Source organism: Ceratotherium simum, chromosome 21 (genome assembly GCF_057802395.1).
Source record: "Ceratotherium simum simum isolate JZ-2026a chromosome 21, ASM5780239v1, whole genome shotgun sequence".
NCBI classification, from domain to species: domain Eukaryota; kingdom Metazoa; phylum Chordata; class Mammalia; order Perissodactyla; family Rhinocerotidae; genus Ceratotherium; species Ceratotherium simum.
In genome coordinates this window covers 24,376,404-24,491,520 of record NC_141920.1, presented here as the reverse complement: position 1 = coordinate 24,491,520, position 115,117 = coordinate 24,376,404, and the positions used below count along the sequence as shown (strand labels likewise).

At 40.8% G+C, this 115,117-nt stretch overlaps 1 protein-coding gene across 1 annotated transcript; it reads right to left on the bottom strand.

Moving 5' to 3' along the window:
- Positions 1 to 8,641: 8,641 nt before the first annotated feature.
- Positions 8,642 to 110,279, bottom strand: UQCC1 (ubiquinol-cytochrome c reductase complex assembly factor 1). The gene is made up of 10 exons (XM_004430479.3): positions 110,190 to 110,279; positions 95,169 to 95,273; positions 81,182 to 81,277; positions 80,130 to 80,237; positions 73,903 to 73,975; positions 66,961 to 67,018; positions 53,053 to 53,161; positions 19,528 to 19,605; positions 13,144 to 13,257; positions 8,642 to 10,160 (listed from the first exon to the last, which is right to left on the bottom strand). The coding sequence occupies exons 1-10, from the start codon at positions 110,211 to 110,213 to the stop codon at positions 10,026 to 10,028; spliced, it is 900 nt and encodes a 299-aa protein (XP_004430536.1). The 5' UTR covers positions 110,214 to 110,279; the 3' UTR covers positions 8,642 to 10,025.
- Between the last annotated feature and the right edge of the window lie 4,838 nt (positions 110,280 to 115,117).

Here is a 115,117-nt window from a genome sequence, read left to right as displayed (position 1 = left end):
GGGGGGGTCAGCAGATGGCAGCTAGTTAGAGAGGCAGGCCAAGCAGAAGTGGTCACAATGGTGCACAGTGACAGCTCAAGGCACCACTTTTCTATGGAGGGACGAGATCCAATAAGTGGTGCCAGGAGAGCAGGAGACTTAATGCCATGTCTCAAGACCCTAGCTTAGTACTGACTGCACTTGCTTTATCTGGTCTGTGATCACAGCCAGACCAGATATAGGTTCTTCTATGACCACAGAGCTTCATACATGGGGCCAACACATGCACAGTGGGGGGACAGTGGCATTTAGGGGCTCCCCATGTGCAGCTGGGCCCTGGGACCAAAGATGAATGGGGCTGGGGCTTTGTCCTTGAGGAGCCTAGAAGTGAGGGACCTAGGGGGGCAGGGAAGAGCTGTAGGCCAAGAGCTTAAATGCTGGGCCATTCCATCCCATCCCAGGGACAAGGGCAGAAATCGAAACACCAGACACTCTAAGGAGGCCCTTCCCTGGGGGTGGGGAGGCTGCATGAGGAGCACAGGGTTGAGTAAGCAGAGCCAGACTGTGGGAGGGTAATGAGCTGTGGGGGTAGCCAAAGTGGCAGGGCCTTCATTAGGGCCTTATCTCCAGATTTGTTTAGGGGGAGAACCGGGACCTTATCTGGGTCAGACAAGTGCTCCTGGAGGGGAGGCAGGCATGTTTCTGTGTTGAGTTCTTGTGTTTAGCCATCAGTGTGCATAAGTCTATCTAATGGTACGTATTTTTGGCTCTTTTTAAAATTATTTTTAATGGTGGTAAAATTAGCTAAGTCCACATAACATAAAGTTTACCATCTTAACCATTTTTAAGTTCAGTGGCATTAAGTACATTCATATTGTTCTGCAACCATCACCACCATCCATCTCCAGAACTTTTTCATCTTCCCCAACTGAAACCCTGTACCCATTAAACACTAACTCCCCATTTCCTCCTCTCTCCCGGCCCCTGGTAACCACAACTCTGGTTTCCGACTCTATGAATTTGACTACTCTACATATCTCAGGTGAGTGGAATCATACCATATTTGACTTTCTGAGATTGGCATGTTTCGCCTAGCATAATGTCCTTGAGGTTCATCCATGTTGGAGCATGTGTCAGAATTTCCTTCCTTTTTAAGGCTGAATAATATTCCATTGTGTGTATATACCACGTTGTTTGTCCATTCACCCATTGATAGACACTTGGGTTCTTTCCACCTTTTGGCTATTGTGAATGATGCTGCTTGAACATGGGTGTACAAATTTGGCTTGGTATTTTTCTCTATTTCCTCCCATGCCCACGTTTGTATTAGATTCCATTTTTGTAAGTAAAAAACCACTGAATGTTGGCAATTTCATATGGCTCAACTCAACATATATACATATACCTATGCATAACTGTACCTGTGCATGTATGTACATGTACATACTATTTGTTTGTGTGCTTGCTTGGTTGTCTTTAAGTATCTAGCCATGCATCAGTGTATATTTACCCATGTGCACATCTGTGTGTATGTACTCATGACTGCATGTCTGGGTGCAGACCTATTTGTGTGTATGAGTGTCTGGGCAGTGGGGGTGGTCTTTGACCCTAACTCTGGACTGCAGTACTAGGTGTGTGTACAAGGGAACTCAACTGAGAAGGGCAGGGATGGGAAAACTGAGTTTAAGGGAAAAGGGCTCTCGGGGATCCCTAACATCCTGATAATAAAAGCCAAATCAAATCAAATTCCCTATAGCTGCAGGACTGGCTGACCCCGTGGGCTGAGTGGGTAAAGGCCAACGGGAGAGTAGGCAGGTGGATCTTGGCCTTGGGGTTGGCCCTAGGGCTGGGGGCCCAGGGTGATGGGAGCCACACAGATAGCGAAGCCCAGACCCTGGCTACAGTGTGTTGAGCATAGGCCCCTTAATAACTGTTATTAAGAGAAAGAAAAGTATTTTCCTGTCCAGAAGGTGTGTTAGGTGCCTGTCTGGCATCATTCTGCTATGCCAGGGGCCATTTAACCTTGTCTGTTGTCTCTAAAAGCCAAGTGGCACCTGGGCAGGTGACTGTCATGTGGGGGTGGTGGAACAGAGATTAGGCTGCAACCCACCAGTTGTAGGCTGCTCTGATGCCAACACTGCCAAATAACTTGAACGTGGCATCTCTGGGTCAGGGGAGACAAGATTCCTGGAGAGGAGCAGCCAGGGTAAACAGGGGAGCCAGAGTATGCCCAAATCCCTTGAATCAAGGCAAAGCAACCTAAAAGCTAGAGATCTCGGGACAAGTGGTAAGGATTCCCAGAGGTTGGCTTGAACTTTGTATTAAAGGATGAGAAAGATTTCAAGATGTGCAGAATAGCAAGCAGGGCATTCCAGGCTGGAGGACTAGAGGGGTAAGGGCATGCCTACTGAAGGAAGGAGGGGGTGCTGGTACAGGGAAAGGGCTGCCAGAAAGACCATCTGGAGCCACACTCTGAAGAGCGAGGACCTTGCTAAGGTGCTGGCTCTCATCGTTCAGATGACTATGTAGAGGTTGGCAAGATTCCTAGAGCGATATTTTAGGATAACTTTGGAAGTAGCCTCCCAGGGAGAGAGTGGCCTAAGCACCAGACTCCCAGAAACAACCCAGATGGATGTGGTTCACTGTTCTTGAGCATCACACAGGCGTTCAGGAGGTCACTCTGGCCCTGGCACTTAATGGGTGAGTTGAACAATCACAACTCTGGGTCACAGTGGCTTAACCTGTAAATGGGACCAACACTGCCTCCTTCATCAGGTTGTTGTGAGGAGTAACTGGGCTACTCTATGTCAAGTGCCTGACTGAGAGGCGTGGTAGCTCAGTACACACTGAATCCCAGAGCTTTTCCAGCTGTGAAAGGGCAGGCGCTCAGTGAAGGCCTGAAGACAAATGAGGCAGGGACCAAAGGAGCTCCTCCTGGTCAGTCTCTGGCCCTGAAGGTGAACATGGCTCCCAGGCCACATCTGTAGAGTGTGACTCTGAGATTTGGCCTCTTACTCCAGCTCACAGGAGGCAAGGTCCTCTCTCCACTCTGCATACACAGATGAGCATTCCGGCAAGCGGGATCACAAGGAATGAGAACTTTGCATTCCATTTCAGAAAGGGTCTGGACTGTAGACACTGTGGTAATGGGGTCTCACCCCTTCTCCCACATCCTTCCCTCCACTCCCTCTATCCATCCATCCACCTCAACCCATTCAGTGGTGGGAAAGTTGTCCCCACTCCTCATGTTTCTTAAAGAGAGGGAATTCCCACTCCACTCTCCAGGAGGGGAAGTGTGAGAAGACCACTCCCTCTTCTGCCTCCTCACTTGCTCCTTCCTCCCCAAGGGAAGAGGAATGGTTTGTCTGATTGGTGGCTTAGGAAGAAGCTGGGCTCAAATCTTTCTGGATTTCTCTTTTTTCCTTTTTTTGGTTTTGCTGTAGGCAAAAGGTAGCATATTCTCCATTGATGTACACGGTAAACTTCCAAAGGAGGTTCTGCCCCTGCAAAGGGAAGAGGTCTGCCCTTTCTTGTGTGTGTGTGTGTGTGTGTTTTTTAGTTTTGGGAGGATATTAGCAAGTCCATTTGGCCAGAGAGTAAAAGCTATGTTCTCCAATCAGCTTTATCAGAAATACTGGTAAAGCCACCATTTTGATGTCCATCTGTTTGTCTCTTGTCTTCTCAATTTGTTCTGAACTTAGGAGGGGAAGAGATATTATCTATTGACCTCTTAAGCCTCCAACACTATTGATCCAGCCACCTCTCCTTCCCCATCCCATCCCATCCCCTCCCCTCTCCCTCTGTCCATCCAATCCACCCAACATGTATTTAATGCCTACTTCAGGCCAGCACTGTAGTCCCAAGGATGAATAAGACTTGGTCTTTGCCCTGGAGGAACTCACAGTTTAATAGAGAAGGCAGACTCATAATTATAAGCCACAGATTAAGCTGAGGTATAAACCAGTGTCAGGGTTTAGAGCTCATGACCCATTCTGGAACCTTAGAGGAAACATGCCCCCACCCCGCACCCTCACCCCCCAACTAGGACACAGCCCTGTAACAGGCTCATTCCCAGATGGTAACTGGGAGGTGAAGGAGCTGTTTCTGGCCGTAGGGAGAGACAAAAAAAAGGAAAGAAGCAAGCCAACACAGGCCTATGGGTTCTGGTTCCCAACATGAAACCTTACATGAGCCTCTCAAGGCCTCAGCCTCCCATCTGTAAAGTGAGACAGCTAGGCTGGAGGTCTCCAAGTCCCTTCTAGCAGTCACGTTGTATTCTGTCACTCTTTGGCATTACAGGTCAGTGATTAAACACTCCCTTCCTGGAAATTCTCCAGTCAGGATCTCCAGGACCTTTTCTCCTCTCAACAGAGTGGAGGAGGGTCCTTGACCTGGGCTCACCTAGGCTCACGAGCATGGCTCAAGGGAAGTCCCCTGGAAGCCACAAAAAACTTGTGATGAGTGTTAACAGTGGGGCAAGGGTAGAGGATCACCACCCGAGGACTGAGGTCTGGCCTACCCCTCCCTAAGGCCAAACCCTGTGGATGGGGTGGGCAAGGCATGGTGGGAAGCAGTGGGGAGAAGGCTAGAAGTAGGCAGAAGCAGGGCAACAAGTACAGGAGGATTGCTCCCAATGGAAGAGTTCAAACACTCTGGGACTGTTGCATTCTCTGCCCACAAACCTGCCAGCTCCCCTTCCTTCTCAGTTCACTCCAATGGCTGATAAACTCCAGATTCCCTGGGCACCAAGATCAGCATGGGCTCTCCCTTCCCTCTCAACCCTCATCTCAGAAATCCCTTGTCCCCCATCTGTCCTCCAATCTCCGGTCTCAGAAAAGGGTTCCCTCCTCCCCTCCAAAGCCTAGGCCTTATTCTCAAGATCAGGCTTCTACATCCAAAGGGATCTAATAATAATAATTCCTAACATTTATGGGAAGTTTCCTACTCCACTAAGTGCTTTACATTTAATCAGACTCCTCCCCAACCCCTGAGCACATCTTCAGCTTTCTCCTGCGAAGATGCCTTAGTTTTTACCCTGCTCTCCTAATTTCTGCCCAATTTTTCTCCATTCCTTCTCAGCTAGGTACCTCCCAAGATACCACAGCTGCTGCCATACCCTGCCTTAACCCTTTGCAATCTGCATTCTCTCAAAAATCTTGTTCCTGGAACAGTCTAAAGTCCTTAAGCCTCACCACCTTACTCCCTGGCCCCTACTCTCTGCAGCATGCAGCATTAAGAGCTTCCTCCTCTGGAAGCTCTCTGCTCTTCCCTGGCTTCTACTCCCTATGCTGGTTCTTGCTCTCCCTACCTCCCCCTGTGAATGCTTTCTCCCAAGCCTGCCCCAGTCCCTGGTCTACGCTCTACAATTCACCTCTGGGAGCTCATCCAGTTTCATGATTCAAGTGTCCCTATTATACCCAAGAAAAGACTGAAGTCCTTAGCTCCTCAGTCCTAATCATCCCCTGAGGTCCAGGCCTGCCCTACGCCCTTGCCCTCCCCGGGGATCTCTTCCACCAGACTGGCTCCCCATACAGACACAACCAACGTGCACCAAAAGCAATGGGGTAGGGCTCAGAAAACATGAGACTGTTCAGCTTTGCTACAGGGTCACCTTGCACCAGTAAGTGGTTTCTTCTCAGTGGACCTGTTTCTCTCTTGCATGATGGGGCAATAATCTCTGCCCTATCTCATAGGATAATGTAATTAGCACTTGAAAAAAACACAATACAAAGAGGATTCTTCTTTTCAAGCTTCCCTCTTCTGCCAGACATCACCATCTCCGGCTCCTGGAGAGCTCTGGACTGCTCCCTTTCTTCAGGCTCCACGTGCAGTGAGGCATCAAGTCCCAAGGATTTTTTTCTCTGAAATGTCTCTGGAGTTTGAACTTCCCCTTGAATTCCTACAATCACCCCCTTAAGCCCTCAAGCCTAGATGGCTAGAACCCCTTCCTGAGCCAATCTGCCCTATGTACCACTGTGCATCTTCACTCCCACCAGGTCACACAGTCGTCACCAAGAACACAGGTGGCTCCCTGGTGCCTATCAGATGCAGCGTTACCCAGGCTACCCCCATTCATGGCCCCACTTGGATCTGTGGAACCTTTTCTTCCCTTAGCAACCGACTCACCTGGTCCACTTGAGTCTGAAGAGCTTCCTGTTCCGTGCCTTCCCTTGGGCAGCCCCTCACTTCCTGTTTTTCTTTCCACCTACCTAAACCTTGCCCGTCCTTTATGTCCCAACTCCCTTCAAGGCTTTTCTGATTTCTACCCCTTTGTTCTGATTTCTCCTGTTTGTATGCGTATGTGCCCACACAAGCCCATGTGGCTTTAGGTTTCCTTTTACTTTCTAACCATGGCACAACTGACCCTTTCCCCACCTAGCACTCCTTTTCTAGAACTAAAAGCATTGAACCGGGAACTTCAGTTTCCCTCAGCTGTAACATGAGCTTAGTAAAACTTACCTCATAGAATTGTCACTGAAGATTAAATGAGATAACAAATGAAAACACCAAGCAGTGTCTGGTACAGAACAGAAATGCCAAAACATATTGGCTGAATTGTGGCCTGGGCTTTAGTCTCAGCCTGATGTAAGAAATAGCAATTATTTATTATTTTTAAATTTTTAGGTGAAACTGAAATCTTGTGGGTAATGTTTACTATGTTGTTCAGTGTTTCTCATTAAAAACAACCCTATAATACATTCTTCTCTGAAGAGTAAGGAAAACATTTGTTTCTTCTGATGAACAAGTCTACTTCCTTTTCTGTGACAATGGGAACTACATAACCATGGCTTTCTGTTTTTGCCTTTGGCTGCCAGGAAGCTCAGAGCGAGGTTTTATACTCTGTTGCAGATTTCTCCGCTGGCCTGTGGGAGGCAGTGTGGGATGGGGAGAGAGCAAGGGCCCGGGGAGCAAAGATGTGGGCTGTGGGCTGGGCACTCTTGACCTCCTCTTACCCAAGACAACCCTCCAGGCCTCTCCGAGCCTTAGTCCCCTCGCCTGTGTAAAGGGGATAATAAGAAGGATGACGATAATATCTCTTTTACAGGACTGCTGTGAGAGAATGCACCTAAAATACTTTATAAATGACCAAAGAAGTTATATGAAAGAAAGTTGGTTACTAGCAGTCTAGGTTTCTAACATGATTATTTTCCCTCTCTTCTCTCCCAATACTTACATCTTATCTTTTAAACCTTGTTTTAATCATTTTGCAGTTTTATTGTAACTGTGTCTCTTAATTTGCTGTGATCCTTTCTGGAAATATACAGAGTACAAATAAATGACAAAATTATCGCTAGAGGGCCAGCCCAGTGGCATAACGGTTAGGTTCACGTGCTCTGCTTCGGCGGCCCAGGGTTCACGGGTTTGAGTACCGGGCATGGACCGGCACACCACTCATCAAGCCATGCTGTGGTGGTATCCCACATACAAAATAGAGGAAGATGGGCACAGGTATTGGCTCAGAGCCAATCTTCCTCAGCAAAAAAGAGGACTGGCAACAGATGTTAGCTCAGGGCCAATCTTCCTCAAAAAAAAAAAAAAAATCCCTAGAGAGCAATCTCCCTGTGGGCAAGAAATCATGTCCTTCACTTGTTTTGTATAATAACAATTTACAATAGAAAAGCATTCAGCTATAGAAAGAACATTTGTCTTTCATTCCTACGAAGGCCAAAGGAAGTACTTTGTGCTGAATTGTTAAAATAAGCTGAACTGTAGGTAAGGCTGAGAGACTGGTACAGAAAGGGGCTTTTTTGTTGAGCTTGTACTGATAATGATTGATGATCTAGTCATTCATTCTTTCTTTCACTTATCAAAGCTTACACTGATGCCTACTATGAGCCAGGCATTCTGCTGGGCACTGGAAAAACAAAGGTGACTAACCCAAACATAGTGCCCACTCTGAAGGAACTCCCAGTGCAGGACAGAGGGTGGCAGTGTAAAACAGCTTCATGGAGGATACCGCCTGGGGCAGACAGGAGTGAGGGTATTTGAGGACACGTGGGATTTCTTTAGTCAGAAGGACAGAGAGGATAATAGGTAGAGGAAACACACAGGGTGGTCTCTTCAGATAACCAGAAGTGGTTCAGTTTGCTCAGAGAAGAAATGGGTTAGAGACTCACAAAAACAAGCAGGGGTCAAACTAACAAGAGCCTTGCAGCCTCCCAGGAGCCTAGATTTGACCTAGAAGGGAAGGGGGATTGGTCAGTGAAAGACACCGATGGCTAGGAAGTGAGGGCTTTGGACATCACAGACATGATACATCCAATTTGGCTCTTTGAAGCGCAGCTCCGTATTATAGGTTGCAGTGTTTTATGATTACTCATCTTATGGAGACAGGACTTGGCTCTGCAGGCAGGGACCATCTGCTGCTGGAAGTGCTCATATAGGGCCTGTATGAACATAGGCCATGGGATATTAAGAAGGGGAGTCAAGTTCTGGACCAAGGCTGGACTAGATGACCTCTAACTTCCTTCCAAATCTGAGATTTCATGATTCTAAAGCAAGCCCGGTAGCTGAACTGGTGCTGTGGGCTGGGATCTGTGGCTGGGGACCTGCCCTGGGCAGCAAACGGGTTAAGGCTCAAATAACTTTTATATATGAATTAATGTGTAGAGTTGGGAGCCAAAATCTGTTCCATTAATTTTTCCATCCATTCCAGGAGCAGTTAGGTACACACAGTAAAGTTTATTTTGGTGCATGGTATACTTCACTCCATTAAAAATAAATTAATCAGCAAATTCCTGCCTGGCTCAGCTCTGGTTTATGTAAATAGTGCCCAGCTGTAATGAGTTACAAGGTGTTATTATCTCACACACACAGAGGAGGCTTCACTCTAGAGCTCCGCTAGCAACAAAAGCATCTTAAATAAACTCAGAGAAGGCGGTTTGATTTGTAATGTTTTCACAGAAGTGGGATATACCTCACCCATATAGGGTTTCTTTATATGACTCATTTTATAGCAAGTTAAATGAAGGAAGTTTGATGGGGGGAGGGAGGGGCATTTTGGTTCCCCACCTCCTTTCTTCAATTTAAAAGAAAATTCCCCAAGCAATGACCCATACTCATAGGGAGGAGGAGACTGGTCCCCAAGCGCTCAGACCAAGTTGGCTCCAGAAGTTGGGAAGGGGACAGAAAGCTGGGCATGGGACTGGATACTGGGATGGCACAACTAAACCAGGGAGAATATTCTCTTCTCCCCAATATCTCATATAAGGGGGAGCCAAGAGAGGAAAAACAGCATGTTCCTCACTTGGTTCAGTGGGAGGTGACAAAGGGACCTTTGTTCTTGAGACCTCTTTCCAGATGACTCAGGATGTTAGCCCCAAGCCCCTTGGCCGTCAGGAGCCTCCTGGGCCCCAGAGGACAGAGCCTGGCAGGCTGTGTCTTGGCCAGATCAGTGACATCTCCATGAACTGGAGGCAAAAGCAGCAGCAGAGACCCTCCTGACACTGCTGCCGCCCCCCATCTCCACCCCCCATCTCTAACTGAGCTAGGTGGTGCTCCTCAGCTTATGGCATCCACCACCTCAGATAAGTTTCTAAACGACCCTGGAATAAAGAAGAGCCATGGCAGAGAGAAATCTCTGTTTCTTTTAATGGCCAACTCAACCCCACAGCTCAAAGCCAGAGGACAGAGTGTGGTTACCCATCTTGACTCAGCAGCATTACTCCTAGGCCACAGTGGGCCCTTGGTGGGGGTGCCCCTTTCTAACTTACCCCCATCCCTTCTGTGGCCTTTGGGAAAAGCTGTCAGTCACATGGTTGATGGCGGGGACTTGGGGAGTGTGTGCTGGGGAGGTCTTTCTCAGGGCTTCTCTTGAGGGAGAGGACACCCTGGAAGAGTCAAGGGTTTTCCCAGCACTGTACCCCACCAGATCAGACTCCTGGGCATACTAAGAGGAAAATCAACATAAATGGGGCCATATATTTGACAGAAGCTGTTCAAAGGTCAGTTCAGGCCACTTTCTGCAGGGTCCTGGGCCAAACAGGCACCTCTCTCCGGGCAGTTCCTCAAAGCCACCTGAGCAGCTGTTTGGAGGGACCAGCCCATCAAAGACCTTCGTCGTTATAAATTGGGGAATGGGGCTTCAGGATGCTCTGAGGATTCTTCTCCACCAGAGGGCGCCAGCTCACCTCCCCTGTCAGAAGCAGATCCTCACCATTCATGGAGTCCAGGTACTGCATCTGCAAGAAAAAGCAGGGAACAGAGGAAAGGGACAAGCAGGACTGACATGAGGTGGCATAAGGAACCAGCCTCCCAAAGGAGAGGAAGGGGAGGGGACAGGGAGGATTTCTGACCATCCCAGCTCCCAGGCAAGGGGGTCTCTGATCTCCCAGATTATTTCATTTAAGGAGGTTCAGAGAAACAATTCACTGGGAAAGCTCATCGGGAAGGCTTTAGGGAATTCCCCATCACGCCTCTGAACGGACAAACAGACACATAAGCCCTGACTTTCTGGACTGAAAAAACTTTCTGAGGAGGATGTATCAGGGGGAAGGAAATACGTCCTTGAGGTGTGGGTGCTCATGCGTGCACTTGTTTGTCTATTCTGGGTAGCGATGTTACCCAACGTGAGCCAATTCCCTTCTCTGAGATTCCCTTCTCTGAAGTTCCCTTGTCTGAGAGAGGGGATAGTAACCTGTACCCCACAGGACTCATGAAAAGATTAAATGCTATAACATATGCACACTGCTAGTCACTGAACTCTTTTTTTAAATATGTATGCCCCTACTTTCCTCTAGTGGGCCCCGACCCCATGGTTAGTGGGCCTCAGCTTCACCCGTCTAGGATGGCTGGGGTAGTTTATTGCCCTGTACAGTGCTGTGAAGAGGGGACACCTGTGATGGAGAACAGGAGCAGCCGCAGGGGAGATGTGGTTGGGCAGTTCTGCAAGAGGCAGGCAATCTAATGAATGGCTGAGTCTCAGGAGGTAAAGGTGGTCTCTGGGAGAATTCCCCAGGCTGCTGCCAGTAAAGAGAGCAGCAAAATGAGAAATGCTTTCAAGTGGACAGGCAAAATCCAGAGTGAGAGCTGGATCAGAGAAGGAATCAGCATTGGATTCAGAAAGATGAGGCTTTATGTTGGGGTGAGAAGGTATTTGGAGGGAAAGAGGAGCAGCCAGGAGTCCAGAGGCCTCATCTCAGGCCTTGGATCATCTCCCTCTTCCAAGAATTCCTTCACTTCTGTTTCTTCATCTTCTGACGCTCAAACTCAACCCTAGTCTCTCACATATACCTCAGGTCTAGATTTCCACATGTTCTGCTATCTTCTAACGCAAGATCAACTATTATCTTCCCTAAAATCCACCCCTCTTTCCAACTACTCCATTTCTGTCCCTAATGCCACCACTCTGCCCATCTCCTGGGTTGAAAATCTCAAAATAACCGCTGACTGGGTCTTGATCCACCTACCACACCAACTAGAGTCATGGTGCAGGACTAGAGTCTGCTTAAGGCCCAGCTTCCTGGTCTTCCCTGGTCCACTCTGTTAGATTTAGTGTTAGATTTCTTTGGCTTGCCAAAGCACTTTGTTCCTACCTGTATTTAGGAATAAATCAGTTTTATTTATTTATATTATTTAAATTTATGATTTATTCCAGAGTTAGCCTTGTGTCTGACAGGTTTCCTCACCAAACCATGAGGTGGCTTTTTGGGGGCAGGATTGGGTCTTATTAATCTCTGCTTTCTCCACAGAGTGCCTGACACAGTAGGTGCTCAAAAGATTTGCTGACAGAACTGGGTCCCCATCAAAGCTCCCTGCTTCCCTAAGAGCCCCATCACTGTTTTCCTATTGCCTGCCTCTCACTGGGGCCATATGAGACTTCTTACAGGGACATTAGTGTGGTTAGCCCCTTCCTTTAGGGCTCTCGGAGCCCTGGCACAAGCCCACCACGGAAGATGGAAAAGATAAGCTGGTCTCTCAGAAAACATAGCATTTGCTTTGCCAATTGCTACTCCTGTCTGAGGGTGAGTCCAGTCAACAGTGTGAGTCTCAGAATTCTCTGTGAGTGGAGCCCTCTCACCGCAGTGCCTTCTCCCTGGCTCTGGCAGATTTGAAGAATGGTCAAACAGAAGTCCTGGCTTCTGGGGTTCTCTATGCTCTGTGTCTGAAGAGCCTCAGTATGTGGCTTTCACATACTGGGCTAGCTGTGGGCCCTGGGTCCTGCTGGCCCTGTCTTCTCTTCAAGAGTTGAAGCCGGCCTTCCGTTTCCTGGCTGTTGGAGGCTTGAAGGCCATGGACACAGGTGAATAAGAGAATAACTGTGGGCTGAGGCCCCTTCGGCTTCAAGGGCCAGGCCCATGAAGCAAAGGTGTGACTCATGGGACAGCCTGAGCTGATGAGTTGTTTGGAGCAGCTGAGGCCTCTAGTGGCTACATGAATCACCCAGCTTGGGGTTCTAGGCCAGCTGTGCAGGCTGACTCACTGGCAGACCCTGGAAAAGCCTCTATGTTCTTCTTCCCTGCCACTCAACTCACTCATCTATAAAGTATGAATTTCCCATCAATACAGGATCAGTGGGCAGAGAGAACAAATAGTGAATTCTCCACGGCCTTGAGGAAAACTATGTAGTTAAGCAGTCCTCACCCTGGAGCTTTCTCCTAGAAGCTTTGGTATCACAGAGCCCTGGGGAGCCAGAGGGTAAATAATGAATTAGGGGGATCCTGCTTGACTGTGGATGGCACCCAGTGGGAAGAGAGGCTTGAGAGATGTCTGTGGAATGCTGCCTGGAGCCCGGTCCTGCTAGAAATCAGGAGGAGGAAACATGAATCCTAGGGTTCCAAGTGGGTACAGAAGGGTGGTTACAGTGGGTGGCTGCCCTGTTCTCCATGCCCATGTCTTACAGGACTATGTGTGCCCCAGATCTAGCACAATAGGCAATCAAATGTGTAGTGAATTAATGACTAAAAGTTTTTGAGAGCAAGAGACTACCTAGTGCCTTTTCTTGTTCTTCTATTCCCATTCCCCAACCCCTGGACAAGTTCATGTTTGGATACACAGAAGATGCTCTTCATTGGTGCCTGTTGCTGACATGATTGGGTCAGAATTCCCTCAGACTGGCCTCTGGGAACTCAGTCTCTCGTGATCCTCTGAAAGTCCAGCATCCACAGACCTCAAGAAGGACCTGCATTCCATAAGACTCTGGAGAGGAGGGGAAGGGCTACTCACCTGTTTCCTCACATACTCCACCAACAATTCAAGCTGTCGAGGGTCTTCACATTTCTGGTTGAAGAAGGTTCTCCAGAGGGCAGCAGCCAGCCCATGATCATCTGAAAGGATCCCCTGGAACAGAAAGCACAACAACTGGTCTTCCACAGAGTATCTCAGAGTCATGATACAAAAGCTGGAGGTACCGTGAACATGCTAGCAACCACAGAATCAGCTCAGAAGGACCTTACAGATACTATGAGAGAGAAATGGGGTAGCCACATGGTAGAGCTGGAAGGGGTCATCAGAAAGCATCTAGTCCAAACCCTTCATGTTACATAGAAGGACATGGGACTCAGAAAGGCCAAGTGACTGGCTAAGGTTGATGCAGAGATGGGGCTCAGGTCTGGTTGACCTTCCCATGCCACCGCTCCCTCTACTCTCCCGCAGTGCACCCAGCCTAGGCAATGCTTGAGAGGCCAAGAAGAGAAATAGTAGCAGCAGTAGTTCCACTGCTGTCCACCAGGAATGGACTTGGAGTATTTTAAGTGTATACTTTTTCCCAGGAACAGAGGTGGGAGAGGATTGCACCTTCTCTCCTGGTCCAAAGGTACACATCTGCAAGGCAGCTGGCTCTTTGGGGAAGGGAGCTGGACACCTTGGCCTCACTGTCACCTAGCTCTGGGCTGGCTGTGGCTGGCCCAGCCTCTCCCTTAGTAGAGGAACAGGCTGTTCACCAGGATTGCCATGGGCCAGAGGGAATGCTCAGAGCGTGGGTGTGTGCGCGCATGCGTGTGCGCCTAACACTGACTCTCTCGGCACACAGGAAAGCTCTGTTGGGAGGCCCAAATATCACAGATGCTAATCAGGGCCTGGGCCACAAACTAGAGTGATTTTCTAACTTAGACCTCTAAAGGATGGAGGGAGGAAGGTCTTGCTTCCTGGGGCAAATGTGACCGAAGGCCAAGGCCCTGAGAAGTTGCTCTGTCCAGGTGCCATGGTGCCAAGGTAACGTGTGGAACCAAAGTGCTGAGTGAGAGTTAGAAGGTCGGATCAAGTCCTAGCTCTGCTACTACCAAGCTCAGTGATGGTGGGCAATTCACTAAACCTGAGTCTCAATCTTCTCGTCTATTAAATAGAGATGAAAATACTTGCCCTTCTCACAGCATCCTTGAATTACAAAAGCAAGATAATGTGAAGGTGTTTTGTTAAGTGTAATATGTCAGATACAAAGATTAGGAGCTTGCTTTGGCAGACAGCTGTGAATACAGTTAAAACAACAGTGGGATCTGGGGATCAGACCACCTGAGTTCAAATGGTAGCTCTGTCACTTGATGGCTGTGTGGCCTTTGGAAAGCCATTAGCCCTTCTTGAGCCTCAGTTTCTTATGAGCTAAACAAGCAAAATACCTATCCAAGAGAGTTGTTGTGAGAATTAAGAGATAATGGCCATAAAAGGCTCTGTAACTGGTAAATCATTACAAAAAGACCCAGGATCATTTATTTGACATTATGTTGTGGGCTGGCCTCTGGGGTATTGTGGAACATGAGTTCTGGCTTCAGGTCTGCTGCCAGGAAGGGCCATGTCCAGTATGGTGTGCTGACAGTTTGGTGGAAAAACAGTCTACCTGTTCCAAATGCCCCCTGCTAAACACCCCTATAATTCTACAGCTTATGTGACTGTCCTGGCACAATGGCTGAGTCAGGAAAACCAGCTTCTTCCGGCAGATGGGGACAGGAGCCAAGGACAAGCTCAGGCACATCACCATTCTCCAAGCTATTTGCTAACACAACAGCCTGCCTGTGTCTGAAGTGCCCTGGGCACATGCTGGGGTGCTGCTGGCAGCAACTCACATGTGCTACAAGGGAGGGAATAGGAATAGGAGTGGGTGTTATGAGGACTTGGAGAATGAGCACAGAGCACAGGACAGCAAAAGTCTGGGAGCCATGGCCTGCCACAAACAGGCAGCCTTGGAGGTGGGTTAAGATGGCTGAGAAGGGGCAAACCCATAATCAGGAGTTCCTCAGCAGCTGGGAAAAAAGGATGATTCAAGACTCAGATTAACAGTCATAATAACTTGACTGTTCCAGACTGTCAGAGTACCTTCACACACCTGGCTCCTAATGACTAGGTATGCCAAGAAAAACAGATATTATTACCCCCATTTGAAAGATAGTACACTGAGGCTTAGAGGTTTTCTAGCTAACTGGTGGTAGAACTAAGACCAGAATGCACTAGTGAGGTCAGGGGACGGTGTCTGACTAGCTCTAGTTAAGACACAGTACCTGGCACAGAGTGGGAGTGCAATAAAAGAGGTTGAATAAATCAAGAAACTCAGCTTTAGCCTTCTTTCCACCATAATGCTAGTAAGCTAGTAAGTCAGTGAAAAGAAATGGGAGACTGGTCTGAGAGAGTGTAAATTTCAAACTAAGGAAGCAGGAAAGGAAAAGAGTGCCTGGAAACCAAACATTAGGTTGCAGAGCAATTTGCCCACAATCTACTAGGGTGCCTACTTGCTTTCCTTCACGATACAAAAAAAGTATCCTTCAGGAAATTAAGACCCTTAGGTCTAGAGTAACTGAGAGGAAGCCAAAGGGACTTGTCCTGACCCCAGAGGGCTCTGGTTATGGTTAAGGGTTTAGGGTGGCAGAGTCTGTCTCAGTGAAAACTGATTTGACAGCACTATGTGCTTAGCATGATGCTAAGAATATCATCACAGCAATATGGTCTCAGCTCACATGCAGCTTGCAATCTGGTTGAAGGGACAAAGCTAGTGCACATCCAACAGCAGCACAGAATTACATCCTGGAGAATGAACAAATGTTAATCTGCCCAGGGAGACTCTGAGGTGTACTCTGTACATACATAGCTGGCTTTTCATTCTTCAGTCTTAGCTTCTATGACAACTCCTCAGAGACCTGCCCAGTCCACACTAAGTACATTCCCCCTGTTATTCTCTATCACTGCACTCTATTTGTAATTACTTATTTATTTACTTGTTTACTGCCTATCTCTCCATTAGAAGCTAAGCTCAAGTGGGAAAGAACCAGACCATGTTTGTTTTATTCACCAATATATTTCCAGTGCATCGCATACGGCAGGCTCTTAATAAACACTTGTTAAATGGATGGGGTGGATGGATGTACGCTGAAATTCAGAGTGAAAAACACACATCTAGAGAGGTCAGGGACAGCTTTGAGAAGGGGGCCTTTAAGAATGGAGGATATTTGGAGAGCTATAGGACATTCTAAGCAAGAGAGAATAATATTAGTTCACTAAACATTTACAAAAGAAGCAGCTGCAAGGTGCCAGGCCATTAACCAGGCCCTCAGGTCCAAAGCTGACAGACTCAGCTAGTGCTCTCCACAACCGGTTGTCCAGGAGAGCCTCAATCAGGCACAGCATGTCTGTTGGGTAGTGAAGCAAATGGCTTCACTCAGAGAGAAGGTTACACATTGGAGGGCAATGGGTGATCAAGGTGGACAGGACACTGCACAATGGGGACAGTTCACAGAAGGCCTGCAGTTCCATGGAGGACTTTGGACCTAATGTGGTAGAAAACAGGAAGGTTCCAAAAATGTCCAGAGGGGGGACACAATCCAAGCAAGATTCTAGGAAAAGGGTGCTGAAGAACAGCATCATCCAACGAACTTACTGTGATGACGGAAATGTTCTACACCTGCACTGTCCAATACAGCAGCCACTAGCCACATATGATTATTGAACACCTGAAATGTAACTAGTGCAACTGAGGAACTGAATTTTCAATTTTATTTAATAAATTTAAATCAAAATAGCCACATGTGGCTAGAATCGGACAGCACAGCTCTAGAACCTTGTGACTCCCAGTGTGGTCTGCAGAACTGTTGCACCCAAATCACCTGCAGCTTGTTAGCAATGCAGACTCTCAGGCCTCACCCCAGACTTGCTGAGTCAGAATTCAAATTTTACCTAGGTCTCCAGGTGATTGGCATGCACATTAAAATATAAGAAAAACTGTTCTAGAATTGCACATTAAAATTACGCAAGGAACTTTCACCACAATAGATGCCCACCTATACCAGTTAAATCAGAACTTTTGGGGGATAGGGCCCAAAAACTGGTATTTCTAAAAAATGTCCTAGGTAATTAGTATATTTCCCAAACTTTCTCATTCTTAAGAGTCACCTGGGGTGCTTGTTGAACTACCAGGCCCCACTCCTATTGAACTGGAATCTTCAGAGAGGTGCTCAGGAATTAGATTTGAAAAGCACCCCAGATGATCTTGTGATTGGGCATGTTTGTAAGATGGCTCTGCCTGGATGCAATGGGATAGGGGAGAGAGAAGAGACACAATTCAGAATATCTTTATTAACAGTGGTGAGAGGAATCAACTGAGCCACCTGCAATAAAGACCTCAAACAAATGCTAATAAAGGAGAGTTATATTTCTTCAATTCTAAGCCTCATTCTTTTATACACTGTAAGGTTTCTGAAATCAGAATGTATCTAATTTAATAATTGATGTGCGGATTTAAGCAGTATTTCTCAACTCCCATCCACTCCCACAAAGCTCATGTTAAATTAATGATGTGCGTGGTATGCAATCTAAATTGCTTTCTTCTAACAGAATATCTGGTGGATTGGGAATCAGGAAACCTCAATATTTTTTTTTTTTTTTTGGAAGACTGAGCTAACATCTGTCGCCAATCCTCCTCTTTTTGCTGAGGAAGATTGGCCCTGGACTAACATTCATGCTCATCTTCCTCTACTTTATATGGGACGTCGCCATAGCATGGCTTGAAAGGGGTGTGTCTGTCCGTGCCCGGGATCCGTACCTGTGAACCCCGGGCCGCCCAAGCACAGCACGCAAACTTAATAGCTACGCCACCGGACTGGCCCCAGGAAACCTCAATTTTAATTAGTCCTAGGACTCGAAGCAAGTTATTTAATTTAACTTAATTTTTTGTAAGCTTATCTCCTGGCTTTATTTATTATCTTCAGGCTGAGAACACTTCCTCCAGCCTAAACTCTAGTGTCTTACTTTCACCCTTTTATGCATTTCCTCCTTTCCTCACTCTTCACCTACCATGTGCCAAGCACCATGCTAGGCAATAGAAATACAAACACAGTAGACACTGCCACTACCCAGAAGAAATCCCTACCCAGCCAGGGTGACAGTTAATGCTAATGTAGCAAGTGCTGCAGAGTCCAGGGAGGGAGGAATGAGCTGAGCCTGGGGAAGTTCTGGGACCGTTTCCCAGAAAGGGTGATGCTTGCATTAAATCACAAAATGAGCATAAAAGCACAAGATTTGTTAAAAAGATGAGGTATGATGAATCCTGGTGGTGTGCATAGGTGTTCATTATACCGTTCTTTTAACTTTTCTATGTGTTTGAAATTTCTGGGGGTAAAAAAGATGAGACAGATGCTACAACATGTATGAACCTTAAAGATATTATGGTAAGTGAAATAAGCCAGTCACAAAACATACAGACAAAAACTGTATGATTCCACTTATATGAGGTACTTAGAGTAGTCAAAATCATAGAGACAGAAAGCAGAACAGTGGTTACCAGGGGCTGCAGGGAGGGGAGAATGGGAGAATAGTATATAATAGATACAGAGTTTCAGTTGGGGAAGATGGAAAAAGTTCTGGAGATAGATGGTGGTGATGGTTGCTCAACAATGTGAATGTCCTTAATGCCACTAAAATATACACTTAAAATGGTTAAATGGTTAAAACGTTATGTGTATTTTACAATAAAAAAAAATGAGACAGATCTAAATGTTCTGATGTGGAAGGATGCCCAAGATACATTTTTCAGTGAAAAAAGCAAGTTGCAGAATAGTGTGTAAGTGTAACTCCCATTTTCATAAAGAAAATAAATATATAGGTGCTCCTGTATGCACAGATACCATCTGGAAGGACACCCAATAGACTGTTAACAAAGTTTTCCTCTGGGGCAGAGAATTGGGCAAGAGAGAAAAGGGGCCTTCTATTTTCTACTTCAACAGTTTTATGAATTTTTAAAATAAGTATGTACTGCTTTTATAATTAAAGCCAAAAAAGTATGTGATTTGTCTGGTAGATGGTGCTATTATGTGCGTATGCCTTCCTTTCTCTGGAGGCACCTGGGGCTGAGACAGTGACTGAGTTGCCTTTGTCCCTCCATCCAGCACCCCAGAGGACTCAATAAATGCTGACGAGTTGAATGACTTGCCCATATTGCACAGCACTCTCTTTCCCAAGCACAGGCAAACTAAGGCATTCATTCTAGTTATTTAGTCAATGAAGATGAGGAAATAAATACTAAGCCATAATGGCATGAAGTGACGGCCCCTGAAGCTTCCCTCAGAGGCTCTCATCAAAAGCTTTTGTTGGGGGAGGCCACTGTTCGGCCTAAGGCGTGGCAAATGATCTTACCTCATCATATCCCAAGATTGCTGCATAGAAATTATTTGTCATAAGGATCATGTTCTTCTTCAGGATATAGGAATTAACCTACAGAAACAAAATGGCAAAAACAAAAGTATGAAAGAAAGGAAGAAACTAAAAAGTATGATTTTGGGCTTTTAGCTCTTAGCAGAACAGACTCTTTTTTTTTTTTTTTTTAAAGATTTTTATTTATTTATTTTTTCCCCCCAAAGCCCCAGTAGATAGTTGTATGTCATAGCTGCACATCCTTCTAGTTGCTGTATGTGGGACGCGGCCGAGGCCGGAGAAGCGGTGCATCTGTGCGCGCCCGGGATCCGAACCCGGGCCGCTAGCAGCAGAGTGCGCGCACTTAACCGCTAAGCCACAGCCGGCCCTAGAACAGACTCTTAGTAGAATAAAGAGAGAGGGTCTCTAACAGGTCAAACTGCCAGTCCATCCCCATTTCCCTGATCTGTTAGGATTCTCCACAGTTTGACAACTTCTTTTAGGTTTTGATGTCAAATTACACAAAGCAGTAACTCACTTTAATGAACTGAGCCCCAACTATGTGCCAGGCTTTGTGCTAGATCCCAAGAACACACAGTATGAGAAACAATTTCTTGACTGGAGTAGCACACAGCCTAGTATGGGAAAACAGACAGGTAAAAAATAATTACCCCAAATTCTATTCCAAAAGTGGCAAGCCATAAATGAATTTTAGTATAAATGATCTCTGCTTGGGGGGGGCTGGGGAAGAGTTCTCTAAGAGGTAACATTTAAGTGGACCTTGGAGGAGAAGGAGTCTGACAGGAGAGATGAGGGGGAGGAGAGAGGACATTCTAGACAGAGGGAAAAGGTATGCAAAGGTGCAGAGGCAGGAAAGAAAATGTTTGGGGATTGCCAGGGAGGGTGAACACACTGGAAAGGTATGTTGGGACCAGGTTAGGAAATGTCTTAAGGGCCACAAAAAAGAGCTTGTTGTGGTAAAAGGACAAAAGAAGGAAGTTGTCAGAGGTGGGAAGAGAAGGGAGAGAGGCAGAACTGTGAATGAGATGCTGAGGAGAAAAGTGGGCCTCTGAGTCTGTGGACAGGAGAGGAGAATAAGACGGGCTGAAGTATTAAGACTGTTAATTTCAGGGGACTGTTTTAGAAATGCAATTCCAGTGAGACATTGAGACCCTGCTAGAAGTCCTCTCAGAGAATGGCCAGGAGGGCCTTCAGAGCCTAGAGTACAGTTCACTGAATGTCGTCAACAGGATAAAAACTTTGACCTCCAGGAATATGCTTGAGGGCAGGGACCACGTTTCATTCCTCTCTGGGATCCCAGCAGAAAACCTAGTGTAATGTGTGATATGTAGTAAGGACTCGTTGCATATTTAAACTGACAGGTTTTAGAAACAACCAAAAGTCATTTGGAACTTCATATGGAAAATGAGATTTGTGCTTAACAACCCTGACCATGAACATGCCCACCATCATCTCCTCCATTTACTGAGCACTTGTTATGGGCCAGGTGCTTTGTGGACATCATCTTCTCTAACCGTCACCAGAACTCAGAGAGATAGATGTGCTATAGTCACATTTTTATAGATACAGAAAACTGAGACTCAGACAGGTAAAGTGACTTGCCCTAGGTCCCACAGCAAATTAGTGATAAAGCTGAGATTAGCATCCAGGTCAGTCTGAATCCAAAGTTCATGGGCCTTATGTTCCATCAGGTTCCTGACTCCAGAAGGATAATTTTACTTTGGATCATAAATCAAAGACTGAGTGATTTAATCCTGTGGTTCATAACTGGTCTCTGAAGAAGGGCAGAAAGGAATAGTGAAAGGATCTGGATTTAGTCAGAAAAACTGGGTCCAAGTCATAATTCTGTTATATACATAGGATGTGATCTTGGGCAAGTCAAGTAACCTCTCTAAGTCTATTTCCCTGTCTTTTAAATGTCTTACACACAGGGTTGGTTTGAAGAGCAAATGAATTAGCATGTATTCATTCATTAATTCCACAATGTATGCTGAAAGCCTTGGTAAGCTGCAAAGTGCTCTGCAAATGCAAGGAATTATGAGTAATACCTTCTGGTTTGTTTATATAAAACTAAAACCAGTTCCAATACTTTATAGTCATGGATAATTTTCAAAAAGGAAGAGAGAATTGTGAAGCTCAAGACTGGAAAATGTGAGATTGGATGCAGCTGGTAGCGCAATCCATGACCTTTCCCACCTCACCTTTAACCCAGGCCAAACTAGCCATCCATCCTTTGTTTTCCCAGAGCTCTCTGTCCGCACTTCTCCCCCTGGGTGCACAATATGATTTAGAGTTGCTTATTTACCTCTCTCTCCCACTAGTCCGTGGGCTACCCAAAGGTTGTAAGGAACCCTGTCTGATCCAAGGCCTGGCCCAGAGCAGAGTCTAATCCTGGCATGCTGATGATGACTGAATCCTTACAAGGGCCTGAGTGCCACACATAGCATGTTCTATCCAATGACACCCACTTGTTTGTTTGTTTCCCTTTTTTTTGCTGCTGAGTACCTTCCATGTTTCTGAAATTTCAGAAACATATACTGCCAAACTTCTACTGCACCATCTTCTAGAATGGGCTGAGGTGAAATGAAGAGTCAAGAAACAAGCCAGAGCTTGAGTTAATTCCTTCTGTAATGTGAAGATGGGACTATAACCTAGACCTGTTGATACCCATTTAGGGGTTCTCCCTACTCCCATACTAGTTGTTCTCCTAATTGTGCAAGAAGAACCACAGCCATAAACGGACAACGTCAGAGATGTCAAATACGAAGGCAGGAGCATCTCTCAGAAGTAAACATTTACTGAACCTGCTCAGCAGAGCTGGTTTATGTGTTGCATCAAACCAGGAAGCTTTAGAGCTGGAAGGGCACCCAGCCCAATCCCTTTGTGGAAGTGGTGAACTGAGATCCAAAAAGGGGAAGGGACTTGTTCAAGGTCACACATCAAGTTAGTGTCAGAGCCAGGATTAGAACCTGATTTCTGGATGAGCGCTTTTTCTACTTCACCATCTGGAGGGCATATCCAGAGATCACCAACACACTAACCTGCAAACCTCAGTTCTTGCTTTCCAGCAAGCTCCATTTACATACAAACACTTTCTCCTTCTGGGATGCACCTGCATTCTGGCTGGCTATTGCCCAGGAAGAATGGACAGCAGGGGTGGAATTCCTTATTAACAAGGCTCCTCTACCTCCTGGTCCTATATGCTAACTCCAGTGACCTGTAAGTTGCCTCTCCCCCTTACCTCTAGCTGACAGATGGTAGGCTGCCACAGCTAGGAATGGTTTTTAGATATCATCACCCAGGCTAGATTAGATCATGAAAAGGGCCCTTCCTGGAAGAGGGTGGAAGCTCGATCAGTGCAGACACATGATCTGCAGGCAACAGGTGAGAGTAAGTGAGACCAGCTTCCCAAACTACTGGACTCACCCTGCTGGGCCCTTCTAGCCAGCCCAGCAGCCAAGGGGAGCTGGATATTCCCTCTGGTGAACCTCTGTTGGGATTTTATTCCCTGATTTAAGCTTTTGTTTGCTGGTGGTTTAAGCTTTTGTTTGCTGGTGGGCAGGTTCTGTGTCCCCACTGCCAGATCATTCTATATGGAGCACCCTGCCCATGAATACACAGATGGACAAATCAGATGAGAAACTCCTCCCAGATAGTGTTGGGCATTCTCTTATTAAACTCTTATCCTTTCCATAACGCTTTGCTTTCTATAAAAACCCATACATACAGCACCGCCACAAGGAAAAGGTTCCTTTTATATCAGTTACTCATATTTTCCCATTTATTTAAGCTATTAAAAAATGCATGCAGCTATTTTATAAGCCATCAGGATTTGGTGACTAGTATTACTGAATGTTTAATAATAAACTAAACAGAAGAAATCAGAGGGTTAAATGATGACTGCAATTCCTGTAATGACTTAATTAAATTTTTATTGAGTACATAAACTGTGATGTCATTTCTAGCCAACCATGGGTCTGCTTTCCCAGCATGTCACAATGCGGGAGCACTCAATAGGAGACTAGGCTAAATGAGCAGTAAGTCTCAGCTGAAAAGGGGAGGGGAGCAAGGCTCATGTAACACACTCAATAAATTATCCGTTCATTTTTAAACAAAGTCCATGAGTTATAATATATTTGCCATGCACTTTTTATGACATAATAAAAATGTTACCTTAAGGATTACTTAACACATACTACAAATGTTATAGCAGAGGCAGGCACAAGGGGCAAAGAAAACAAACATGAGCAGGCCAGGGACGGGTCCTGGAGTTTACATCCCAGGAGGAACAGCACAGTATATTAAAAAGGGAATGAAAAAAAAGGGGGGTGGGCAAGAGTTCAGGGTTACTAATCAGCAGATTAATGAATGAGATAACCAACAGGGAACACAAGTAAAGTAATAATGAATCTTGCAAGGCACATGTTTAATTAATGTAGTCTTCTCAAGGAGGAATACTAGCTTTAAAGAGATGCCAGTTCATTTGAGGCCAATTCGCTGCTCTCTTTTCCCTTTTTGCTGTTGCTGCTCTTAAAGACGTTTATGTGACTGCTTAACAGAGGAACCAGATTCTGTGGGTGGAGAGACTGATGGAGGATCAAGTTTAAACTCCTCCGTGAGCTCTACAAGGTTCTTCATGATCTATTCTTGGTCGTCTTTCCTGCCTCACCTCCTCCTGCCTCCCCACTTTTTTCTCACCCTTCAGTCAGAGTAAACTACATGCAATTTCCACAAATGTGTCACGCTCTCTTATAGCTCTTAAGCATATTGCTGCCAGGAATCCTTCTCCCTTCTCTATCCACTGGGATGCTAACTTCTTATCTTCTAAAACTTAGCTTACGTATTATATCTTCTTCAAAGCCTCCTCTCTCCTCAGTTTACAGGCACCACAAAAGTGATTCAAGTCCAGAAACAGGTCCCATAATTCACTGTTTACCATGTGCCAAGAACTATGCTAAGACCTTTATACAGATGAACTCACTCAATCCTTCCCAATGACTCTATGAGATGAGTACTGTTACTATCCCCACTTTAGAGAAAAGGAAACTGAGGTTTGGGAAGGTTAAGGTTACATAGCCAGGAAACAGTAGGTCAAGATTAGGACACAGAGCAGTCCAACTCCAATGCTTATCTTGGAAAAAACACTATAAATAATGTGGCTGCTCCTTCATGTGCCCTATACCTCAGGTTATCTGTAGAGGCAGGGCTAAGAAGTGCTAATGTGGTCTTAGGTAAACACAACTCAGAAATTCCCAATTCCTATGGTAGCTGGAGATGGGCCAGCAGATGGGTCATCAGTGGCCAGTTACTAATACATCAGACATCTCTGGTATAGCTAAGCTCCATTCCTGGGAAAACTGAGGGAAAAAAGGGTATAAATATAGTGTGGGAGGGGATAATAGAAGAAGGTTGGTATAGACAACGTAAGAACTGATGAGCATGAAGGTAAGAATAAGCTTTAAGGCTACTGGCTTGAGGCAAAGTTGCTAACAGTTGGAGGCTGATAAGAATTTGTTGGAATAATGAATGATAAATGGTAGCTAGAGTTGCTGACTGAAGCATAAGGAAGTGTCAAATTCATCATAAGGCTACAATGCAGTGCGAAAGACTGCAGGTCAGGTTTTAGCTGTCTTTCTAGTAGTCAGTGATGCCAGCAGCAATGCTTTGCAGTATCAACAACATGGGCTACAGTCATTGAGTGGTAATAGGCTAATATGCACGGAACATCAGCCAGTCTATTTAAATTTAAAGTTAGAAGTTAGTTCAGTGTGCAATATTATGTGAGATACACAGAAACAGGTGTGAGTAGATAGAGAGACCAAATACACATGTGTGCATGTAACTCATTTACTTGCATGACTAAAAGATCTACTGAGGATCTTTTAGCAATGATCACAAAATACAACCAATAAAACTAACTCTAACTGTATATGTGTGCATGTGTGAGTATGTGTGTATGTGTGTGTATTAGGCAGGTCCAGAAAAAAGAAAGAAAAGGAAAAATAATATAACATGAAAAGATGGACAATTCTAATTTCTTCTTCTCTTTTTAGAAAAGGATGCGAACATTTGAGTTAAAGCATGTTCCAGTTGTGATTAAAGGCCAGCCTAATAAACAAGGCATGAGATAATCCTTACATCTCATTTTAATAAATCATTTCAAACTTTTAATGAACCAGGGAAGCTTGCTACATTGAAATGCCTTTTTCAAAAAGAAGCCCCTTACTTATTTATTTTGAAAATCCCAGTTTTGCTGCTTGAGATCTGCATATTCAAAATCTGCACAGCCTGATAATGTCCTGAAAAACAAGGTGCATGGGTTGGGAGGCAGAACTGCTGAACTAGTAGCCTTAATTTCCGAATGGTCACAAAGTACAGGAGCCTTTTCATCAAGCTTGGAAAACAGCAAATCAAGAGATGGCTGTCCTAGGAAATTACAATCATTTACCTACTTGACAAGGCATTCGAAGACCTAAGTCCATAATCACCTTGAAAAGAAGCTGATGAGGTACATTAAGGTCCTGGGAAGATCAAACTATCACACCAATTTATTTATTTCTATGTCAGGACATACAGATAAGAGGAAGATAACAGCTATAATTTACTCTGATTTCTTAAGTTTTTTATTGTATCCCACATGCCAAGTCTCATGCATACTCCAGTTAGAGAGGTCAACACTGGCTTGACAGAGTTGCTGTTTTAACAACAACATTGATGGCACAAAGTCCTAAAAGAAACAATTCTGGGGGTCCCCACTTAAAACCTATACTGATAATAATTATGACAGTGATGATGGTAACAATGAGCATACATAGCATTTCATTTGATAATGTTTTCATATATGATCTTATTTGTGCCTCACAACTATAACCTTGCCCTCCAGGAGCTCACAGCCTAACTGCTACTGTTGTCCCAATTCTATAAACAAAGAAACAGAAGCTCGAAATGTTAAGTGACTTGCCCCAGTGTCACAACAAGTCCCCAGCTTGGGACAGTGCTGGGATTTTTACCTCAGTGAGCCGGTCCCTAACTTTAGTGTCTTCTCTACACTGTCACATCTTTCTGCTTCTGATGAGTCATACCAGAAATGGAAAATCACACAAGCACAAAGCTAAAACTGCTAATTTCAGTACATTGGAAACAAGAATAAAATGGAAATGACTCTGAATTTTTGAAAAGTAATCCTGGAAATAAGATGAGTTTCAACAAGGTCAAATGCATAATAGCATGTTTAGGCCAAAATAAATAAATAAATAAATAACAGGATGAAGGAAGGGTATGACTAGGTAGACATAATAAGGCCCAGAGCAAATCCCTGATCATGAGCTGATAAATGTGAAAAGGTAATAATATTGGACATATTAAAAGGTGCCATATACAGAGGTCAAAAAGTTTTCTTTCCTCTGTTATTCTAACAGTCAAGAGTCTTTGTTTTAGCTAACATAGTTAAGAACAAACATGGAGAAACCAGAGAAATTTCAATGAAGAATGTCGTCAGATTGGTATGGTCACATTGGATTGGCACTGGTCACAAGCCACAGCATTCAAGAGTCTATGGCCAACAGAAATACCCCAGAGGCTGTTCCATGGGTTTGCCTGCTTGCTTCCATCATCAGACTCAATGGATCAGTAGATCATGGAAGTACTCTGATACTGTCAGAGGTGAATGTCACTCACTCTCTCTGTATCCCTTCCTTAGGGCCAGGACCTACTCCTCCCTAACTCCACATGAGCCTGGAACTCTGCCCCTTCATCACAGAAATGGGCAGAAAGTCCAAGCTAATCTAATCAGAATCTCGCTTCAGAGTAGAGACATCCAAAGATAAAAGGCAGCTAAAGTTGGATCATCCCACAGAGACTGTACTAAGTTCCTGTTACTAATACTAGGATCCCTGAGCTTCCTTGTATCTTTCCTTCCTGAGGCCTGTTGTTAAACTCTCCTTTCCATTCTGTGAACCTTATACCCTCCAATAAATTCCTTTGTTTGCTTAAATTAGCTGAAGTCAGTTTCTGTTGCTTGCAATCAATGGATATAGTGTCATTCATCAATTCAATAAAACCTCTCCATAATAATATAACAACAACAACATTAGGTAACACTTGCTGAATGCTTACCATTTGCCAGAAACTGTATTAAAAGCTTTATATGTGTTACCTCTTTAATCTTCACAATAATCCTAAAAAGGGGGTGTTATTGTCCTCATTTTACAGAAAAGGCATCATCTCATTTTCTGTGAAGTCTTTCAAGTTCCTCAAAGCTTGCTTTTTTTCCTTCAGATGGTTTTTAATATTTCCACCAAAAACACTTACTGTACTATTTTTAATAATCTGTTTATAGGCTGCCCCCCTCAATCCCCTACTGCATTAGACTGTGAGTTCCTTGAGGGCAAAGATGGCACACTGCTCAGCACACATCTGTAGAATGAATCAACATAATATTTCCTATCATAATTACCTCTTGTAGTATTGATGCCCATGCACTACTACAAATTTCAAGAAAGCTCCCTGAGTACAAGGATTTGCGGAGGTGTTGAGCAAGTTTGTGTACACGCTGCTTCTGTTTTCATGGTTTTTAAACACAACTCTATAGCCTGAGGAGGTCCAACTCCTGTCCTTTTAGTCTGTTCTTACATGGCCTCTGAAACCTCACACTTCTCTCAAAGCAATCTCTTTCACTGAAATAAGTTTCAAGACCACCTCTAGTTCTATTATACCACCCACTAGAGTTCTAGATTTGGAGTCAAAATACTTGCACAGCAGCTTGAAGTAAAAAGGAGTGCTTCTGATTGAACAGAGAAAGAACTTCACAATTGCCAGGTTAAGAAAACACAAAGTGGGAAACTGAGTTTCTCTCTCTCACTGGTCACTCTAACAAGATAATAGCCAACTAACTCTCTGAAGTGAACAGATCTTTGATCCCTGCCTGCTCTATAATACATGCTATGGAAGAATAATTACAAAACTTTCTAAGAAGTGTCTTCCTCTTTCTATTTCCAAGTTTAGGAAAGGGCTTATGCCCTAATAACAAGTGCCAGCGCACAGAATTTTTGGTCAGATTTGGTTTTCTGTTGTTAAATACAAGATTTAGAAAGTGAAAACAGTTTATTTGTGGTCACTAATGGTCAATAATAGGTAGAACCAAGTAGAAAGACAATTACCTGAAGTATAAGCAAAGGAAAATTCCATTGACATCTACTAGAATGGCTATAATTAAACAAAAAAAAAAAGGAAAATAACAAGTGTTGGCCAGGATGTAGAAAAAGTAGAACCCTCGTGCATTGCTGGTAGGAATGTAAAATGGTACTGTGGAAAATAGTTCAGTGATTTCTCAAAAGGTTAAACATAGAACTACCCTATGATCCAGTAATTCCACTCCTAAGTATATATCCAAAAGAATTGAAAGCTGAGACTGGAACAAATATTTGTACACCAATGTTCATAACAGCATTATTTACAATAGCCAAAAGGTGGAAAAAACCTGTAACAGATGAACAAATAAAATGTGATAATATACATACAATGGAATGTTATTCAGCCATACAAAGGAATGAAATTTTGATAAATGCTACAACATGGATGGACCTTGAAAACATTATGCTTAGTGAAATAAGTCAGACACAGAAGGACAAATATTATATGATTCCATTTATATGAGGTACCTAGGATAGGCAAATTCATAGAGACAGAAAGTAGAATAGAGGCTACCAGGGGCTGGGGAGAGTAGAAATGGGGGCGTTATTTAATGGGTACAGAGTTTTTCTTGAGGATAACAAAAAAGTTTGGGGGATAGACAGTAGTGATGGTTATATAACACTGTGAATGTATTTAATGCCTTTGAATTGTATACTTATCAATGGTTAAAATTATAATTATGTTATATATATTTTACCACAATAAAAGAAAAGATAATTCCAATTACAAATGGTTCTTCTCGCATGAGTGTTTCAATCTGTGACTTAACCATGTATATATATTAAAGCCTCTCTTATGATACTTATCCTATTCTGAGTAGTAGTATGATGAAGCAATTTACATTTCTTGCTAGACCATAAGCTGTCTGGGTGCAGAATTCTACATTGCCTTGTACATGTTCAATAAGCATATACTGAGTGCCTACATATTCTAGACATTGTGGTATGTGCTGGAGGTAAAAGATGAAGGAAACACAATACCCGTCCTCCAGAAGTTTGTAATCTCATGTGAAGGACACACCACACACAAATGATTATAACACTTAGCACAATGTATGTAAAAAATGGCAGTGGTGAATCTGGGGGCTGAAAGGCTTCAGAGATGAGGCAACACTTATTACATTGGGTATTAAAGTGTGATCGGGGATTAATACTTTTTAGACAGAACAGTATGTGCAAAGCCACAGGGGGGTAAACAAAGACAGCATTTTCAGGGGAAAATCTGTAACAAAGAGCTCATGATAGGGGCCAGCCCCATGGTGTAGTGGTTAAATTTGGTGCACTCTGCTTCAGCGACCTGGGTTCGCAGGTTCAGATCCCAGGCGCGGACCTACACCACTTGTCAGCCATGCTGTGGTGGCAATCCACAAACAAAACAGAGGAAGACTGGCACAGATGTTAGTTCAGGGCTAATCTTCCTCATAAAGAAAAAAAAAAAGAGGAAGACTGGCAACAGATGTTAGCTCAATGTTAGCTCAATTGGCCAACAGATGTTAGGCCAATCTTCCTTAGAAAGAAAGAAAAAAAAGTGCTCATGATGGGATGAAGCAAAAGGTAGAGTTGGAAAGGCAGTTTGTGTTTGATTGTAAATGGCCCTGAATGCCACATGAAGGAAAGACAAAGAGTTCTAAGCACAGAGAAGTTGCATGGACAGATTTATTTTTAAAAAGTAACCCTAGAAGTCCCCATAAAGTTGAGGGAAGGACCAGAGGCAGGAATACCAGAGGAGGCTGCTGCAATGGCCCAGGTGAGAGTTGCTAAGGAACTGAATTAACATGAGTGGCAATAGGAATAAAGAAAAAGGAATGCTTTCAAGAGAAATGTCTACATCAGGATCAACAGGATTTGATTACCAAGTGGATGTGGAGGAGAAAAGGTGAGGCTGTGACCTGCGCATAATCAGACTTCACTGCACGCTAGTTGAAGGAAGAATGCAACAGTTATATACCATCATGAACTGATGACTTTCTGACCCTGGCAGCACTAAGTGCAGACAACCAGTCTTATAGGGTTTTAGCAATCACCATGCCCTCAATGTCTCCTATGTTGTGGTAATGGAAAATCTTACTTGGACAAGATGTAATATGAGCAAGATGTGTATTTAGCTTGAGCCCGGCAGGCGTCTCCAGTAGAGCAAGAATATAGCACACCAAGGCCTGGGAGCCTGAGCCCCTTTCCCAGTAATTTGTTCACTACATGTCAGTGGGTATCATTCCTCTGGGTCCTCTGCATTCTACCTGCAGCCATGAGGTCTGATTACCATCAGCAAGAAGATGCTGACATACCTTAACTTTCCAAAGACACGTGCAGGCTCCCAATTGCACCCTGGACCTCATGACTACATTTATGAGTCCAGAAAAGCTGCAGGCACAACTTTGCCTTTTTAATGATTTTCTATTAAATTTAGGCAGATTAGGGACAGTGGAAAATTACAGGATGCTTGTTCCCCATCAAAACCAGTCATCACAAATGTATAGACATATAAGCTAAACAGCTGAAAATGAATAATTAACAAGTTAGTGAGTTCTTTGCTAATAGAGCCTGGGCACTGTCACTTGTTCTGCGTGCTGAGGATCTAAACAACCTACAGAACCTAGAAGCAACGCTGAGCTCACTGAGCCCAGCCAGAGTCCTTTCCCACTCAGCAATTCCAAGATAGATATCATGTTGCCTGGACAGCAACATTTTCTTAGGGGATCTAATATCTAGCCCCTTCCTGATCTTGAGATTCCTAGCCCTTTCATCAAACAACATTGCCTTCTCTCTCTGCAGTAATGGGGAGCAAAGGAGATGGGGTACCCTAATGAACTGTGTTACATGTTAACCACACATGTTAACTGGTGACTCCAGCTGGGCAGAGGAGGTCAGACCAAAGTCTACAGCCTCAAACAGTAAAGTGGACATTTTCATTGTTCTCCATAGGCCATAGAATGCTGGTCTTGCACTGCTGTTTCCTTACTGCTTACTGATCAGAACCATACAATTTCCAAAATACTGACACTGTAGTAATCTGATAACACAGGCTGTTCCCTGCTGTCGAGATGAGGAAACAAAGGCTCAGAAAAGTCAGGTGACTTGCCCAATTAACAATCAGCTCATAGATGATCAAGATGTTCAAAGAAACAGGGTCTTCTGACTCCTAGTCCAACATTCCTTTGTTTTAAGGCCTGAACAGAATTGCCATTCAGCTGATAGCTTATAGAACCCTGTAGAAGTACTCTGGGAATGGCTGAGCCTGGATTCTGGGTAGGAGCAATACGATAACTCCTGCTCGAGTAATGAGAAGGGTGAGACAAGGAGTGACACTCAGATAACCCCTTAAAATAGAATGGACCCTTGGCCTTATGAAGAGTGGCCCCATCTCTATAGCGTAATTCTTTTTGTTCTCTTTTTAAGTAAAATGTTCTTAAAAGGGTAAGCATTTTCTCTAAAGGAAAAAGAAAACCTTGGTTAGAATGATGTATCCGTTAAAGAAATGTTCTCTCGGGGCGGCCCAGAGCCATACTGGTTAAGTTCACGTGCTCTGCTTCAGCATGGGGTTCGCAGGTTTGGATCCTGAGCGTGGACCAATGCACTGCTTATGAAGCCATGCTGTGGCAGCGTCCCATATAAAAAGAAGAGGAAGATAGGCACGGATGTTAGCCCAGGGCCAATCTTCCTCAGCAAAAAAGAGGAGCATTGGCAACAGATGTTAGCTCACAGCTAATCTTCCTCGAAAAGAAAAGGAAAGGAAAGAAAAGAAAAGAAAAGAAAAGAAAAGAAAAGAAAAGAAAAGAAAATAAAAGAAAAGAAAAGAAAAGAAAAGAAAAGAGAAGAAAAGAATTCTCTCTAGCGATCTGTATTCAAGTAAACTCTGGACCCAAGCAGCTCCATTTTCCCACCTGGTGACTCTGAAAAGACAAATCTCTGAGTCTCAGTTTTTCCATCAAAACTATAAAAAAACTGCCTTTCCTTTTTCTCTTTACATTATTATGTGAGATAAAAATGTTCAACAGTAAGTGATAAAATTAATAGCAGCAAACATCTAGTCCTTGAGCACTGTTTAAAGAGTCTCACATGTGATAACTCATTTAACCTCCACAATGCTGTAAGGTGAGGTAGGTACTATAGCTATCCACGTTTTACAGAGAGGAAACTGAGGAACAGAGATTAAGGACCTTGCCCAAGGTCACATGGCCGGGGTGGGATTTGAGCCCAAAGAGTTTGGCTTCAGTGCCCAAGCGCTCTCAACCACTGTGATACTGCCTTGGAAAGGAAGTTACAAACTCAACCCACTCCTCCACCTGAGACATGGACCTGGCAGTCTCTGCCCCTCCCTTCAGCACCTGAGGGCTGCCTAGTCTCCTGTGTCATCCTGCCATCACTCTCAGCCCTGCTCTCGGCCAGCTTCTCTAGGAAGTCTGCAGCAAAAGCAAAACAAAACAAAACAAAAAACAGGTGAAGCCATATCTTACTTGTTCATCTATTTAGTTTGGAACTTAACCTAGGAGTGATTCAACTTTATTTCTCTTCTTGGCATAAACTAGATTGTAAGCCCTGTAAGATCACTTCTCTCTGGTGTACTCTCTACCAATAGCATTTAGTGATTAGCATGTGGTGAGGGATAAAAATGTTCCTTGAATAAATAAATGAATGAGTGAAACAATCCTTAATAGAGCCAGGCCAATTAATAATGCTGCTGGACCTAGAGGAAAAAAAAATTCAATAATGCCTTCATCACTCAACAAATGTATATTCACTGCTAATCATGCACCAAGCACTGTTCTAGGAACTGAGACTACAGCAGTAAACAAGAGACAATCTGAACTCCTGGAGCTTACATTCTAGGAAGGGGAGGAGGGGACACAATTTTGCTATATTTTATTATAGCAAAATAAAACCTATAGAATGTCAGATGATAATTCAGTGCTATCACCCTAATCCTGTCATTCAAGGTCTCTAAGAGGAGAGCTGCCCACGGCTGTGTATAGTGTACACGTGTGGGAATAGTTTGGGAACCTTCTGCTGCTAAAAGCTGGCAAGCACTGATGTAAAAGTAGGAGAAACTGCTCAGGGACAGAACCAAGGACATTTGATGGAAGGTTTACTATAAATCCCTGGAGGATAAGACCACATTTTGGTACTATCTGTATCCCCAGCCCAGTGTCCTGCACATAGCAGGCACTGAGTGAACACTTCATGATAGTGCAGAGCATTTGGGGACTGTGAGGGAGAAGGGGAAGCCCCATGCCTCCATACACACCACTCTGCTCTGCCCCACTGTGCTGGACTAGAAAGGGTCAAGGGGATAGTTGAGGAAAATTAATCAAGAAAATAATATTCAAAATATGCTTTACCCATATACCTAGCACAGATATCTCAATATGTATGTCAATTTTTGAAAGGATTTTTTATTTCATTCTACTTTATTTCATTCTACTCTTCCCTTGGTGCCTCCTGCAATGCAACAAAACTATTTGTTAAATCCAACCAGGAAGCATTTCCTGTGAACTTAAATGTGCCTTGCTCCATGCTTGGCCCTAGGGAGGTTACTTGAGGATGCCCCATGATCTCTGCACTTAAGAAATTTACAATCATATTGGTAGAATAAGACACAAACGTCAATTTGGAGTGCTTAGGGAAGATTTTAGGAGGGAGTCAGTTTAATGTGGACAGGCAGGGACTGGAAGAAAAGGTCTGCAGGCAGAAAAGATAAAATGATAAGTGAACCACAGAGAGCCTTTAAGACAGGTTAAGGGGTATGGTACACATCTAGCAGGCACCAGGGAGCCATTGTGGGTTTCTGTGTGATGAGTACTTGACATAAGTAGTATTTAGGAAGATGAGCCAGGCTACTGAATGATTTGTAGAATGGATCTGAGATAATGAGAGTTGAGAGGCAGGGGGACCAGTGAAGCAGCCGACAGTGAGTGTAGGTGAGAAGTCAGGACTGGATCTGTGTGTCAGTAAGACAACTGAAGTCCTGCTAGTGGTTGTTTTAAAGAAGGGCTCCTTGTAGTTCCTCCTGCTCCTTTGAGGACCAGACATGTTACACTTATGGCAAGTGTCACTGCCACTCAGAAAAGATCAGCTAATGGGACCAGCCTGGTGGTGTAGTGGTTAAGTTCATGCACTCCACTTCGGTGGCCTGGGGTTCACGGGTTTGGATCCCGGGCACAGACCTACAGACTGCTCGTCAAGCTATGCTGTGGCAGCGTCCCACATACAAAATAGAGGAAGACTGGCACAAATGTTAGCTCAGCGACAATCTTCCTCAAGCAAAAAGAGGAAGACTGGTAACAGATGTTAGCACAGGGCCAGCCTTCCTCACCGGTAAAAAAAAAAAAAAAGAAAAGATCAGCTAAACAGACGGCAATCAACATGGAGAAAGAAGTCCCTCCTTTCCAACTAGGCCCCTTCAGTTCTAACCAACCCCACAGGGTCATATACCCAGCATTTTAGAGAAATAACAGGGAAGAGGAGTGTTACAGCTGCCTACCAATGGATCCAGAAATACTCCCAGCGCATCCACGGCAGGTGCAACTAATGTCTGGCTCTACCGTATCGTGGGTCTCACCCCTTAGCTTCCAAAACTTTTTCACGCAGCCATCGGGATCTTAGCAGGGACACTCCTCTGGTAGTGCCCAGTGCAGAGCTAAACTCACAGGAGAAAAGAGCACACAGCTGCCTACTTTGTAATAGGACACAGAGTGAGGGGCATCATCAATCTTGTGTCATACTAAGAGCTCCTCACAGTGCTACCGCAATCACTCCTTTTTCTGAATACACTATTACAGAAAGCCCCCATTAAAATGCAAATGTTATCTGAGACCATTAAACCATTATGCTATTAGTATTCATTAACAATTTAGCATGAATTAGTTTACCAGGTAAGGTAGCAGGAGAGGACTGACTGAGAAAATGAGGTTAGGAACAGACTATGAGTTCACTCACTCATTCACTAACATTTGATGCAGACCTATTATGTACTAAGCACTGTGCTAGACTGGAACTGACCTTAAAGGGGTCAGAAGTTATCTATAAGATAGGAAGAAAAAATGGAGGCTGTCTATGGTAGCTCTGGAGAATGGCAAAAGTGACAGTATGATGTAACTGAAAGAGCAATAGAATGAATCAGCACTGAGTTTTAGTCTCTGCTCTGCTACTAATATATGACAATGACAAGCCATTGCCAGGACTAAGTGTCTTCAATTGAAAAGGGTTGAATTAGGTTCATCTTTCTGGATGTCAAGCTTCTAGGAGACTGCCAGTCACTGAAGCGGCACATAATACAAACACTGACTGCTTTGCAATTCTGACCATCTAGGGCTAGCCCTGACTGGGATTTCCTGCCATCAGCCAGAGCAGTCTGGACTTCCTTTATACAGTCCCTGGGAGTTGTCACCAAGTAGGATTCTTCTGACATCCATATCCACCCACTGCTTTAGACTAGACAGCTCTAGCAGATTCTGAACCCCACATTTGTCCCCAAACGACTCTAGTCTCTCCTGGGCCTTTGAGTTGAGAATATTAGGGATAGAGCCAGTTCTTTAGGGCTACAGGGCAAGAGAAGCTTGGAGAACAGGTAGGAAGTCTGGCAAAGTGTTGTTCACTCTTGTAAATTCTACTCTGAGTTGGAAAATTTTTATCTCATACATTTTTTTTCCAGGCCAGAGGGCCCTTAGAAACAACCTGGTCCAGACTCTTCATCTGAGTCTGCTAGTTAATGGTGCAACCAAGTCCAATTCCCTACTCTTCTGGCTCCAAATCTAGTGAGTGGTTTTTTAACTCTTCCATCCTTTTTCTCTAGAGGGAGGTTCTTCTTTAGCAGGTGACTCAGCTTGGAACCTAAAGCACAGCAAATAATAAACATCTTCTGTCTTTGAAAGAGAGGAGGTATAGCCATAAATATTTGTACCCAAAATACCAAAGACAATAGAGTTCATTTGATATCTGAAGAATCTCAGCAAAAGGGCATGGGACAGGGAAGAAAAGGAGTAGTGTGTGAGACACTTAGAAGGCTTAGAATGGGAGTCTTCTACTATTTCCCCCATAAGCAGGTACAAATCACAAGCCTGCTGATTCTTAACCCCAGCAGCTGAACTACCCAAGGCCCAGAAAAGGGGCAACACACACAGTTTACACCTTTTATTATTCTGATAGAAATTTCTCTCCTGGGAGCAGAAAGGGGTCAAAAGTCCAAAACCAAAAATATATATCTTTATAAGTCAGAGCAAAGAAGCATTACAGCAGACAGCTATTTAAAAAAAAAAAAAAAAAAAACCTCAGTGAACAGAGCAGAGTAGGAGGTGTTAGAAAACTCACTCCAAGTAATTTATTCGCTGGGAACCACAAAGGGCTTTCCCAAGAACAGCAAAAACACCATTAATTTCCCCAGTACCCTCCTTTCAAAGGGCTCTAAACACTTCACACATATCGTTTTAAATTGTCCTCAAAGGCTCCAAAATAAGGGGTTACTATTTCCCCAGATTCAGTTGGAGAAACTAAAACATTCATGCCCACCCTGCTCTGCCCAAGTCATCCTAACAGATTCAGCCAACATCGACTGAGTGCCTGCTATGCACATGATTCATGCTAGCAGAAGAGGAGATACAAAGATGAAAGATACGATCTCCATCCTCCAGAAAGTCAGAATCCAGTGGAGCATGACAGAAGTGCACGTAAATCCTTTTGCAATAAGACAGCCTATGCCAGGTGCTATAGAAAAGGTCCAAATACAGTGCCTATTTTATCAAGTGCCTAAAATATGCCAAGCAATGTGCCAAGTTTTTACTAGCATCATACTGTTTAACTCACACACTATGTGTGGATTATCTTATAGAGGAAGGAATGAAAATAAGGAGAGGTAAAGAGACTTGCTCTCGGTCTCAAGGCAACACTATGGCAGAGCAGGGATTAGAACCCAAGTCTGTCTGGCTCCAAAGCCCAGGTGATGGGAGGTAACTGCTTGGGAAACTTGTTGCTGTCCCTTGGACGTTTTAGCACAAAGTGCTCACACCTTAGAGGTGGACAGCAGAAAACAGGAACCCTCACTAGATTTAGGAGGAATGGCCTGTTTCCCTGGCCCAAAATTGCATATGTATGTACTAATTTGGATTCTCCATCAGAGAGACTGCTCCTACAGGTCAAGAAGCCAAAGGTAAATGTCTTCCAAAAGGGAACAGAGCTCTCTCTGGGCAAAGAAGAGCTGAAACGTCCTGAGCACTTCTTGTTCTGTTGGTGGGCACTGAAAGTGGACCCGGGCCAGAGGGTCCCCTGGGTGGCTTTAACAGAAGGTCATGGTGTGGTGGTCATGGTATACATGCCAGCAGAGTATTCTTTTCTCAGAGCTGGAGTAGAACTCCTACAGAGGAAGGAGGCCCCAGCTGGAGATCCCTGGAGAAGGGCCTAGCTTGGTGACAGCTCTGCAGAGCTCACCTGGTTGGGGTAACGTCTGCCTCTTTTGCCAAGGCTCCATTTTGGAGGCCAAGAAAGAAAGTGCCCGACTTGGAGGAAGAAGAGCTTATGGGGCAGCAGGCCACCATCCCCAGACCAGACAGGCCACAGACAGCATGGTCAGCCCTGGGGAATCCCAGGGTCTTAACCAGGGCCAGGTTAATAAATAGCTCTATTGTAAGCCCACAGGACATGAGGCAGATGGGGGAAGGAAAAGGTCCTCCAAACTCTGAGAGCAAACTTGAGCCTGGAACTAAGGAAGCCTAATCATAGTCTAGCATTCTTCCAATTTAACAAATGGCATCGTTCTGTAATTGTTTTCAAATCTTAATTTCAACCCAACAAAACAACGACGACAAAACCCTTTGATGGAGCCAGGTACTTCTGTGTATTATTATCTCATTTAACACAAGTGACTTTGTCCCTATCAATGGATAGGTTAGTTATTAGTCTGCTCATTCATTATCACTTATGTTCTATCTACTTCCAAAAAAAGGTTCAAGTTAGCTTACAACAAAAGGCATGTGGTATGGCCAAAAGAGCAAAAGTTTTAAAATCAGTCAGATCTGGGCTTGTAACTTACTATGGTGGCCACGGCCAAGTCCTTTAACTTTTCTGCCCCTCAGTTCTCCTTAGCTGCAAAATGGGGACACTCTCACCTCTATCAGAGGGCAATTCATAAAGATTAAATGAGACAGCATCTGTAAAATGCCGGGCACAGAGTTTGGCCCATAGCATGCATGTGAACCAAAAAAAAAAAAAAGTAAAAGAAAAGAGTTAAGTAATCAAGTGTGTGTGAGAGAGAAAGAAGATAATGAATAATTATATCAAAATATCTAAATAAGAGAAGCTCTGTACTTTCTGGTAGTCATGGCAACAAGGAAGCAGGATTGTTATACCATTCCCATTGTTAAATAAAGGGAAGCATATAAGTTTATCAGGACAGAGAAAGTTCTTAATTCCAAATGCGGAAAGGCTCATATATACACAAGTGAATGTGAATGTGCACACACGTACACACACACTCTCCAACAGGAACGAGGCAAACGGTTCTCCAGAGCCCTGCTGCCCCTCTGACACCACACTACTGCTGCATGCAATGAAGTACTTCAACAGTTAAAACATTTTTGTGCCAATATTTTAAGAGTGCAGAAGGTTCCAAATTACATGTAAAATAAACAATGCCAGACTGTGAAAACTCTTGGCTGCAACGTTCTCTGATGTTAACAAGAGTTTCTTTATTACTGTAACCTTTCAGAAGTGAATAAAAATTATTTCTCTGCCCTAGTTTTGCCCTCCAGTAAAAGGGAAGAGAACAGTGACCATGGAAAGAGCTGTACAATGACCTCTCATGAAGGCTAGGAGGCTGAGAAGGGGGCAGTTTAAAACCCAAAGCCTTCCATGTATGTTTTTAGTCAAAGATTAGAAATTTAGTTTGTGCTGTGCTGATCATATTGTAAAATTTTACATTTCTAATATTTTTATGTAACTAAAACCCTTAGGGGAATTAGAGGGCATTTGTGAGAGCCCAAACTAAGCTGGTACTATGGAGAAAACCCACATCTTGACCAAGGCTCCTTAGCCATTCAGTGAACCTCCTTACTCAGAAACTGAGTCTGAAGACCCCTTAAGAAGCAAAGAAGAAGGGCTGGCCCTGTGGCTTGGTGGTTAAGTGCGCGCGCTGCGATGCTGGTGGCCCGGGGTTCGGATCCCGGGTGCGCATCGAGGCACCACTTCTCCGTTCATCCTGAGGCCGAGTCCCACATACAGCAACTAGAAGGATGTGCAGCTACGCCACACAACTATCCACTGGGGCTTTGGGGGAAAAAAAAATAAATAAAATCTTTAAAAAAAAAAAAAAAGAAGCAAAGAAGAAGACCTACAAGTGGACAGGACTTAGACAAAATATGTTACTTTGCAGACCTTTGAGTCAATGAGTCTGCGAATACTGGACACACAGAAGGATCCCAAAATGGAGCTAATCTGGATAAAGACAGAATGCTTTCAGCACTGCAGGAAAAGAAGGAAAAAAGTCACCAAACGAAGGCAAACAAGCTCCGTCCTCTCACATCACTCTGCCTTTACCCAAACTGTTCCTCTACCCAGAATGTTTTTCTTGTTTAGCAAACACTTATCTGAAAAGATACAACCCAAATGTCATCTACCCCAAGCTTTTCTCCTCTGGGCCTTCTCAGCAATTTTTAAATATCATAATCTCTTAATATTGTAGTCACCTGTTTATATGTCTTCTCCTACTAGACTGGAGAGTCAGGGACAATATCTTCATCGTCTTTGTATCTCTAGTGCCTAGCAGAGTACTTGGAAGCTAGCAGGCCACAATAAAATGGATGGATAGATGGGTAAAACCTTGTTTGTGTCTGGGAACAGAAATCAGACAGAGAATGATGAACTGCTAAAAAAACAGAACACAGGCTCTGGGATTTAACACAAGGCTAGCTTTTCAGACTTTTACAGAGTTGCAGAATGTTAAGTCTGGAAGAGAATTTAGAAATCATCTAGCTCTCCTCCCCAGAGAGGTGAGGTGATTTGACCTACTCAAGCTCACCCAGAGAGTGGCCAGGCTGGCCAGAACTCCTTCCATTATACGATACCATCCCTTCTCTTTACTGTCGAAATTCTAGGTGTAAATATTTATCTGGCAGCGAGATGAGAAATATGATTAAGACTACATATTGTGAGAATGTTATTTCATTATAAACAAATAAACAATGAATGGCATTATAGGAATTCAAATAACATGATATAAGATAAAATATCTGAGTTGCTCAAAAAGCTAAACATAGAGTCACCATATAACCCAGCAATTCCACTCCTAGGTATATACCCAAGAGAATTGAAAACATATGTTTAAACAAAAACTTGTACATGAATGTTCACAGAAGCATTATTCATAAAAGCCAAAAAATGGAAACAACCTAAATGTCCATCAACTGATGAATGGATAATAAAATGTAGTACTGTACATCCATACAATAGACTGTCCATAAAAAGTAATGAAGTACTGAAACGCTACAATATGGATGAACCTTGAAAACATTATGCTAAGTGAAAGGAGCCAGACATAAAAGGCCACATATTATACGATTCTATTTATATGATATGCCCAGAATAGGTAAACCCATAGAGAAAGAGAGTAGTGGCTGCCAGAGGCTGAGGGAAGCGGGGAATTGGGATTGACTGCTAATGGGCACAGGGTTTCTTTCTGAGGTAACAAAAATGTTCTGGTATTAGATAGCGGTGATGGTTGCATAACGTTGCGAATTTACTAAAAAGCAGAGTTAAAATACTGAATTTTACGGTATATGAATTATATCTCCATTTTTTAAAATGGAAAAAAAAAGATACAATCTCTGCCCTCTGGTAGCTAACAATTTAACTGAAGGAGTCAGGACCAACATACAGAGATGCCTAAGGACTCATAGGTTCAGCGTTATGTGACAAGTAATGTTATGCAACTTAGAGGAAGAAGGAAACAACACTTTAGTTAAAAATCTTAATGCTAATGCTAGAGCCATAGTTTTTAGTAATGACCTTTCCAGGCTGTACAGAGTAGTGATTAAGAGCATGGGCTCTAAGGCCTGGCAGGTTTGAGTTCCAATTCAGGATCCCACATTTACTGTGTAAGCCTGGTTAAGTAACCTAACTGGTAGGCTAAATAATGGTTTCCCAAAAGATATCTACACCCTAATTCCTGGAACCTGTGAATGTTACCTTACATGGCAAAAAAGGACTTCACAGCTGTGACTAGACTAAGGATCTTCAGATGGGGAGATAATCCTGGATTATCCAGGTAGGCCCTAAATGTAATCAGTATTCTTATAAGAGGGAAGCAGAGGGTGCTTAGACTCAGACAGAAGAGAAGGCAACGTGACCACAGAGGCAGAGGTTGGAGAGACACAGCCACAAGCCAAGGAATGCTGGCAGCCACCAGAAGGAGCATAGCCCTGCTAACACCTTGATTTTGGCCCAGTGAAACTGATTTCTGACCTCCAGAACTAGGAGAGAATAAATTTCTGTTGTTTTAAGCCACCAAGTTTGTGGTAAGTTGTTTCACCAGTTACAGGAAGCTAATACACTAAACTGTCTGAGCCTTAGTTTCTTCATCCGTAAAATGAGGATAGAAATACTACCTATCTCACAGGTAAGATTGTTGTAAGATGTAAAATTCAAAGGGCGCTTGTGAAGTGCACAGCAAAGAGAACGTGCTCAATAAATGTTAGCTATTACTCTTGGTGAACTCTGTTTCTCTATTATGCTGAAATTCTCAACTTTTACGTCACTAGCCCATGCCCAGACCCTGCTCCTTAGTAGGGAGAGCAGTAAGAACTGGCAACCAGGAGACCTGAGTTCTGCTCTTCAGTTGGTTTCTAACTTACTCAGCTCTCTCAGAGCCAGTTTCTCCATCAGTTACACGACAGGCTCTTAAACTGAAGGGTTTGTTAAAACACAGATTGCTGAGCCTCATTTCCAGAGTTTCTGATTCAGCAGATCCAAGTGGGGCCCTAGACTTGCATTTTTAACAAGTTCCTAAGTGATGGTGAGGCTGCTGGTCTGAATCTCTGACTTTGAGAATCTCTGAACTAGATCATTTCAAGGTTCCTTTCCAGTTTTAACAGTCTAAGATGCCCCAGGAACATCCAATAGATGTAGCACTGAAGTAATAAACACTGCTGTATCAGGCTGAAATAGCCTTAAAACTAAGTTCTTTTCCTAAGTAGAAGAGTGGGGAATGGAAGGGTGACTATGAGGTGCATAGTAAAGACTGGTTTTAACTTTTGAACTAAGCAGAACGAAAAATCTGAAGGAATAGTGGGAACAGGAAGAAGCTGTCCCCTTATCCAACATGCTGGCCCCATTTTAATTTATCTTAATCCCACCTTTCTGCCTTTTTGCCAGACCCCTCCCCCTCATGCCCTCCTCTAGAAACACATCTAGGTGTCTCCTGAATTCATTTACTGGCTTCGCAGTGCACAGTATAATGCCGCCTTTGTTAGTCTCCCAGCCCAGCCTCTCCAAGCACGGTGTTCAGTCTCAGTGTTCCTCTACTCTTAAAAAAAACACAACGAAGGAGTCTCTGAAAAGTAATTGTAAAATCAACTAAGGCAAATTCAGACGATGTGGAGACATTCAGACCCTAAACGCTAGAAAAAGAAACAAATTCAGAACATTGTTAGCATTCTCATCTGTCTCTTTCCCCCCTTAATCTCTATTAGTCCTGTTGAATAGGAAATCTCTGCTGTGTTGGATTAGAAATTCTGAATAAAAGGGGCCCCAGGCTTGGGACTGCTCTGAAGAAATGAAATGCCTCTAGATTCAAGAAAAGCTATCTTCTTGGTCTTTGGAAGTCCTTGGTAAAACAGGGGAGAAGGAACCTGTCATGAGTTGATTTTTTTTTTTTTACTTATTTATTTTTTCCCCCAAAGCCCCAGTACATAGCTGTGTGTCATAGCTGCACATCCTTCCAGTTGCTGTACATGGGACGCGGCCTCAGCATGGCCGGAGAAGCGGTGCGTCAGTGCGCTCCCAGCATCCGAACCCGGGACGCCAGCAGCGGAGCGCGTGCACTCAACCACTAAGCCACGGGGCCGGCCCTCATGAGTTGATTTTTGGGAGATATATCCTGGTATAGTAAAGTGGACACTGGACTGGGAATCCGCATACCCTAGTTTTGGTCCTTATTCTGCTGTTTTTCTAGCTGCATGACCTCAGGCAAACCAATTAACTTCTCTGGGACTCCATTTCCTCACTACAGAAATGAGAGCATGAGAACAGACTCATAATCTGAGACGTGCATCAGAAATCTTCTGGGGAGATTTTTCAAAATACACACGCCTGAGCCCTTTAAGACTGAGAACCACCAAATGAAAGAATATCGGAGGCACCCAGTCTAACATTCTAAGGTTCATCTAATCTATAAAATGGATTAAAAGTATAAATGATGAAAGAGCCAGGGAACCCATAAGGCAGGGCAGGAAGAGAAAAATGAACTTTTTTGGGGGTGGGGAGGTGGTCAGAGAACTTGAATCCAGCTGTGATATAAGAAGATATCCATTAAGTCAGTATTTCGGAGACAGCGCTGGCCAGACAGTAATAATAGAAGCAAGTACCTATGTTCACCCAATAAGTATGTGAGGGGTGACTATGTTAGGCACTCTGTAGGACACCAGGGATCCTGAGAGCCTTGTCCCATTTAATGGGTGTGACCTACACAAACCCATAATTACAGTACAGCATGATAAATCCAATCTCAGAAGTCTGGGCAAAGTGCTGCAGGGATACAGAGAAAGGAGGGGCCATAAATACACAACCATTATTCGGAGGTGCTGGGAGAAGCTTCTTGGAGGAGGTACTATCCAGCTGTGTCTCATACTAGTGCCATGAGTAGAGAAGATGGGGTTAATACCACTTCAGACAGAGGGAACAGCATAAACAAAAGCCCAGAAGCATAAAAGAGCATGGCATACTGTGGCACCAGTGAAAATCTAGCATGGGTAGAACATGTGTTTGAGTGTATGTGTGCAGGTACTCGCGCACGAACATTTGTGTGTGGGTCAAGTTTGATGGAAATTAGACTAGAAAGGCAGGCTGGGGCTGGAATGTAAAGATTCTTTTCTCCCCAGTTCTTCATTTTAAGAATTTCAAATTAAAAAAAAAAAAAAAGATCCGGGGCCAGCGCAGTGGCGTAGTGGTTAAGTTTGGTGTACTCTGCTTCAGCAGCCTGGGTTCGCAGGTTCAGATCCTGGGCACAGACCTACACCATTCATCAAGCCATGCTGTGGCAGTGACCCACATACAGAATAGAAGACGATAGGCACAGATGTTAGTTCAGGGCCACTCTTCCTCAAGCAAAAAGAGGAAGATTGGTAACAGGTATTAGCTCAGGGCCAATCTCCCTCACCAAAAAAAAAAAAAAAGATACAAGATAATACAACAAAAACTTGTATGATCTTTAGAGTCACAATTATTATTTTGTGGCATTTGCTTTATCTGTCTATACGTATACACATACCCTTTTTTCTTTTGTTAAACCATTTGAAGACAGTTGCTGATATCAAAACATTTCACCCCTAAATACTTTAGCATGTATCTTCTAAGAACAAGCACATTCTCCTACATAACTAAGAGTTCTATATGCCATTGCTAAGAAATTTGAATTTTGTCCTGTATGTGATGAGAGTCCTCAGATTTCTAGACAGAGGAGGGACATGATCAGATGTGGGATTTAGAAAGAAAACCTCTGGCAGTTATATGGTGGGCGGGTTCACTAGAGTGCAGAAAGTCCAGGAACTAGTTAAGAGGCCATGTGCAATAAAGGAGAGATGATAAGGATTGAGAAGAAGCAATGGAACAGGGGAAAGAATAAAGTCTGGAGATATTTTGGGAAGAAAATTGATAGGCCAGATGGATGCAAGAGTTGAGGACGACTCTAAGAATTCTAGCTTGGGGGACTGGAATTGAGGGTGATGACATCATAAGTGAGACAGGAAACACAGGAAGAACAGGTCCATGAACCTATTTATCCCCTGTCTCCTGAGAGAGATTTATTTAGGAGAAGCATCAGTGACCCCTTGAAAGTGAGGTGTGGAAAATGGCTTTAGCTGTGCCTGATGCACACAGCTCTAAGCAGTATAACTATGATATAAAAGATAAGCAAATGGAACAGGGCACCCAGAAAGACTGGCGGCAAAAGAGATGTGATGGGTTGGAGAGGTAAACAGTTCTGAAATGATGAGCTGAATTGGGAATACTTAGCATAAGGAGTACTTAAGCAGGGGTATTATAGAAAGACAGGACAGTATCAGTGCACTGAGGCAGCCAGGGCTTTGAAAAATGGAATTAGGTCATTGTCTTTCTCCTATAGAAATTTCATGAGGTAAATTGAAGACAACAAAAGGGGATCAAATGCACTCACTTATTGACTTATTCAGTCAAGAAACATTTACTGAATGCCTACTATGTAAAAAGCTCCATTTTGGTACTGTAGGAATACAAAGACAAACAAATATGAATTAGACCTCAGAAAACTCACAATCTATAATTGAAGGTAAAAATGGCCATGAGAGAGATAAATGATCATGTGCATAGATAGAAGTTTCATGCTTTATTTAATTTCAAATACAGAAAGGTTTATAACTTCTCTTTCAGGGACACTCCCTGAAACAGAGAATCCAGCACAGCACTCAGGACAGGCAACCTGAGCCATCAGACTGGCATTCTGATTGCAGGCACCCAGGCATCCGATCAGTTGGAAAACCGCCTAAAGCACATACTCATGCACTCTTGCTACCTCTTCAGGCCTGAGGGTATGAAACTTGCGTAGAGAAAGGAATGCATCTACTAGAGGTACTTCTTGAGTTGGACCCTGCTTAAATTCATCAGCCAATCCCAAAATGGAATTGCTCTGCCTTCTAAGAATTTAGCCTTCTCTCCCCTAATAAACAAGTAACCACTCCAACAGCTGAGGACATTTAAAAAACTTTCAAAGGAATGACTGATATTTGAGAACAAACAAGTATTCTTATTTTAAAGGCCTTGAGCCCAACGGATTGCTCTGTATTTATACTTCACCATTCACACTATGAAAAAACTACACCTTTAAAGTGGTCCTTTCCTTTTAAAATAATACCTTTGGCAGTGAGTTTTAATTCTGACCTAGAGATGCAAAGCATAGCAAAATTTTTTACCTCATGGTAAAAGAGAAGAGTTTGATTGAAGATTTGGAGGGAGATGGGAGTGGAACTACAGAGGCCTAGAAGGAAATTTCCAGAAAAATGTAGGTGTAATTCTTATTTTTACCACCCTTTATAGATTTAAAGCCTCTGTTAGTTTAGAAACATAAAATATCTTATGCCTAAATTGGGCTTTTTTAAATCAAATAATTCCATTAGAAGATGAAAAAAGAAAAATTGAAGGTGGAGGAAATAATTTCTCATTTCTTTTTCTTCCACTATTTAAGAGTAACAGCACAAACAAATATCCTCAGAACAAAAAAAGATACCTCCCCACCCCACTTTTTCCAATACTTATAGTGGGCTTCCAGAACTGGCTTCTTTCATTAGATATTTACTAGGCATGCAATCAGCCAAGGGGCAATGATCGTTACTTTGGAGAATGCAAAGAGGAATGCATGTGATCCTGACCCCACAGAATTCACCTGGAAGGTAGCCACCATATATGAATGACAATAATACAAATAGAAACAGTAAGAGCCAGAAGGAGGATATATATAAATTATCAGGGTACTTCCAGCTATGGGTAACTGGGATTGGCTTCCAGTTTGGGGTGGAAGGACATGAAGGAATTGGGGCTAGAGTGTTAGGACAATCTAGGTGTATGTAGTGCATGAGGAAAGACACAAGACAGGAAGAGCAAGGCATTCAGCCTGGCTGGAGTGAAAGGTATGTGAAGCGTGATGTTCACTGAATGTGCCAGGTACCTGCACAAGAAGGTTTCACATGTTTAAGGTTCAATAAGAGCTAGGGGAAATGAGTTTGGAAAGGTAGTCTGGAGTGTGATCACAAGGATCTTGCAAAGCAAAATGCTGGTTCTGAAGAGCAAGAGTAGAATTATACAAAGGAGTCTGGTCCAGTCCACAGTTCCTCCACCTCTTCCCAGGCCCTCTGCACCATCCCAACAGGCAGCTCTGCTACAGAGAGCAGGAAACAAAGAAGTGACAGGACGGTCATCCTTATTCTGGAATAGTGCTAGCAAGAAATCATCTGAAGTCCTGCTGAGGCAACTGGCATGCCAGGGACCACTGATAAGGATAAACCAGCAATTTCTTAACTACAGCCCACCTCCACCCCTTCCCACCTAGTTTCCACAGCTTGGAAAGCTTAAACCTGCTCATTGTGAGCCACAAGGTGGAGATGTCTGGCAGGGCAGAACTGAGAGGAAGTTGTTTAGCCAACCTAAGGTTACCATTAACACTTTGAGCCACTGCCTTGAGCTAATTTTTATGTTTGTTTTTTAAGTTTGGTTGAAATGTCACAAATGGAAAAATTAAGTAAAGGGCCCCAGTTAGCCACAAGACTGGACACACCTGGCTGCAAACCCAGCAAAAGAAACTTACTTCATTAGTAGGAGAGGCAGAAAGTGAAATTTACATCTGAAATCTGCCTGGGCTGGGAGAAAGTGCTGAGGCCAAAGGAGCTTCTGTTTTTACAGCTGTGTCAAGTCTTAGTTCTCTACTCTTAGCAACACTCAGGAGTGAGGCAAGGGCCCAAGGAAAAATGGTCTCCAACCTCTTCAGCTGCAACTCAGCTCACAAAGGTTTTTAAGAACCAGTTAATGAAATAAAACAAGACCAGATGAGGTGATATAATGAACTTTATTTCCACAGCTAATTTATATGTTTAAATCTCAAAAATGTTTTTTTAAAAGTCAGAACACTCTAAATTATTGATGTGATTTTTGTAACCTCAAATTTAACACATGCTTTTTACACCAGCTTTGCTGATTGATATATGAGAAAGCTTTATTTTTCACAATAGTTGGGCTCCTAAAAAGCTGGTAGAAGCTAATTTTTGTAAAATGAAAATTTTCCTACCAAATGAGACTGGAATTCTAATTTCAAAGAATTTCTTGATCCAAATTTCTGATTCGTTATTAATTCGCAAGTGGCGCTCTTAGTTCTCAATCTTCCCCACACCAATCCACTGAAGCAAAGTAACGGCCTCTAAGAATTCTTTGGCATGAGAAAAATCACCACTACATTGCTCAGTCTTATAAATTCTACATTTTATGAGTTTTCTTAAAGATGTACACCTGGGATGCCAAATAACAGAGATAGATTTGCAAATTACCACCTTCAAATCATAGGTTTTCAAAGCTGAAAAGAAACTTGGAAATCACATAGCCCCCAGCACCACAGGTTGTGTGTGTGTGTGTGTGTGTGTGTGTGTGTGTGTGTGTGTGTGAGGAAGATCGGCCCTGAGCTAACTTCTGCCAATACTCCTCTTTTTGCTGAGGAAGACTGGCCCTGGGCTAACATCCGTGCCCATTTTCCTCCACTTTATATGCGATGCCGCCACAGCATGGCTTGACAAGCGGTGCATCGGTGTGTGCCCGGGATCTGAACCGGCGAATCCCAGGCCGCCACAGCGGAGCACCTGCACTTAATCACTTGCACCACAGGGCCGGCCCCCCACAGTTTTTTTTTTTTAACTAAAGCACAGAAGAGGAAAGACTTGCCAGCCAGGCTCAGAACCAGACCAGACTGGTTCCCTACTGCCTACTACTTTTCTCCAGCTACATGTCCCTAATTTTCCTTTAGGTTGTACAAAGAAGACTGAAATCCCCTCTACACATACACACAATCACACTCACAACTTAAAAGCGGTTAATATATAATTTTATTGCCTGTATAAAGAGTGTCTGTTTATACCATGAGATTGGAAAGGGGGGAGGGGGTCAAGTCAATTATAACAGAAAAGCAATAATAGTAATTCCTCAACTCTTCCAAATCTGTATTATTTTAAAATCATCTTTTTTGTGTGTGTGTGTGAGGAAGATCAGTCCTGTGCTAACATCTGCCAATCCTCCTCTTTTTTGCTGAGGAAGACTAGCCCTGGGCTAACCTCCATGCCCATCTTCCTCCACTTTATATGGGACGCCGCTACAGCATGACTTGACAAGTGGTGCGTCGATGCGCACCCGGGATCCGAACCGGTGAATCCTGGGCCGCCACAGCAGAGCACACACGCTTAACTGCTTGCGCCACCAGGCCGGCCCCTAAAATCATCATCTTTTATTTATAGTCTTTGTAACTAAACTGGAGCTTGGCATTTCTCTTCATGAAGGCAAATTTAAGAGTCTGTACTTGGGGAGCGTTATGGATCATCTAAAACCTCGCTATTCAAAGTGCAGTTGCCCCTTCCCCACCCTGCCCTGCCAGTGGCATTGGCATCACCTGAAGCTTTTTAGAAATATAGACTCTCTGGCCACCCCCCAAACCTACTGAATCAGAATTTATATTTTAACAAGATCCCCAAGTGAACTGCAGGTACATTAAAGTTTGAGAAACACTGATCTAACACACTTCTCTATAGTGCAGCACCATATCTACAACAATTCTGATAGAAAAAATGGCTGGATAAAATGGGAGGAAAATAAAAGGAAAGACTAATTCCTGCAGGACTGCACTGATGTACACCTGGACCAGAGACTACGAAATCAAGTATATCTGGTAAATAAGGTGGCTTTAAAACAGAATTTCAGAGTCTGAAGTTCAATTTATTCATTCATTCAATAAGTATTTATTCATCTAGTGTTTACTGTGTAAGCAAAAAACTGTGGATAAGACAGGTTTCCTGCCTTTATAAAGCATATAATCATGCAGAAGGAACATTATAAAGTAACAGAGGAGAACACTCAACGTTTTAAATATTGTGATAGAGATACATATGGAGGTCCAAAAGGAAATTCATTGGGCGGACGGGGGGGGGGGGGCAACTAAAAGGTTCCTGTGGTCCAGGAGTCAGCAACCTATGGCTCACTAAGCTATATAGGTTGGAGACAGATGTGGCCCACATGGCTCTATGGTCCAACTTCCAGCAGAGTTTAGGCAACAGTGATACGAAAAACAGGCTAACTAATAGAAGAGCTACTGTGTAACTGCATGGCAGTCAGCCAAGGCTTTGGCTGGCCAGGGGGTATCACTGGTCATCATTAAATGGGATGATTTGAGACTGCCAGCACCACCCTATGTCCACTGTGTCCACTCTGTGTCCACAGAGTTGGGTAGTAAGTACTTGACGGCATGTGAAACACTCAGCTGGATGAATACCTTAAAGGCTGCTGATCCCACTCTGCACAGCTAAGACAGCAAAAAGGCATGACAGTGAGAAAAATGAAAAAGGAACAAAAAAGCATAATTACAAAGACAGTTGAATACTGACTCCAAAACAGATGATGATGATCATGATAGCAGCTAAAACTTTGATATATACTATCATCTTAGAATGAACAGAAATGACAACAGTCTGTTGTCCCAAAGAAAGGCATGTAAATGTCAACGAATATATTCTTTTTTTGCATGTGTGAGGAAGATCAGCCCTGAGCTAACACTCAACGCCTATCCTCCTCTTTTTTTCTTTTTTGCTGAGGAAGATTGGCCCTGGGCTAACATCCGTGCCCATCTTCCTCTATTTTATATGGGACGCTGCCACAGCATGGCTTGACAAGCAGTGCGTTGGCGCACTCCCGGGATCCAAACCGGCGAACCCCGGGCCGCCGCAGTGGAGCGTGGCACTTAACCGCTGTGCCACGAGGCTGGCCCCTCAATGAATATATCTAAAGGCAAATCCATGCCCATTATTTTGAAAATATCCTCAACCCAGAACTTCAGTAGGCAACCATCAATTCCATGATTTGGTCTCAAAGACTACAATTTTACACACAGAGTAAGCACATGATAACATTAGACAATAACATTAGAGCATGTGAAAATAATTACAATAAACAGAAGTAAAACATGGGTGAAAATCTCCCACTTAACTCTCATGCAACATGGAAAGATCTCCAAGACATATTATTGAGTGAAAAAAAGAAAGCTGCATATAAGTACACAGAGGATGATATCATATATAATAACATATACACACACAAAACAAATACTACATATTTTCTAGAGATAACATAGAAAAAAGTCTTTAAAAATATACACTAAAGTGGAAACAGTGATTATTTCTTGAAAGAAGGTAACTGGCCAGGATTCATATTGATTATTAAAGGGATTTCAGTCTTAGTTAAAACATTTTAAGTTTTAAAAACAATTATAAAGTAAAAACATACCTAATATATATTAAGTAAAAAAAGCCAAGATGCAAAACTGTGTGTATAGTATAAGCCCAATTGTGTTATGTTAAAAGAATATATATTTACACATTTATATAGAAAACAACTAGAAGGATACACACCAACTCTTAACAATGGTTACTTCTGGAGAGTTGGACGGGAAAAAAGACACTTGTTTTCTACATTAAACACTTTTTACTGTTTAATTTTTATTCTATGAACACATATGACTTTTATAATATATCTATAAACTCTGTTTACTTCTCAGTCTACAGGGAGAACTTTGCTCTGTAATGAAAGAAACCAAATTAATCCATTTGGTGACATCTGATGGTTCTGCTTCAGATGCTCCCAAGCTGGGAAGCAATGAAAGGGAAAAAAATAGGAACTACCATCTACTAAAATATGGTCTAGACACACAAAATACACAATATACAATATACACAAAGGAAGAGATTACTATTTATTATAACCAACTGTAATCTGTTTTGGTTTCACTTTTGAATTGTTATCACATTCTATATTATATATATACTATATATTCTCCTTTCTCAAGTTAATTATTAAAGGTACTAATGTACATTTTTCAATAGATACCTTGCCAAAGGATTCTAGGTTGTTAGTGATCAAGCAGCTTGTTTTTCAGTTCCTGGGGACAGTGCAGGCCCATGCTAGGGTCTTTCCATCGGAGGTAAATTGGAGGAGGACTGGTTCAAACACTCAATTTGCATCAAAAGCATAATGTCCTTAAACTGGATATTATTTTATTTCTTCCATTCACCAAATCCATCCTTCCTATATCATGATTTGGGCTTAACAATCCCATCTCCATACACAGGATGTCCTCATACTGACAAACCATAATGTGTAGAAACACATAAATAAAGTGTCTGTGACATTTCAGTCTCCATAGAGGCAGAAGTGACTCTAGCTGAATTACCACTTGACATTAGGCAGCATTTCACAGAAATCTAAAAGCAAGGCTATTCTAGAACAGATAAAAACTTCAACTCAATCCCTCATTGGAGTTTTCCAGGACCAGAATCTGACAGCATTCACTTACCCCCATGACTCTGCCACGCTGCTCAACATCCTCCCACATAAAATGAACTATGATACGACACATGTATTTCCCACTTCGGCCTTCCTGCTTCATTCTGACTAGACACATCCTAGATGGGAAGAAGACATAAAGAGTCACTGGCTGTTTGCATTTTTCACATGACACATTTCCACTGAAAGTCAGCTCATCTGTATGATTTCAGCAAAGTCAACAGAATGAAAAAACTGGAAGTGATCTTATTTTTTTCAAAAAAAACTTTCATTGATGTATAATATAGATACTGTAAAGTACACAAATCTTAAGTGTACAGCTTGATGAATTTTTACATATTATACACAGCCATGTAGGCACCACCCAGACCAAGATATAGATTATTTAGAGCACCTCAGAAAGCTCCCTCATACACAGAAGGGACCACATTTAGTTGTTAGAAGATAAGCAAGTCTGAATCGTTCATTTTACTGATGAAAACAGGAGTCCTAAAGAAGGAAAGTAATTTGCCCAACACTATAGAGTAGTCTTTCAATGTGGGTATAGTATGTGCTATCCAATACAAAAGCCACTAGCTACATGTGGCTAGTGAGCACTTGAAATATGGCTAGTTCAAACTGAGATGTGGTTTAAGATTAAACTTAAGAAGTTTAAGATTTCAAAGATTTAGTTCAAGAAAAAGAATATAAATATCTCGAAGTTTTTGTATTACTGACATTGAAATTTTATTTCAGATATATTGAGTTAAGTAAAATCTATTATTGAAGTAATTTCATTTTTTCTCTTGTTTAAACGGAGCTACTAGAAACTTTTAAATATGTGGCTTGCATTATATTCCTGTTAGACAGCACTTGTCCAGAACATAGATCACAGAAAGTATTACAATTTCATCCATGTAATTATCAAATTGTTTCTCCCATTAGAATGTAGCCTCCACTGAAGGCAAAGATCAAGTCTGTTTTTTTTTTACCATTGTATCTCCAGGGCTTAAGTATATAGTAGGCACTATAAAACATCTCAGGGCCAAGTTTAGGACTCTATCCCGCATATCACATCACATTAGCTCTAATCAGCCCAGAGAGCTGTCTGCCTGAGACTTTACATAAGAATATAAGAATTATATTTTATTAATTAATAAATATAATATTATACCTAATTATATATAAGAATATAAAAAGGGTCATCAACTTTCCAAGCTAGTTCCTAATCTCATTTTCGTCACCATACTTATTTCTATTATCTCTCATTAAATAGTTATTAAGCAGCTACAATAGGACTACTCACCTAAAAGACAATTCCTGCTATAGTTATGGAATATTTGGTCTAAAGTGACAATTCTATCTTTCTCCACTCATAATTAATCCTGCCCATTAAAAACTACTAGCAACAAGGGCCGGCCCAGTGGCGCAAGTGGTTAAGTGCGCACGCTCTGCTGTGGCGGCTCAGGGTTCACCGGTTTGGATCCCAGGCACACACCGACGCACTGCCTGTCAGGCCGTGCTGTGGCTTGTCCCATATAAAGTGGAGGAAGATGGGCATGGATGTTAGCCCAGGGCCAGTCTTCCTCAGCAAAAAGAGGAGGATTGGCAGATGTTAGCTCAGGGCCGATCTTCCTCACACACACAAAAAACACTACTAGCAATAGCACAGTACGGTGGAATGATTCCAGCCTGGCCTGCCTCAACATCTCTAGTAATGACTAAGATGGAGAAAAGAAAACATACTTATCAAATTTGCAGATGACAAGAAGCTGGGCAGGAAGACAAATATGCTGGATGACCCAACCATTAACCAAAAATATTTCAATAAGCTGTTTTAATGGGCTGAATCTAACAGGATGAATTTGAACAGGGATAAATCTAAGGTCCTGCACTTGGGTCTAGAAGCACAACTGTAGAGGTACAGGATAGCTGAGTCATGCCTACCTATGTGTGAAAAGTTGACAGTATACGTTCAAAGAGGGTCAAGAGGATAAGGAGGTTGCCCCCAAAATTAATGTGATTTTAGACACAGTAACAGAAATATATCTTCAATGTGCAAAGTGAGATTTGTGTTCTACATACACAGATCAGAATCTACTTGGAATACTGTCCATAGTTTTGAACATTATATTTTAAGAGACAAGAGGAAAAGATGAAAGATCAGAAGATATTCAACATGGAGAAAAACAGGAGAGTCGCCCTAAATATTGTAGAAAAGTGATTAGACTATCCAAGAGTTAGAATCAGAACCAATGAGTGGGCGACAGAGGGAGAAAGAATTACTCAACATTGAATATTGAAAGCAAAAACTTTCTAACAGGGGAGTTTCTGAAGATTCAAATGATGGAATGGATGAACTCAAAAAGCAGAGAATTTGCCTATTTCTGAAGGATGACTAATGCTTGGTGGGAACTCAGATATCTGACAGAAGGTTGTATACATGATCTCTAATGTCCCTTCCAACCTTGGGATTTGCTGATGCTGTGATTCCAAATTTGTAACCTTTGAACCCAGTTAGTGCCTAAAGAAATAACACTTTGTGACAATAAAAACAGGTCATGGAAAAAGATTTGTCCACTTTATATGAAATAGGGCACAGTCGAAGGCAGAAACAAACTGGGAAAAGTTCAACAGTTCTTTTTCATAAGATTTTTCTTAAAGTTAATCAAATCACTCATGTCAGCCTCTCACCTGAAAAGACGCTGTGTGTTTTGATGCTTAAGTGTCGTCAGAGGCCAATTCATCAACAGCAATAGTGAGGTAACGGAATTCTTCTTTATTTGAAAATACTGTAGTTTGTTAATACACCTGCCCTCTGAAGTTTACAAGGCACAGATTTTCTCAGACCATAAACTTACTAGCTATATCAACATGGGGTGAACTGTTTTTTGTTTCACAGCTATTTGTTCTGTAACCCTTATAGATAACAGTCAGCTCAAATGGTTATCTGGCTTGAAAAGATAAAGTAAATTGAAGACACTTTCAAGATGCTGACTGACATTGAATTCACTCAACGAACATAAATTGATATCCTACTGTGTGAGGATATATATATGGTTGGATGCTGTGGGCATCAGAGTGATGGCTAAAAAGAGCCCAGCTTCCAAGAAGCAGTTAGTCTCCTAGGGGAGTATAAAATATGCCATATACAAATAGCCCTAAAAGAGAATGTAGTAAGTGTCCCAAGAGAAGCACATAAGTGCAATGGAGTTTGAGAGGATTACTTTTGGCTGAGCAGGATAAGAAAAAGCCTCATGGAAAATGAAATATTCTACCTGAGGCTTGGAAAGATGAGCTCAAGTTAGACAGGCAGACACAAAAGATAACGAGAATTTCCACAAGGTGGAACATCATGAGCAAAGGCAGAGCAATGGAAGAGCTCAGCATATGTAAGGGAACAATGAATACCTAGATTTTGTAGGAGGGCAGGTCTAGGAAACAGAAAAATATGCCAGAAAGGTCATGAAGGGCTTTGAAATGCCATGCTAAAAAAGTCTGGACTTTACTCAGTAGACACTGAATGTTTTTCAGGAAAAAGGGGTATAAGATTAGCACCTAGGCACTGAGAGCAGATGAGCGTCTGAGAAATTAACCCTTTCTTTCCAGCATCAACTTTGTAATATAAATATTAATGTCACCAGGGCTAGAAAATGACAAATTTGATGAATATTTACTTTAGTAGAACTACAGTATTCAGAAGAGTCTGATCCAGAAATACAAACTAAAGTGTGCACCTGCCTTTTGAGAGAGATGCAACCAGCAAAGTTTATTACAACCTGCACTTAATTTTGCTGATACTAACAGTTTAGAAAATATGGATTCAAGCCTACTAAACGAAAGGAGGGTAACTTCTAATTACTCCTAAAACATTGTACCTAATTAGTTCAATAGACACTTAATTGATGCAAAACACGTTCGAATATAAAGCTCTACAGCAAATTTCATCACACACAGCTAAAGTTATAAAATCAAAACAAAGAATCAGTTTTCTCATCAACAGGAAGTATACTGAAGATTCTTATGAGTTCTACTGGAAAAATAAGATTCTGATCCACATAGCTGTCCATTCACCAGTAACATATTTGGCTAACTAAAGCTCAACTAATTTTTGCCCTGAGTTTGTGAACCAAATTCTCTAGGTAATTAAGGACAGAAAAGTAGTCCTGTTGTGAAGAACTTCTTTGTTTGTCCTCTTCAAGAAAAAAGCACCACAGAAGGCCAGGGCCCACATCTTAAAAGACAGTCAGCTGCCTGGAATGTCCAGACCAAGCAGCTGAAGGTCAATTCTTAGGCCACCTGACCTTGAAGCCTACATATTCCGTCTACTCCTTTCTTTGTTTAATAACTGTTTTGAATAGGTAATACATGCACACAGTAATAAAAACTAAGTCTCCTTCCTACTCACATCCCCCAGCCACCCAGTTCCTCTCCCTAAGGTAACCTTAGGAATCCTTCCACAAATAATCCACAAACTCATATAGATATATATTCTTTTTACATAAATGGCAGACTCTTTTTTTCCCATTTTTTCACAATGGTAGCATTCTACACACACTATTCTTACATTGAGAAAACACGTAATCTGCTACAAAAGAACGGAGGTGAAGAAATCTCAACTCTAACTCTATGTTTCATCCACAGATAGTCACCCATAGTCACTCCAGTGAAACCTTTTTTAGATGCCAGAGATAATAGATTTCCACTAATTTATCTAGAAATTGTTAGGGTAACATCTAATCTAAGCTGAATTCAGCTTATCTGGCAATTTTTCCTATTCTAAAAAGACTAAGAAATAGGAAAAAAGAAAAAAATCCTTATATAGCAAAAATAGACAAGTGCCATAATTAACAGCTACAACAACTATGTGCAAGGCCCTGTGCTAAGTGATTTAGATGCATTATTTCATTTAATCCTTATAACTCTATGAAGCAGGTATTCTTCCTGTCCCTATTTTACAGTTGAGGAAACTGAGTCTTAGAGAAGTAACTTGCCCAGAGTTACAAACCCAGTAAGTGTTAAAGCTGATTCTAAACCATGATAATCTGATCCCAGAGTCATACTAAGTTTTTCTGCCTCCTTTAATGATTAGAACAAACCTTCAAGAATCCATTTATTCTATTTTTCATTTAATCCTCACACGGGCAGTAATTTAAGTTTCAAAACTAGCATCACAATAGAAATACTATATCAGAAGGCAAAAGACTGGCTAACTTGAGGCAAGCATACCTACAACAATAAAAAGTAACTGCTGGCAACTTAACAGGAAAGGAAGAAACTAAAAATTTATTTAAAACAGACACAAAAAAATAGCACAGCAACTGAGGTTCAACAGGAAGGGTAAACCTACCCAGTGCAACCCAAAGAAGACAGCCTGGCAAAATATAGTTAAGAGTTACAGGACATCCTGAATCATCCAGAAAAGGTTAAAGTATATTGAAAGGTGAAAGGAAAATGAGTAAAACAAATTCAAAATGGTAAAGAAAGACAAAAAAGATCTGATGACCCTGGTACCCACTGCAAAACCAAGCCAACACTTGTCACAGGCTTGGGCCATACAACAATCATATTTGAGTCATTAATAAATAAAATATTTCACAACAATTGAAAATACTAGGTTTAAACAAAAGAACAGAACACCTCTACTTCAGTTCACATCATGGATGCATTCCTCATAAGAAATGCTTAAATTAAATGTTGAGAGGTCAAATTACATTTTGCTACTGATTCAATTTCATAATTTCAGAGCCCTGTTCTAGGGGGAATAGTGAAGGAAGAAGGGGGGAATTCCATGCTAAAACACAATAAAAGTTGCCGTTAAGAATGCAAAATCAACTTTAAAAAGAGACAATCTTCCGCTCAAACATAAAACTGCTCTAAAAAATAAAGTCTATTTTTAAAAATCTCTTAAAAAAGACAATCTAGTAATAAAAAAATTCTTGCACTAAATAACTGATTTAATCATTCATTTATAAAGTATTTATTAAGCACCTACTCTGAGTATAGACTTAATCTGTGCATAAACCACTCTCTGTTTAGGAGCAATTCCAGTTGCCCCTCCCAAGCTTGATGATGTTCTTAAACCCACAATTTATTATTGAGGTTTTAAGCTTCACAGTACTATCCTTGTCTCTCAGTGATTCCAGTGGCTCATAAATAATACTGATCTCTTTTACATATAAGGAAAGCAAATAACCCAGCTAGCAAAGTAAAGAAAAAAAGGAGTGTTCAAGCCCTAGTCTGATGGCTTCCTAATATCTCTAAAAGGCAAGCATAGAGACAGAGGAAAAGAGAAGAAAGACTCGCAGACTAGGAGTCTCAAAAAATAAAGGGCTAAGATATAAACTTTGCCTTATGGCAAATAATAATAATGATTACTACCATTTATTAAGTCCTCTAATATGAGACTTGTCACTGTAAGACGCATTTGCATTGACTATCTCTTTCAATCTACACAACCATCTGTCTAGTATAACTGTCCCCATTTCATAGAAAAGAAAACTGACAATCTGAAAAGGTTAAGTAACTTGAGATTGCACAGTGGAGAAGAGAAGAGCTAGAATGAAGCCTGAGTTCCCCTCTCTTTCCCCAAAACACAGTGTCTCCCAGGGCAGTGTCAGTATTGGCTGTTTCCCCCATTCTGTGACAGCACAGCTCCAAGAGCCTCTTCCTGCTAAATCACACAAGGAGGAAGACAGCAACACTGCCTGCAGAGTTCAAAGGAATGCGAGTTTCCTAGCTTTGCTTTCCTCCCCTCTCTGTCTAAATCTAGGAGGGAAGAATTCTTGTTATTCCTCATGCTGACCTCCTGCCATGTATTGGCAGCTCTGAGCATCCTGTCTTGCTTGCTGTTTGGGCCTTCTGACAATGCCAGTTGTGTTCTGGCCTTGTTTCTCCCTCATGGTAGTTTATAAGCTGCTCAGAAAGGATCTGATTTTGAATTCAATGAAGGCTAGTGGGCACTTGGGCAGGTTTGTCACTCCTGCTGCTATGAAGGAATCCCAAAGAGGACTTTCACGTAGCTTGTTTCCCTTACTCTGCCACCAGCTGAGGCCAAGAAAGCAGGGCCTACATGGCCACACTCAAGCCTCAGCAGTGTGCTAATGAATGAGTTTATTTATTTGTGAGTTGGCACGCTGACCCTTTCCCGGGGCTGTGTACACGGCTATCTCCACCTGGTTTCCTAAACTCTCTCCCCACGAAGCCTAACCTTTATGTGGGGAGCATGGGGGCCACAGGGCAGTCTGTGGGCAAACAGACAAGTGGGGTGAGGCACTTCCTGAAGCCATCTCACCTGACAGTGAGCCTCCTCCAAGAGCTACAGCTGGCCTGTGGCCTGCCTGTCAGATCCACTATAAAGAACAAACTCCCGGGTAGGAGGTACCAAGTGCTCTTAAGTTATGCAACGTTGGTAAAATGATGGTGCATAAGCCTTTGGTTTGGGCAAAAACCTACATGTGTGGGTGTTTGAACAGAGCGACTCTGGCTGGGGGAGGGAGAAAGAGGACGTGCACATGGCCAGGGCTCACCATATATAGCAGGTTTGGAGCTGCTGGAATCCAGCATGAGCTCAAAAGCCCTACAGCTATATCAAAACTGCTGTGGTGATTTTACAGAGCCCTCCTGCAATGGTCAGGAGTTGTCTGCCAGAGCAGTTCTCTGGCTGGACTGAGACTGGAGCCAGTCTGTTTTTCAACCCCTCCCCACCTCCACAATTTACTTTCTTCTCTTCTTTCCCAAAGGCTTCTTCCCCTAGGCTTAAAAAAAAAGCTCCAGTGTCTCCCCATCTTAAAAAACAAATAACAAAATGTTTCCCCTCCATCCTGTTTCTCCCTCTGGTGATCATCCTCTCATCTTTCCTTCTCACTTGGAACGTCTTAAAAAGTAGTTTACAATTACTTCTTCCCTTCCTAATAACTCCTGAAGACCCCATGTCCTCTGGTTCTAGCCCCCAGAAAGCCAATGCAACTGCTTTCCTTGACCATCCCCAGGCAGCCCCGCTTCCCCTGTGCTCCTATAAGATCTGTACATCTGCTAAACACAACACTTATCATCCTGTACTATTTTCAGGTTTACTTGCTGTCTCTCCCAGGACACAGACAGTGAGCACCAAGAATACACAGTATCATATACCTGGTGATCAGTGCTACACTGTTCATATTCAAGGCAAGAGACCCCTGTCCCCATGACCATCAAAATGGGACACTCAGGCAAGAAGCAAAGTGTTGCAGAAGGAGCAGTTCACATAGTTAGCTTTGGATTTGAGTCTCAGATCCTCCATTACTGATAAAGAGGCCCATGACAAATCCCTTATAATTGCCCAAATCATCTCCCCATTTGTAAAATGAGGGGATTGGACTAGAGCTGTGGTTTTTTAAATTTTTTTAATTAATTTATTTATTTTTTTGTGAGGAAGATCAGCTCTGAGCTAACATCTGCCAATCCTCCTCTTTTTTTTTGCTGAGGAAGACTGGCCCTGGGCTAACATCCAGGCCATGCCCATCTTCCTCTACTTTATATGGGACGCCACCACAGCATGGTTTGACAAGCAGTGCGTCGGCACACGCCCAGGATCCAAACCAGTGAACCCCAGGCCACCGCAGCGGAGCACGCGCACTTAACTGCTTGTGCCACTGGGCCAGCCCTAGAGCTGTGGTTTTTAAACTGTGTTCTGAGTTTCCATGGAGCTATGCAAGGGTCCCTTACCATTGGGCACATTATGAAGACCTGAAATGAGCAGGTCATTCCCACTTTTTCAACCCAAGTAGCAATCCTTTTATCTATTCCTATATTGTAGTTGAGCATAAAATTTCACTTTTAAAAAGGGCCCTGCTGATAAAAAATTTGAAAACCCCTAGGTCTCTCTGCCTGGAATGCTTTTTCATCCATTCTTTGACTTGCTAACTTCCACTCATCACTTAGGTGTCAGTTTAAATGTCTTCTCTTCATTGAAGCCCTCCCTGAGTAACACACCCCTCAACTAAATTATGTACCCCTCTCTCCCACAGAGCCCTATCATTTCCTCTTATAGCACCTATCCCAGTTGTATTTTATTAATGATTTGTTTAATGTCTCTCTCCTATACTCTAAGCCCTATGAGGGCAGGGAACAAATCTGCTGCATACAGTAAGTTCACTTAGAGAATAAATGCTATAATTTTATAAATTTATGTTTAAGAATTAACAGGCACTTAACTAAGTAATAAATAGTATTAATTAATATTAAACATTATTAATATTAAATATTACTTTTACTAAATAATTATTTAATTAGTTACTTCGGTAGTTTTAATTACCAATGAGAAAAGCAACTTAATACTTTGATTAGCCAGATCCACACTTGAATTTCCTCTCCACCATGTACTAACTAGCTCTTTGGGCAAGTTCTCTGACTTCTCTAAGCCTCTGATCTCTCATATGTAAAATGGAAATAAAGTAGTTTTAAGAGGGCCGGCCCCGTGGCTTAGCCGTTAAATGCACGCGCTCTGCTGCTGGCGGCCAGGGTACGGATCCCGGGCGCGCACAGATGCACTGCTTGTCCAGCCACGCTGAGGCTGCATCCCACATACAGCAATTAGAAGGATGTGCAGCTATGACATACAACTATCTACTGGGGCTTTGGGGGAAAAAAATAAAATAAATAAAAATAAAAATTAAAAAAAAAAAAGTAGTTGTAAGAATGTGTAAGACAATATATATAAATAAAAGATAATACATGTAAAGGACCTAGTAGTTATTATATTTATAACACACATGACTTTAAAATAATTTTTAAAAATATAAACTGCATTTTACTCCCTCTCCACTCCATCTCCATAATAGATATATTCTAATTTTATTTGTTCCATTCCATTTTCTAAGATTAATTTCTGCATCTAGAAGGTACTACTAATGTTCCATGAAAATTTTAAAAGGGAAGTCTCTACAAATCTACTAACACTTATAACACCAACATAAATTCCAACTACATACATCTCACCACCTGGAAACCTAAGTAGGAGCAGAGCTTTGCCACTCTCACCTGACCAACAGGCAGTGGCCAGGACCCTTCCAATTGCCACAGGAGTCAAGTCAGACCTGAGGCCATCAATTATTTAATAAACATTTATTGATGCAAACTAAGAGTAAGACATGGGACTGAGGGGAAGAAATATCTCATTTTCATATCTTTCCAAAAAGATTATAAAAATAATTCTTGCTCTCAATAAATTCACCATCCACAAGGAAGATTGATACATATACAATAAAATATAAAAATGTTATGTGATGAGTGCTATAATAGAGGTTTCCAAAATACTAAGGGAATATAGAAGAGGAACTAACTCTGCCTTCAGAGGGAACGGAAGGCTTCAAAGAGAAGATTACATCTGTGTTGGATATTGAATGAAAAACAGGAGTTTGTCAGGTGGAGAGGAAGAAGAAGGGCCTTTTAGGCAAAAGAAAATTTTGTGCCGAAGACGTGATATATCTATTTTATAGTTTTGCTTTTTCTTGCAGAGGAGGGAGTGGTGGCAGTAGTGCCTAGAATGGCACCAGATGACACTAGTAAAGGTGGACTATTTGGTGGGATATGAATGCCATGCTAAGAAACATACTTTACCCTGAGAACAATGGAGAATATTAAGAAGGAGTGTGTATGTGTGCATGTACTGATCCAATTTATATGGAGAAGACCAATGGCACAAGGAGAGGGAAGTTGGAGGCCAAAGACCAGTTTGCAGGTACTGTTGCTTGTCTTCCAGTGAAATCAATTTAGTGGGTGACATCTTGAATTTCTGTTCAAAAGGAATTCAAATGGAACAGAAAATACCAGAGATTATTTGACATTGTAAGGTAAGTTTTACATAACTTTTGTATCAGATACATGTGTGTGTTCTGAGTCACAAAGTAAAATGCATTTGTTACTATGGGTCATGGTCAAAAAAGTTTGAGTTGATGACTGGTGACTAAAGGGAGTGAGGGAAAAGTCAAGGACGACTCCCAGGTTTCTGGGCACCTGAATGGATCACAATGCCACTGGCCAAGACAGGGAAGAGAGGAGGCGGCCTGCTTTTATCAAGCCCATGTGAGGATGCTCGATAGCCCAGACAGTAACTTCTCTCAGCATTTTTTTAGTGGCCACAGTCAATACTCATCTTGTTCAGCAAAGACAAAGGACACATAGTCATTGCAGCTGCAAGCTCACATGAATACACAACTGATAAGGGCCCTCTAGGAACTGGGGAGGTCCCAGTCCTAAATCCCAATACACAGAAAAACTTGGGAACTAGAGAAAGCAGACAGGATAAGGGAACCATCAACACCTCCTCCAGGGAACTAAAAGGATGGGGGAAATCCTGTCCCGATTCTAAGAGCCAACAGGGAGCCATCACTCTTGGAAATTCAAGCAAGCTTTCTGGAAAGTCCACTGCCAGGGTATTCTGTTTATTAGGTGTTTTTTTTTGGGGGGTGAGGGGTGAGGGTGAGAAGATTCCTGCAACTTTTATGACTGCTTTCTAAGCCTCACCACCTCGCCTTCATACTACTACATACAGGATGTATTTCAATCCCTATACATCTCTAGCAAGCCCATTAAGTCCTGCAATACTGGATTTGGCTACCCTTCTGTCACCCGTCTGGAGCTTCAGGCTAAGAGAACAGGGCTAAAAGTACACAGCTTCTCCACAGACTTGGGGTGGATCCATTACTCCTCTTAACACCCCTATCCCTTAGAAGAGAGAGTTCCCCAAGTCTTCTTGGAGGACCACAGCACAATTAGGCCCCAAACCACTTTTCTCGTGACCCTTCCCACTACATTCCTCCACAAACCTGCCCCAGACACTTCAGACAACAGGCTGCACTCAAATACTCCACATGTTCTTGTATATGTTCTGTGTTTTGCTCCCGATATTCCCTCAACCTAAAATGCCCTCCATTTCTCTGACAGAAATTCTACTGACCCTTCATGGTGCATCTCAAATGTTACTTCTACCACAGAGCCACTCTTTATCCAATGCTCACCTTCTCCCCAACCAAATCTGGATTTGGTCACACCTCCATGTGCTTCCATAGTATCTGCTTGTGCCTTGGGCACAGCACTTCTTTCATTGTCACCCATTACAGGCAATTGTACTTTATGTCTGCTTTCCACTAGACTAAGTTTCTTAAAGATACAGACTATGTCATATCCTTCTCTCCAATGCTCCATAGTCCTTAATACACAGGAGGTCATCAATAAGAGTTTGCTGATTCAAACTGAAAAGCTACTTATTCATTCCACCAAACCCTGCAGATCATGAGAACTAAAGGAGGCAGGGAGGAGGGGAGACCAAGCATAGATCTGAAGCAGATAGCCTCTCTCCTCCTCCTTAACTACTGGTGGTACTCCTCACTCCTCTGAGAAATTAAACCAACTTCAGCATGGAAGACTCAGCAGGCACGTTTGGAAATGATGGCTAACTTGAAAGAACTACAAGTAGTTTCAAGGTTCTCCCAGCTGCTATTAGTCAAGTGTTGACCTTGGGATGTGGTCACAGGGATTATATATTTTATTTTGCCATCCACTCCCTCTAACACTTTGATACCTCTAGCTATATGGGCAATAAAGAGTCTTTCATACAGGCTCTGAATATTATCTTTGAGCTCCTCTGGGAATAGCCTAGCCTCCTCTTAACCCTCCCACCTTTCCAGTGAGTAAATCTCCAGTGCCACCTCTGCAGTCCTCCCCTCTTGAAAAAGTAGTTTTCCTCTCAGTATATCCAGCTTCCCTCCCTGCACCTTTTCCTAACCTTCACCATTCAGAGAGAAGGTAGTTTGCCTTTTCAACTGCCTGACTAAAAGACAAGGGACATTTCAAAGAATAGGCAGAACTAGTAAAGGTTTTGATAGTTGCAGCTTCCTCTAAAATCCCATAAGTGCTACTTAGATTTATTATAGAACTTAGCCATGCCTATTTATAACTCATCATTTTACATGTCTTATCTCCCTCACTAGACTGTAAGCATCTTGAGAACTATCGCTAGTTCCCAGCCAGCTGCCAAGGGCATAGTGTGCACTCAATAAACTATCAGCTTAGAAAAAAATAACATAAAAAAAACTGCCACCTTAGGCCCCTTAGCCAATCTCAGTGAGTTCAGAGGAAGAAATATTTCAGAGGTGATCAAAACCAAAAAGTCTTTATATAGTAGTCAGTCCTGTGATGCAAAGCTCAGCTGAAGGCAGTCTCAAACAAGGGTCCTTTTGACAGGGCAACCATTACCCACGTTCCTCAGATACTCACTATGGTCAAAGTAGTAAACTTAGTTCTCCAGAATTTACTTTCCCAAGATCTGGCAGTTCAATAAATACATTCCCCAGCCCCCACTTCAACGTCTCTCCTATATCCTTCTGACCTTTAATACTGTGTAACATTAGATGAAAAATTGATTTTTTTTGGCTACTTATTTTGCAGCTGAAGAAAAAATATACTGTCTAAGGTGTTAAATATTTTTACATGCAACAAACCTGGCATGAATCTAACCTGTATGCACATTTTAGAGGTACAGGCGTAAATGTCAGTGCTATAATTTGTTATAGGTTTCTGATGACCAGCAATGAAAATGACCACGGATTCTCACAATTCAAACCACTTTTACGTAAATGTGAACTTTCCTAAAACAGCCAAAGGAGAGAACTTTCCATCCAAGCTCATAGAGTCTCTTAGAGATACTGATAGCATTGTTCACTGGGTTAGGTGTTCTTTGAGAAAATCCTACAAATATTAGTTTCCTTCTGGGACTATGCTTTGACCTTTAATAAAAATGTGCTCCAAGACACCAGTTATTAAAATGAAAGGAACAGTTTTTAATGCCTGAACAACTGCCATTTCATATAATCAGCCCTGCTGAAGGCTATACCTTGCAAGTCAGCAGTGTTTGAAAAAAAACATACATTTGGTGACTTCACTTAAATTGCTCACTTACCAGACGTGAAGTAGAGTTATAAGAAACCATGAATTGAATGTATCAGGCATCTGACACCCTAGAAAATAACAATAAAGTATAAATATGTGAAAGTTTAGAGCAGGAATATTGACTATATTTTAAATACTGGTAAGACTTTGTTAAATTAAAATACATGGCAGTTACAGTGCTTTCTGATCATGCTATCACAGAGTGTGCCAGCGGAACCACAGGGCAAGACCACGGGTTGAAAGAGCACTGAATGCAGTCAATCAGCCTTTTAGTTCCAGGTCAGTTACCATCTTGCTATACGGGGTTGGGCAAATCACTTCTCCTCTCTGGGCCTCAGTTTACTCACTTTATATAATGTAGCCTAGATGATTTCTATGGTTCCTTCCAACTTCCACGTGATTCTATGTTATTTTCCCTTCCTGATCTCAAATTCTTCTGAAAAGCTAGGCAGACACCACCTTGTCTACCCCACTTAAGTACAGGCTTTTTCCACTTGAGCCCCACTGAGCAGTTTAAGTCCTTCTAGTCTCCTTTTCCTCTCTCCTTTCTTTAAGGTGACCCAATGTGCTACAAACATGAGTGTGCTGAATGATTCATCCAAAATAAATGACTAGGAGAAAGAAGTGGGGCTCTAGGGAGCTGTAGCTGAATAAGAAAGCAGACTATATCTAACGAAAGGCCGTTCATCGCCCCCAGGAATGACAAACCTGGGCAGGGCTTCTCCTTGGTTTAAGATACCAAAAATCAGGTCAGTGCTTACACATCCAAGCCTCTCAATTCTCAGATCTCTAAGAATGCCTCTGGCTGGACAAGCGATCCCCCACTGAATGTGCCCTCCTTATGACATGACAGGGAGAAAAGCTAGAGCAAGTGGATAAAGACAGGGCCAGCCCGGTGGCGTAGCAGTTAAGTTCATGTGCTCCACTTCGGTGGCCTGGGGTTCGCCGGTTTGGATCCTGGGTGCGGACGGATGCACCGCTTGTCAAGCCATGCTGTGGTGGTGTCCCATATAAAGCAGAGGAAGATGGGCATGGATGTTAGCCAAGGGCCAATCTTCCTCAGCAAAAAGAGGAGGATTGGCAACAGATGTTAGCTCAGGGCTGATCTTCCTCACAAAAAAAAAAAAAAAAAGAGGATAAAGAAAAAAGAGGGCCGGCCCCGTGGCTTAGCGGTTAAGTGCGCGCGCTCCGCTGCTGGCGGCCCGGGTTCGTATCCCGGGCGCGCACCGATGCACCGCTTCTCCAGCCATGCTGAGGCCGCGTCCCACATACATCAACTAGAAGGATGTGCAGCTATGACATACAACTATCTACTGGGGCTTTGGGGGGAAAAACAAATAAATAAATAAAATCTTTAAAAAAAGAAAGAAAAAAGAGAATCAGTGGGAAATTTGGGCCTTTGGGGTAGAATCTGTCCTTTGGAGCAATGACTCAAGAAAGAAGTAGTATCTTCAGCTTTTCAACAATCAATGAAGTATACAATGTCCTAAACAATAACAAACCGGGGCCACTAGTAGAGAAAACACAGGGTACCCTCTGAGGTACTCTAACAACACCAATAACAATAAAGAGCTATAATTCGTCATGGGCTTACTATGTGCCAGACATTATAATAGGTGCTTCACATGCATTAGCTCAATAAATACTCCCAACAATCCTGTGAGGTGGGTACTGATATTTTCCCCATTTGACAGGTGGGAAAACTGACTCAGAGAGATCAAGATAATTTCCCAAGGTCACACAGCTATGAAATGAGACATATGAGATCAAATTCAGATCTGCTTGATTCCAGACACTGTGGTCTTTTTTTTTTTTTTTAAAGATTTTATTTATTTTATTTTTCCCCCCAAAGCCCCAGTGGATAGTTGTGTGTCGTAGCTGCACATCCTTCTAGTTGCTGTATGTGGGACTCGGCCTCAGGATGAACAGAGAAGTGGTGCCTCGATGCGCACCCGGGATCCGAACCCGGGCCACCAGCATCGCAGCGCGCGCACTTAACCACCAAGCCACAGGGCCGGCCCAGACACTGTGGTCTTAATCGCTAACTGCCTCTCTAATACTAATATCAGAAACTAACATTCACTAAGGGCCCATACTTCATGCTAGGTCCACTGCTAGTCATGTCAACACATTATCTCACTTAATCCTCACTTTAACCCTGAAGGGAGGCATTATAATCCTCATTTTAGAGATGAGGAAATGGGTTCAAAAAGGCTAAGTAACTTGCAGGCAGCCACAGAATTAACAAGCTAGTGGCTGGGCTGGGGTTTAAGTCCAGGTCTGTCACAAAGTGACACTGAAATACTCTGGTGAGCTTACTGGGAGGTGCCCAACAGCTGTCAAGTGGACTTCCTCTTGGAGCCCAGCAGGAGGGAGGTGAAGGCTGGCTTGGCCAGCCATACAGCTATTAAGATACATGCCATCTGAGAGTGGGCCAACCACCCTCCACCTAGAACAAGAATAGCCATGAGAAACTCTCAAGCCCGGATCTGAAGTTGGGTCTTTTTTGGATGCTAGAACAAAACATTAAAAAGAAAAGTTTTCTTGGAAGTCTGTCTTTCAATCTGGAAAATGAAATTTGGCTGCTTCTAAAGGACAATCTGTTCAATTGCTACCTCTACATCAAAGCTTCTCAGCTGCCTCCAGGAGCCTTTCCAATTTTCTCAGAGAGGGAATCAGTTCTTGAGCTGGAAAGTACAGACAGACAGACAGGCCAGCAGCTGGACTTGAGTCACAATTTTCCCTTCTGGGGGTCGACTCAGGGCTGAGGATGGGAAAAGAGTCGGCATATGATTGACTCTTTGTAGCCATTCGGGTCAGAACAGAAACTAACAGGGTAAAGCCCTAAAAAACAAGACCATTTGACTCTGAGCAACACAAAAACACAGCAGATTCTTCAGCTCAATTAAATGTGTTTAAAAACTTCCAAGTTAAAACCTGCTATAGAGTCTTTTGCCATGATCACACTCTTGCTCCAATACACACTCAATTATTTTCTGAGGCTAAGTACTTTCTTTCTCGACACCAAGTTGGATAAAATTAAATAATTCATTATGGTTATGGGGCGGCAGTATTAACATAGTTGTTGGTTTAATGCAGGCTCTGGAATCAGACCGCCTGATTCAAAACCTTGACTCTTCCTCTTCCTTGCTATGTGACTCTGGGTAAAGTTACTTAGCCTCTCAGTGCCTCAGTTTTCTTCTCTGTAAAAATGGAGAGAACAAGAGAACCTACCTTATAGGGTTTCTGTGAGGATTAAATGAGACAAGGCTGTAAAATGTTTAGCAAAATATTCATTATTGCTGTTTTCCAGTTAATTATTTAAACACTAAGGTTTATATTATCTTTGAAAAAACTCACGAATTACTTAAGACTATGTCAATAAAATGATGAACCTAGATTACTGACTCAAAACTTATCCATTAAGGATCCTCCTCTCCAAGGTATGAAGTCTCTTAAGGGCTAAAGACAAAGCAGTCTGCAGACAACAGCGTGGAATTAAACACAAACTTTACCGATTGGTCACCTCTGCTCCAAAATGCTCTTCATAATAGAACTGATCTCCAAAAGACCAGTTAGCAAACCACTGCGTGCTCACAGAGGATGAGCTCATTTATGCCACAAATGACATCATCAAAACATCCTGGAAACAACAGTGGGCTGTTAAGATATCTCACCAGTCAGAATCCTCAATACCTAGGTCTCTGGATGAAGACCTTTGACCACCTTGGCTCTGAGATGAGAGTCTATAATTTTGGCATTTTATAGGGGCCTGTCCAAAAGGCTGATAAGTATATTATTCACGCACAAGCATGTTGTGAGTCAACAACTCAATCTTATATAATCTTCATGAAATAGCACTGGCCTCATTTTTGTTGGAGAAGTGAGGATGACATTGGCCAGCTACCTGAGGCTCTCAATCCTTTTAATTTCAGGACTCTAAAAGTCAAGCCCTAAAATACCAAAAATCCAAGGCTGCAATAGCCACTTTAAAGGTGTAATCTTGGGAAGCAATATATATATTCTCTCCTTTTGCCTCAAACCTGTCTGGCCTACTCTTTAGAATCCAAGAGGCAAGAAAGTCAATCTCATTATTTTATAGATATTCTTTATCTGCCTCTAAATGGTATTTTTTGGATTGGCTCCTTTTATATTCACTAGCCACAGTTTGGAACCACTTTGGTTTGATTCCAAATTTAATCTACGCACAAACAACAAAGATGGACCACAGGGGAGCATAATACAAATGAACATGCTGTAGGTGTTAAAAGGCAATTCTCAAATTGAGTCTTAGAAAACTTGAAGTAAGAGTGATGTCATTGAAAAATGTACTTCCTCCCTGGGTAACCATTTCAAAAGGCTAAGCTAGGACAAAGCTCATTGAGATGTACATGCTCTAATATGTACAAACATCAGTTTCCAGTACTAATAGAACATCTCATAGAGGTAGTTCTCATTTAAATATAATAAAATACAAAAATATTAAGACAGATTATAACTTCTAATTTGCAGTTACATTCATTCACAGGCAATATGTTATGGCAGAAAAATTCCTGGATTTTAAGCTAGATGACATAGGATCAAGGTTTGACTAAGCAACTTTGGGCAAGACACTTAGTCTCTTTAAGTTTCAACTGTTTCTCAAAACAAAACAAAACAAAACAAAACAAAAATGAAAATAAGACGGCTGGCCCAGTGGCGTAGCGGTTAAGTTCGTGCGCTCCACTTTGGTGGCCCGGGGTTCGCAGGTTCGGATCTCAGGCGCGGATCCACGCACCACTTATCAAGCCATGCTGTGGTAGCATCTCATATAAAGTAGAGGATGATGGGCACAGATGTTAGCCCACGGCCAATCTTCCTCAGCAAAAAGAGGAGGACTGGCAACAGATGTTAGCTCAGGGCTGATCTTCCTCACACATACACACACAAAAAAAAGAAAATAAGAATACAATCCCATTCTATCACACAAGGTTTTGTAACTCCTAAATGAGACAAATGTAAAAGCATACCACATAAATGTGAATTATTAGTATATAATGGTAATTTTTATAAACTTTTTTTTTTTGTGAGGAAGATCGGCCCTGAGATAACATCTGCCAATCCTCCTCTTTTTTTTGCTGAGGAAGACTGGCCCTGGGCTAACATCCATGCCCATCTTCCTCTACTTTATATGGGACGCCGCCACAGCATGGCTCAACAAGCAGTGTGTCAGTGCGCACCCGGGATCCAAACCTGTGAACCCCAGGCCGCCGCAGCAGAGCATGCGCACTTAACCACTTGTGCCACCGGGCTGGCCCCCTAAACTTTTATTTTTATAAGTAGTTTACAACAGATTATAAATTGAAACATGATATATTAACTTAAATATGCAATAATAGTCTCATTATTGGATACTATAATATTAACTCAAGAATCTTCAGTAATGAGGATTGGCTAAGACAAAGACAGTTAGTAAACATCCTTTCAAAATAATTATAATAAATTTCTGAGCTATTTACTAAATCAAATATTAAATAGACGTCTAAAGATGAGGCTTTAAAAAGATCTGATGAAAAATACTTAAGCACATGGACTCAAGAAACCACTTAAGAAAAATCCAGCTTCTAGTTTCTTCACCAGGTAGAGAAAGAATATTTTCTCCTTTCACACTAATTTGTTCTAAAATGAGAAATTGTTAGAGATTAAAAAGAAGCAGGAAAGTTTTCTTTCCTCACTATGAACAAATAAGAAATGGAAGGTGGATACTAAATTAGGATTACAACTCAGTATGGTATTTTAAGTTTCTAATATAATATCAATCTGTTGAAATAAACAAAAGAAAAATAAACAAAACAACTTGCATTTGGTTTTAATTAAAGAATCAAAACTGCTTCTAGCTTTCTTCATCATTGTTAACATAATTATACATAGATATTTGCTGTCCATGAAAAATATCAAGTACATACAGTTAAGTGTTCATTGCTTTGAGGATAATGGCTGTTACCATAGACATGCACAGTACACATTACCTTCCAAAATCTGTAGAACTGGAAACAGCTTAAACTTTCCTAATGACTGTATACGTACGTGCTTTAATTAACTTTGTTTATAACTACAACAATTTACAGCATCAAAATGAATACTGTATTGTTACAATCGAATACCAGTAGAAGTCTAAACCAGCAAAACCCTTTTGGAAAGCAATTTATCAATGGGATAAAAATAATAAAATTATATGTGCTATTTGACCCAAGAGTCCTTCAATAGAAAGAAGAAAAATCATGAGGCATATTCCAGGATTAACTAAAACAACTAAAAACTAGAAATAAAAGAGGAATGATTGGCAAAAGTTCATGTCAAAATGCTAAATAAAACATCCAGAGGGGCCGGTCCGGGGGCGTAGTGGTTAAGTTCGCACATTCCGCTTCAGCGGCCTGCCGATTCGGATCCTGGACACGGACCTACTCACTGCTCTACTCACTGCTCATCAAGCCATGCTGAGGCAGGGTCCCACATAGAAGAGCTACAACTCTACAACTATGATATACGACTACGTACTGAGGCTTTGGGGGGAAAAGAAGAAAAAAAAACCAGGAAGATTGGCAACAGATGTTAGCGCAGGGTCAATCTTCCTCAAAAAGACACACAAACATCCAGAATGTAAAACAGGTTATGTTTACATAACTACTCTTATGTAAAAAGATACATGTGTGGACAAGGCGGGTGCTAGTACCAAAGTATTAGATAAATTTTTAGGTTTTTTCCCAAACTTATTAAAATGTTTTCTGTATAGGGTTCTTTCGGTCTTTGTTTACTCTATTAAAAGAGAAAAATAAGCAGCTTTTATTACACACTTTGTGCAGGAAAAATTGTTTCACTAGTGACTTAAAAAAATCTATTCTACTAAGACACAATCATAAAAATGAAAAGTAGATTCATTTTCCTTTTCAAACTTTCAAAAACAGTAACTTACTTAGAAAGAATTCCTCGAAGTCAGTTTTCTCCACACAGCTAGTATACATGCGCAGGGCCGCAATCTTAATCTTCTAGACAAAGAGAATAAAACCAACTCAAGACATGACCAAGTGGATGTTCCAGTGCCATTACATGTAGGTCACAGAATCTTGTATTTCTTCAACTAGAAGGAAGGGTCCAAACCTGTCTCTAGGCAATTTAATAGCTAAACCAGCATAAATATTTCTTTCTTTTCTTAAAGCTAGCCATTCATACAGACTTCACACAATTTTCACATTTGAGGATTTTAGCATGCAAATGTCAAAAAAGTTTTTCAATATTTAAATGAAATCTCTCCTCTAATTCAAGCCCATTTCACCACTTTTGAGCTTCTAAATCACTATTCAGCATCATCCACATTAGCTCTTTACAATTTGAAAAAAACCCTTTATATCAAAAAATTACCCATTCTTTTGAACAAAATCAAACAAACAAACAAAAATTTCAATCTTTCAATCTTTCCTCAAAGGCACTACTATCTATTCTAAAATCTTTTTTTTCCCTTGGGCAAGGGGTCATTTTTTTCTATGTTTTCCCTACTTTTAGTTTGCTGATTAACAGAAGACTGTTTATAAATAAGGATTTCTAGTGAATGTAAAATACAGTAGAAAGATCAACCTTTTACTATTCCCTAAAGCTCTAAGAACTCTCTCAGACTCTTGATCTAAGTAGTGGCATTAATTTATTCACTGAGATGGACCACATCTTATATATTTTATTGTATGCACATTATTCCTTAATAAAAATAAACCTAAAAATAAAAAATAAGTTATTTTTAAGAGTTGAATTGTAGGTCTGAAGACAAACTTAGCACTAAGGGAACAGGTATTTCTAAGGACTTTCAAAATAATTCCTTAAGGATACAATTAAATAAATTAGTACATTAACAAAAGGCTTGTAGAATCTTATTTTTTCTTAAAATGACAGACTCAAAAATGCACAGACTAGGGCCGGCCCCGTGGCCTAGTGGTAAAGTTTGGCACACTCCACTTCAGTGGCCCGGGTTCAGTTCCCAGGTGCAGACCTACACCACTTATACGCGGCCATGCTATGGTGGCGACTCACATACAAAATATAGCAAGACTGGCACAGATGTTAGCTCAGGGCGAATATTCCTCAGGCAAAAAGAGAAAGATAGGGGGCTGGCCATATGGCATAGTGGTTAAGTTCGCACACTCCTCTTCGGCAGCCCGGGGTTCGCAGGTTCAGATCCCAGGTGTGGACCTACACACCACTTGTCAAGCCATGCTATGGCAGGAGTCCCACATAAAATACAGGAAGATGGGCACAGATGTTAGCTCAGGGCCAATCTTCCTCAGCAAAGAGAGGAGGATTGGCAGCAGATGTTAGCTCAGAGCTAATTTTCCTCAAAAAAAAAAAAAGAGGAAGATTGGCAACAGATGTTAGCTCAAGGCGAATATTCCTCAGAAAAAAAAAATGCACAGACTAAAAAAAAAGAAAAAGTTCAAATATGCACAGACTAAAAACAAAAAAAAAAGGACAGACTAAGAATGATATAGCAAATGAAGAAAAACCAATCTAGAATTTTACTAGAGCTATGTTTTTTAAGGTTCAAAGTCATCAAGGATATACTATATCCACTACTATATAACATTCATATTTCTCTACACTCACTGAGTCAAAACAACAGCATCTCTGATGGGCAGAAATACTCATAATAAACTAAGGAAGGATTATGTCTCTGATTGTAATTAAGATTTTTTTATTTGCTAATTTGAAGACTATTATTTTTTCAAGGCGTTTAGTCTAAAGCTTATATGGGGGAAATAGAACAAAACATAAAACAAGTGGAAATCAGATACATCTATACGGGGAGTAAATTAGCATTAGAAGCCCACATTTAAGAAAACCCATGGCAAGACGCTTAAAAAAGAAGAGCAAATTAAACCTAAAAGCAAGCAGAAGGAACAATATAATAAAGCTAAGAGCAGAAATCAATAAAATTGAAAACAGAAACACAGAAAATCAAAGAAGCCAAAGCTGGTTCTTTGGAATATCAATAAAATTGATAAACCTTTAGCAGGACTAATAAAGAAAAAACAGAGAAGATATAAATTAACAACATCAGGAATCAGAGAGGGGCCATCACTACCTATCCTAATAGGATACTAACAGGATAATAAGGGAACATAATAAACAATTTTAGCCCAATAAGTTTGATTACTTAAAGGAAATGGACAAATTCCTTGAAAGACACAAACTACCAAAGCTCACTAGAATAAATAAATAACATGAATAGTCTTGTATCTATTAAAGAAATGGGATCTGTGGTTAAAAATCTTCCCACAAAGAAAACTCCAGGCTCAATGGCATCACTACATAATTCTACCAAACATCTAATGAAATGATACCAAATCTACATAAACTTTTCCAGAAAACAAGAGAAAAGAACACTTTCCAGCTCATTCTATGAAGCCAACATTTCTCTGATGGCAAAACCAAAGTCATTAGAAGAAAACAAAACTATAGAACCACAGCCTTTATGAACACAGATGCAAAAATCCTTAAAATATTAACACATCAAACCCATCAATATTTAAAAAGGATAATATATCATGATCAAGTGAGATTTATCCCAAGAATGCAAAGTTGATTCAACATTCGCAAATCAATCAATGTAATTCACCATATCAGCAGGCTAAAAAAGAAACACCTGCAGTTCTTAGAGGTACTGAACACAGAACACATTTTGGGAAGCACTGGTCTGTACCCTCTCCAAACTAATGATATCCTAATGATCTCATGATCCTAATGCTTTGACCTTGATAGGCCTATCCCTATCCTTGAGACAGGGAGTTTCGGACATGTTAGCTCTTCACTTCATTTGACAAATAATTTATTGAGTACCTAACTAAGTGCCTGGCATTGATTTCATTGCTGGGAATACAGCAGTAAACAAAGCAGTCAAAAACTCCTGCTTTCATGGAGCTTATGGCCTAGTTCAACTACAGACATTTATAATTTTAAGTAAAACTCCTAATAGCCTATTTCTTGATTTTTTTTTTTAATCCTACAGTTTCCTTCAGAGTCTTATATATAGAGTCCTCTAGCTTTATAATTAATCACCCCGAAGAAAGGCAGACTTGGCTCCAAGGCTCAAATCTTTCCTTGAGAAGGAGGTCTTCCCCTACAACATGTTCATGAAGAAAGTATTCATTACAAATAATGAAGACCTCACCAGATTGGCCAGTATATTTATACAGTGCTCATACTGTGGCAATCAGGAGCATTTTATAGTTTCTCACTTTTCCTGCAGTGAAGCCAAGCCTTTATACTTGGGTGAGCCACTTTCCTGGACAAATCTCTAAAGCAACTCCCTTAAGACCATCACACAGGGACGGGAAATAACAACTTGGGGAAAGAACCTCTTCAAAATTCATGCCTTAATATAAGTTAAGGAGGTAGGTAGACTAAATTTCCACCTAGTCAATACAAATTATTCTGGTCCTCGGATGACTTCATGTTTACTTCATTCTAACTTTGGAAGTCTTCTTCAGTCTAATTGACTAAAATACAAGTACCTAAGACAGCTTTAGGAAGTGAAAATCAGCTCTCCCACCAGCTAATGCATTTTGTACCATCCCACAAGGTGAAAAACTAATCTAGTAAAAGGCTTGCACTAACAGCTATGTGCGAGTTGGAAGGGGCTTTGAAGTCATTTGAACCTTCAATTCTGTACTGGAATTCCTTCTACAGCATTCTTGATTCACAGTCAACCATCTGGGCTCCTGTTCAAATAAGTCCAATGACCTTGTGAGGCTTCCTATCCCACTGGAGGACAATTTTTGTTAGATTTTTGTTTTACTGAACTTAAATCTACTTCATGTAACATTCATTAAACATCATCTGCCCACTGGAATACCTCAGATTAAGTCTCTTCATTTTTATTACATCTGCCCTTCAAATATCTGAGAAGAACCTTCATGTCTTCTCCTTTCCAGGCTAAGCATCCCTATTTCCTTCAACCATTCTTCATTCAACATGGCTTCTGAAAGCTCCACAAGACTCACTACCACATCTGAATGCATTCCAGTTTGTCAGTGTCCTTCAGAACAGGAATAATTTTTTGGCCTAATGCTAATCTGGAAACAGCCTATTCTACGATATATGGCTGAATCTGGTAATGTTGTCCTTGCCTTATCTGATATTGCTCCATAAAGATAATGAAAAAGAATGCTTATTTCAGGATAGTCAAAAAGGTAAGGAAAAGCTATATTTAAATTCCTAAATACGAATCTAGAAGAAAAATGGAACTACGCATGAAAATATTACATAAAAAGATGGAGGAAAGATGGTTGATATTACTGATGTAGACTGACAAGCAAGCATTTTACTCTCTAACCAAAGACATCTGAAAACACAAAACTTAAAAGTATCTTGCCACTGCAATACAAGTGTCTAATCATAGATTTCTGAGTCAACATTTGCCGAAAAGGGCTCACAATCTTTCAAAATGGGAAGTTATACCTACATTTTCCCACCTAAATTATACTAGAATGTCACATTTTGATGTCTTGATATCACAAATTAAAAAATGAAGGTTATAGAAAGTAGACACTACTACATCACAAAAGATTTTTCAAATGCAAATATTAGGGACTTGGTTGAGGTCACAAAAGAACCAAGAAAAATCAGAGACTAACTTAAGCTAAAACAGTGAAGAAATTTTCTTTATGATTTAGTAATCCTCCAAATGGTAGCCAATTTTCCCTCTGGAATCATAAAAAAACAGACTAGACGAAGCATCTGGTAGCAACCAAGTGGAACCCAACCATCAAGAAACGAATAAAACAATAAATTTTCTTCTCTTCTCTTTCTCTCTCTCTGCTCTCATTTCCCTTTTCTTTAATTTCTAATTTTCAAACAAAACACATATTTTAAGTTTTTAAATCCAAATGCCATAATCACAACCATTTTTTTTCATAGGGGAAAAGATTCTGGTTAATAACATTACCAAATATACCAATGATTATCAATTGTCAAAGAATTAAGATGTAAAACAGATAACTTTAATGAATATAACTATATTTCTTTGATGATTAAGAAGCCACTTCATAACTTTAGGGTCTCAAGAACATCATTATTACCTAGTATATGTGTTATCTTCTATACTTTTCAAAGCCCCTTACAAACAAAATGCTTGAGGAATCACTGTTCACTTTTTAGAATTTATTTAAAAGAGAGATTATAGCAAGAAGTCTATATTTGCTGCAGAGAGAATTGTTAGGAAGAGAACCAGACATGATAAGAAGAAACTAAAAGTGGAAGTCTATAATAAAATTGAAATTCTAATTTGAATCCAACTTGTTAAAATGACATAACTGGCATTATTTGGTCATCTTGGGCAAAGCTATGATGTTTTCTAAAAAAGTCTTCCCTATTGCTTTGTGTTGGCTTGCTTTGATTAATATATAACTTATGACTGATTAGGCTTACCTAACACTCTGGCAACTTGGAAAAGCATTAAAAGGCACTTCTGCGATAATGATAGAGAGAAATGGTAGTACTAGAAGATAACTGAACTGAGCAAAGCTGAATGGCTAACGTTTTATTACTTTAATTGGTTAGAGGCATTGCTATAAAAACCCAGGGCAGGATGCACGTGATGCAGAGAGGACATTCATTCTTTTATAGCAGTTACTATATAACAGATAACGTGGTGGGCCAAGAGTTGACTAGGAATGATAAAACTAGCAAATATCCCTCCATAATAAGACTTACAATAAATCACAGGGTGCTTATTAGTAAAATTTTAAAGAAAGTCACTACAATGACCTAGTGAAAATCACTTATGAATATGGATTCATTGGAGAGTAATGTTTCCTTAACAATTCTGTCCATCAGAATAGTTGGCCCATCTAATTCCTTAGAACTCATCTATATGGCATATCATTTAGCAAGGCCTGGAAAGCCCAGTCTTATTGGCTTGCCTCTACTGAGATACTTCTAAGGAATCAGGTTAAGGGAGTAGAAAGAATATTTCAGCCCCACATGTTGCATAGCTCTGACTTGGAACAGTGGGTAGGGGGATGACAATACATTTTGAAGCTCTCAAAATAATGTATGAATTTCACAAAAGCAAAGCAGAAGCTTTAAAATTCTTCTATGAGGGGCAGAAAGCACAAAGCCCAAAAAGAAAAATAAGAAGAACTTAAAAGACTTTACCCATTTACTGTATTTCAAAGGTCCTGTGAATCCCATGGCTTCTATTATCTTCGTGAAGGCACCAACCTTCTCCTCAATAGGCTGTGGAGAATCTTTGGTAGCAGAAAGCTATTTAACCAAAAAGAAGGGGACCAAAATTAGTTGCAAAAAAATTTTTTAAAAAGAATGCTTTTGTTTCTCATTAGGTCTAAGGGTATTTTTTATTGCTTAGATTTTTTTGTTTTGTTTTCACATAGAATTCTTAATTCTCACTTTTCTAGGCATCTTATCACTCAGTGCAAACACATCTGGAACTCTATCTAATACAATGTCCTCCAAATTGCAGAGTAAGAAATACCCACCTCATTGACCATATGCCTATGAACCCATGTCTAGGAAATGATAGATTGTATGTATTAGAATAAAAGTCGTAGGGAAAAGAGTATTTTTAAAAGGAAATCTTGACCCCTATTTCCCAAAAAAACAATTCTGAGAAGAGGAATGTTCTCTGTTTATTGACATAACAGGAAAAGGAAAGAAAAATACTGTCTGAAAGCAGTCAAAAGTCATTTAAAACCATAATCAACCAAAGTAAGTACATTCTGAATAAATAACCCTTGCATTTTTTAGTATAACAAATTTTATTAATGACTACAGAAGATATGAATCTTGTAGTCTGCAAATATACTCCAAGGAAAACCTGTTGTAATGCTAAGCCTCTTCAAATGAAGGCAGGCTATATAACCAATAAGAAATTCTCCAAAATTTAACACTACTTTATTTTTAGAATATAAAAAATTCATAAAGACTTTTTTCTCTAAAGCATTTTCCAAGCAAGACAGTACAATGGAAGAAATACAGGACACAGGATCAGAAGTCTTAGGTTCAAATAGTCAGTTGGTCTGTCACTTACCATCCTTATGACCGTAGGCAAGTCACTTCACTTCCCTGGGCCTCAGCTTCTGCATTCAATAAAATTCTTTGCCTCATCTAGCTAACAATTTTGCTGAGATTCAAATAAGAACACCCTTGCGAAAGCACTCTATAAACACAGAAGCACTAGTAATTCTCACCTTATTTGTGGTGTGAAACTTCCTACTCAGCTGTATGTCTATTCCAGGAATCTGTTCTGATCTACCACATGCTAGGAACTGGCTCATCTGGGGCCACTGGAGGATTAAAAAAAAAGATGTAAGCAACACTAAGCACTCACTTGAGGGTTAATCTGAGCAGAGCAGCTTCAAAGTAAAGACTAGAAAATCTTTCCAACCTTGCTTAACCCAGTTCCTAGTGATCTGATCATCAAGAGGATCCAAGACAGCCACCTAGAATGGTGTCTGGTACATGGTACATGCTCAATAAATATCTGTTGAATACTTGAACAAATAAAAGGATTCAGCCCTGGAAACCTGGAACTAAATAAATCTGAGTCAACTCTAAAAACTAGAATTGCAATAAATACCTACTTAAACATTAGCAGTAGTGCAGTATACAAAAAAAAAAGACTTTAACGTCAGTCAATTTTAAGTTTAAAACGTGCTTCTGCCACTTACAAACTGGGAGGCCATGGGCAAGTGACTGAACCTCAGTTGTAGGGAGGATTAAAGGAGATAATATATGTAAAGCGCCTTTTGCAAAATAGATACTCAATAAATAGTAGAAGCTGCCATTATCACCATGATCATCAACAACATCATCATTGTTCAGATCAGAATTGCCTTCCTTTTATGTTTACATACTGTATTTGAAAGCATTTTGGCAATACAACAACCATTATTTACAATTGTTATGTGCCAGGTATTATGCTAAGTGCCTGACATATATTACCTTATTTAATCTTCACCATAACCCTTTTAGATTGGTATTATTATAATCAAGGCCAATAAACGTAGTTTTGAAAACAAATTCCAAAGGAAAAAAACTACATGCAAAAGATCCTCATCATAGCATTATTCACAAGAGTGAATATGGGGAAAAGGTCCAATAAGAAAGATTGTTAATTAAATTAAGGTACAGTCACTCAATGGAAAATCAGGTAACCACTGAGATTTTTTTTTTAAATAGGCTTTATTTTTTAAGCAGTTTTAGGTTCACAGCAAAACTGAGCAGAAAATACAGAGAGCTCTCTTATAGCTACTCCCACACACACAACATCCCCTACTATCACCATCCCCGAGCAGAGCGGTACATTTGCTACAATTGATGAACCTACACTGACACATCATTATCACTCAAAGTCCATAGTTTACATTAGAGATTATTATCTTTAGTAACATGAAAAAGCACTTATAACATGAATAAAATTATAGGTAAAAATGACCGCATATGCGCAAGTCTAGAAAGGAACACAGAAATGAAAGAGTTATTTTAAGTTAGCAGAATTATGAATAAGTTTAAGAATCTAGTTTCCAAACTCTCAGTAATGTTATAGTATCTTTACAATAAAAAGGGGTGCGGAGGGAGCAAGAGGAGGGTACCCCTTCAGTTCTGGTTTATTCCAAGAGAAGGGACACATGAAATGAAAATGACTTTTTCTGTAATTCTAATGAAGGAAAAATAGAATTTCTAATTGTGGAGAGTTACTATTTACTTTTCTTTCTAAACAAGGATATTAAAAGATTAGTCAGAATTTTTCTGGTCAGTTCCAAGAACACTTATGTTTAATTCATAGGTATCAAATAGACTCTGTAAAACACAGACTAAACACAGAACACCTCCCATTATATCACATACATCAATGTAATGATCCACCTAGAACACAAAGCACTTAAATGGGTTCAAAAAACACAACCAACAGCAGGTTCAAGGAGCTGTGCTTTGGAGTGAGTTCTCTTCTATTAGATTACATGATCTTTTTCTTCTCCCACAGCTCCAGGAGTAACTAATGGATTCCTTCTGTGATTGTCTCACCACCTACTTCACCTAGCTATTTCTGTCCTACCACTATCCATGAGGTAACATTTAACACCATATGGAACTACTGAAGTATCTAGGTGTCTAGTACCAAGGACAACAGCTAGTTTACCATACCTATACAAATCTATAAACACACACATTTACTTTTTTGTACTCCCATGCCCCCAAAAACAGATTCCCTTGACATTTAAAGACATCAGGTTTTCCTTTGTTTAAATTGAAAAGATATCAATAATTAACTTTTTGTAAAAGAGAAAAAATACCCTGAAATACTCAAAAGTCACTTTTTACAAGAGGCCTTCTCTGACCATTTTATCTAAAATAGTTTATCATCTCATTATTCTCTATCATAGCAGTAGCCTGTTCATTTCATTCACAGTACTTATTACAATGTACAATTACATATTTACATACTTGCTTATTTTCTATCACCACTACCAAAAAGATCCATGAGGGCAGGAACTAAATCTATTACCAGAATCAAGTACGGTGCGTTATACATGGAAAACATTCACATATTTTATGAACCAACAAACACAACCACCTGTACTGTTGTTTCTTATTACTTCCTTCCTGTCCTTATTCACACACATGCCATGCATACATGCTTCATTCATCCAACCTCTATTAAATGCCCATGATATGTCAGCCCTTATGTCAAGTTTAAGGATACAAACAGAATCCCTATCCTCAAGGAGCTCACAACCTTATGGAGAAAAGAAGACTTACTAGCAAGAACCAAAGAACTAAATATCACATTTTAAAATGCTTGAAGACCACCTACCACACAAAAAAAGTTGTTAGCAAGGATGTAGAGCAACTAGAACTCTCATACACTGCTGGTGGAAGTAAAATGGCATAATCACTTTGGAAAATTATTTGGTAGTATCTACTGAAGCTGAACATACACATGCACATCCTATAAGACTCAGCAATTCCATTTCTAAGTATATACCTCAACAGAAATGTATACATATGTTCACCAAAAAACATGTACAAGAATATTCACAGTAGCACTATTAATAAAAGCCCAAACTGGAAACAATCCAAATATCCAGTAATAGAAGAATAGATTAAAAAATCATGGTATAGCCATATTATAAAATACTATACAATAATGAGAATGAAAAAAACTATTCCTACACAAAGCAACATGGGTGAATTTCCAAAACAAAGTTGAACGAAAGCAGACAAACACAAGAGAGTACAAAACATGTCTAAAAGGCAAAACTACTCTGTGATGTTCAAAGTGAAGACCGTGATTAACTCTGGTTAGGGGCGGTGACTAGAAGGAGATCAAGGAGGCTTCTGGGGTTCTATTTCTTGACCTGGGTGCTGGTTATGTTTGCTTCATAATAATTCATTGATCTGTACACTTGTGATTTATGCCTTTTTCTGTATATTTATACTTCAATAAAATGTACAAAAATGCTTAAAGATATGAAATAGGCAGTGTAAACAATAGAAATTTGGAGATAGAAAAGAATGACCTAGAGTCATTGGAAAACACTTCAAAGAGAAGCCTTAAGAATGGGCAGGCAAGAGAATGTCAAGTTACGTACAAAGGAAACCCCATAAGGCTATCGGCTGACTTCTCTGCAGAAACCTTACAGGCTAGAAGAGAATGGCACGATATATTTAAAGTGCTAAAAGGAAAAAACTTACAGCCAAGAATACTCTACCCAGCAAGGTTATCATTTAAAATGGAAGGAGAGATCAAAATTTTCCCTGATAAGCAAAAATTAAAGGAGTTTGTCACCAAGAAACCAGTGCTACAAGAAATGTTAAAGGGACTGATTTAAGGGGAAAAGAGAAGACCACAAATAGGAAAAATTATCTATTTCCATGATTAGAACGTAATGGATACAAATGCACAACAAAGAGGTTAGATATGGTATCAAAAACATGAGGGAGGAGGGGAGTTAAAGAGTACAGCTTTCAGACAGAGGTCAAACTAAAGTGACCATCAATTCTGTATAGAAGAAAGGAACAGAGAAGGACTACTAAAACACTGAGGAAAAAAAAAAAGTTAAAAAATGGCAGTAAGTACATACTTATCAATAGCTACTTTAAACGTCAATGGACTAAATGCTCCAATTAAAAGGCATAGGGTGGCTGACTGGATAAAAAAACAAGACCCATATATATGCTGCATACAAGAGACACACTTCAGACCTAAAGACACTCACAAACTGAAAGTGAAGGGATGGAAAAAGATACTCCACGCAAATGGCAATGAAAAGAAAGCTGGGGTAGCAGTACTCATATCAGACAAAATAGACTTTAAAACAAAAACTGTAAAAAGAGACAAAGAAGGGCATTACATAATGATCAAGGGAACAATCCAACAAGAGGATATAACACTTGTAAATATCTACGCACCCAATGTAGGTGTACCTAAATATATAAAGCAATTATTAACAGACATAAAAACAGAAATAGACAGTAACACAATAATAGTAGGGGACTTTAACACTCCACTTACACCAACGGATAGATCATCCAAACAGAAGATCAATAAGGAAACATTGGCCTTAAACGACACACTAGAACAGATGGACCTAGTAGATATATACAGAGCATTCCATCCAAAAACCGAAGAATACACGTTCTTTTCAAAGGCACATGGAACATTCTCCAGGATTGATCACATATTAGGCCACAAAACAAGTCTCCATAAATTTAAGAAGATTGAAATAATACCAAGCATCTTTTCTGACCACAACGGTATGAAACTAGAAATCAACTATAGGAAGAAAATCAGAAAAGCCACAAATACGTGGAGATTAAACAAAATGCTACTGAACAACGACTGGGTTAACGAAGAAATCAAAGAAGAAATCAAAAAATACCTGGAGACAAATGAAAATGAAAATACGACATGCCAGAATTTATGGGATACAGCAAAAGCAGTTCTAAGAGGGAAGTTTATAGCGATACAGGCCTATCGCAACAAACAAGAAAAATCTCAAATAAACAATCTAACAATGCACCTGAAGGAACTGGAAAAAGAAGAACAACCAAAGCACAAAATCCGTAGAAGAAGGGAAATAATAAAAATCAGAGCAGAAATAAATGAAATAGAGACCAAAAACAATAGAAAAAATTAATAAAACCAAGAGCTGGTTCTTTGAAAAGATAAACAAAATTGACAAACCTTTAGCTAGACTCACCAAGAAAAAAAGAGAGAAGGCACAAATAAGTAAAATCAGAAATGAAAGAGGAGAGGTTACAACAGACACCCCAGAAATACAAAAGATTATAAGAGAATACTATGAAAAGCTATATGCCAACCAATTCGACAATCTGGAAGAAATGGATAAATTCTTAGAATCATACACCCTTCCAAAACTGGATCAAGAAGAAGTAGAGAATTTGAATAGACCAATCACCAGTAAGGAGATCGAAACAGTAATCACAAACCTCCCCAAAAATAAAAGTCCAGGACCAGACGGCTTCCCTGGTGAATTCTACCAAACATTCAAAGAAGACTTAATACCTATCCTTCTCAAACTCTTCCAAAAAATTGAGGAGGGGGGGAAGCTCCCTAACTCATTCTATGAAGCTGACATTACCCTGATACCAAAACCAGACAAGGACAACACAAAAAAAAGAAAATTACAGGCCAATATCACTGATGAACATTGACGCGAAAATCCTCAATAAAATACTAGCAAATCGCATACAACAATACGTTAAAAAGATTATACATCATGATCAAGTGGGATTTATTCCAGGGATGCAGGGATGGTTTAACATTCGCAAATCAATCAACGTAATACACCACATTAATAAAATGAAGAATAAAAATCACATGATCATCTCAATAGATGCAGAGAAAGCATTTGACAAGATACAGCATCCATTTATGATAAAAACTCTGAATAAAACTGGTATAGAAGGAAAGTACCTCAACATAATAAAGACCATATATGAGAAACCCACAGCTAATATCATCCTCAATGGTGAAAAACTGAAAGCCATCCCTCTAAGAACAGGAACCAGACAAGGATGCCCACTGTCACCACTCCTATTTAACATAGTACTGGAAGTCCTAGCCAGAGCAATCAGGCAAGAGAAAGAAATAAAAGGGATCCAAATTGGAAAGGAAGAAGTGAAACTGTCACTATTTGCAGACGACATGATTTTATATATAGAAAACCCCAAAGAATCCACCAGAAAACTTTTAGAAGTAATAAACGAATATGGTAAAGTTGCAGGATACAAAATCAACATACAAAAATCAGTTGCATTTCTACACACTAACAACGAAGTAGCAGAAAGAGAAATTAAGAATACCATCCCATTTACAATTGCAACAAAAAGAATAAAATACTTAGGAATAAACTTAACCAAAGAGGTGAAAGATCTGTACACCGAAAACTATAAAACATTTTTGAAAGAAATTGAAGACGACACAAAGAAATGGAAAGATATTCCGTGCTCTTGGATTGGAGGAATTAACATAGTTAAGATGTCCAGGGGCCGGCTCCGTGGCTTAGCGGTTAAGTGCGCGCGCTCTGATGCTGGCGGCCCGGGTTCGGATCCCGGGAGCGCCCCGAGGCACCACTTCTCTGTCCAACGCGAGGCCGAGTCCCACGTACAGCAACTAGAAGGATGTGAACCTATGACATACAACTATCTACTGGGGCTTTGGGGGGAAAAAACTGAATAAATAAAATCTTTAAAAAAAAAAAAAAAAAGATGTCCATACTTCCTAAAGCCATCTATAGATTCAATGCAATCCCTATCAAACTTCCAACAACATTTTTCACAGAAATAGAACAAAGAATCCTAAAATTTATATGGAACAACAAAAGACCCCGAATAGCTAAAGGAATCCTGAGAAAAAAGAACAAAGCTGGAGGTATCACACTCCCTGATTTCAAAATATACTACAAAGCTGTAGTAACCAAAACAGCGTGGTACTGGCACAAAAACAGACACACAGATCAATGGAATAGAATCGAAAGCCCAGAAATAAACCCACACATCTATGGACAGCTAATCTTTGACAAAGGAGCCAAGAACATACAATGGGGAAAAGAAAGTCTCTTCAACAAATGGTGTTGGGAAAACTGGATAGCCATATGCAAAAAAATGAAAGTAGACCCTTACCTTACACCATACACAAAAATTAACTCCAAATGGATTAAAGACTTGAATGTAAGACCTGAAACTGTGAAACTTCTAGAAGAAAACATAGGCAGTACGCTCTTTGACATCAGTCTTAGCAACATCTTCTCAAACACCACGTCTGACCGGGCAAGAGAAACAATAGAAAAAATAAACAAATGGGACTACATCAAACTAAAAAGCTTCTGCACAGCAAAGGAAACCATCAACAAAACGAAAAGACAACCTAACAATTGGGAGAAGATATTTGCAAACCATACTTCTGATAAGGGCTTAATCTCCAAAATATATAAAGAACTCATGCATCTTACCAACAAAAAAACTATCAACCCAATTAAAAAATGGGCAAAGGACCTGAACAGACATTTCTCCAAAGAAGATATACAGATGGCTAACAGACACATGAAAAGATGTTCAAAATCATTAACTATCAGGGAAATGCAAATCAAAACTACAATGAGATATCACCTCACGCCCGTCAGAATGGCTATAATTAACAAGACAGGAAACAACATGTGTTGGAGAGGATGTGGAGAGAAGGGAACTCTCATACACTGCTGGTGGGAGTGCAAACTGGTGCAGCCACTATGGAAAACAGTATGGAGATTCCTCAAAAAATCAAGGATAGAACTACCATATGATCCAGCCATCCCACTGCTGGGTATTTATCCAAAGAACTTGAAAACACCAATTTGTACAGGTACATGCACCCATGTGTTCATTGCAGCGTTATTCACAATAGCCAAGACTTGGAAGCAACCTAAGTGCCCATCAAGGGAGGAATGGATAAAGAAGCTGTGGTATATATACACAATGGAATACTATTCAGCCATAAGAAACGATGAAATCCAGCCATTTGTGACAACATGGATGGACATTGAGGGTATAATGCAAAGTGAAATAAGTCAGAGGGAGAAGGTCAAATACCGCATGATTTCCTTCATTAAGTAGTAGATAATAACAACAATAAACAAACACATAGGGACAGAGATTGGATTGGTGGTTACCAGAGGGGAAGGGGGGAGGGAGGAGGGTGAAAGGGATAATTCGGTACATGTGTGTGGTGATGGGTTGTAATTAGTATTTTGGTGGTGAACATGATGTAATCTATGCAGAAATAGAAGTACAGTGATGTACACCTGAAATTTTTACAATGTTATAAACCAATGTTACTGCAATAAACCAATGTTACTGCAAAAAAAAAAAAAAAAAAAGAAATGGGCAGGATAGAGAAGGTGAGTGAGAAGGCAGAACTGAAGAAGTATGGGGTAGTGGAAAGAAAAAAACTTGGGCAGAAGCTCTAGCTCTGCCTATCTCATAAATTTGTTTTGAGAACCAAATAAAATAATGTATGTGAAAGAGATGTGTAAACTACAATGCATAATATAAACCTAAGGACCTGTTCAAGACAACTCCAATGATAAACTCTTCTGCAAACAGCCCCCTATTAAAAGGAATACAGAAACTCACTCTTATTTTTTGCTTCCAAAAAGGTTCTGAAAGTGAAGAGGGAAGGGAGGAAAAGAAAGATAAGGAAACAGGAAAAAAAAGAAAAGAAGGGAAGAAGGGAAGGACTCAAGCAATTCTTGAATACCATGGTATATGTGTCTGGCCCTTTTAGCAAAACTATAAAGCCTCACGAGGGCACAGTCTATCTACCTTATACTTCTTCTATTTTCTGCCCCAAAACTCAACACCATTCTGGGCCTGGCGTTGACACTCAATAAAAACTAGATGGATTTTTTTTTTTTTTTTTTAAATAGAAGGACAATCTGGAGAAGGTCCAGAAAAGAACCACAGGAATGATCAAAGAGATGAATAAAAGGTCCTAGTGGAAAGGTTAAAATGAATTGAGGCTGTTTAGCTTGGAGAAAAAGCAATTGAAGAACTAAGGAGTAACTTAAAATAACAACACTTGAGCTAGAAGAAATCTCAGAGATCTTCTAAGTCCAACCTTTTCATTTCACAGATGAGGAAACTAAGACCCAGGGAGAGGTTGCAATTTTCTTAAGGTAGTTTTAGGACAAAAAAAATTTTTTAATCTCAATTTACACAGTGAGGAGAAAATGTACCCAAGTAGCAAGAACATAAATAGCAACAAAAATAGTAGTTACAAATTACTGAAGATCTCCTGTATGCCCAGCACCTGTATGCTTGATGTTATACTTATGTTTATCTCACAACCACCTTGCAAAGTAGATACTATTTTTTCCCATTTTAGAAATGAGGACACTAAGGCTCAAAGAAGTAAAGTTCATTAAGGAGTAGAACATATATTCGAAGCTACCTTCTCCCCCCTATATCAAGCTGCTTTCAAAAACCTGAGTAGAGTTCAGTAACATAGGCTCATGAACACTTAGCATCCAGATCTTGATTTCTAAATATTCTAAATACCATTCTCTGACAAAAGGAACTACAGGTCCTCAGAAAAATTGTTGAATCTAGGGCTAGAGCAAAGAAAATACAACATGAACCTGGAACATCTTGTGGTGCCAGGAAATAATGAAGTGTTCAAAAAATGACAAAGATATGTAGAAAGGAACTTGACGGAGCTCCCAAAAGTCAAACTTGGGAAAATTTGATCAATAAAATAAAAAACGAGAATAATGGACTATAACTCATAGAAGAAAATAAATATCCATAAGCTCATACTAATATAAATAAATAACTGAATAAATAAATAAATGGAAAAGAAGTGACAGCTCTTCCTTACAGTAGAATTCCGATCAATAAATGTTGTAGTAGGGGGCGGCCCCGTGGCTTAGCAGTTGAGTGCACGCGCTCTGCTACTGGCAGCCCAGGTTCAGATCTCAGGCGCGCACCGATGCACCGTTTGTCTGGCCATGCTGAGGCGGCGTCCCACATACAGCAACTAAAAAGATGTGCAACTATGACATACAACTATCTACTGGGGCTTTGGGGAAAAAAAAGGAGGAGGATTGGCAAAAGATGTTAGCTCAGAGCCGGTCTTCCTCAGCAAAAAGAGGAGGATTAGCATGGATGTTAGCTCAGGGCTGATCTTCCTCACACACACACACAAAAATAAAATAAAATAAAATAAATAAATGTTGTAGTAAAGATGGAAATAGAAAATCACCATTAGGCAAACACTACAGTAATAATTGTTGCAGTCAAGAACCATCAATAGAATTACCTTATGATGCAGCAATCCCACTTCTAGGTATATATCCAAAAGAATTCAAAGCAGGATCTTGAAGAGATATTTGCACACTTATGTTCACTGCAGCATTATACACAATAGCCAAGATGTGAAAGCAACACAAATGTCCATCGATAGATCAATGGATAAAGAAAATGTGGTGTATACATACAGTGAAATATTATGTAGCCTTAAAAAAGGAAATCCTGTCACATGCTATAACACAGATGAACCTGGAGGACATTATGCTAAGCGAAATTAAGTCACAAAAGGATAAATACCATACCTTTCCACTCATATGTAGTATCTAAAGTAGTCAAAATCAAAGAAAGAGAAAGTAGAAAGGTGGTTGCCAAGGGTGGTGGGGTGGATTAGTGTTTAATGGATATAGAGTTTCCGTTTTCCAAGAGCAAAAAGTTCTAGAGAACTGTTGTACAACAATGTGAATATACTTTTACACTGTTGAATTATATACTTAAAAACAGTTAAGGTGGTAACTTTAATGTTATGGGTTTTTTTACCAAATTTTTTTAAATAATTAATTAATTAATATTATATATCATAAAAAAAGAACAATGGATGGATGCAAAAAGCAGTGAGCAAAAGTATGATGGGAAACAGGATATCTGCACAGTCTCAAAGTATCTTCTCATAAGATACTTACTAATTACAAAGAGAAAAATAGTAACTTTATAGTAGGGGAACCTGACAGACACCAATTTAATAACCAAGAGATCAAAGTTAACATCATCAGTAATAAGACATACTGGCATCATGTATCCCCTGATATGATGCACTGAGAAGGGAACAACAGCACTTTGCCAAAAATGCATAACCTCAATCTAATTATAAGAAAATATTAGACAAACCCAAATTGAGGGACCAAAAAAAGGACATTAGTGAAAAAAACTGGTAAAATTGGAATAAGATGTGTAGATTCATTAACATTATTACATCAGTGTTAATCTCCTGGTTTCAATAATTGCACTATGGTTACATAAGATGTTAACATTAGAGGAAACTAGATGAAGGATATATGGGAACTCTACTATTTTTTCAATTTTTCTGTAAGTTTAAATTATTTCAAAATAAAAAATTTTTTTAAAAGTAGACTCATCAAAGCATGACAGAACTTCAAGAAATTACACCTGAAAGACAGAGATAAGAGTTTAATGTTCCTAGCTTTTTGAAAACAATAACACAACTACAGCTTTGGACATTACCTTAGAGATCATCTGATACTACCACTCAGCCAGTGAAAGATTCTTTTATGTCATGCCCTTAACACAGAACCACGGCCTGAATATTTCCAGTAGAAGTAAATTTACTATGTCACAATGCAGCCCACATGTTCCATTACACTACAATTCAAATTAACACAAAGTTCTTCCTCATTCTGAAGCAAATTTGCTTCCCTATCAGACAGGCATCTGAGGATGTCATTCTGAGGCAGAGGTTTCCAACTGGGGACCTCAAAGATGGGAAGACGTGCCAATGAGGTACAGTCAATATGACAAAATGTCCAGTTTATTTACACTGGCTAAAATTACATCTTGTCGGCATGAGATAAACTATCCTAAATTATTTACATGGATGCTTTGCTATAATGCTGTCCCAGAGCCTAACAGTACCCAATACATATCAGATGCTCAAGAAATGTTTATTGATTCAAAGAATGATGCACAAGTAAGAGATTCATATAATGAGCCCCCCCACACCATCTATGCACAGACAAATAACAAATTATTTAGAACTATATGATAAGTTATATTAACATTTTCTGGGGCTGGCCTGGTGGCATAGCGATCAAGTGGCTGAGCTCCACTTCGGCGGCCCAGGGTTCACAGGTTCAGATTCCACAGGCGGACCCATGCTCCACTTATCAAGCCATGCCGTGGCAGGTGTCCCACACATTAAGTAGAGGAAGATGGGCAAGGATGTTAGCCCAGAGCCAATCTTCCTCAGTAAAAAGAGGAGGATTGGCAATGGATGTTAGCTCAGGGCTAATCTTCCTCACCAAAAAAAAAAAAATTTCCAATGCACAAAGAGGAATAGAACATAACCCAAGTCTGAAAAGAAATAGCTGCATAACTACCCAAAGTAGATGCCTCTTCTGCACAGACATAGCCTTCATTCATTTAACATACTTTTAGTGCCTACTCTGTGCCACACTTAGTGAGAAGCCCAGGAAATACAGGGATAAACAAGACATGTCCTCAGAAGGCAAGGTTTACACACTAGTTGAAGGGAATTACTCTATATTTTAAATATTTTTATTACATTTATATAAATAAATTATATAATATATAATTATGCATATCAAAATAATTTTAATTCATCAAATATGAAAAAGAAAGTTAGGGCCAGCCTGGTGACTTAGTGGTTAAGTGCACGCGCTCCACTACTGGCGGCCCGGGTTCAGATCCCGGGCACGCAACGACGCACCGCATCTCCGGCCATGCTGAGGCCGCGTCCCACATACAGCAAATAGCAGGATGTGCAACTATGACATACAACTATCTATTGGGGCTTTGGGGAGAAAAAGGAGGAGGACTGGCAATAGATGTTAGCTCAGAGCCGGTCTTCCTCAGCAAAAAAAAGAGGAGGATTGGCATGGATGTTAGCTCAGGGCTGATCTTCCTCACAAAAAAAAACAAAGAAAAGAAAAAGAAAGTTAATGGCTAGAGAAGGAATTCATATAAATTGGTAAGAAAAATAAATTCCCAGTAGATAAATGGAGAAATAACATAAGCATAAGATTTTCACAAACGGAATACAACTGATAAACAGAAAAAATGTTTAACCCTGATAGATAAAGAAATGCAAAGTAAAACAAGGTAACATTTTCTACCTAATTGGTTTAAATTTTTAAAAAACACCCAATTTAGGGGAGGTAAGGATGAAAAACTAGTTATATATACATTGCTGGTGGCAGTATAAATTAAAACAACTTTTTGGCGAGGCAAACTGTTGATACCCTTTGACCCAGGGTATACCCTCCTAGGAATTTATCTTTAATAAATAACTAAAAATAAGAAAAATTATATATCAAGAAAATGGTAACTACATTAAAGCCTATAATGGCAAAAAAAAAAATTGGAAATAATTTTAATATCAAAGGCTAAATAAATACAATAACACACAGCCATTAAAAAATTTAATTACAAAATCTATCTAACAACATGAATAATGTCTGCTCTAATAAGTGAAAAGGCACCAGAACATTAAATTCTGTGAATATTTGTTAAGGTACCTAAGGAAAAAATTAGTACACACATATATAAGGACTAGAAAAGAACCAGCAGATGTTTTCAGGTTTGAGGTCATGAGTGAGTTTTATTTCCTTTATTACTAAATTATTTGTAACAAAAATCAGGAGGAAAAAAACCCTCAAGGAGGGTCCAAGGCAAACTACATTGCAATGAATCTTATGGCCAGTGGTAAACTAAGGACTCAAATAATTGTTCCTTGGATTTTATGTTCAGAAAGAGAAAAAGAAAGAAAGAAAGAAACATTTCTTATCCCAAATAAAAGTGGTACAAAGTAGCTACAAAAAGAAAACTGAAGAAAAGTTAACTCTGAGATGAGCATCTGAAACCACTCCCAACACTAAAAATCATCAGACTGTAGCACAGTATCCTAGGCTAAATTCCACTGCTGAGGTATTTAGAAGCAACGCCCTAGACACCATACTGTAGGAATCAGTCCTGAGCTGGCACCAAAGAGGCCCAGAAGTGGTCTCATGAGGTTTTTCCATCACATAATTTGGTTGGCTAATTTATAAATACATGACATTTGCACATAAACACTAAGGTTTTCATACCAAGCAAAGGAACAACAAACCTTACCTGAGAAGTGCCAGACAGAGCCCTGTCCCACTGTCCCTGTATAGGAGACACAGGTACCAATCGGCTGCATACTGGAACCCACTGGGAGATGCTAATCCGGTTCCCCTAGAGAAAGAAAAAAATATTCCGTCAAGGATCTATAGCAGACTCCACACATAGAAGGCAAAGAGCATATGTAAGTTTAGAAATCCTGCCAGAAAAGGGCACATGAAAGGAGAACATCCAAAATAGAACCAGGACCAAGCCTTCTCATTCTCATCTCTCCAAGGATAAGATGTACCCCTGCCTATTCCTGATCCAATGGCTAAGACAACTCTAGTAATAAGTGACTCAAGAAGGGGGACATGAGGGGTCGGCCTGGTGGCGCAAGTGGTTAAGTGTGCACTCCACTGCGGCAGCCCGGGGTTCACTGGTTCGGATCCCGGGCGTGCACCAACTCACTGCTTGGCAAGCCATGCTGTGGCGGCATCCCATATGAAATGGAGGAAGATGGGCACGGATCTTAGCCTAGGGCCAGTCTTCTTCAGCAAAAAAAAAAAAAAACAGGATTGGCAGATGTTAGCACAGGGCTGATCTCCTCACAAAAAAAAAAAAAATAAGAAGGGGGACATGGGCTCCCTCTCAGGAAAGGAACAAAATAAGCAGACTTCAGACATTTTACACTTAGATTATCATTTAAATTAGAGTTTGTAACGCCATTTCATAAACATTGACTTATCTGATCTCCATAAAATCCCTTTATAGTAAGGAGTGCTGGGATTACCATCATATCCATAAGGATGAAGAAACTAGGGCTGAAATTTTTAGGGTAGGAAAACACACTTGGGCAACTTGATTTCCAAGACAAAAGAGAGATTAAATGGCTGTTTGAGCTATGACTGAAGTTTGATTTTTCCCTCTGACATTAACTGACCTCAGAAAGATCTCTGGGCCAAAGTAAAAGGCTAGGCTGTAGAAAAGAGAGCTCTGTCTTGCTAAATGAGTAGCCTGTTTCATGAACCTGAAATACATTCCATTGTATAAATGGCATCCACGTACACAGCATTGGAAATCTCTATTCTAAGAACCAACTCTGTGGGACCCAAGGGTTTCTTTCACTTGACCTACAGACCTTATAGGGCCATAATGAGAACTGGATACACAAATTGTTTGAAAACACTTCATAAACTAAATTCTAGGAGTCAAAGATCTAGATTCTAGTTTAAACTCAGCAACTCTAATATGATCTTTAAAAGTAATTTAACCTATAAGATGTTCAGTTTCCTCATAGCAATTATTAGTAATACTTATGAGCACTTACTATGTGCCAGGCACTGTTCTAGATACTTTACAATATGAGCTCATTTAAACCTCACAATCACCGCCCAATGACCTAGGTATATCGTTATTATCCCATTTATATGGACAAAGAAACTGAGGTATGGATAAGATAAGTGACTCTCCAAGGTCACATAGTTAATACACGGCAGGGTTAGGATCTGAACCCAGGCAGCCCAACTCCAGGATCCCTGTTCATTTATGGGATGAAAAGGTAAAGGGACTATCTCCCAAGTCCCTTCTAGCTCTAACACTCGATGACCTAGTCTTGACCCAATTAAAACATAACATAGTATTGTGGAGAGAGCCATGTATTTGGAATCAGAAAGCACTGATTTGACTCTTGGCTCCACTGTCAGTGAGCTATGAGCCTTTGTTGTCTCTTCCACAAAATAAAGAAAAATCCCTACTCCTCATGATTAAGAAAAATCAACAAATAGACCTTGCAGTATTTCCAATGCAATAAATTTTTCTTTTTTTTTTTTTGTGACGAAGATCAGCCCTGAGCTAACACCCATGCCAATCCTCCTCTTTTTGCTGAGGAAGGCCGGCCCTGAGCTAATCCTCCTCCTTTTTTTCCCCAAAGCCCCAGTAGATAGTTCTACGTCATAGTTGCACATCCTTCTAGTTGACGTATGTGGGATGCCGCCTCAGCATGGCCGGACAAGCGGCGCGCGCCCGGATCCGAACCCAGGCCGCCAGCAGCGGAGTGCATGCACTCAACCACTAAGCCACTGTGCCGGCCCCCCAACGCAATAAATATTAAATTGCATCGTTTTTGTTTTTTTTTTTTGTTTTTGGGAGGAAGGTCAGCCCTGAGCTAACATCCATGCTAATCCTCCTCTTTTTTTTTTTGCTGAGGAAGACCAGCTCTGAGCTAACATCTATTGCCAATCCTCCTCCTTTTTTTCTCCCCAAAGCCCCAGTAGATAACTGTATGTCATAGTTGCACATCATTCCAGTTGCTGTATGTGGGACACGGCCTCAGCATGGCCAGAGAAGCGGTGCGTCGGTGTGCACCCAGGATCCGAACCCGGGCCGCCAGTAGCAGAGCGCGCGCACTTAACTGCCAAGCCACGGAGGCTGGCCCTAAATTGCATCTTAATTTCAATTTCCTCATGAGTAGGCAGGAGTGGACGGGGATGAGGTAGAGAAAGGTATTAGAATTTTAAACCTAGAGATGCTTTCTAAAAAGTGTCTCACAGTTCTAAAACTGTGTAACTGTTTCTAATAGGCCACTCACAGCACCTTATGTTTCAAATGAAAAGTAAAGCTTAAAAATATTTTATCTGAGCTGAGGTTTAATCTGTTGGGATGGTTTTCAAATGAGAGACAGTTACTGGGTTTTTGTTTACTAACGCTGACAGATTTACCAGAACCATTCAATGTCAGATGTTCCTTTCCTAAAAACGTAAATATGGGATGAGATGAAACTTTTGCAGATTCAGGCCCAAACGAAAAAAAAAAAAGCAAGAGGAAATAACAAGTAGGAACAACGCTAACTTCTGGAAGATTTTAAGAATTTCATCATATTTTTTCCCAATGTCAACAAAATTTTTCTCTGTAATTTTGGCTCTATTTGGTCTTATGCCAATACTTTAAATCAGTTCTTATTTGAAGAAAGGAGCAATCAGCTCTGTTCTTTCCTTCTCAAATCCTACAACAATTCTTGTCCAAATCCTCAACTGAAACTGCTGAAGTGTAGCAGAAAGGGTGTTTGAATCCCAAGCCTACCATTAAATAGCTGTATGACCGTGAATTAGTTACTCGACTCTCTGGGCCTCCATTTTCCCTTATGTAAAATGAGAATAATAAAAGCCACCTCACAGGAGTATTTCAAGGAAAATTTGTAAAAGCACTTTGATAACGGTAAAACACACATACAAAGGCATTGTTAAATGTTATTAACAATTGTTATTGAATTATGTAAATAAGCTTCTCTTTCCCCAGCAAACTGTCACAGCAGCAAGAACTACTCTCTTAAAATATTGTTTTGAACCTGGAATTCCCTTTCTCAAAAGCTTAGTGCCTCTAAGTGCCTCTTTCTTCAAACTTAAAACATCTGATCTTTACCAACTGGACCCTTTCTAGACCCATCATTTTCCTTCATACCCTGCCTTGTACTCACTCAGCAGTTCCAAAACCTGACTCAGAATCTCTGGTTTGGGAATCACTGCTCCTTTCCACACAAGCGAATCCCCTTGCAATAAGTTCCTCTGAGACTCTCTTCTTCACTCCCAAACCATGAGCTCATTTGCTTCAAGAAGTCTCTCCAGACTTCAGGTTCTGCTTCTACTAACTCTACTGGGTGCTCTTCCCTCCCGCCTCTCCCAATACTTCATTTATAAATATAAATCTGTGGAAGTACTTATCTCCCTCTTACAGGTACTAATATATTAGACCTATAACCATTAGCAAACCTCAACTTCTCCCAAATTTAGAAAAACATTTATAGCCATTTCCAGTGGTTAAAATTATTCCTTTAACATAGGATAATATATACACTGTTACTAAGTGGGAACTGATTCTATTCTTTTTGCCTCACCAACACTTCAAAACCAAAAAAACTTTTTTTATTACAGTAATATTGGTTTATAACATTGTATAAATTTCAGGTGTACACCATTATACTTCTGTTTCTGCATAGATTACATCATGTTCACCACCCAAAGACTAATTATAATCCATCACCACACACAAGTGCCTAATCCCTTTTGCCCTCCTCCCTCCCCTCTCTCCCTCTCTGGTAACCACCAATCCAATCTCTGTCTCTACATGTTTCTTTGTTGTTGTTTTTATCTTCTACTTATGAGTGAGATCATACAGTATTTGACCTTCTCCCTCTGACTTATTTCTCTTAGCATAATACCCTCAATGTCCATCCATGTTGTCACAAATGGCTAGATTTCATCGTTTCTTATGGCTGAGTAGTATTCCATTGTGTACATATACCACATCTTCTTTATCTATTTGTCCCTTGATGGGCATTTAGATTGCTTCCAAGTCTTGGCTATTGTCAATAATGCTGCAATGACCACAGGGGTGCATGTATCTTTATGCATTGGTGTTTTCATGTTCTTTGGATAAACACCCAGCAGTGGAATAGCTGGATCGTATGGTAGTTCTAGTCTTAATTTTTTGAGGAATCTCCATACTGTTTTCCATAGTAGCTGCACCAGTTTTTGCACTCCCACCAGCAGTGTATGACAGTTCCCTTCTCTCCACAACCTCTCCAACAATTGTGGTTTCCTGTGTTGTTAATTACAGCCATTCTGACGGATGTGAGGTGATATCTCATTGTAGTTTTGATTTGCATTTCCCTGATAGTTAATGATGTTGAACATCTTTTCATGTGCCTGTTGGCCATCTGTATATCTTCTTTGGAGAAATGTCTGTTCAGGTCTTTTGCCCATTTTTTAATTCAGTGGTTAGTTTTTTTGTTGTCGAGATGTATGAGTTCTTTATATATTTTGGATATTAATCCCTTATCAGATATATGGTTTGCAAATATCTTCTCCCAATTATTAGGTTGTCTTTTCCTTTTGTTGATGGTTTCCTTTGCTGTGCAGAAGCTAAATAGTTTGATGTAGTCCCATTTGTTTATTTTTTCTATTGTTTCCCTTGCCTGGTCAGACACGGTACTTGAAAATACGTTGCTAAGACCAATGTCAAAGAGCGTGCTGCCCATGTTTTCTTCTAGAAGTTTCATGGTTCAAAACCAAAATTTTAAAGTTAGGTTTCATGTTTTTATTTCCTATGCATATCGTAAATTACAGGTGATTTTACATTCGTAATGCAAAATATTCTGACATACCAGCTCTTTTTTTGACTATACCTTAATCAGTCCCATGACTGGCCTGTTTCTGCAGGTGGTTTTTAAGATACATAGTATTTCCTTGGCTCACTCATGAGCTGGAAAAGGCTTTACAGGTACTCGATTCTCCTATTTCCCATAGTTATGTTTTATAAAGTGACTGCAAACACTGAGTTAGCAAATACCGAACTATTGCTCCTAGGGAAAACACAGAGTTAGGTTCCTGCAAGCCTCTGGTCACAACATTTTCATCAACCAATCAATACATAACCTTGTTTTATGTATGTTTCTGTTTAAAGACACCTTATTTAATATATATTGTTTATTTATTAACATTGAACTCACAGCCAATAGCATTATAACTCACTGCTGAATGAAACTTTTCTTTTGTTTTTTTATTTTTATTTATTTATTTATTTATTTCCCCCCGCAAAGCCCCAGTAGATAGTTGTATGTCATAGCTGCACATCCTTCTAGTTGTTGCATGTGGGACACGGCCTCAGTGTGGCCGGAGAAGCAGTGTGTCGGTGCGCGCCTGGGATCCAAACCCCGGCCGCCAGCAGCGGAGCGCGCACACTTAACCACTAAGCCACGGGGCCAGCCCTGAATGAAACTTTTCTAACACACAAATATTCTCCATAAGGAACACCACAGCCTTCTTGCACTTAGCAACACTCAAAAGCGCTTGAACACTACACTTGAGGGCCATTTTAAACTGGGAAATCACCAACAAAAGCACAAAAATGCAAATACAAAAAACATAGCACTAATTAGGCTGTGAAAAGGATAGCTGCTTACAGTATGTGAGCTGAAACAAGAAGGCAGAGTATTGCCTTGTTGGCATCAGCTGGGAACATGCATATTGTGACTCAAATTTTTCACCGCACATGTCCACAAATGACCACAAAAGCACCATGGGTATTAATTTTGAAATTACAAATAAATTTTAGCAAGTAGATGAATTGACAAATACAGAATCTGTGAATAATGAAGATAAACTATAGTCACCAAATCTTCTACTCTGTAATTCTCCAGTGGTGCCTATACCCTGAATGCCATCCATACTAATTCAATTCCATAGTCCAAAGGACAAACACTACTGTAGCAACCTTTCCTGCAAGTTACAATGAGGCATGCTACAAAAGGATACTTATACACACAGGAGGAGCAGACAATGTTCAACTATTCCTTCAATAATTACTGAATACTCTGCTCCCTCCCACTTTGTTAGGGGTATCCAATCAGAGTTTTCAAAAGATTGATTACATACAGGAAGGATTTGAGCAAATCAGTAAATATATTAAGGATGAGGGGTCATGTTTCTATCAAAGAAAGGAGTTAAACATAAAAAGGCAGAAGAGTACAATAAATCCTGTGGTATTGGGTTGGATTGAGAGTAATTGGTATGGGTTTTTAATATAGACAGACAAGTAGATAAAGAAATAGATAGGGTCTGGAAGCAATGACACACCAGTAGCAATGACCACATGTAGCATCCAGACTTGGTTTCTAAATAGCAATATTCACTAAAAGGAACTTGTCTTCCCTGGAGAAAAGTTGACTCCAGAATGGGGTTGGTACTCCTCAAAGCTTTATTCATAAAGAACTGGCATTATTTGATCTGTCTAGTAGTTCCTTGGAAGACTCCTGTTGCAAAACTGTCTTGGAACTCATGCAGTGTGAAAAACATTTTCCCCAGGAGCATTGGTTGAAAACAAACAGAGGTGACTGTTTAACTTCGTGGCTGCCTGAGGCAGTGGCTAACACTTAGGGAAAACAATAGGCTAACCAAAAAGCTTAAAAGGAAAAGCAGAGGAATGAGATGTTCATAGGGGCTTTGAAAAGCTCCAACATATTAAAGGAAATTTGAAGGCCATGTACATGCAGAGGGCTGTACACTTGCCCAGAGCTGTGTGCACGTACAGGAAAGACCTGAAAATGCCCTAAGCTCTCACCTCTGGTTGACCTGGAGGCTCTGCACAAACAGGAAATTTAAGGCAGAACTATCAAATGAGTGGCAGATTAAAGGCAAGCCCCAACATGCACACAGAGCCCCTCAGCAAAAACTGGGAGACTTACTGACTCCAGGCATTTAAAGAAATCTCTGTCCAATCGTTACCTGACCACTACGCAAACCAAGCAGAGACCACACAACAAAGAATACAGACTTTACAGAATTAACTCAGAAAAGTCACTAAAGAGAAAAACAATAAACTCTGGGAAAGGAGGAAGACCTGATTTCCAGAGTTGCTACTTTATATATTTAAAATGTCCGGTATTTAACCAAAAATTATGAAACATACAAAGAAACATAAAAGCATGGCCCATACACAGGAGAAAAAAGCAATCAAGAGAAACTATGCCTGAGGAAGCCCAGATGTTAGACATACTAGACAAAGATTTTGAACCAACTATTTTAAATGTTTAAGATCTAAAGGAAACTATGTCTAAAAAACTATACCAAAGGAGCCGGCCCAGTGGCATAGTGGTTAAGTCCAGTGTGCTCCACTTTGGCAGCCTGGGTTCGCAAGTTCAGATCCCAGGCATGGACCTACACCACTCGTCAGCCATTCTGAGGTGGCAACCCACATACAAAATAGAGGAAGACTGGCACAGATGCTAGATCAGGGCTAATCTTCCTCAAGCAAAAAAAGAGGAAGACTGGCAATAGATGTTAGCTCAGGGCGAATCTTCCTCACCAAAAACAAAACAAAACAAAACAACCATAGCAAAGTATGAGAACCATATCTCACCAAATACAGAACATCAAAAAAGAAAAATTATTTAAAAAAAAGGAACTGGGCCAGCCCTGTGGCTTAGTTAAGTGCGAGCGCTCCGCTGCTGGCGGCCCAGGTTCAGATCCCGGGCGCGCACCGACGCATGGCTTCTCTGGCCATGCTGAGGCCGCGTCCCACGTACAGCAACTAGAAGGATGTGCAGCTATGCCATACAACTATCTACTGGGGCTTTGGGGGAAAAAAATAAATAAATAAATAAATAAAATTATAAAAAATAAAAATAAAAAAAGGAACCAAAGAGAAATTCTGGAGTTGAAAAGAACAATAACTAAAACGAACATTTCACTAGAGGGGTTCAACAGCAGATTTGAGCAGAAGAAAGAATCAGTGACCTTGAAGATAGGTCAATTGAGATTATCTAGCCTGAGGAACAGAAAGAAAAAAGAATGAAGAAAATTTAACAGAGCCTCAGAGGCCTACAGGACACCATCAAACATACCAACATATGTGTAATGGAAGTCTCAGAAGGAGAGGAGAGAAATAAAGGGACAGAACAAATATTTGAAGAAATATTGGCAGAAAACATCCCAAATTTGATGAAAAACATTCATCTATAAATCCAAGAAGCTCAACTAATTCCAAATAGGATAAATTCAAAGAGATTCACAAATAGACAAATCATAATCAAGCTGTTAAAAGAGAAAGACAGAATCTTGAAAGCAACAAGAGAAGCAACTCATCATGTACAAGAGATCCTCAATAACATTAACAGTTGATTTCTGCTCAGAAACCATGGAGGCCAGAAAGCGATGAAATGAAATATTCAAAACGCTGGGGGAAAAAAAGACTGTCAAACAAGAATTCTATATACAGCAAAATTATCGTTCAAAAGTGAAGAAAAAATTAAGACTTTCTAGATACACAAAAACTGAGAGAATATGTCAATAGCACACCTGCCTTACAACAAATACTAAAGGGAAATTAGTATTCAGGCTGAAATTAGACCTCTGACACTACAGTAACTCAAATCCACATGAAGAAATAAAGTACACTGGTAACTACTCAGATAAATAAAAAATATAGTATAAATGTATTTTTTTGTTTGTAATTTTCTTTTAAAGATTTATATTTATTTTAATTTTTCCCCCCAAAGCCCCAGTAGATAGTTGTATGTCATAGCTGCACATCCTTCTAGTTGCTGTATATGGGACGCGGCCTCAGCATGGCCAGAGAAGCGGTGCATCGGTGCGTGCCCAGGATCCGACCCCGGGCCGCCAGCAGCGGAGCACGCGCACTTAACCGCTAAGCCATGGGGCCGGCCCTGTAATTATTTTTATTTTTACTTTTTTGTGTGTGTGAGGAAGATTAGCCCTGAGCTAACATCTGATGCCAATCCTCCTCTTTTTGCTGAGGAAGATTGGCCCTGGGCTAACGTCCGTACCCATCTTCCTCTACTTTATATGGGTAGAGGGCAGGGCTTGACAAGCAGTGCGTCGGTCTGTGCCTAGGATCCAAACCTGTGAACCCCGGGCCGCCGAAGCAGAATGCGTGAACTTAACCACTACACCACCAGGCTGGCCCCTTTATTTTTAATTTAAAAGACAACTGCATAAAGCAATCATTATAAATCTATATTAATGGGCACACAATGTGTAAAGATGTAATCTGAATGACAATAATGGTACAAACAAGGAGGGAAAAAGTGAAGCTATATAGATCAAAGTTTTTATATATTATCAAGTTGGTATTATATAAAATCAAGTTGGTATTAACTCAAACTAGATTGTTATAAATTAAGATATTAAGGGCCGGCCCCGTGGCTTAGCAGATAAGTGCGCATACTCTGCTACTGGCGGCCGGGGTTCAGATCCCGGGCACGCATCAACGCACCGCTTCTCCGGCCGTGCTGAGGCCGCGTCCCACATACAGCAACTAGAAGGATGTGCAACTGTGACATACAACTATCTACGGGGGCTTTGGGGAAAAAAAAAAGGAGGAGGCTTGGCAATAGATGTTAGCTCAGAGCCCGTCTTCCTCAGCCAAAACAGGAGGATTAGCATGGATGTTAGCTCAGGGCTGATCTTCCTCACACACACCAAAACAAGATATTAATTGTAATCCCTAGGGCAAACCCTAAGAAAATAATGTGCAAAAAATACAGTAAAACGTTGCATAATATACAAATATTAACTTCAAATGGATCAAAGAGCTAAACATAAGACCTAAAACTATGAAACTTTTAGAAGAAAACATAGGGGAAAAGTTGCATGACATTGGATTTGGCAATGATTCCTTGGATATGACACCAAAAGCACAGGTGACAAAAGAAAAAATAGTTAAGTTAGACTTCATCAAAATTAAAAACTTCTGTGCATCAAAGAACACTATCCACAAAGTGAAAAAGCAACCCATCGAATGGGAGAAAATATTTGCAAATCATATATCTCATAAAGGATTGATATCTAGAATATACAAAGAATTCCTACAACTCAACAACAAAAAAACAGACAAGTCAATTAAAAAAGGGGCAAAAGACTTGAACAGACATTTCTCCCAAGATATACAAATGGCCAGCAAGCATATGAAAAGATGTTCAACATCACTAATAATTAGAGAAATGCAAATCAAAACTACAAAGAGCTATTACCTCACACCTATTAAGATGGCCACTATGAAAAAAAAAAAAACAGAAAATAACAAGTGTTGACGAAGATGTGGAAAAACTGGAACCCTTGTGCCTTCCTGGTGGGAATGTAAAATGACGCAGCTGCTGTGGAAAATGGAATGGTAATTGCTCAAAAAATTAAACACAGTATTACCATATGATCCAATAATTCCACTTCTGAGTATATACCCAAAAGAAGTAAAAACAGGGATTCAAACAGATATTTGTACACTCATGTTCACAGCAACACTATTTCACAATAGCCAAAAGGTGAAAGCTACTCAAGTGTCCATCAACAGATGAATGGACAAAATGTAGTGTGTGTATATATATATATATACACAATGGAATATTGTGCAGCCTTAAAAAGGAAGGAAATTCTGACACATGCTACAACACAGATGAATTCTGAAGACATTACGCTAAGTGAAATAAGCCAGTAACAAAAGGACAAATACTGTATGATTACACTTATATGAGGTACCTAGAGTAGTCAATATCATATAGACAGAAGTAGAATGGTAGTTGCCCAAGGCTGAGGAGAGAGAGGCATGGGGAGTTACTGTTTAATAAGTACAGAGTTTCAGTTTTGCAAGATGAAAAGAGTTCTGTGGACAATGGTGGTGATGGTAGCACAACAATGGAATGTACTTAATGCCACTGAACCATACACTTAAAAATGGTTAAAATGGTAAATTTTATGTGTATTTTACTACAATTAAAAAAAATAAAGAGTGGCTTTCTGAAATTTCTACTACTGTCAAAGAGCAAAAATGATCACCAATGCCCAAGACAGCTGACAAAACCATCAGCAAGTCCAGTTGCACTGCTCAAATGTCCAATTCCTCTGTTGGAGCTACTCAATAAGAGCAGTGTTTTAGTTTTCTCCTCCTTCCCATACCCATCATTGAAGGGAAAAAATTGGCCAACAAGACAGGAGGAAAAAGTAATAGGAGACTAATAAGAATGTTTCAGGAATACTACCTCTCTGTGGTTCAATTTTCTTATCTATAAAATGGGGAAAATAATAGCGCCTACCTTTTCAAAAGGCTGTTGTAAGGATTAAGTAAATTCACACATATAAAGTATTTAAGAGTGCTTAGCACATGGTAAGTGCTCTATAAATGTTAGCTATCAATATTATTGCCTGGGAAATCTCAAGAACATCTTGCTTCAACTACAACCTATAGCTCAGCTTGCTCTCTTTCTCTCCTGAACACCAACTCTCCAGCTGTTAAAAACAAATCTCCAGGGGCCAGCCCAGCAGCATACTCATTAAGTTCACACACTCCACTTCGGCGGCCTGGGGTTAACAGGTTCAGATCCCGGGTGCGGACCAACGCACCACTTGTCAAGCCAGGCTGTGGCAGCATTCCACATAAAGTAGAGGAAGATGGGCATGGATGTTAGCCCAGGGCCAATCTTCCTCAGCAAAATGAGGAGGACTGGCAATGGATGTTAGCTCAGGACTAATCTTCCTCACAAAAGAAAAAAAAAGTCCCCAGCTGGATATTCTCAGTGAAGCACACTGCTATTAACATAGTCATGCAAGGCACACCTGAGACTAACTGTTGGACTCCTCCCTCTCTCTCACTCGCGACATCTAACCACTCGCCAAGCCCTGTAGACTCTAGTTCCTCAATACCTCTTGAAACCATCCCTTCCTTTTTAACCACAGTGCCTCTCCCCCTTAGTACAGGCCTTCATCACTTCTTCCAGGATTATTTAAGTAGCTTCTGAATGGCTTTGAGGACTCTAATCTCAGCACTCCGACTGACCCATCCACAACTGCTGCAGGGATCTATTAAAACAAAAATCTAGTAGTGGGTATATGAGTATTTACTATGTTGACTTTTTTTTTTGCTTTTTTATACTTTCAAAATAAATTTTTAAAATTTCAATTAAAAAATGAGAGAAGGAACAAAAGTATTTCCCTGATCAGAGGTGGTTGGGGGAGGGGAGAGCAACAGGAGAAAAGGATTGCAAAACCACACCAAAAAATTGGGGAGAGTGATGGATATGTTCATTATTTTTATTGTGGTGATGGCTTTTTAGGTGTTTACCTGTGTCAAAACATATCAAATTGTACAATTAAATAAGTGCAATTCACTGTATGTCAATTATTCCTCAATTTTAAAAATTTAAGTGAGGGAAAATATAGAGTAAATGCACCAAAAAACCTTTAAAAACAAATCTTCCCTTGCTTAAAATAATTCAATGGCTCCCTTCTGTCTTTAGGATAAACTTCCAACTCCTAATCATGATACATAAGGCCCCGCCTACTCTCCTGCCATTTCCCCATAAGTGCCCCTGAGTCTAGCCAAACAGATTTACTTACAGTTCCTTGGTTGTCTAGCATTATCAGCATAAACCAATCCTTCCCTTCTATGCCCTTTTCCCCATTCTCTACCTAACGCTCTCTCATTTAGTTCAGGCACCTCTCCCTCATGGATGCTTGTCCTCAGGCTGGGTTAGGTGTCTCTACTCTACTCCCACAGCACTCGGCACACACTTCTATCACAGCATTTCATGTAGGTATTAGTAGTTTTCTTTTCTGTCTCTCCTGTTAGATTATAAACTTGAGAGTAAGGTCTATGTTTTTCATCCTCAGTCCCTTGGACAGTCCTAGAACATAGTAAACACTTAAAATAGCTGCTGAAAGGAAAAGAAGAAAAGCATTTAATTTTCACTTTAATCAACTGATTCTCTGATCAACCCTTATAAAATTACTGAGAAAATCTAAGGCTCACAGAAGTTAGGTGATTTGCTCAAGGTCACACCCATAGTAAGTAATGGAGCCAAGCTTTCAACCAAGGCTCTTCAGACTCCTAGACAGGAGCATTTTCCTGTATTTGTGAGTTCCTCACAGTGCCTTGCCCAAATGCCTCTTCAGAGTAGGTGATCAATAAATATCTACTTTCACGTTTACTGCCACTTTCAACTAGTCCCAAGAGAGTTTCCATTGCTTTGTCACACATTACATTATAACGTGATAAGAAGACATCAAGTAATCATGGTATAAGATGAAAATGACTTTCCTTATCTCAACTTGCTTTTTACCTAAAAAGATGAGTAGAAAGAGATAAATAGAAAAAAAAAATCCAAATAATAGAGGACAGTTAGAGAGGTTCTACGGATGCTACCACTTAAGAAGAAATGACTCTGCAACAGTCCCCCAAGCTCAGAGGCAAGAATATTTAAGATAGCTGGAGCAGCCACTAATTTCCAAGACAAATCAAGGTGTTCATTTAAAGTCTATAGCCCAATAAACGTTTCATCTTTTTCCCCAAATATCCATCTTAAAGACTAAATAACTTAGGACATTCTAGTAGCCAATTCCCCAGCAGTCCTCAGAACTGAATCAATTTCTGCCCTGGCATCAACAATTAATTTCCCCACGTGACTCTTTCTGTAGGTTATAGGAGCTATTCTTGAAACAAATATTTATTGAGCAGCAATTGAGGATACTGCACTTTGCTAGGCTGACAGGGAATGCAAGAAGTAAAACTGCAGTCCTTGTAAGCCATATATAAAAATATTAGAAACACAAGTGTAAAATAACAACTCAAAAAGAGAGCCAGAAGCAGGAATAGATAGGGTCTGGCTATGAAAAACATTGTCCTTGACCTAGTTTTTGAAAGACTTGCTAAAATGATACACTTTCCCATCCCTCCGTGATTAGGAACTAAGCTCTGTATCCTCCTAACTTTTTTCTGCTGCCACTTTCTTTCTCCTTTAATTCCTAGAGGTCAGAGTATGCTAGAGGGATCGGACTGAATCAAGAGGTGGTGCAGCAGCTTCCCATACGGTCGCTAAGAAGTCTAGTAGTCCTTCCTCCCTTCCTCCCTCCCTCCCTCCCTCCCTTCAACAAATATATATTGAACACCTATGATGTGCCAGACATTGTGTTAGGCAAAGTGAAAACGACAGATATCACCTCGATTCTCGTGCAGCTTTCAATCTAATAATCCATAATAGTATTCTACTTAACTGTACAATTAAGAATGACTTACTGATCACTGAAACAAACCCAGAGAACCTCAGAATCCGAACGGACTGCACATTAACGTCCCCGTTGTTCCCATGGGGACACTGAGGCCCGAAAGTGACCTGCCCAAGGTCACACTGCGCGTCAGTGACAGAAGGGACTAGAACCCAGGTCTCCCGAAATTCCATCAGTGCCCCACATGCTGCCTCTCCCTGAGGGGACGCGGCCACAGGCGGTGACTGAGGAAAAGCAAACTTCATCACATTTAGGTCCGATGTCAGATGTCACTCTCCTCATCCAAAGAAGGGGAAGCCACGGCCAAACCGAGGGTGGGGGCGGTGGGAAGCTGCCTCAGTTTCCCCGCAGAGAGGCGGCCGCGCAGCCTCGCTACCGCACAGGATCCCCTCCTGCACTTTCCCCTAGTTTCTCCCGCCCCGCCCTCTTCGACGCCAACCCCACGGCCCAGTGAGCGACCGTAGAAAATTACTCCTTCACTCACAAGGACTCGGACCAGCAACGCCATGTTCCTCAACAACCATTTCCGGGTGAAGGGTGAGCTTCCGGAGTCCCCGCTACCGCCACCCCTTCACTAGGTTGTCCTTTAGCCGACGTGTGCCCGGCAGCGGCGGCGCAGGCGTACAGAGGCCAATGCGCGCACGAGCGCGCGCTTTCCCCGCTGTGCGCGAGGCTGCTGCGCCGGGCGCGCGCTTCCCGCTCTCGCTTGTCTCTTCTCGACACGTCACAGAGGCTCAAGCCCTCTCCACCACGCCGGTCCTCCTTGACCTCTGGCCTCGGGCTTTTCATAGCACTCTCCTTAACCCCACCCCTCACCCAGCCTCACTCCTCAGCGCCCCCTTGTGAGAGCCCCTCCTTCCTAGACTCTATCTCCACCAGGATCCCCCCATTTTCACTCGGGGTTGAAAAGAACGGGAACTTGGGGGATCCCAACATCTAAGAGCTCCCTAAAAAGAGCCTGAGAAGGAGTAGTGGAGGAACACGTTTTTTTTCACTGAATTGGCAACATTCTTATATTTTGTTTTGCTGCTTCCATTTTTTATTCAACAATTTTTTTAATTCTGTATATGTTGCCCTATATAAATCCAGTTCATTTCCGTTTAACAGCTGTTCTATTATACAACTATGCCACAGATATGGTATAGTTGGCAGATAGTTGTTTCCATTTTCTTGTGTGTGTGTTCTTATGTCCCATGTTTCCATGAATATTCTTGTGCATTTCAGAGCAAAAATTTTAATGACACCGATCTACTTCTGCGTGATTTTTCTTCAAAATTGTTTGCTGGCCTGAGATTAACAGAGGAGAGAGCTGATAGTTGGATCCAATAAAGGATTAAGGTTTTTTTCCAAGTGATGGAAGGGATGTCATCAGTGCAAAGAAGGTTGATATTGTCAAGAAAAAGGTTGAAGTGATAGGCCAGGAAATCTGTATAGTGAAGGATGTAAAGAGAGGAAGAGGCTGTTAGGAAAGAAGAGGGGGCAAATGAGTAAAAGAAAATGTAATGAGAATAAGAGAGTGAGCTTAAAGGATAAGAAATTACAGTCAGACAGTGAGATTTTTTAATTTAAGATTTTAGGGTTGGAGATATACAGCATGGTGGCTAGAGTTAATACTGTATTGTAGATTTGAAAGTTGCTAAGAGAGTAGATCTTAAAAGTTCTCATCACAAGAAAATAAATTTTTGTAATTACGTGTGGTGATGAATGTTAACTAGACTTACTTGTGGTGATCATTTTGCAATACATACACATATCAAATCATTATGTTGTACACCCAAAACTAATATAATGTTATATGTCAATTATATCTCAATTTAAAAAAAAGGATTTTAGGGGGGCCGGCCCGGTGGCTTAGCGGTTAGGTGCGTGCGCTCCGATGCTGGCGGCCCGGGTTTGGATCCCGGGCGCGCACAGACGCGCCGCTTCTCTGGCCATGCTGGGGCTGCGTCCCACATACAGCAACTAGAAGGATGTGCAGCTGTGACATACAACTATCTACTGGGGCTTTGGGGGAAAAAATAAATTAAAAAAAAATTTAAAAAAAAAAAGGATTTTAGGGTTAGAACTATTGTAATGACAAAGTGCAGGAGGTGGCTGGGGAAGACAGTTACTGAAGTGAAGTGGAGGTGAAGATCCCTAGAGTAGAGGCCTTCAAAGAATTGAGAGCCCAGGATTTAGGATGGGTCATCTACACAGACATTTAGGCTACCTAGGTTAATGGCTTGATTTGGAATGAAAAGGCATATTCTATGTCTGATGCCAAAGTCTACAATAAAGAGAGAGTGTCCATGAGGTTAGCAGAAGCATGAACATAGAGTATGAGCCTTAATGGAGCAGCAAGTAGAAGGGCAGTGGCTTGAAAGTGGTACTGGAAAGGAAGCAGATGAAGACTCTAACCGCCAGTCTTAACACACAAAGGGTGTAGAATGACAAGCAACATCCCGGAGAAGGAAGGCTACAGCGGAAGTAATATTCAAAGAATGAGGCAGTTTTCATTTGGACAGAAAGTAGAAGGAAATTTCTGGGAACAGGCTAAGGATACAGACAAGTTTATGTATCATGGAAACCATGGAGATTGCAGGTTCCATAAAGCCCTTCACAATGCTGCTCCCCTTGCCTCTTGGCCTCAGTTCCCCAGTGCTGCTCAGCTCCTCTCCACTGCCAGGGCTCGTCGGCTCCTTGTCCCACTAAACACTCAGCCTGAAGCCCCAGCAATCTTCATTGTTCTCCCAGAGCTCCCTTTCCCCCTCTAAGTTTCATCTTTCTTTTTAACTGCCTCTAACCATCAGAATTCCCATACTTCATTATAGACCCCACATTGAAATTCAGTTGTTCATTAAAAAAAAAAAATTTGCTGAGCATTTAGCATGATCCAGGCTCAGATCTAGATGCTGAAGAAACAGTAGAAAATAAAGCAAAATTCCTGCCCTCATGGAGTTTATATTCCAGTGAAGGAAGATAAACAATAAACAAATAAATATAATATAATGTCAGGTAATGGTAAATGCTAAGCAGGATAAGAGAATAACAAGTGATAGGGAGAGGTGCTATTTTAGATATGATGATCAGGCAAGGCTTCAATGAATTTGATCAGAAATGTGAATGAAATGAGAGTGACCCATATAAATATCTCAAAAAGAGCATGCCAGTCAGAGAGAACCGCAAGTGCAGAGGCCCCAATATGGGAGAATACTTGGTGTTTCCAAGGAAGAACAAGGAGGTTATGGCTGGAGCCAAATGAATAAGGAATAATATGGTAGGAGATGAGGTTGACAAGGTGACCAGAGGCCAGATCATGGGAGACCTTTTTGGCCATGGTAAAGACTTTGGATTCTATTCTAAGAGTGTGCTAGTATAGGTGTAGAAAATCACTGGAAGGATACACAAGAAACTGGTAATGGTGGTTACAGTTGTTGATTCTGAGGAAGAGGGCTGGGGGACTAGGAGGTTAGGTATGGAAGGCAGACATACTTTTCACTATATATCCTTTTGTCTTGTTTGAAGTTTGTGCCATATGTATATAATTACCTTTAAATTTTTAAATAAAAACATCCATGTCACTGTGAAAATCTTATTCTGCAAAAAAATTTACTCATTGGTTTTATGGAAAATACAAAGAAGTAGAACTTAGTCCTTGCCCTCAAGGATATTACATTTGCAGGGGGTATAACACACAGTTACAAATTTAAAAAATAGTGCAAAAGAATGAAGTTGGTCTCATACCTCACACCATATGGAAAATTAACTCAAAATGGATCATAGACCTAAATGTAAGAGCTAAACTATAACACTCTTAGAAGAAAGCACAAGAGTAGATCTTCATGACCTTATGTTAGGCAAAGCCTTCTTAGATACAACACCAAGAGCACAAATGACAAAAGAAAAAATAGATAAATTGGACTACATCCAAATTTAAACTTTTGTGTTGCAAAAGATACCATCAAGAAAAGATACAGACTGGCAGAAAATATTTGTAAATCATATATCTGACAAGGGACTTATATCCAGAATATATAAAGAATTTTACAACTCAATAATAAAAGAAATCAATACCCAATTAAGAAATGGGCAAGGGATTTGAATAGACATTTCTCCAAAGAAAGTATACAAATGGCCAGTGAGCTAACGAAAAGTTGATCAACATCATTAGTCATTAGGGAAATACAAACACACACATACGCAACGAGATAGCACTTCGCATACCTACTAGATGGCTATAATCAAGCAAACATATAATACAAATTGTCGGCAATGATATGGAAAACCTGGATCCCTCATACATTGCTGATGGGAATGTAAAATGGTACAGCTGCTTTGGAAAACAGTCTGGCTGTTCCTCAGAATGATAAACATAGAGTTACCATATGACCCAGTAATTCCATTCCTAATCATATATCCAAGAGAAATGAAAACATATATCCACACAAAAACTTGTATGTGAATGTTTATCACAGCATTATTCGTAATAGCCAAAAAATGGAAACAACCTAAATGTCCATCAACTGATAAATGGATAAATAAAATGTGGTTTATCTAAAAAATGGATAATTATTCGACAATAAAAAGGAATGAAGTACTGATACATGCTACAACGTGAATGATCCTCAAAAACATTATGCCAGATGAAAGAAGCCAGTCCACAAGAGGTTACATATTGTATGAGTCCATTTCTATAAAGTGTCCACCTTCCCACTTCCACGCCAATTCCTGGACCTCATCACCAGAACTGTTTTAATTCTGAAAATTCTAATTTATGCCATTCTGTGTTCTTACCATCCTATTCTTTCAGCTTTCATTCGTTACTCCTAGAACACCTGTCATTCTACCCTACCCCCATTGAGACCTCCAGGCTTTCTATCTCTTTATAGCCTGCCAACCCTCTCCTCTCTTTATTTCTTCTCATATCGAAGTCAGACCATATAGTCTATCACTTTAATTGCTTTCTTATCAATATTAACTCCCTTGCTCAAATGCCTTTCTATCCTGCCCACCTAGGAAGACCCCAACCCTGTAACTGTCCATTTATTCCAGGCCTGCTACTAGATTATTGAGTACTATCAGAGAAACTCATACAAGGGGCATATTGGTACCACCAAATATGGTTACTAACCTCTATTATGCTCAACTCTGCCTCCCTTCCCCAAAACTAGTGTTTATAACTGTATTAGATTCCTAGGGCTGCCATAACAACAACAACAACAGGCACAAACCAGGCAGCTTAAAACAATAGAAATGTATTGTTTCACAGTTCTGGAGGCTAGAAATCCAAACTCAAGGTGTTGGCAGGACCATGCTCTATCTGAAGGCTCACGGGGAGGACCCTTCCTTGCCTTTTCCTAGCTTCTGGCAGTTGCTGGCACTTCTTGTCATTTCTTGACTTATAGCTGCATAACTCCAATCTCTGCATCTGTC

What these genes read in the sequence shown, in the direction of transcription:
- UQCC1 (XM_004430479.3), bottom strand. Translation starts at nt 110,213, where the DNA reads ATGGCGTTGCTGGTCCGAGTCCTT. An exon ending in AGTTTCACACCACAAATAAG is followed by an intron (nt 80,238 to 81,181) that starts GTGAGAATTACT and finishes TTGGTTAAATAG; the next exon opens with CTTTCTGCTACCAAAGATTC. An exon ending in CTTTGAAATACAGTAAATGG is followed by an intron (nt 73,976 to 80,129) that starts GTAAAGTCTTTT and finishes CTCTTTGTCTAG; the next exon opens with AAGATTAAGATTGCGGCCCT.